The sequence below is a fragment of the Dysidea avara genome, chromosome 12 (assembly GCF_963678975.1).
Source record: "Dysidea avara chromosome 12, odDysAvar1.4, whole genome shotgun sequence".
NCBI lineage: Eukaryota > Metazoa > Porifera > Demospongiae > Dictyoceratida > Dysideidae > Dysidea > Dysidea avara.
Genome location: NC_089283.1, coordinates 13,255,663 through 13,399,841, shown reverse-complemented (window position 1 = coordinate 13,399,841; position 144,179 = coordinate 13,255,663). Strand labels below are relative to the sequence as shown.

Genomic DNA, 144,179 nt, shown 5'->3' with positions numbered 1-144,179 from the left:
CAATACTTGCATGTATGTATGTACGCATAATATAACTATCTATTGCACGGTAAATTCTGTCTAGCATGTCTCCTTTGCCAGAATACAACTTGCTTGTTATTTTGTTATTTACGATCATAACCATATCATTCCCAACTGTGTAGATTACAAATTAGCAATCATGTTGTATGTGTTTGTCATACTGTGTACAGATGTTATACACAGCAATACAAAAATATGGTCATAATAACAAAATATGATCATAATAAGAAGACTTAAATCTTGGCATAGGGTAATCACAAATGGGGAAATCAGATTCACACAAGGACCACATACCCTCTTTTCCTACAACAGCTTACTTGGGTGAAAAGTTCCATCCTCCATCAGTGGTCCCCCTTTCTGTGGCTTGAGTATGATGAACTTGGTAAAGTTCCCGACACCAAATTCCAAGTAACTGTTGTCTCAAATTAAAGCCCATTTTCACATTGCCGGCCTCAAATAGAGTTGGAGATTTATCCCAAAAGGCAGTCAAGACCCTATACACATACCAAATCACCCCCACAATTATCAGCTTGTGGGAGAAGAGTACTCATGGCTGATAATCAACCAGGTGGGAGAATAACAAGTGAGTGACCAACACTAAATTATGAAAATAGAATTTACTGAGCTATATACATACCTAGAAAAATGCTAGGCATACCAAAAGGTCTAAGGCAACAGTACAAGTATATAACTGCTTTTCTATGTACTGTATGTAGCTATACACAATAAATGATTTTAGAACAGCTGATAGATTAAGAGTTTGTTTCACAATTTTGTAGGTACTGATATATATAGTGCTTTGCCGGGATGGAATTGAAATTGTTAGTTGACTAGTATGGGAACTTTGACTTGCAGTGACTGGTAGATCAAGCTGTTACGTACAATATGTGAGAAATTACTATATGCATAATATGTGTCATATATATAAAATATCTTTTGTAATCTGTAGACTATTCTAAGTAAAGTTGAAGTACTAAGAATCTGATTACCTAATTTTACAGTCTTCAGCTAAGTAATGTTTAAGTGCCAAGAATCTGTGGTTACCTGTTTTTACAGGCTTCCGCTTCCCTTTGGGTTCATATAGTAGGATAGCACTTTTATTAAACAATATGATCATATGTGCTAGTTCAAATATTCCCATGCTTTGACCACTATTGCAACTGCATGGATTTAGCTGAAAGCGTGCAAATGTAATTGAGAGTTGGCTACCTATAATGTGGCCATGATGTCACCAAAATAAACTTCTGAGCCTTTTAACCATGCACTAAGAATGTAATGGTTATTATTAGTTCGATGTTTAACTTCACTGTTCTCCTACTTACAATTCAGTTAGTATACCAGCAATTCAGTTATTGAGCCCCTGGAGTTATTATTTATCTTTTATTAATGCAAATGTTGCATATTATATAGTATTTATAATAAGATTTAATAAAGTTTATGCCATGTCTTGAAGTTTTGATAAGGACATTTTGATTGTACATAAAAGTGAGTGTGTCATCAAAGGAAGTCCATAATAGGCCATAGATTACATTATTGACATTGTGAAGGTGAATCGAACATATGATAATAAGTAACTTGGAGTAAAATTATATTGAGTTACATCATGGTCAGAGTTGATAAGCTATTAGTTATTAATTTTGCATGTACATAGCCAGTTAGTCCTTGCAAAGAGATGTCCAGATGTATATATAGCAGTATTGTGCTAACAATGTTTATCTAAAACTACCGTCTTGTGTTGGGAACTGTTGCACTGACTCAACAATTAATAGTTTAGTTCATTTTCTGTATCATCTTGTTTTGTTTTTATTAAATTTGGATCACTTCAGTACTGCTAATCACCATAATTGGTAACTGATATATACATACACATACACAAGAGATATACATAATTATGTCAGTGTTAGTGTATAAAATTAATACGTGACCAGATCTGTGAAAAGGGGACTAGCATCACTTAATGAATGCAGAATATTTCAGATTTGTATGTTGACTGAGCACTAAATTATGGTCTTCCAAGTTCATAGAATTGAATGTGTGTGGAAGCTGGTGTTCACTACTGACCAAGTTTCAAGTCAATAGCATTTTTCAAGCTGAATGTGAAAAATGGCAAACTAGCCATGTATGGAAGACTTTTTTTCATAACTCCGGTTAAATAATTATTGTCACCTTCTTACACTCAGTTGTGTCATTCATTATATTATGCAAATGCTGTTAAATTTAGTTATAACGACAACATGCGAAATGCCGTCTTAAGACTTCTAATATTTTTGGGAGCACGACCCTTTACACCTGAGCTCCTAGGAATGGCACAAAGGTTACTTACACTCTTACTCTTACCCTCACATAAGCAGAAGACTGTGTACTAAATATAACAGAGACTGCAAGACTGACCAAAATATCACAAGGCGTCCTGATTTTCCTACATGCTAAGGAATATTTTGGCACAGTCAAGTATCTAGGTGTCCTTAATTTCAAACACAGACTGTTCCATTGATGATAAATACATAAACCTCATAGCATCATAAACTGTATTAATACCTAAAGTTTCCCCAAATTGTACATGCATGCATATACCATAGATAAAGTGGTTACATACAGGATCAAATTAATTATCACATAAAGTGTTTAATGATATTCACAACTCGACACTATACTATTCAAATTAGAAGCCATGGAGGTACAAGTTTTGATAAGCACTTCCTATAATTAATATGTTGCTATGCAGAAGTGTGTTATCAGTAAAGACATGTAGTGTGTGTTTGTGTGTGTGTGTGTGTGTGTGTGTGTGTGTGTGTGTGTGTGTGTGTGTGTGTGTGTGTGTGTGTGTACATGTGTGTGCGTGTGTGTGTGCATGCGTGCGTGAGTGTGTGTGTGTGTGCGTGCGTGCGTGCGTGCGTGCGTGCGTGTGAGTGTGTGTGTGCGTGTGTGTGTGTGTGTATGTGTGTGTGTGTGTGTGTGTGTGTGTGTGTGTGTGCGTGTGTGTGTGACAAAACTTTCCAAACTAAGGAAGTACAAATATGCATGCAGTACAGTATAGAGTGTACATATTGAGTTGTTCATACTATATTCCAGCAAAGACTTTACAGAAACTGTATATATATATTGCCAAGACAATAATTATCATACAGTCATAAGCTGAAAGAAAAACATTTAAATAACCTAAGAAGTCAGTTGCATTACAGAAATCAGAAACCATGCATGGCAATAACTACATGTTAGATCTATACAGTATAGTTATTGACTTGTCCTTGGCTTCACCTCAGACTATAGTGAAATATTCTATTCATTTGCTGTGATGGTTATGATGCCTATAATTATATGAATGAGTGATGTTAGTGTTATTAATTGTTTTGCATGCACTAAAGTATAAACAGCAGACACCAGAAATCTATTGAGATAAGAGCCAGTTACATGCATCACAATATAAGGGGGCTACCACTTAAACTGTTTCTACCTTATTTGCTATTAACTACCCATTGTATAACAATGTACTACAACTATGATGTATATAGCTAATGGTAAAGTTCTGAGGTAATTTTGTTCCAAATCACTAAGGAAAGTGTGATAATTATCATAATATTATCATAGCACTCAGAACAGCTATATACTTGCATAGTTGCTAAGTTACATGTTGTGTATTACAATTTAAGGATATCCTCCTGAGCACCATGTCTCGGTTGTGTAGCTATTATGGGATCTTATTAAAGAGTATTGGAATAACAATGAGAATATAGTGGCAATTTATAATTATGTTACTTGTATTGCGTATGTCGTATAGAGTAGACTCTTCGGTAAATTACGCAGAAACACAACATGAGTCAGACTTGGTGTTGTTTAATGTTTATTCAGAAGTTATTAGCAACCAGAAATATTATATGCTTTGAGTAAAATGGTAATATGGTAATATTATATGCTTTGAGTAAAATGGTAATATTGGCCATGCCTATTGGATTTTATGCTGTGAGGGTGGATTAGTATGTAGGTCAGTTTGAAAATAGTAGTGATAGTATGTTTAGCTATTGACCTGCAAGTTAATGCCTTTGTGCAATAAATATTTTAAATTTGTGTCCATGCATTTCATGCATAACGTATAATGGCCCATTCTGACAAATAACTTTTCCAGATATTCAAGTTTGTTAACTTATAGAGCTTCCTATGTTTTTAATGAATCCATGTACTTTTACTTTATCACATTATTGTGCTGTTCAACAGCGTTAAGCTGACAACTTGTTACCTTATTCACATGATGAGTGTCTTGTCAACTCATGCCAATTGGAAAGGCTAATTGTCAGACTGGGTCACATATTTACAATTGCTATTTCTGTAGTGCATTTCAATTCTACATGAAAGATTATAATTATTCATATATAAAAAGCTGTAGACAAGCACTGTGTATCCAAAATTGCAGAAAACACATTGTCAAGCACTATATTATGTTTACGCACTTACCACTAATTCAAACATATAAACCTCCATACCTGACCATCCCATCTCATCACTATCCCATTGACCATCACACAAGAGTTTCTAGGAGCATAATTATGATTACATGTGTATACTTTTTTGGTAAAATGAACACAAAATGTAACCTAGCAACTGAGTATGTCCATTAGTATCTGTTTAGTAATTCACATGACAAATACAGTGATTTGAAGCAAAATATTATCTCACTCAGTTTATTGAGGCTACATCATAGCTGTAGTATAATTGTATACAGGTAGTTATACATGTAAAATACAAATAAAGCAAATTTGTGAAGTGATATAATTCCCTGGTACAAGTAATTGACAGAGCCGAAGCCCACTGGACTGGCTGGACCACTTTTCAGCTACTTGAATTTGTAAGCAAACAAGATATTCTAATAAAGCAGTCATTGAAATATATTCTAATAGAACAGTCATCGCAGTATTCTTACTAATCAGTACTGTAGATCATTCAGTATTATAGCCATTGTCCTAATTATACTGTTTGGTCTAAGTCATGCAATACATCTATGTTATTTATCTTCTCAAAAGTTCCAGTGAGTCATCTAGACTATATGGCTGGGCTAATTGATTGTGCATGTCATGTGCAATTGCAATCAAATTACTTCAGTATCTCAAAGAACTAAACTTCACATTCAGAACTTTTGTATCATGAAAGTAAAATTACTAGGTATGAAATTGATTAATACTGTAGTGCAAAATTTACCTGGATAGATCCTTGATGTTTACAGAAAGGAGAAACATACTAGTAGCTACTTTGTATGCAAAATAGCCCCCCCCCCCCCCCAGATGCCATTTTAGAGCATCTATTTCAAAATTTTCCTGTGGGAACATTCCCATAGCTTGGCATGCTAGCACATGCCAGTTGAAGAGCACATGAAAGTAGATAATCTCTGATTTAAATATCAATAAACATGACTATGACCTCCATTGCAGTCCATGGATGGTCTGACTACTTAAAATCTCTGGACTCCTGTAAATGGTGCTTAGTTTCTGCGGATTAACTTTTTATTTTTAGTAGAAACTTTTTAGCTTCTTTGTTAACAACTATGAAGCCATCTTGCAGGCACTATCAAACAGAGCACATGTGTATGGCATACATATGAGGATGTACATAATGAAATCTACTTGCGTATCCTTTCCAGCTGCATGTACTATACCTGGAAACTCATAACATGATCTGTGGATAGTGTACCAGCTTGAAAATTGGGTCACATTGTACCCCAAACATACCAGATTATACTATTAGGTTAAAAACATAAGGAGTTATAATTAGTCCAACTTGGAAAGGTTACAAGACTCCTTTTCACAGAGCCAGTCATATTTAGCAATGCACAACACTGTATCTGTTCATCTTAACAGCCATATATAATAGTGTATGGAACATTGCTGCAAATAACAGGCAGAATTACTTGCAATTATAGAACTGCAATCATTTGAGTATATATTTAGTATTTTGTTTATAACACAAAAAGCTACAGATCCTTCAGAAGAATCAATTATAGCCATGTTCATAAACTTACCATCAAATCAACATGTAACATAAAGTTATAGCATTCTAATTATATGGCTTATACATCTTTTAATTTGTTGTTCATTGTGATTTATAAAAATATTTGATCAAGACCTTTCAATATGTACGTATACTGAGCTAGCTACACATGGAGTGAAACAGACTACAAATAGGTAAACTAAGGGTGATCAGGTGAGGGGTAATCAGCCATCAGTAAACAGTATGCATGATTGTGTGTGTTTGTGATAATCATACAACTTTATGTGTATATAAGTTATATAATAAGAAAGTTGATTCCTTGCACAATTAGGTACTATTTTGCACCTAATAACTTGAATGATATGCTGTACATGCATACATTAATAGGTGAAATAGTTAGCTGTTGGATTAGGGGCCAAAAAGGTGTTTATTATATAGCGCAATGGCCTTTTGACATTGTGCATTAAATCTGTTGTCATAATATTGCAGTAATAATGGACATTATTTATTATCAGTAACATGAACTTTTAGATTGTGATTTTATTCAAATCAAGAAGGTGCTTTAACAAAATTTTGAGTACCACAGATTGCATTTCAAGGAATCACAGGTAGCTAGATATATATTTTCAAATATCAGCATATCACAATTTTAAAGGTAAATATTATTGTTGTATGGCTATCAGTAAAAGGTCAATCCAATACTGAGCATAATTACCAAGAAATGAGAAAAGTAATTGCTACATAATAAAACATCTTTGTTGTACTTAATCACTTAATTTTGAGATCACTAGCTTCTGTGATTTGTATAAAAGACCAGGGCAGAAATACATTTGCACCAACAAGTTGTTAATTGCAAAATTCAAATTGACTATGACTCCTCAGTTTAGTGTAACCTTCTTGTGCTGTTCAGCACTGTTGATGATATCTTTGGACAATACTATATTTGTGAATGCTGCTCCTGTTGTAGCTAGTTGTAATGTACCTTCACCTGAACTATCAGAATGTACTAGTGTAGCTGCTGATCCTACTGAGGGCAATCCACTATACTCTCACTCTGAATTATTTGGAGTCACTGCAACACCAAAAGATGTTGAAGCATTCAAATATTATTGTATCAATGATTTGATGGTTTTCGTAATAAGTGATCAACTTGTAAGTTATGATTACCAGGAGATTGTAAGCACTGCAATCTGGTACTTACAAAACTCCTATTATTATATATATTCACTTGTACACTTCAGTGTAATTTGTTCATTTACAGGAGAACATAACGTTGTATCCACTTGACAATATACCCCAACAAAATGAGTCCTCTGATTTGCGATTTGAAAGTTTAAATCACACTTTGCAAGAAAATATCACTGTCACCTGCCAGTACTACTCAACACTAAAGGCATACCAGTATATGCTCTATCAGTTCCTTCACAGTCAAGATACAAATCTATCAAATGCTACTACCACATCAGTCATGTATTTACTACAAACTGCAGCAGAATCACTTCAAATTATTCAAGTAAATTTGTTAATTTAGTGTAGAAAACATTATGCACACTATGCACATTCATGTTTTGTTGGAGGTTTCAAGTTACGTATGATAACAGTAAACAAACCAAAAGACTTATTTTAAGAAAGCCACAATATCAAATGTATATGCTATAATGCATAAAGATCCTTATTCATAGTTTCATAGTTAAGCTATACTGCCTCATGAACACTGTGACTGCTCTATTAGAGTATCGCAATCTTGTATGCAATTTTTTATTTGAAAGAGATGAAGGAGAGGGGGGAGGGGAGCACGCGCCCCCTGTCCTCCCCCTGGATCTTCCACTGTATCATTCTGCTATTTATACCAGCAAATTTCTAGCAATTAAAATACCGCTATTGCAATAATATTATGGAAGTGTAAATGTGTGTTTACATGATTGCATGGTAAATTTCCCCAATAAACAGCTCAATATATACCCTTTATCTAAATATGCAATGGCAAGAAATATCTGTACATGGTATACATACGACTATTGTTCTTTTTATCTCCTTCAATTATTTCAGTATTACAACAATGGAAACTACTGTCCTGATTTCATTGGACAACAAGATGATGTTTATCACATACTGGTGGCTACTGATCATTACAACATTGAATCTGTATTGATGCACATCAAGAACAGAAGAGACTGGAGGTTCCACGGAAAATATTGCTCAATTTTCAATACTTCACCTTGTATGAATTACGGTACTGAAAGATGTCAACTCTACACATCCCTGTATAGATCAGTGATAAACCAACTGTCTGCTTAGCCTAAAAATTATAGTAATTGTGTACCCATAATATAGTCATTGACTATTATTGTTGTACACTACCATATGTAGTATTTGTATGACAAGTTGTGACACACCATTAGATGACAGTTAAGGAAGTTAATGTTACACAACATATCTTAGCTAACACATTAATAAATAAGGAATGAACTTCAATAAGGATAATACCAGTACTAGTATGCGCAACAATATGCTAGATGCCACATGATACCAAGGTCCTAGTATCACTGCCATATCATGGAAAATACTGGTGATCCTTCTACTGCTGCTGCTGCATACTAGCACTGGCTGTGCATAGTGCAGTGTTGCAATGGTTTTTTACTACTGCACACTGTTGCTGCTTATCACAGCACCTCTAGAAGGGGAATGCAGATAAGCATAAATGTCAACATAATTATGGGCAATGTTATTAAGGAGATAATCTTTAATTTTATGATTAATTTTTTTAATTTGTAGCAATGCATTTACAGTATACTGTAATTGCTCTGCACTGTAGTAAATAACATATACAATCACCCCACTAAGATGCATGGTAGTAACAAGGTCAGGCATTGATGAAAATGGTTTCCACTTCCCATTATATACATGAAGTGTGTCATCAGAGGAAGAAGCTAAAGACATGCAGTGTACACACATGTGGATACATGCATGTGTTTGACATTGTTGTCATTCTGTAATTTTTCTGCAGTTTTTAGACATTCTTTTACAGTATTAAGTGCCTACATATTGGTAAGAATTTATTATGCATGTTGTATAAATGTTCTGATTGTTGGTCAGATATTTTATTATATAGTATTTATTTGCATGCATATAGCTACCTGACGACCACAACTAGAACTGCAAATATAATTCTTAAACCTTGAACAAGTATTATTGCATGGAAAAAAGATGCAGAAATTACTAAGCATTATAAGCATATGGTGTAACAATATATTGGATGCACATGCACTATGTGAATGAAATAATGGTCTTGCATGAAATAATTAGAATTGAAATGTTTAGGGTGTTGTTATTTAATGTAAGATACACTTTTAAAATATTTCAAAAACTGTAAGGTAATGAGGATCGATTACAACTGAATTTATACTACAAAAGCTGGTTATCTAATTGATTTAATTACTTCACTTACCGTTCCATTGTACATAGACAAACCGTTCACTCTTCTTTCTTCAGCACTACAAGGTTCCTAATTGTCAACCATTGTGGTTGGGGTTGGTAGGTGTACAAGGGCTCCGTCTGCCTGGAAGTAACCTACAGTAATAGGAAACTCCTTTTGTTGATCGTTTAATCGTACCAGCATGAAGTTAACCTGCTTTTGCGGGATAGCTCAAATCATACTCTGTGAGAGCAACCTTACAAAGATGCTTGGGTGTTATACCGCCAGAGCATCAACTATAATATACACCCTTAGCACAATACCATTGAGATCATGTAAGGAATCAAATTTAATAAGGACCTATATTTTGTAAAATATAGACAGACACCTAGATGGAGCCCTCGTACTTTCACATCTTGCTCTAAAGCAGGACGGATCGAAGATGTCCACTGAGCAATCAGTTGACGGCACTGGTGGGCTCCCACCAATAGAACACACGCATTTGACACCTTTATGTTGAATAGTTTCAAACCAGTAGGATGTGATAACACCTCATTTAACCTTAAGCATACCAATGAATTGATTACCTGGTGATGACCCCATCACCACTGTGCCAGTTTCATTACTAGAAAAACAAAACACACATTCTGATACTGATATACCTTTATTTTTTACCGAGAAGTGATAACACCTCAGTTTAATTGCCTGGTGATGGCTCCATCACCACAGTACCACTTACAATACTATAAATTGTAGAATACACAAAATATTATCATGTCACTGACACGCCTTTAGATTGTTGTAAACTAGTAAGATGTGATAACACCTCAAGCTTACTAATGAGTTAATTACCTGGTGATGGCTCCATCACCACTGTACCACTTACAATACTAGTAAACAACATATACTATGACACTGCCATATATGAATTATATTTGTACTGTGAAATACTGCTTGTTGCAATTGCAAAGAGAATTGTATTCGTTAGTTGCACACATAAACTTGCTATATGACATAAGATAGTAATGGGTAATACTGATACTCCATATGATAACAAAATAAAGTAGACAATGTTGTAACCATTGGCAACACCTGACACATTGTTACTATAATATTAATTGTACCCATATAGTGCTTTTGTTTACAATATAACCACCTATGTTACCAATACTACCTTTATCAGATGCTTGGAGTGATCAGCAATACCTTCTATGGGTTGGGTGGGAGGGAGAAACCAGCTGAAGGCTTGAGCAGAGTCATCACCATGTCAAAGTGACAAATAATGATCACATGTATATTTTACACTTGTGTATACCATATCCACAGTTGCTTGTTCTCACCACAATTACCTCATCCATTTCGATTCGTAGTTTAAATGTACCAATGTTTAAACCTCATTTCATTTACTTTTACACTGTACATAGATGAACTATTCACTCTTCCAGCACTACAAGGTGCCTAATTGCCCACCACTATCAACCGATTGTGGTTGGGGTTGGTAGGTATACAAGGGCTCCATCTGCCTGGAAGTAACCTAATAGGCAACATTTTTGTTGATCATTTAACCATACCAGCATGAAGCTTGATGGTTAAATTGCTTATGCAGGATAGCTCAAATGGCATGAGAGCAACCTCACAAAGATGCTTGGTGTTATGCCACCACAGAAAACCACCTTAAGCTTCTTACTGAAGATTACTTTCCACCCAAGCAAGACCACAATGTGTATACAATAGTTGTAACATGGGCATGAGGGCTTTGCCTGATATGTATGCCTGACTGCCCGAGGGCGTACATATCAGGCAAAGCCCGAATCGAATGCCCACGTGTTACAGCTAATAATTATGTAACACTTATTAGGCTGATAGCCTGTACAGGGCGATCAATCACCAAAGCCAATACAAGTGCAGCCACTGGATGTATTATATATGCACACCTAAAATTTTGGATTATGGATCAGCAGCTAATACGTTCTGGTTACGTTCAGTTGTGATAAACGGACATATCCTAGAGATATCACGGAGAATTTCCGTTACGCGGGTTTAATGTTTTAATCAGTGCTATTGAATCGTTTAAAAACTACGCAGTTCACTAAAGGCCTAGGCAGGTAAGCTTGCTTGTAGAGCGGTTATTCCATGCAGAGTGGTAGCTTCGTGATGGGGGCGTGTCCGTATTCGAAAACGTGCGGAAACGATCGATGAATAAGCTATTTTCACCTTAGCCCAACGTTTTTCAACTTGTAGGATGGCGAGGATAACAAAACTTTCTCCGTATGAGTGGTTTTCATAGGGAAATTCAAGTCGTGCATCCTGATCACGTGAGTGTTGATCGATCCCACAATCGATTTCAGCATCAACGTCTATATAATCACCGCCCAGTTGTAGACCGGCTACAAACAAAATGTAGCCTGGGCGGCTTCTTTGATCTAGTCTGGCGTAGCCGACCCGCGCGCGTAGCGCGAGGGTCTGGTGACAGCCGCATTCAGTACCTGTGCAGATGGAATGCAATTAAATTTGAAAATACGCGCGAAACACTTGGACAATTTCCGGTAACAGAGCGCGACAGCTACTGTACTTGTACTTGAATGACGTCTATTTCCTCTACAAACCCTTACATTTGTGCTGGTTGTAGAAAAGACATAAGAAGCTCGCCATAATCAGTGGCCAAATCGGAATAACGTCATAGAATGTTGTTAATTGGTCACTAAGCGATCTGATTGGACGCACCAGTTTTTCGTAAGGCTGGCACAGGTACTGAATGCGGCTGTCACCAGACCCTCGCGTTACGCGCGCGGGTTGGCTACGCCAGACTATCTTTGATCTGGGATGTGAAAGTGTTACGTGTAGTTTTGTTATAAAAATGTTGTAGTATATGCACTGTAGTTGCCTTGAAGGCCAACTAGCTAGTGCAGAGAGATACATGATGTCCATATGTACATTTGACAAGCAGTGCTTTTCCATGTGTCAAATGCGCCCATAGCTGTGGTCAATTTTCCTAAGTTTGTCACAAATATAATTTCAAGTCATATGTACCAACCACCATTGTAATGTCAATATGTAGCCTAACCACATGATGGCCTGTTATGGACTTTCTTTGATGACATACTCGTTTTAATGTACAAACACAAACAGAATGTCTCCAAAACATGGCTTCTGAATCTTACTATAATTATAGATATTATGCAATATTCATAAATAAATGAATTATAGACAAACAATAATTTCAGGGCTCAATGACTGAATTGTTGGTATTTAGTGAAGTTAAACAGATTGAACTAGTGCATGAGATGATCTAAAGTGTGACGGATAAGTCCTAAGATTCTATATGCTTTGGCTGAGATGTGAATGTAATTATTTCTCCATGAGAGATGATGATTCCAAGGTCATGATGGCTGACTAACTTGGGGAATGATAATTGCACTTTCATTTTTCATGTCCTTGTTGTGATGTGCTAAGTATCCCCACCCTTGTAATTATCATTTTTATAACGTATTTAGGCTTTTGGCATTGATTGCCATTTGTACCTATAACTATACAATGTGGCCATGATGCAAATTTCTTGTGTCATTAACGACAGGATGGCCAGTTTCGTATATGGATCTCAATAGATAGATTACCTTATATGGCACTTACTTTAGGGACACCTATCAAGTTTATTATGGCTTCTAATTTTAGTTATGAATTTCATTAAATCTTTTATATGAAGTGTTTACATGAATCCATATAGCCGCGCATATAATATTTCAACACACTATAGAAACGGTAAACAGGAAGGAAACAGGAAGGAAACAGGAAGGAAACAGGAAGGAAACTATATTAAGCAGTTTTCCTGGGAGCTACATTTTTGTACTTGATGAGTATTTTGAGTGACTGCTCTTTAAGGTATAGTGTATCATAATTCAGTGTACTTTTGTTTGTTTGGAAATCTTTTGTTTGATAACTTCCTACCTACATAATACCCCTTTAAGATCATTAAAGTATCCTACTCCAAGTTTTAACATTTCTATTTTCAGTGATCTTAATACTATTAATCATACATAAAAAACATTGTAATTAAGATTTAAAGTAACTGAACGTGTGCTAATTCTTACTTTTATAGACTTCCCAGATTATGGAACGCTCTATGTATCAATAGTAGATCTTACCCTTTCCTCCAATACAATTATTAAACAGAAATCAAAACTGCAAAAGCAATTAATGCACAGAGATCATTTTAAAAATAATTGCACTTTTAGTTTTCCTTGTTGTAATATGCTAAGCTTTCCCACCCTTGTAATTATCATTGGTTAAAATTTATAAGTTGTATATACAGTGAAACATGTTAATCAGGACACTTGAAAATGAGGACACCTGTGTAATCTGGACACTTGATAATGGTCCCAAAGTATCCCTTAGCATGTTAACTGACCTGAAAAATCAAGACACCTGATAATCAGGACAGTTTAGTCGGTCCCAAGGTGTCCTTAATAATATTATACAGGTTTTACTGTAGTATGTATGCATTGAACTTGATCCTCAAAAACGTTTAATAACTCATGGATGCAATTACACACGATCTTGAAATTTGGATCATTTCAAAATTTTTTCATTCAACGCCTGACACAATATTAATTTACTAAATTTTCACCAAACATTTCCTAATGGGAAGCCATAAGAATGTAATATCCATCACAACCCTTTCCCGAACTCGTAATGGAGCCAAACCAAACATGTCTGTTGCTGACAATTTTACTGTCACTGCTACTCATCATCTGGTTGGCTGAAATGTGAGAAAAAAATCCACTTTTCATTTTTAGCTGTTTTTCAGGATCCAGCTCAACTTGTACATACTATATAAGACTTTTGGCATCGACTGTCATTTGTCCCTCAGGTTCACTTTATCATTACTTGTACCGTCTGATTTTTACACTCCATTATCCATGTCAGTAAAATCTGCATGTGTATCTGTAAAGCATTAAATATACCTATAACATAACTGTAGCGGTCATGATGTAACCAAAACAAATTTCTGATTAATCATGCACTAAGGATGTAATGGTTATTACTGTGTCATTAACAACAGGATGGTCAGTTTGTGTATGAATCTCAATAAATAGATTATATATATTATGGCAGTTACTTGGAGACACCTTCAAAAAGTTTATATGGCTTCTAGAGTGACATTATGAATTAGTTTCATGAATCCTATTATAGCTATGTCAATAATATGTTGACAATAGAAACAGTAAACAGGAAGAATTTGGAGGAAATCAGACCATAAGTGTGTAATTTTCCTGGGGGCTACATTTATGGACCTTTTGTGAGTATTTTAAATGACTGCTCTTTCAGGGGTCATGATCATGCTTTTGTTACACATGTTGAATAACTTTTGTCTGATAACTTCATAGCTATACTTTAAATTTAATGTCTTGTATTATACGTAGATGTGCAATTTGTAGATAATGTATGTGTGAAATTTGTTAGAATTTTAAACTTGCAGGTATTCTGTTTGGCATGGCTGATACTGAACTATCTTCACTACCTCATAATATTATAAGCAAAGGTTGTGATGGCCTTGTGACCACTTTAATTTCCTTATTGTAAAACAAGTCATTTAATCCTCGGTGACTTTTTAATTTTCAACAAAGTTGTTACAGTCTGAGAAACCCATTCTTTAGCCATTAACTTGACAACTCATAACCTGTATTTTTTGATGAGCATCAATGTGAAACTCTGTTAATAAACTGAACTGTTGCTGGCACAAAAATGAGGTAAAGTTTCAAGTAAATAGCTACGTAGCTAGCTAGATACATTAGCATAACTTAGGAAATTATCAGTTACCAAACTTTGATATAAGGCTATGGGAGTCGATAAATTTAAGTTATATATGAAATTTTGGGGTCTTTATTGGGTATGATATTAGTGGTTCAAATAGTTAGTGGAATACTTTTGGCAATGTTTTATTGCCCGAATGAAAAATTTGCCTTTTTTTCAGTGGCAGAACTTAGTTGGGATATATCCAATGGGCATTTTTCAGGTATTTTCATGCTAATGGGGCGTCTATATTTTTTTGTGTGTTTATTTGCATATGGGGAAAGGTCTTTATTATGGTGGGTATAGAAAGATAGAGGTATGATATGTGGGTATAGTGATATATGTAATTATGGTAGTAACGGCATTTATAGGGTATGTTTTGCCTTGGGGACAAATGTCTTTTTGGGCGGCAGCAGTAATCACTAATTTTATTTCAGTTGTTCCTTATGTGGGGCAGGATATTGTTGTTTTGATTTGAGGTGGGCCGATGGTTTGTAATGCGGCTTTAAATAGGTTTTTTAGTTTTCATTACTTGTTTCCTTTTGTTTTGTCCTTCTTGGTGTTAGTTCATTTGCATTTTTTGCATAAAGTGGGGTCGAATAATCCTATGGCTATATAAGGCTATTTTTCTCAGACTTGGGTCACATTTCACTTTAATACATACTGTGTATTTGTGCATGGTGTTAGGGTAATTACTCAAAGTTACCAGTTGTTATGCTCATCCCACGTAACTGTACCAGTTATTTTCTGTACGAGTAACTATAATTAAGTTGCTAGATATTTTCTTATGATCGTAGGCCAACTTTTATCCATTCTGCAACAGTTAGGAGTGTATGATTGCATGCATACACTTTCTTGAAATGTAACTTAACAGCTGAGTGTGTCCATCAGTATATAGCTGTTCGATAATTCGTATGTCCGACAAACATAACCTACGGTGGTGTGAAGCAAAATTATACAGGTAGTTACCAGTACAGTGGTTAGGCGGTATAATTCCTGAAATGATGTTTACTTCACACTGCTAAAATCTAGGCGTATTCTGTCCATGATACTGCTGCTAACCTGGTAATAATAATTTTGAGGTTATCTGAAACATTTTGTGATTATTCTGCATTCAGAAAGTGCATGTGAACTTGCTCTGTACTACAGTAGCTACCTTGCACTCTGAAAGCTATTTATCTTACCTTTTCATGCTATGGTTGAATACCACTCAAAATCATGCTCATTGATCACAACATAGACACACACATCCTGCTCTTGGTTGTCTGATCTCCCCAAGTAAACATGCATGCTTACGCTCTTCCCATAGATACCTTACCCTGCTACCTGGTATACCTAAATGAATGAAAATTCTTGTACATATTGATAGGAACATGAAAGTCATAGCATTGACTTACATATGAATCATTTCTTTTTAGGGTTGGGAAGTCCTTCAATAACTAATGTAATTTGTCACTCCCTGTCTAGTACAGTGCCAACCAGTAAAGTGAAACTGTACACAATACAACCTGCATCTTTAGTCTTTGCACAGATCCATCCCTGGGATAGATCAGATTGACATGATAACTGACCATGCCACTGTAGTGCTAAACCGTCTACTTTGCCACAGTTCCGCCGTCATGTACTCATGCTAAATTTCTACATGCAGCTGTAGCTATAGCTAATTCACCTTTTTCTTTGCAATAAACAAAATGACACTTTTGTACACTCATGGCTGAGTCAGGCCATGTCTATCATGTACAATACCAGTCAGATACCGAACCAGTTTAAGGTGCAACCAATGGTTTCATTGCAACCAATTGTTGCAACCAATGCTCTTTGATACATAGTTATGTACTCCATGACTATGGACACTGAAATTATCATTATTTTGGATAAACTCTATGCATAATTCGTGTATATGTATAATGTAATGGTAGAGTTCCATTAAAGAAAGTTGCAAAGTTGTTAAGGCACTCAGTCCGTTCTTCATAGTGGGTCTTACGTGCTGATAGTCCTTTTGTGCCTCCAATATAATCTGTAGAATAATGAAATAAGGAAACTTAACACCTCAATATGAGAGTACAGCTATATAAAATCTTCCAGTGTACACATCAGGTACATAGTATAGCAAAACTCACCAATTATGGACTACTTAATAATTATGGACTACTTAACAATCATTTTTTGTAATCAGCTGTCCACCACAATGGAACACTGAACAATTTCTTCCATCCTACTAAATCTCTTATCTACCAATACACAAACAAACCTGATCTGTTCCACAATCTAAAGCATATCAGAATGGTAGTGTTTATTGCTGAGGGCATGCAACTATCAACCATTGATCGTCTCTATCTACCAGTATTACTGACTCATGTGTAAATATCATTCATCTTTTATTGATCAACATCAGGAAACTGTGAATACTTTACTATGAACCAAGACACACGTGTGTTGTGCGGCCAAGAAAGCCAGCATGCTACACCATGAGTATATTGATAGTAAGAAAGAAAACAACCTTTTCACACGTGCATAGCTCCATGACCCCTTCCCCAAAGCACACCATTTTTGCATTATAGCTGTCCGCAAGGTAGGGTAGGCCACACAGCAAATTTGATTAAATTCGCAAACAGCCATTTGCGAGATATGGGAATTCAAAATTTCATTTTAATTTCTTCATGTTTTTCTTCTTAAACTGTAGGGGGGGCTACATGGGCTTCAATTTATTTTTGTACACTTTGCAAAAATTGCTATAAAATGCAAATATGTAGCTTGATCGCCTCGATCTTTGGCATAAATGAAGAGCACATAAAGGAGGATTCATGTACCAAGTTTACTGTGAATCTGATGAATATCCAAGGAGTTATGAGTGTTTATTCATATAAAAAAGATCAAACGTCTGTCACAGCTACAGGGCAAACCGAGTATGGGAATAGCTTGAAAATTGGTGTGTACATAGGCTGACCATTGTAGCAGTGCCTTTTGATAGTTTGCTATAGAATTACACTACAAAATTATAAAGCAAAAACCACACAAGCATAAAATCATGGGATTGAGATACTCTAATAAAGCAGTCACCGCGGGGTAAAAAGGTGCATTAAAAATGTCGAAAACAAACTTACCAGAGTTTTAACCAGGGACCACCATACCTAACACCCGCATCCTTAACCACTGCTGCTATCTTGGCTGATCACTTCACTTAAATCCTTCTTTATAAATGAAAATTCTAGTTTAAATCTGCTTATAGTAAACGTTTATAAATTTCATAGATCTACCAATAGAAGTACTAGATTGTTCTAGAACATTCTATGTATGTTCTATTAGAAATCCTCAAAAATCCACACTCTATTAGAGTATTACAATAATTACCAAATATTGAAGTAAATCATGCAATATATCTACATGCAATAGATCTACCAATGGAAGTTCTAGATTGTTCTAGAACACTCTATGTATGTTCTATTAGAAGTCCTCAAAAAAAGTGTGCACTCTATTAGAGTATTACAATAATATTGCCAAATATTAAACTAAGGCATGCAATATAACTGATAAATTTATAAGTCTGTCTTCAATAATCATCATTGTATCTGCATAGAAAAAGAAAAAAAGTGAGTAAAATCAAACCCTAAAGTCAGCCATAGGCTGATTTTGGGGCCTTATAAAGTACAAAAAGAAGGAAAACGCACAAAAAACAGCCAAGCTGTGAAAAAATGGTGCAGCTTTAAAAGGCCTGGGTCAAAAAAGGTGTGAAATCAAAGGTGGCAGCCAAGAAATGGCTGCAATGCTAATGAATTTTAACAATGCACACAGCCATTATTAAAACACCTGTTGCACATGTCCCTATACTGTACATAGTTATGTAAATTTATATTTAGCTGCTGTTTACACAACAGTAACCTCAAAACCATTGTATAACTTCAAAGTGCAAAATTGGCTTAAGTGAAACCAAACATGAAATTTCACAACTTTACAGGCTAGCACTATCACTAACCTGTTTGCAGTTGAAACGATTATTTCCAAATCTGGTTTTTCAACATTTGAATAGTCTTTCTTCATTAGTAGTGCCATTATCATTTCAAAGAAATGTCTACAATGCTTGCTATCAACATTCCGAAAGTAGGCAATTACATCATCTAACCGTGCGATAGTACAGAGAAGACCAGTTATCCCTGTCACTTAAGGGCATGGCTACTACAGAATAAATGCAGGGGCTACTAAAATGCTCGTCTGAAGTTACAGAGCACTTAGAATGTGATGCCATGGACATTGAAACCACCATATGGTGGCTGTGGTGGTGAGAGGGTTAACAGGAAGAACAAAATGTAATTTTCATGCAAAACTCAGTAGCTCCATAATTCCTAATCCAAATGGAGCTATATAGCCTGGTAGGGCAGTCTACATACCAAAATTGAAAGAAAATTAATTTCCTTAATCATTTTATAAAGTGTTAGAAAGGCCTTTCAGTGGTTCAGAAGAATTAACCACTGAGAAATAATGTGAAAACCAACTATGTGTAACAAGTGCATAATCGAGATATCTAATAATGCAGTCACCCTAATAGAGAATTCAGTTACATAATCATTGTTTAGTCACCTATGCTTTAAACCATCCTAGCACACAGATATGTAATCTCAATACTACTAAAAATACATACACGGTTGTTATTAAACAGTAATAAGTGTGTATGCACAAAAAAGTGTTTCAACACCTATATAATACTCACATGCTTTGACTGCCAAATTCTTGATACCTTTAATAGGGTTTACAACAAGAGCACCTGGTTGTTTCCAACTGACATCACCAAGAAATTTACTGACCATGATATTAAACCATATGTCTTCACAATTCATTCTAGCATTAATATAATCAAGCACCTTTTCAGGTACAAAGTTGGTGTCAAAATACATTTCCATGTACACCCTGTGAAATAAGGTAGTACCTGTACCCATCATTGAGTAGCCAGGATAGATTTTGGTGCCTGGATAGACACCATACCAAAATGACCCATCTTTCTGATATGTGTAAGTACGCTCTTCAAATCCAATAATTCTCATTCTAAAATGCTAAATGGAGGATACAAACCTTAGACACTAGTTATCCAGTAGACCCTGGGTTATCCAACCCTCACTTATCCACACCCTGAAATTGAAAATGACTGTTTTATTAGAGTATTTTGGGTATAGGTGTATGTTCTATTAGAGTATTTCAACAGAACTCTGTATATAAATGTATGGGTTTCAGTTATCCAAACAATTCACTTATCTGAACACTTTTATTATTACCTGAGAACAAAGGGGTTCGGATAACCAAGAGTTCACTATATTATGAAAATAACCTGCCAAGTTCTAAAAGCAAACTCCAAATCTTGAATGTCTTCAAGTTGTCGGTCATCATCAATTACACAGACACCTATATGAAAAATAAACTACATGTCTTCCTTGCAAACTAAGGGTCCTAGAGTACAGGCCGGCTGTGGGTGTGTGTCTGGTTTCCAACAGCTGTATGTAGGCTTAAGCCTATCATGTTAAATGTTTCAATTATTTTTCTGGAAATTCATTTTTGTATCAATTCTCAAAATGACGCCTGGCTTACCTATCTAAAAATATTAATTTGCATGAAATTTGTGTCAAACATAGATGTCTTATGCCTGGCTGCTAAGGTGCTGTGAAGGCACTGTGAAGCTGATATCTGGCCAATATCATTTCATGGCAAGGTACAAACCCTCAAATTCATGATCCCTACTATACAGTCCATGGTATATGACGAGTGGCAATATGCAATACATAAACATTGCATTAAGATTCATACGTGCAGGCACTCATGATGTAAGGTATAGCTCATAGCTAGTTGTCAAATGCATGATGCATGGCCTCTGCATGGCACTTAATGAGCTCTCGTAGTAGGTGTTTAAAATCTAGTGTCATGCAGAGAGTTGGCCAACTGAGACTATGAACATGCAATTTTGCTGTATATATATTATATACTCACAGTCAGTCTCTATCTCTTTTCTTGGCTTGAACCTGTTGGTCAAATAATTTTTTGTTTCTTTGACGAACACGATGGGCACAGCACACTGATTATTCACTTGTAAGATGTTGTGTGGTATCTTAGCACCCACGTCATTCCAGATCACAACAATTTTGGCTAAATATTTGGTCTTGCAATAGGTCAACAACAATGGTGGAAGGGTCTTTACTCTTTTATACGTTAACATAACAATAGTAAAACTGTCTTTCTCGTCCCTTCTATCAAAGATTGCCCATTTGTAGTGAGACACTTTAATATCTGTCCCCGCCGTTGTAGAACTTCCTACAGTGGTTGATATACAGGCATTACTTGTAAGTCTGGTCGAGGGTCTGGTAGTTTACACACTGTCACTGTTTGTACATTACCTGATTGAGTCAACGAATCGTGGTGACCACAGATCTGGTTTATGCCACTGCCGGTGTAATAAAAGTACGTTGCCATACTCAGCGAAACAACTCCCCAGAATAATATCGTGTAAACACCAACTGTTTTCGAGTTTGAAGCGTTCATCGCTAGTTTGTGAGTCCATAGATAAATAGACACCCCTACCTGAGTCTACTAACAAACATGGTCTTGGCTGGGTGTGGCTATTTGTGGACCACATAATTTATTGCTAATGCGCGTTGTCGTGGAATCGCAACTATGATCAGGCGGCGCTTGCCCCTCAGCATACCATCAGGTAGGCACCAGCCTATTATGCTTTTAATTTTGCCTATTATGCTATGCTGCAGCGAGCTGCAGTGCTAAAAAATTTTGCCTATCATGCTCATAATTATGCTCAAACTTTTGCTACAATTCCCATGTTTTGTTAGCTACTTTCTAATGGACTGATAATGATAAACTTTGGTAGGGTCCGCAACGCGAAAAATCGATATCCTCCAATCAACTACCTAACTATTGTCATGTGTTAGGCTAAGTGTAACTTGAATAACACCAGCGTGGCAGCCAAGTTTGTCACTTTCTTCTGGTAGAAAACGATACAAATGTCTTAAAATGTTGAGAGTGAATATCGTGGCATACGAAGAATCCTACGAACTGCTGCAACGAAAAATCACGTGATTTTAAGGTGGGGTCTATTCTACGGAACGGAACGGAACGGAACGGAACGGAATGATGGACTAAACTACGGAACGGAATGCTTTCTCAAATTGAAGATTGCAGCTTACCATTGCTGTACAAGTTATCGGTGGCACTTCCAGCTGATAAACAAACGTACCCCAAGAAAGATAAAACGAACTTAAGGATCGATTGTGGGTACTTGCTGTTTATCTTCGGATGTATCAAGTAGGAACTTAACGCATGACTTGTTTTTGCTAATGTGTGAGTTGTTTTTGCTTACTTTGACTTTAGACATTACCAGAAATAGTTGTCATTGACGGTTGCATGGCTTCGATTGTTTAATTAGAGTGTTTTATCAGTTTTTCTTCAATATCTCAACAATCTTATTTAGTCACATCTTAAAAATATTTTCTTACATAGTCTATATTTCCTTTCATTTGATCAAGAAAAAATTCAATGTTTTAAATTTCTAGTTTTGGTTTCTAATTCTATTATGAATAGGCTTCAGTTTGCCATGGTGATTAATGTGGTTATTATAAAATATGTGTATGTAAAGTGGACAGAAGCTGGAGAGGAACCACCTGGTTGGTACAAGGCGCGAGTTGGTCAGTACTTCCTAGACAGATCGTGTAAAATTGTTTATGATGACAGTGATGATCAAGTTGTTTCTGAAGTTGTTGCTTTACATACAATAGAGTGGAAACCATGTGCTAAAAGAGCAAGGAACTTTGTCTCCCTTGATGGGAAACCTGCTTTTACCAAAGCCAACTGGAAACCATCAGTTAAATTTGCTGACTCAATGGAACACTCACTCAAAGGATATGCTGACGATGTCACTTTGATCTCCTGTGATATCGATGTTCATAAATCAGTTTTACAAACAATTGACCTGAAGGCAGCAGATTTGGACTTGACTTTTAAACCATCTAAATGTATTTCCTTTCTATTTGATGGCTCCAAAGTTGCGCCAATGGGCCTGCCATTATCCAAAGGTACAACTAGACCCATCACAGAAGGCCAAACCAAATTTTTAGGAAAGTTAATTGATGTATCTTTGAGTGCTACCAAGAAAGCTGCAGGCAAGCGTATGATAAGCCATCTTACTGACCTACTTTCTGCATCTGACTCACTCCCCATCCGTGGTGAGTACAAACTGTGGATTTACCGGAACTATATTCTCTCACTGACACGGTTTCATTTGTGTGTTGATGCTGTCTCCAGGGGGACCATCTCCAAGTTAGAATCTATTGCCACACGGTTTCTGAAGAAATGGCTGAATTTGCCCCGGAGTGCTACACGAGTTATTCTGTACTACCCAGGTGTTTGTTGTCCTAGTATTTCTCATGTCTCCAGGGAGGCAAAACTAAGTTTGCTAGCCTGTGTCAGTGCCTCCTCTGACTTGTGGCTCCAGGAACTTAACCTCCATTTGCGTCTTGGGAATGTTGCTCTACAAATCCAAGACAATGACTATTCCATCCTGTCGATTGCTCAAAAACAATTATCTGCCTTCCCATCAGCTCGGTCGTTATATATTAAGGCTAAGCACCAGTTGTCAGATTCCATCAAAGCTCAATGCAAAGACCATTTACAGTCACTAACTGTTCAGTCAAAGTTTGAGAGTTCCGCTGAACTAGAGAGCTTCTGTAAAACTTGGAACAGGATACTGAAGGGATTCCACCCCGGTCAATTGTCATTCCTCCTTCGTGCAGCATCTGACACTCTACCCACCGCTGTGAATTTACAGAGATGGTCCATCCTATGTGAAGCGAAGTGTTTGCTTTGCGATTCACGGCGCCCAACAACTGCTCATGTTTTAAGTAGCTGCCCTGCAGCATTAAATCAACAGCGGTATACCTACCGTCATGATCAGGTTCTTCGTGTTTTGGCCACTAAACTTTCTGAAGCATTTGCTGACATCCCATTTGTTGAAGTGTTTGCTGATATACCTAATTTCCATGCTGATAATTCTCCACAGTCTACAATTCCGATGAGTCTCCTTATTACATCCTACCGTCCAGACATTGTAATATATAATTCCCAGAGTTCTTCCATCACTCTGTTGGAACTAACATGCCCTCTGGACTCCATCCATCACATCCAGTCTGCTCACAATAGGAAGCAAAGCAAAACTGAGTATCTGCAGCTGTTGGCTGAATTTGATTGCCTAAATATTGCTAACTATTATGACACCATTGAAATCACGGTACTTGGTCATTTTCAAGTGTCTTCCATCAAGAATTTATCTAGTTTGTTAAACTTTGTTCAAGCTGATATAAGGATTTCGAAGCACATTATTAAGGAATGGTTAGATGCTGCTGCCTCTGCCAGTATCTCTGCCTCTCAGAGAATTTTTCTAGCACGAAACTGTACAGAGTGGTGCACAAATTAGACAGTTTTATTTTTGTAATTACAGTAATTATTCTTTTTTGTTGTTGTTTTTGCCTTGCCATGCCCACAGTGTAGTCCTCTACTTTTTATGTTCGCATGCTGTCCGAGGTTTCACATGCCTATTTGTTTTGTTGTACATCTTTTCATCACAATTGTTAATGATGGTTATCTCTCACTATCACAAGTGTTGAAGTACTAGTGGAGAATGACTTTTTGACCTATAGTTAAAGCACAGTGTATTCACCAGTACAGATATCCATCAAAAGGTAATACACTCTAATATAACATACAGCAATACATCTTCTTTTGTTGTGTGTCTTGCAAATATACCACTCAGATGCAGTAATAAATAAAATAAACACATTTTAAAAGAGATATTCTCTATCTATCATGTCTGTGTTAAAATTTATCCAAGGATAATAAGCACCCTAATAGAGCGCTCAATGACCGGATATGTATGTAAATTTCTGGTAATGAATGTACAATTTGGGGCTCAGCCTTTCTAATAGGCATAAATCCGGCAGTATGTAGCTACACTACAAAGGAAACAAGTATGGTGACAAGCTGAATCAACTCTGTCAGGCTAAACAGAATAATCTAAAGGAATTTTGTGCAGTGTGTGAGGAGCAAACATTCAGATACCTCAAGGAGGCTATATTGTGTGAACATCAATGATTCATTAACAGAATAGTGGACTACATAATGTCAGATATCTTAGCCTGAGTAGTGAGTTGAATCCAGGATGGGGTCTATTTTACAGAATGGAATGTATTCTGAATCAAAACTTACAGCTTGTCTAGCCACTATCATTGCTGAAGTTGCATTCATCAGTGGAACTTCCAGGAAATGGAATAGGATAATAATAAAATATTAATAGCTGTTTCATGCAGTGCATTGTTCTATTACCTGATATATCAAGCAGGTCTCTTCAATTCATTTATTGCATGACCAAGGCAAGTTTTGTTACTACAATACAGTAGCTGATTGGATGTCAGTTGTTTCTGGCGATCTTGACAAGATAAATAGTTTAGAAGACCACTCAATTTCTTCAGTTTCAGAGCGTAATATCCACAGAGAAATTAACTAGAAAGTTACTGGTGACAGGAAAAGTCTAGGTGATCATTACTTTATTCAGTTTAATAAACAGAATATATGGTTGATTGAGTGAGGTATCACTTGCAGAATGTTCAGACAACCAGTGATGAGATGCATGCATGGATTCATTGAATTTTTGTTACAGTTGGAGACATTAAATATCCAAAAGCAAACTGACTGTATAATATTAATTCACTTGCTTTATATTTTCTCAATTTTGAGCCTGTATACAAATAATTAAATTTTTCTCAGTCCTAGAATAAGATGGGAGAGAAAATTTATCTTTGTTTACCTATACTGTACAACTTCAAAGGAAATGAACAATAAAATTAATAAAACCACAACAAGGTGAATTACAGATTTAAATATTAATTAGAGCCTTTAGATAATTATTGTTCCAAAGCAAAATTGTAGATGGAAAAAACAAGGACTGGTGATATCTTGGTTATTTAATGACAGCGGTTGGAGATTAAAAGGGTGGTAACTTCTTGTTCTTGAATATGTTGCAAAGTGGAGGTACAAATCAAAATGGGATATCAATTTCATTATGAAAAATTTGTATACTTAAATAATCTAGCATCACTGTATTCATTTGTCCTCCACTTAAATATGCTACAACAGTGTCGGTACATTGGCAGTCTACCTTGAAATCTCAACTCTAGAGTAGATCCAACACAGAGCAGCCCACACTGTAACAAATACATGTGATCCCACTGTAATTTCATGGACCATGCAGCTGGACTGGGAATCACTTGAAAATAGATGAACAAATTTAACCTGTTTTGTTTGAAGTGAAGCACGTGGAATGTTACACTTAAGAAATCCTAGGATTCTTAGGTGGTATGTAATTAATGTGAGTGTTCCATTTCTGGTCTGACTAGATACATTGAAATTATACACACATCTTGGTCCAAATCCCATTTGCCTGGTGGCTATGGGCATGGTTTCACATGCATAGCTAGGCTTATAATTGAGATTTGGTTGATCTTGGAGTTTTGGCATTTGGCCTGATTCAAGGCTAGCAGTCAGACACATCCTTGAATTTGTGCAACAGAAAAAATCAGTTCACTATTGAATACAGCATTAGTCCACTGCACCAGCTGTTAATAACTCCAAGCATACAATTTAGTGATGTTCGCAGAATATAGCCCCTTTGCGATCTGCCAAAATATTTGCTCCTCTCACACTGCACAAAATTCTTCAAGTTTTAATTCAGCTGGCTCTTTCCTGTTACCAGTGTCTTCCTGCTTGCTTTATTTGTACACTGACATATGACTTGAAAAGCCGGCCCAGACTGTTTTCTAAAGTCAAAATGAGCAAACCAGCTCAGATAAAGTGCCCTTCTTGGTATATCCGTAGATGAACCAAGGATGAACATCACTGATTGTAGGAGATTCCCCTTGGCGGCTTAACGTCCGACTCTACAACTCTACTAAAGCACGAGGTAGCGTCACGTGCGATCACTTAATAATCTGATTACGTCATACGTATACATACAATATGCCACACTCCCCCCAGTTGACCACTGGTCAACTCGGTACATGTAATCATACACTAATAAATATTAAAAATCCTGTTGCTCAGTCATCCACATATGGACTTGCTGTCTGGACTTCCTTGCTGCTTCTCTCACAGGTTTAGAATTTGTGACAGTGTCATCCTCTTCATTACTGACCATCTCCACATCACTAATTGGCTTGGGATTGCTTACATCATTGTCAGTTTGGGGCATCACTTCCAGTGGGTACAGACAAGATGTGGGCCTACGCAGTTTTGTAGGCTTGCCATTTGTAATGACCTTGATCACTGCACCGCGTACCTGGCCATCATTGCTTGTCATCAATTCAATCACTTTGCCCAATTTCCACTGACTACGTGGAGAATGCTCATCATGGACTACAACTACTTCTCCGACAATTGGCGATCGGGGAACTCCAATATTTGTTGTAGTGTGACTTCTCTCTCTGAGTTCAAGGAGATAGTCATCCCTCCACTGTACCCAATATTCATCGAGGGCTCTTGTGAGAAGTTGTAGTCTAGAATTGAGATCTTTAGGACCCACGGTGAAATTGTCATCATTGATATCTGTATCAGTTCCAGAGCCATCAGGAAGAGATAAAACTCGGCGTCCGGCTAACAAATGTGATGGGGTCAGAGGTTCCTTTAGGTCTTCACTAGATAAGTATGATAGTGGCCTCGAGTTAACTATAGCTTCTACTTCAGTGAGTGCGGTCAACAGTTCGTCATATGACAGCTTGGCTCTACCTATGGTCTTCTTCAAGCATCGCTTCACAGATTGAACCATTCTTTCAAAAAATCCCCCCCACCAAGGCGCTTTCTCCAGGTTAAAGGACCATGTTACCTTGAGGTCTGTTAGGTATTGAGCTGCTGAAACAAAGGTCTTTGCATTGTCTGAGATGACTTGGGTTGGTACACCCCTTCTGGCTGTAAAGCGTTTGAATGCTCTAAGAAAGCTCTGGGTACTCATGTCTGGTACCAGTTCAAGGTGAATGGCTCGTGTCACACAAGACGAGAATAAACAGATCCAAACCTTGTTATCTGACACTTCAGCTGTTGAAACATAAAGTGGACCTGCATAATCCACCCCACAATGTGAAAATGGTGGAGCTTCCTTTACCCTGAATTCTGGCAAGGGCGGTGTGGGAACTGCTTTAAATTGCAAGCCTTCAACTTTACGACACCTTAGACACCCATACAAGATTTTCCGAACAAACTGTCTGCCTTTTGCAAACCAATACTTAGTCCTGACCTCGGTCAATGTATCTTTAACTCCACTGTGTCCACACCGTTCGTGAGCATGCTTCGTAACTAGGGTGGCAAAATAATGCTCCTTGCATAACAGAATTGGATGCTTCTTTGAAAGGGGGAGGTCTGCCTTGGATAGTCTCCCGCCACATCGCCACAGCTTATGTTTGTCGGAAAACAGCTGCAACTGAGACTTCCATGACTGGAACCGTGCATCCTTTTCCAAACAAATCTGGCTATCAAGTATCCAATCAAACTCTGCTTGTTCTATGTCAGCTACAGTAATATTCCAATCGATGACAGGTTTGCTGCCCTTAATGATCGACTTAAATCGTAGCACAAACTTCCGTACATATGCTGTCACTCGCAATAACTTGTGCAGCGTACTAAATCGCTTGCAGTCAATCAGTTCGCCAATTCCGCCACTCTTTACAGTTACCAACATGCTGCATGACGGCATGCTAGCTTTCACCTCCATTTCAGCAATGCATTCTTCTGATATGGTGATCTGTTGCTGCATTCTGACAGGGGCAATACTACTTAACCAGTCTGGTCCATGTCTCCATAGTAGGCTTGCATCCAATTCTTGAGGTGAGGCTCCACGCGATGCCATATCAGCAGGATTGCTTTTGCCTGGGCAATGGAACCAGTGATCAGCTGGCATAAGGTTCCGAATCTCACTGACTCTATTATGCACAAATTGCTTCCATTCCTTGTCTTCCCCTTTGATCCAGTACAGTGCTACCATGGAGTCTGTAAAGCACTGGCTGGAACAAACCTCTATGACTGTTGCAAGTGCTGAACGTACACGCGTGATAAGCCTTGCCAGTAATAGACATGACAACAATTCAAGACGAGGGATGGTCTGCGTGTGCAGTGGTGACACTCTGGTTTTTGATGCCACAAACTCTATTGAATCATTTCCAGTATGTAGGTACACAACGGCACCATATGCAACGGTTGAAGCATCACAGAAACCATACAGAGAACAGGGCTGCTTGCTACCTGCAGAAGCGAAATAAAATCTGGGAATCAACATAACAGTACCATGAAATTTGGACACTATTCCTTTCCACTTTAACTCCAGCTCCTGTGGCAATGGACCATCCCAGCCAATCTTAAATCGACACAGCTCCTGGAAAAATATCTTCAAGGTGATTACTACAGGAGATAAAAACCCCAATGGGTCGTAAATCCGAGAAGCTACTCCCACTATGTTACGCTTTGTGGGCTTCAGTTCATGGAGAGATCTGGCAATGTTGGTTAAGTCAAATTCAAGATTGTCGCTAGACGGGTTCCACCTTACTCCCAGAACCTTCTGATCACCTGTTGCGCAGCTACCAGCAAGTAAACCGTCTGTGTACGTGGCATCTTCTTCCACAACTGTGTTGCTTGAGGCAATGTTGCTGCCTGCTTCCGGACTATTAGCATCAATTCTGTGCTGGAGACTTGCGGAACTTGTGACAAACTTACGCAAGTTGAAGCCACCTTCTGCGAAAATCTTCCTTGACACTGTATGAAGTTCATACGCTGCATCATCACTATCTGCGCCATATGTCACGTCATCTACATATATAGATCGTGAGAGTGTATCCACTAAGGCTGGATGGCTGTTCTGGTATGTCAGGAGGTGGTGGTTGATAGTTGCATTAAGAAGAAATGGGCTTGATGATACCCCAAATACAACTCTGGTAAACCGCATTGGTACAATGTTAGGCAAATGATCATCTACATTGTCAACCCACAAGAATCTAAGAACATCTCTGTCTTGCTCACTAACCGATACCATCAAAAAAGCCTTTTCTATATCAGCCACTAGCGCTACCTTGTAGCTACGAAACCTCAAAATGATGTCGAATATGTTTTGAATAAACTTTGGCCCAGAGAATAAACAGTCATTTAGGGACGGGCCTCCTGCCCTCGCAGAAGCATCATAAACGATTCGCAACTTGGATGTTGTCTTGTCCCTACGGATAACTGCATGATGTGGAAGATAATGTACAGTCCCACTAGCACTCTTTGGTGAGTCATCAACCACCTTTTCAATGATGCCTTGCCTAAGCTGTTCTTGCATAACTGCATGATACTCCAGTCTCACTTCTGGGTCCTGACGAAGCCTTTTAAGGAGTCCTTCAAGACGTCGTTTAGCAAGGCAAAAATTGCTAGGTAGTTGCGTCATCTTGTTTGGCTTCCACGGGAGGCTTACTGTGTAACGACCATGGTCGAATCGAATGCTATCAGTGAAGTCATCGTACACTGAGGGTTCTGCTGTTGTGATACCCAGAGACTCTAAATCCCAGAATGCCTTTAGAGAATGATCCAAACGCTCTTCAGCTGAGCCAATGTGTAAGGAATGAGTAGTATGCAAGCTAACAGAGTCACCTTGGGTGGTGAAACTAGAGACCGGTCCTGAAAGTACCCAGCCCAGGTGGGTGTGGATGGCTGTAGGGCTGTTTTCTGTCTGAATAACTTTTCCAGTTGCTATTTGCCAGTAGTAATCAGATCCGATCAAGGCATCTATCTGCAATTCGTCACCAATCCGTGAGTGGTCAGCTAGATCAAGACCTTCGAGGTGACTGTACTTTGCCTTGGTGTATGCTATGGGTTGGCATGACAGGGGTTCACAGATCAAAGGCACTACTGAGAACGTCACCTGGATGGTGTCTCCAGTTCTAAGTGATATCCCAACTCTAACGACTTCAACAGTTTGGACAGTTGCGGTCTCTGATCCGAATGTTTTGATCTGCACTTGCTCAACATGTTCTGGTTGTAAGCCTAGTTCATCTTTGACTCTTTGTGTCATGTAAGACCGCTGGCCGTTTGCAGCAATACTGGTACCTGGGTCTTCACACAATACAACTGTGTCGTAGGTGTAAGCAGTTGTTCTGCAACATGAGTCTGTTGATGAGACGGTGGTTCTGACTGCTGCAAACTAGGTGGCCGAACTGTCAGTGAACCAGACTGTGAGGTAGGTGGCTGAGGTGATTGTGAAGTGGGTGGTAGCTGGGTAGGCGGCTGTCGCGTTGCAGCAATGTGATTCTGAGAGTTATATCCTTGTGTTCTGTTACCTTGGGAACCAGCATACTTATTCTTGCAAATACTTGTGTGGTGATGGCCATTACAGTGTGTGCATTTGACTGGAGAACGGCAGTCTCGGCTAAGATGATGTCTTCTAAGGCACACAAAACACCTCCCTGTTCGCTTCAGAATTACTTTCCGTTGATTAATGTCTGTAACAGCTGTGCACGAGGATGATGTATGACCTTGCCGGCAATAAGAGCACTTCGGTTGCCCTTCATTGGCTAGGAGTGCTGCCGCTGTATGCAACTGCGGCCCTCGTTGATCATGACTAGGACCAGAAGCTCTCTCATGTGCACTAATTTCCTTCTCAACAATACCCATCAAGTCATCAATGTTCCACTCGTCATCGCCAATTCCTCTATTGATGATCAGCCTAAGTTCGTGTGGCAATCGGTTCATAAGAAGTGATGACAACAAATTTCCATATGAATCTACAGGAACCTCAAGTGATTTAAGACTGCGCACCTGAAATTCTACTTGGTCATATAGGCCACGAAGTGCCTTTATGTCTGATCCTGATTGAACTGACTCTAGCTCTAACAAAGAGTCCATATGTCGAGAGATAATCTGTTGCTTGTTGCCAAATCGTTTCTTGAGAGTATCTATAGCCTCATCATAATTGGGATCAGTGAGCTGTAATCCAGCAATAGCACGCAATGCAGGACCCTCCAAGAGGGAGTGCAGGTAGGTGAATTTATCAACTGCAGATAAGCTTGAGTTCAGGTGGATGGATGATTCAAACATACTCCAAAACGACTCCCACTTGGTAAGGTCACCATTGAAAGATTTTGGTGTAAGCTTGGGTAGCTTTACTTTACTTCCACCATCTCTGTCGCTTGGAAGTTTACTGGCGGGTGGAGGACCTGTCGGGGTTGTTGCAGACGGGGAACTTCGGCGAGTACTAGATACACTGGGTTTATTTAAAATTAGCTGCTCTACACGGCAAATCACTTCCTGTAACCTCTCTGAGAACACATCCGCCTGTTCTATTTCTTCATCGATGGCATCATTTTCAATCAGGGTTAAGATTTCGTCATCAAGGGTGCGTATCTTAGTCAGCTTTTCGGTTAACGAAACTTTCCACTGAAGTAGTTTGTCTGGCGTAGCGGCTGTAGTGTCGGTAGCCTCCTCTATTTGGCGCATTAGCCTCGTGGCCGAAGATCTATGCCCGCCTCTGACTTTCTTATGTCTCGCAAGGGCTTCGTCCGTCGACATATCAACACAATATGTTATAAGAAAACCCTTAATCTTACTACTAGATCAACTGCCACCGGAATCGGACGAGTCTTCGACGAATTCTAATTAGTGCCCACCAACTGGAATCAGGGATCAGTCTAAGGGAGTCAGCAGCGAAATACACATTCACACAAAACAATGACTAGCCTGGTCGGGTACCGTTTATAACCCGGTACCAAGGTGTCCGCGTTTGTGGTTCAAATTATTCAGGAGTCTAGATTTCTGCTGTCTGACTTATCGCAGCACGTCCCTAGTTCAGTCTGCGGCTCGAAGGATCATGTAGGAGATTCCCCTTGGCGGCTTAACGTCCGACTCTACAACTCTACTAAAGCACGAGGTAGCGTCACGTGCGATCACTTAATAATCTGATTACGTCATACGTATACATACAATATGCCACACTGATACAGCTCATCCCACAATTAATACTTCGTTACTAGTGACAACCAACAAGAACCCACAATCGATCCTTTATTGCTTTTTATCTTATGTTTAATCACCCACTGGAGGTGCCACTGATACCTCGTAAGGGCAGTTTCAGCAATGGTAAGTTGCAAGCTTCAATTTGAGCATTCCGTTCCGTAGTTTAGTCCATCATTCCGTTCCGTTCCGTAGAATAGTCCCCAGGGCCACCTGATTTTAAGACATTTGTATCGTTTTCTACCAGAAGAAAGTGACAAACTTGGCTGCCACACTGGTGTTATTCAAGTTACACTTATCCTAACACATGACAATAGTTAGGTAGTTGATTGGAGGATATCGATTTTTCGCGTTGCGCCGGGGACCCTATAACTTTGGCTTATGAACAACTGAAATGTACTCATTGTGCATTAAGAATTTGGCTACATTGTAAACTATAATAACAGTCATGTCAAATAACTACTTAATGCCATATGAGTGGCATCAACTGTTCTGTTATTGTAAGTCAACCTTTTTCTGTGGCATGCATTTTTACTTACAGTATAACAATTATTCTGCCTATTATGCTAGCATTATGCTTGATGCTTTCAGGCACCTATTATGCCAGAATTATGCAAATTAGGAATTCAAAATATGCCAGCATAATAGGCAGGTGCCTAATGGCAGGGGTGGGGTACAGAACCCCGCTTGATCTCTCCTTCCGACTCCCTCCAAAACATTCTTTGTATGTACAACACCTGCAGCAAGCCTACATGCTAGCCAAAGCTCGCAACTAGCTAGTTATTTATTGAGTGTTGGACACATGTACAGCCTAGACTAGAGTATATGCCACTAAAACAAATGTATACAAATTTATTTGTAAATAGCTAGTTACACACCAAAATCTGTTAAATGTATAGCTACATTAACCTTTCAGCATTCCGAGCATTTGAAGGGAACTGCAACTAGAAACAGAACTTCCTGATTTTCTTTCCAGCTCCTTGAACAGGGGAACATCTTCCCAATGGTATAGCTTGCCAGTGAGAGATAATTATGTTACTAGACTGATTAGTTTAAGGAAACTGATTAGTTTTTTTTGCCATTGTTACATAGCATCGAGTCCAGTAGCTAATAGCACAATCCCTTGTTCCAATCAGTACAGTACCCAATGATATCCAGACCAGTAAAGTTCAATCTAGCTACCAAGTTGTCAAGTCAAGATCTATACATGGCAGCACTAGAGTTCCATCATTATGCTTCAACATATATTGTTACAATGACTGATTTGATATACATGTTTAGCAGCATAGCTAATATCAAGCACCACCAGCACCTGTTATTATCAAGCTAGATATCCATAAATGGATTTATAAAACAAACTATATTGTGAAAATAATTCTAAAAATTAAAACATGAGAAAAGAGCAGATTGCTGAAAAAAAAGAAACAAGAGTACGTTCTCAGCACTTATCTGCTCCGCTGATTTATGAAAACTAGTGCTTTTTTCCTTAGTGCATATTATATCAAATAGAGATCTCTGTGTTTAACAGCTTGTTTGATGACCCTTGGTTTTGTTCCACATGCTGCTTGGCTCCATCACAAATCCCAGCTACAAGAGCTGCAGGACTATCTTGTGTGAGTTTTAATGCACTGAGTGTTATAGCTAAAAGACTGGATTTTATGGCATTTATATGTGCACACCAATGTGGTAGCAATAACAGTGACTTTCCTTGATGAGACTATTTCTGATGCTTTGATTGCTGCAGATGGATATACACTGCTTTTTTGACAAGACCGCAATAGCCATGGCAGTGGAATTTTGGTATTGACGATGTCCTCAATTATTTCATTCTTCCATAGGGACCTTGAGTCTGACTGTGAAATACTTTAGCTGGAGCTGCTTACCTGTAGAAGTAAAGTTAATTTCATAGCTTTTTATTGTCTTCCAGGTGTCTCTGTGGATGATTTGCAGCAGCTCTTCACTTCCTTTTCTTGTGCTATATACAACTTCCCTTCTTCCACTGATTGACATAATGTGTGTGGTGATTGGAGCTTGACAGTACCTTCGACAAGTTCTTCCACTTCTAACTTCTTATGTAACTTTATTCAAGATCACTCATTTACCCAGCTTGTATGCCATCCCAATTGTGATGATCACATTTTAGATGTTGACTAAAGAATCTAATGTATTCTGTGTGTCTCTGTGGGAGCTAGCCTTCATGGTTGCAATCATGATGCAGTGTACTTTACTTTACTTACTACCTTGCCTCCAACGCCATGTAACCAGCAATTGCTTAAGTAGGATGCTGATCCTGATTTTCTTAATGAGATGTTTCACATGCTCCTTGGGATGTCATAGATTTTGATTTCAATATTGACCAGTGTTGGCTGCAGTGGAAAGATCTCTTTCTCACAGCGATTTATCAGGTTATTCCATCAGTAAAATGAAGCAAAAACTTAAGTATTGGTTTTCCCATTCAACTATTGATCTCATCCACAAGAAGTGACAAGCTTATAAACTCAATCCTACTCCAGCACTCCATGATAAGTACAGAAAACTTAGTAACATTTTGTGTAAGTGCTGTCAGGATGATACCATGTTTCTGTTTCTACTGACTACTATTCTAATCTCAAAAGATTTTTGGCACTGGATCAACACAGTTAAGAGGTTTAGATCACCAATTTCCCCATTATTTCATGCATGGCGTTGCTGATGGTGCTGAAAAGGCTAGACTATTGTTTCTTTTTTCAGTGATTTCTATGTTTATAAATGATCTTCCATCCACCTCTTTTTATCTGATCCAACTTTGCTATTTGCTGGTGACACCAAGATATTTTGTCACATACCAACAAACAATGGGTTGAAAAACATTGATAGCCTTCAAGAGGATATAAACAAACTAATTGCCTGGTCATCAATAGTGGCTTCCTTTTAACATCTCCAAATGTAAATCCCTTCATCTCAGCAGATTCAATCCTGGACATGCTTCTAAGGGAAAAGATTTAGGGATGATAATTTACGAGCAACTGATAAAAGTTTTGCCAGCATGTCATCCTATACAACCACTAAAGCTAACTGTACTATAGAAATCATTAAAAGGCTTTCACAAACTTCTCCACTGAAACCTTACAAAACATTGGCACATCCACAATTATAATATGGAAATGCCGTCTAAGGCCCTTAACCGTGCAGATTTTCAAAGAGCAGCTACAAGACTATATAGTGCCATCTATCAGACATCTATCATATGAACAAAGGCTTCTTACTCCAGATTTACCACCTCTCAAATATAGACATCTATGTGGAGACATGATCAATGTATACAGGCAAAATCTTTAATTTGGCTCAAACTCTGTTATTCAAAATGGATGTTCCATCAAGGACCAGGGGTCACCCATTCAAAATATACAACCAACAAAATAAATAAAGATGTCAGGGTCAACTCTTTTAGTCAAAGAGCAATAAGCAGTGGAATCATCTACCCAAAGAAGTTGTGACAACACCAAGTTTATGTGTGTTCAAAGCAAAGTTAGACACATTGACAGGAACATTAAATTTGATCTGTAAAATTTTATTTGTTTTTGTATCATAGGATCAGGACTTTACAAGCCTATAAGTGCCTTATCCTGGTTTTACAGCCTTGTTCTTGATTCAACTTCCACTTGCACTGTGTGTCTGTGTCTGTGTGTCTAGTCAACATTATGCACAATCATTAAACTACTGTTTGTTTGTAGTTATAAAACATCGCCACACATGCATGCAGTAAAGTATTGTTTCCCAGACTTAATAGTGAACTGGAGAGATAAACAAGTTTAAATGGCACCTCATTCATGATGTGCATAAGATGCACCTAGCTACTTTTAAAATTTACATTTAACTATACAGACCTATTGCTTGATGCCGTATGAGTCAGTGTGACCAATGAATTGTGGCATAGGGATGGACAATCATTTGGTTACCGTGATAATCATGATTTTGTTTGCAATAATCAACATCGTCTAATTTTGATAAACTAGAAATCATATAATAATCAAACAAATAGAATAATCATTTTTTGTTATTTATTTGTATATTTTAGTGCTTTTGTTATAGTGGAAAGTGGACAGTAATCATGATAGATTAGTCATGACAATGGCTTGTGACAATAACCACTGATATAGCAATATCATGCACTGTGGTGTAAAAAATCAATCAACAAGTGTTGGAATTTAGCTGTTAGTAAGAATCATAGCAATATAAAGCACCTATGCACAGAGACGGTTGGAACATTTTAATACCTCCTTAAATTATTGCATGGCTTTCATGTTAGCAACTACAAGGCAAATTATTAAATGGTAGAGTCCATTATTGGGGTTCACAAATACTGGATTCTGTGTGTTTCATGTCCTTTGAAGGCAGCATGGCTTTGTAAAACTATATGCTTGAAATTAATAAATCACTGTTCCATCAGTGCCTTATAACCCCTTTCAGCCCCATTTACAGCTACATGTGCAGCACAGTCTTTACACAGAATACGCACTGATTCTATGCTACATCACAATTGTCTGTGCTTTATGACTTGTACTTTAATTCTTATTCTGTAATTAGTATAGGAAACTGAAGGCTAATATAGTGATGATATAGTGATCTCATGTAGAAGCTCCAAGTGTTTCTGTTGGACCATTTCCACTACCGTATAGCTGGAAAGTTTGGTATTAAAGTATGCTTGTGTTTATTTCCTGCGGAACCTGAAAGTCAATGATTTTGAAGAAGCCTGAGTGAACATCTGATCTATCACTTCTATGAGGAAAGCACCTTTTCATCTTATCTATTATACTCTTGTCAAAATTGTACTATAACATGTTGGGGTATCTTTAAAACTTCAGTAGTCTACAAATGAGTTGCTCTTCTTTATACGTATGTGTTAGGTGCTTTTGTATGGAGCTTCACTCAGTACGACAGTGTATAAGACCGGCCTTTGGCAAGTCTCTACAGTGTGGGATAGAGTCATAGAGAATAGTGATCTATGGTTTTGTGGAGTTTCTGTGCAGTGAAATTAAGGAAGAGGGCCCAGTTGAACAACTTGAACTCAAACAGACTATTGTAGGTATTCATGATTTCATAGCAAAGAAAAATTGTATATAATTGATGACATTGAGTATGATTGTCAGCAGTATACAATTGAAGAAGACATGTACATGCTAGATAATTATTAACTAGCAGAGTAAATTAAGCATTAATGCATATATCTATATATGTACAAACATTATAATTTTAATTACAATGCAAGTGGTCAGAACTAGACAAAAATAATTCAACAGGTGTTACATGCCCATTTGTGTTAAGATCTCTTGGTTGCAACCAGTTTTAACCATATTAGATATGTCTCTTGCATTGCTACTATTAATAGCACATAAGGTCTCATAGTGAACAAAGCCATCTCCTATTTGTCCTGTTGGGAACATCTCACATATGAATCTCATAGCGATTTGGCTGTCTTGTTTAGGGCCTTTGTAAGCTGGAAAATAATCAGTCAAGTGAGATTATCTGATTTTCTATTCAAAGATTTCGTACTTATTGAAAAGCAAGACAACCATTAGCTTATCACGTGTATGTATTACTAACTGATGGTTGAGAAATTCTTTAAACACCTTCCTGCTTCTTTCTAAACAATTCATATTCTGCCCACCAACGGGTGACCTCACAACCTTGTCATACTCGCTAACATCTACTAGATATAGAATGGAGGCTACTCCACAGAAACAAGAAGCCCATTTTGTCAGTCTCTCTGCACACTGCCCAGTCATACTAATCACATCAATTTTATGGATGCCATCTTGTGTATATGAATACTCCTCAACGTTTGTACCTTTTGTATGTACATGCACCCTTAACACATCTTCTACTGTCGGAATATAGTCATCGTCATAAACACGATCCAAACTTTCCAAGAAATATTTGGCAGAATTAATTAACTGCCGGGACATCAAACTCTCTCCTCCGACCATAACATTCATTATGGACACCAGAATCACTCCACAACTGTGATATCAAGCTGTACTCTTCACTGTCAATTGGAGTGTGTGTAGGAACATCTACTGTTTGCTTCCACACCTTCTCATTAGCAGGATTTTCATATTTGATTGAGAGTTGCTCCATTCCAAGCACTAACGACTGTATAGCCAATAAAAGACTTTGGTGTACTGCACTAACATATGTCTTCCTGTCTTCTTCTGAATATCCTTGTCCGGAGATAGCTCGAGTTTGTTTCATCAGAGTTGTTTTGCCTGATCCGCTGGTACCCAACACAGTAGCGGATTTAGGGGGGTTTCAAAGGTTTCCACGGAAACCCCCTTTGAAAAATGATTGCGTAACAATTAAATGTTTTAATTATCGCGGCGTGCGTCTCGATCGAGATACTCTAATAGAGCAGTCACAGTAGCTACTAAAGTAGTGTGTAGGAAGTTATTTAATATATTTTATGTACCATTACTAGGCTGTGACCTTTTTTTTTTTTTTTTTTTTTTTGGTCTCACCTTACCAAACCAGACGATGTAGTGCAAACTTTTGCGTATCTCATGTCAATATATATTTCCACCTTCTAAACTGGAAACCCCCTTTATAAATTCCTAGATCCGCCACTGCAACAGTAACACAACGAGTCTGTATTTCTTTTCTTCGTCTCGAGTCCTTTCCCCTTCTTTTAGTTGTCGAGTTATCAACCTGTCAACTCTCCTCTGTTCTCGCAACTGATCACTGCAACTTACACAGGCCATGGTAATTCAGGGGTAGATCCAGACTTATGGAAAGGGGGGGTCAAAAATGAACTGAGGCACTACATTGTCTCTGGTTTGATAAGGTGAGACCAAAAAAAAAAAGAAATAAAAGGTCACAGCCACCACCTCACCAACCACGCATTTATAGCTGATAAAGTACATAAAAATCCTTAAATAGCTCACTACACACTGTTCTAGTACTGTGACTGCTTTATTAGAGTGACTGCTCTATTAGAGTATCTCGATCTTGGTATACTAAAAATTTTTGGAGGGGGGGTCAAGAGCCCCCTTTGACCCCCCCCCCCCCCCCCGATAGTAATCACAGACTTACAGTGTATTATTATAAAATCGAAGCGGCAAAAGAGGGCTATATAGACTGAGGAAAAAAATCACTTCCTGCTGGGCACTATGTACTTGACTCATCAAGCTTAAGTGTAGCTAAAATGACGTCAGTTCCGTACAGAAAGCAGGAAACTTTACACTTCATATAATGGCCTTGACAAATCGAATGATATGAGTATGAATCCCTTGCGTCAAAATTTTCTGCGAGCCCACGACTTTCTGCCATAAAGCAGTGCCACCATATCCTGCCACACCCCTATAGTGTCACACGCGCGGGCGCCTACGTACATTTCGCGACTGTGACCTATCATCAAGAGTTAACTCTACTATTATTAACTCTTGCTATCATGGATAAAGCGACAACAGCCAGAAGGATATTTGAGGAATGTTACTACGATCTTGTTAACAGTGTTGATCTGGATGTACTCTATCCTGAGCTTAACCGTCAGTGCGCAAAGTTGGGTGTGCAGTTGACAGATCATTCAGTAAGGGGAGGAGTAACTTCGGCGAGAACTTCGGACGCTCAACCTCAGGATGTCACAAAAATGTTCGACACTGTTTCAAAAGAAAAGGATGAAGAGTTTGTAAAGTGGATTACAGCCATTGAAACTGCATTGTGCAACACTAGCACTCAAGCTTCTTGCCACGGTGCCATCGTTAATAAAATGGCTCAAATTCGAAGCAACCTAGCCACAGAACCTTCACAAGTAGTCGAGCAAGCCTTATCAGGTCACGAGATCAGAGAAGGAAGACGATCACAGTTATTTTTTGCGGTAAATTATTTGGGGCCTTTTAAAATAGATACTGAGTGGTTACTGAACCGAAAGTCGGTTCAATAAGCCGGACTTCAGTCCTATCGAACCGAAAGTCGGTTCAATAAGCCGGACTTCAGTCCTATCGAACCGAAAGTCGGTTCAATAAGCCGGACTTCAGTCCTATTGAACCGACAGTAAAGCTTAGACAAAAAAGCGAGTCACTAAACGAAAAAAACCCCACAAAACTCAGACAGGGCGAACCCTGGACTACTGGAACTGTAGGTAGTGTGCTAACCACATAGCGCTGCTAGCTACCCACTACCCCTACTTTCTAAGTTATAAATGCTACTCATGTACGGTAGTCTCACTATATATAGTAAGAAGAACGTAACCTAAAGGTGAATTTAAATCCAGTTAGGTTTGCATGTAAATAAGTATGCGATATCAATTAATCTTTTGGGTGCAGTACTTACAAGTACAAAGAAAACTTAGGAATATTAAGTTTGAGTAAACATGGATTATAGAAATAAAAAGTAACGAAACAAGGGAGGTTGCCTACACCTACATGCAGCTAGTCCATATACTTTTTTCCCTTATATCTTATATAGCTATATGAATAAATTAAAGTAGTGATTAATTGTGCACCAGAATGGCTGGTGACCTCCCTATATATATAGCTTTTTATTTCTATATGATTCCTTGATTTTAAAATTCCTAAATTTTTTCCTTGCACTTGTTTGTGTACTTTTTGTAACATCTGTGACTTTGAATCAGCTTACTGCATCAAATAATAGATCATAAAACCATTGTATTTTGTGTCTGAATGCATGCCTCAACTATTAATTACTGAAAGTGAAATTCTACTTCGTTTCAGCTATGTTTTGACCATGACACAGTGTTACAATGAAAGAACAGTACAAGAAACGCCTTAATCCAGTGACTATAGGGAAATAAATTGTCAGCTCAAAGAAGCCATTAAACCATTTGCAAGTAGAGAAAGAAATGGGACACAAAGGAGGACAAAGATACAGTAAGTCCATGATGCATGCATGTCTTGGGCCTAAGCGATGGCAAACAATGAAGTAATGAAGCCAGCCATGTTGAGTTATGCTTCAGTCAGGCAGTTAGCCACTCTCAGTAGAAAATGCAATTTTAAAAGTTAAAATTCTGTAGAAATTTGTTGAAAGTGTTTACTAGAGGCATTTGCCTATCCTATCCAATACTGCCAAACTGTTGTGAAGGAAAAGTAAGGCTGGTGATTTTTTGGACAGAAGAGCCCAAACCTTTGTGACCCTATATATGGTACTACTGTACTGTATGATATGCTATATACTGACTGTAGAATAAATTATTGTAGCGCTATTGTGTATTTTGTCTATAGCTTAGTACAGCTAAAATTGAAAGAGTACATGAAAGACATCATAAAGCTACAGAAATTAAGATAATTACACTTGGAGGATATGGTACTGGAAAGTCTTCTTTTATTCATCGGGTCAATGGACGAGGTTATACAGAAACCCCATCACCATCAGTATCTTTATTCTTTGAATATAACACTAGCTGTCTGCATGCATGTAAGCATAACCGACCGGATTTGTAAAAAGGTATCTGTTTCACACACAAAATTTGACCCATGCATTTGTGTAAAACTTCATAACTTTTTTATCATGCCATATATTTGCCTGAAATTTTCCATGAGTGTAGCTACAGTAGCTGGCTGCATTTGATGCTAAGAGCAAGTTAATCAGTTGTCTAGTGCATGTTACATCATTTTGTTTGCTGGTATGTAAAATGTGTGGAAAAGGTACCTTTTGCATATCCGGTCACAAATGAAGCTGCAATATTCAATAGCTGAATTATTAGGTGACTTTGTGGTGATTACTATAGAGAACTTGTGGGGTCTATTGTATTGTAGACTGCTTATACAGGTGCTCAAGTTGAGTAATTGATAGAATTGTAAATGTAGCAGCAAGAGTATTATGTTAGTAGCTATACCTCATTTTATAAATTAACTGTACAACAGACTGTGTGTGAATTCCTTAACTTAGCATTTTGTAGTTATATTGTGGCTTTCTTCCAATGCATAGCTACCTGTATAATGATACACAAATTTATGTTACTTTTCTGGATACAGCAGGTATGTATAACGTATGTACTGTCACTACTGTGTAGCCATATATGTAGCTATAGCCTCAAAGTTTTAAAGAACTTTTGGTGTACATAGTAAAGATTACACAGTTAGCGGTATATAGTGGTACCATAGATACTAAATACATAATGGATTGGAAACGCAATACATTTTACGGTTACGGGCTCGATACGGTCACGTGATTTATGGCAACGTTACCAAGTGTACGAACTGCAGTTGTTCTTAACACTGAGACTACTATTACAGGTTTTATAAAGCGTTAAATCATTGCTAAATGATTCAGCTATTTATTGGTTTGTGACTGAAGGTTAGTCGTTTCGTACAACCGAAGGTGTGAAGGAAGGAACGCGAAATTTGTGTTCAAAAACTACTGTGGGAGTTTTAGTGCATAGGGCGTATTACGTACGAAGTTTTAGAAGTGCTGAACAGTTTCGCCACATCGTAATGAATACAAAATAATTATTTTTAGCACTGTACAGCAGTTACTTTCCGTAAGCGAAGCGAAAGAATGGCTACATGACGGTAGTGGCTGTGGGGCGGGTTTTCCTGGCTTTGTGAAAACAAGTCTAGCGATACATGCTATACTAAAGAAAAGTTCATACCTTCGAGAGTGCTAAAAAAAAGGATGAAAGAATTAAAAAAGACACCTGTTTTCGAGAAAACTCTGGGCGAATTCGACAAAAATGTATTGTGCCTATTGAAAATGCTGCTGTGCCCCGTAAATGTCATCACGTGACCGTATCGAGCCCGTAACCGTAAAATGTATTGCGTTTCCAATCCATTATGTATTTAATATCTATGGTGGTACATAGGCATTGGAACAGACAATGCATATCCTAAAAAGTCCATGCTAAAATCTTTTGTAGTTTGTATGCATCATTACTTTTGTCACTAGCCTTGTAGAATTTATTGGCTCCTGTTTCATACATGAAATGTATTAAATTTTATCATGTAAACTGAATGTAGAGGGAGTTCTGAGTGGCTTCTTACTCACCTGTTAAATTCTCTGGAGATCAAGTCACCATCAATATCAACTCCCAGCTATATAGGCTTTCAATCTATTTGCAAGTCCCTAGAGGGATGGCTATTAATAGTAAATTAAAGTAGTCCTTACATTGGGGGCATGCTGATTATGAACTATTATGCACTCGAATATTAGTTACAGTATACTATAACATGTACATAGCTTTCCCTGAGTGATTTCAAACAACTCAAGCTGACTGAATGTGGATGTGGGCATGATTAACATGACGAACAGCAACATGTAGAGAAATATGGCAGTGACTGTAAACGATATTCATACAATATCCTGTTGTGATTTATGTATGTATATTATTTTTTATTATATGTTCTCATTCACACAGGACAAGAAAGATACAATACTATTACTAAGGTAAATGATTAACTGCATGTTGTACATGTCAGATTGTGTATATTATTTTGCAGTGCATTTACTACATACAAGTAGCTATGTAGCTTATATTTATAGTTGTACTATATGTGATTTTCTTACTTTGCAACAACCATGGAATATTTATGGAGCAGTACTACTATCGACAAGCAAATGGTGTTATGATCTTTGTCGATTTAAATGAAATATTTAATCAAGAAAACATGTGGAGCATAAATCAGGCAACTAATTATGTTGATGTGATGACAACCGCAATTGAGAAACCACCTTGTCTTTTGGTTGGGACAAAGGTATGTACGTATGATGCACGATAAAAAGTCAGAGTACTTGCATATGAAAATGTGCAGTACTCTATCAATGTTGGTAATACTCTTGTTTCTGTATAAGTTCACATATTTTATTCATTTATTAAAGTTGTGTAATGACGTATGTTATTTACATGACTTTTTTACAGTATGATTTGGTGAAAAACTTCACTGAACAAGCACGAAGTACTATAGACCATTTGGCAGAAAGATTATCTGGTGGAAATTGGGTATATACATCTGCAAAAGAAAATCTAAATATAGAAAAAGCTGTTCATATGATGATAGAACTGGTAAGAAATTATGGAAAGTGTTTGTCTACATGCATGATTAGAGCAGTCCATATTTGAAACAACACTGGGTATGGAATATTTTTTTGTTGAAATCTTATCAATAGGGCCACATATTGGACCAAAAATATATCTTCAATAATTTGGTGCATGCCCTTGTTACTGCAGTCTGTGTTTGGAGGTGGTCACTATAATCTTGTTAAGAGGTGGCTGGTTTCATTGTACTGTCTGTATACATGTAACACATGCTGTAATTTTTATACTAACTCCTTCTCATGCATCAAGACGTATGATGATGTGTCATGCAGCCAAGAAGCCAGTGCATGCACACTGTGGGTATATTGACAAGAAGAAAGAAATGCTTCTTTCACACATGCATAGTTCCATGTTTCCTTCTCGAAAGCACACAATTGTAGCATATTACAGCTGCCCTCCACGTTTAGCATCTCATACAAAATCACTATGTTTTCATGAAATATAAATTATTTTTTGTTTCTTTGTTTTTGGCTGTTGTCTTTTTGCACACTTTACAAAAACTGGTGTAAACACAAATGCATATATGCTTGAATTTGGTGTACATTAAGGATGTATTGAGTAGAGATGTACCGATAAGGATTTGTCAGTTGTACTGATGTCTGATCAATTTGTATCATAAAGAGCCCAATACCGACTATACCAATCCGATATTTTTATATTCTGTTAAGTGTGGATCAAATAATTGTGTATTCTGATGTGATTTTTTTAGTATGGAGAAAACATATGTGATGTTACTTTAGCTATAAAACCTAACTATACCTGGTTACCTATGGTGGCGTACATTAGACACCACAAAAATTTTAACGCATGCTCCCACAAAGACTTATCCCAGATTACCCCACATTCTGATGAGTTATCGAAATGGCTGGCACAGCAGACTATTTAATTTATCCTGTGATGTTATTTATTCTTAAAGTTGTGCAGATTCAACTGAAACCCCCTCTGAAAAAAATGTGCATGTCCCAAATTTATTTACGATTCGGGTGGGTAATAAAATCACCAAGAGTTATACTTACTTAGTGTATTATATTGGGACTTTCTACTGGCCAAACTCTTCATACAGTTGCCTTTGAAATTACTGAAAATGCCATTACGGTGTTTAAACATGTTAAGCACCTCTAAAAGTTTTGATGTGTACAACTGAGTGCTGGTTTGCTTCAAAACTTTCTGTGAAGGCCTGGAATGGTAAGATTCACTGTGAAAGAATGTTGTGCAATGATTTTTACTGATTCATTGCCAGCTAGTTTAAGTTATAGATCTATGTAGCTATATATGCTAAGCCTATAAGCGGCTCAGTAGGCCATGCACTGCATGATCTATTAAGACTGAGTTACATTCAGCCTAACAACCCCAGCTGGATTTTATACACTTCTCAGTCTGGGATCACAGTTATTGAAAGCTTCCTGAACCTGAAACCCCCCTAAAATTTCTAGATCTGCCACTGTTAAGTGTAACAGTTACTAGACCTGGCTAAGAATAACAGCAGTAATTAGTTGTGCACTCATATGGATTCTCATAAATAGCACACGCAATGCTTTACATTTGTTTGTAGTAAACATGCATTGTCAAGAAGGCATTTTAATGCTGCAATACTGTTACTCACACTTGCCATGCAAACTATCTGTAACAAGACTGGTTCTCAAAACATTTATGCTGATTATCAATATGGTATAGAAATTGCCATATTGGTAACTGATCCCTCACCGATCCCATTTTTGGTACATCTCTAGTATTGAGGTGAATTTGCATACCAAGTCTGGAAAACTTCTGACAAACAGTCACAGAGTTATGGATGATTATGGGAGTAGAATATGCATGTAGGTTAAACTGCTTATGGAAACAACTCGATAGTCAGCTTGTATTTTCATTTGGTGAACTTTTGTAGTTTAAAAGAAATCACACTGACAGGTAAGGATAAAACCAATGTAAAATTGTAGGGGATAAATATTCTAATAGAACAGTCACTGAATACCATAAAAGTGTGTCCAGAGGAACCTCCATACCAAACTGCCAAACCCTTTGTCTCTGTTGTCAGCTGCTTAGCTCTTTCTACTTTATGAATGAAAATTCTAGGTTGAATTCAAGCTCATAATGATCTACCAATGGAAAATATAGATTGTTATGTAGAAGCCCTGAGCACTCTATCAGAGTATTACAAAAATAAAACCAAATAAACTCTACAATACAATACTGTTGTAACTTCTGTCTTCCATAATCATCATTGTGCCTGAATATTAGAAAAAATATATCCCAAAACCAGTTTATGGCTAGGTTTGGAATTAACATTTGAAATACATACTCTGCCATGATGAGCATGCAAAAGCAGCTAAGTACTGCATTATTAAAATTGATCGGTATTGATATCATTATTGCAGCCATTTCTTGATGCCACCTTAATTTTTTCACCAGATAGCTGCACTCTATTTTTACAGCTTAACTGTTTTTCACTGAATACTCTTCTTATTGTGTTTGGAACCTGACAGGCTCACTATTGCAATGGAAAGAGAAATTTTTGAAATGCAAGGAAACGGTCAAGACTTCCTATATGTACATGTAAGCTGGAATAAAACCTTCCTTAGTGGCCAACTCTTAAAGTCCACCTTGTTACAAAGGAAACCTTTTTACAAACACTACATAATTAATGAGCCTATCTAGTATCAAGTAAATAAGGCACAAGCTTAGGAAATTCCATAAATAATTTAAAGCACTCAGAGCTTGACTTAGATGCTAATAAAGCACTCGGCTTTTGCCTTGTGCTAACTTCGCCTCCTGCTTTATTAGCATCTCAGTCACACGTCTCATGCTTTATTATCCATATATAGTACTCACTACTGTTTTCATCATAGGTATGCTCATATACAAAAACTTGGAGTGGATAATTAGTAGCATTTTTATTCTGTATTGATGCTTCCCTGATGAGTGATCATTGGTATGTAGTAAGAATTTTTATATAGGTGATATGAAGTTTTCTGCTCTACTTTTGAGGAGCATGTTATCCAGGTGCTGGATACTCTAATTGAACAGTGAATGCTCTAACAAAGCAGTCACATAACTTTACTGTTCAATTCTGCACCTGTGCTCTACTTCTTTTCTTCACAATACCAGCAATGATCCATTTCTAAACATCTTGAGGATTTATGTTTCCATCATCACCATCATACAAGATGCTATAAAATGCACATCACTCAAACCTGGTTATTGTACAATCCGGCAGTGCCCCAGAAAAAAATGTGAATTGGCTGACTTGGTTATAACCCCGATGACTTGACCTGCTTGAAATCTTGACACAGTCCTCATTTTTTAAATTTTATTCTGACCTAATGAAAGAAAAAAGGGGGCTGGCTACATGAGACTGATCTATATACATGTACCTTCTTAATTTGTATAGATAATGTAATAGCATTGAAACGGTGAAAAATTTCACATTAATGTAATGTACATATGTAGGTGCATGCAAATGTATGTATGCAGATACATACGGACATATACACATTTTGTATAAACAAGGCATGTACACTACTTATACTTCTTACCAGTGCTAGTACCAAAAATACTTTATTCATACAGATAATGAGGCAACAACTGCAAGAGCAAACAAATGGAATAAAGCTGCCAGCTGGAAACAATCATATCCTAGAGGATGTACTCCAACATAGAGAATCACCACACAGAGTTGATCATTCTAATTGCTCCTGTTAATATCTATTGTTGCTATTAGGTCCCAAAGTTGTGTATAATGAATTTCTCTGTAATCAGTATGCTTATTCCAAGTACTGACAATATAATTTCATATTTTGGTTATACACACTGCATAATTGTGATGTATGTGCATATAATACTATTGTACATAGCACCAGGCAATGTTCACACTTGCTATAAACAAAAGAATCATATATAGTTGTCTGTCTGCAATGACAAAACATTATGACAAGGATTATACAGATAATAACACAGATAGAACTTGTCACATGTACGCTACAGAAGTTTTGCTTTAGTTGCTCAAAACTAAAACCAACTTCAGTTTAAGCTTGCCATTTTGATTTAGTTAAACTTTAATTGAGGATTTAAAAGTAAATTTCAAAACCAGTACCTATAAATGTTTAATCAATGGCCTACCTAAAACTACAACTAAAATTCTTCAAGGCCTCGACTTAAACTGTAAGTAAAACTAATATTACTTGAGACTTGTACTGTAACCAAAACTATAAATATTTTAATATCTCTACTAGTTATACTAAACAAATGTTAAAATTGAGAACCTCTGTAATAAATGTATTTTAGTGTTGAAGTTCAAGAACTAAAACTATAACAAAAAGTAATTTCATTATATATATTAGTTATAACTATAAATAAAACTGCCTGAAAACTTTTTAGAATCTGTAACAAAAAAATTAAAAGTAATGACCACTACTGAAACTATGTAACTAAACCTAGAACAAATCTGCATGCACCTTTGCTAAAACTATAACTTACAATGTGCTGCTACCATAACTAAAATTTTAATTACCGTGCCTAAAACTAGCTTTTTTTGATTTGAAAGAAATCTCGCCTAGTGGCTACCTCTTAACTCATTTTAGTAGCAGGTCTCAGGAAGTGCTTTATGACCTCAATATAATAAGACCACCTAAGTTGTGACTTGCACCGTGCATTTATCCCATAGGTGGCCCTATTAAATGAGCTAAGTGCAGAAAATCAGACTGATATTAAATTTAATATCTTAGTACCCAATTAGATAGGTCTTTTATAATGTGCTGTTACACAGCTCATTATTTCAATGTGTTGCTTGTACATCATACACTACAGTCAGTATAGTACTATATCTATATTAGGGATTACGGTGGGTTGTACTTTCTCACAAAAATTTACCAGGACCAGCCTAACAATACCTTCATGTCACCTTGACAGTATTGAAAAGTGTCTTCAGGGCAATGCCCTCAATCAGTTGCCACAGATTTTTTTATTCAGTGGAACTTCTACTGACTGACTGACTGACTGACTGACTGACTGACTGACTGACTGACTGACTGACTGACTGACTGACTGACTGACTGACTGACTGACTGACTGACTGACTGACTGACTGACTGACTGACTGACTGGCTGACTGTCTTCAGACAAACAATTTAATAACAGCTAAGGCTATAATTTATATGAGTTTTTAGCTGTTAGATGTTGTTTCAGCCCAACAAGTGCCTTTTGGCATATCATCAACATACACAATATGGACTTACCTTTGTCCTTTGTGTCTGATTTCTTTTTGCTGACAGTGCAAGGGTCAACTTGTGGTAGCACATCATGGCTTCCCTGTAGCTAGCTATGTGCTGACTATCAGATTTATATGGAAATTGTCTGACTTTTTGTAATATTGACTGCAGAGATGTTTCTCATGCTGTTTTTTATTTGTAATGCTGTGTAACAGGCTGAAAATGAAGTGTAATATACATGGCTACTTCATTTTTTAATAATTGATGGTTGGGGTGCACATTCAGACACAAAATAAGTTTTAGTATGATGCCATTCTCTTTTGATGCAGTAAGTGTGGGTTCACCAGTTATAAAACTCTAAAGGTCAGTAAACAAACAGGCATATTTTGGCTGCTCTGAAGACACTTTTGGGCTTGATTCTACTTAACCAATACTGCCAAGTCACCATGAAGGTATTGCAAGGCAGGTTTCTGGTCAACATGTTTTTGTGAGAAAGTGCAAACCCTACATTACAGTACTACCATACTGAATGATCTACAGAGTTCACATAAGGTGTAGAGTACGTGGATACCAGCTCTTATCTGGACCTTTTACAGTCAATATGCTCCTAGCATGGAATGATTAGATAACTAAATAGAACTAATCTTTTGTATAAGGCTTTCACAGTGAAGTAAAAAAGTTCTTTAATTGTGTTATGCATTCTTTAGTATTGCTCAAGGAATTTCCTTGGCCATATACAGTTCCTCATATATTGATTCCTAAGCTAAAAAGTATCCTGTTCTCCTTATAAATATGCAGTGAATCTCTATAGCATTGGCAATTCTGCCGTGATTCCTAAAGGAAGCTGTCTAACCCTACTGTCTGTGCAATGTGAACTGAAGCCTTGCTAGTACAATCACGTGTCTAGAGTTTGGATGGCTACCTTCATTTATATAAAGCAACTTAGCAGATGAACAGTACAAACTTGAAAAGTTGTGCTGATTGTGGTTACTGCATCTCAGGTACAGTGTAAAGCTGCAGCAAATTTTTAGGAAATAGCATTGTATGTATATATGTTAGTATGTAAGTACATGTACATAATGTATGATATGTGTGTACAATGATCAAGTAGGTGTGTGCATGGCAAACCCAGTAACCTTTTACAGAGATACATTGCTACATTAATATACTACTAACTATTTGTTATGTAGATGTACAGTCCTCTCTGATACTATAATGGATGAAGACGATGGTCACATGTACAGCAATGCTACAACTGGTAAGAAGAATGTATAGAAATATATATATATATATATATATATATATATATATCTAATCCAAAACAGCCAAGTGGGTGCGGCCCCAAAAAGTCATGGTGAAAAAAGATGTGAAATCCAAGTTAGCGGCCAAAAAAATGGCTGTGATGGTAGGTAAATGGCAAAAATTTTAATAACAACAATTCAGGTGGATTTGTACTGCCTCCTCCAAGTTTAGGAGGAGGCATTGAGTTCCATGAAATGAACGAGTCTGACACACACGCACACACACACACACACACACACACACACACACACACACACACACACACACACACACACACACACACACACACACACACACACACACATCAAGATTCTCAGTAAAGAGTTGCATAGCCAAGAAAGTAAAAAGCACATGCCTCAAATAAATAAGTGTGAGCCACTACTGCAAGTTATTTGTATGTAGCAACAGTTTGTTATCCTCATGCAGTGCAATTCATGTAATGTTTGTATTTTCAGCTCACAAACACAAAACAAGTTTTCAACTTGATATCAGACATAAATGATACTTGTATCCATACTAAGTCACTCACTAATATAAGGCAAAATAGTGCTCACAAAGTAAGGTGATTCTTTTTTGTTGTGTGTGTGTCCAGCTGGTTATCCATCATTACTTTTCTTCATCCATTCAAAGTTATTGTTTATGGATCAATTTGCAACTTCACGAAAAATCAGCCAAAATGCCTGGTACCACTGATACTAGTATCATACATCAATATTCATAGTAATAAGTTGATAGTGACAGGATGGAGCGAGAATTAGAGAACATAATCATATGGTTTGATAATACAGATTCAGGAGCCAAATTAGTGATACATTACATAATAAGGAATGCAACAAGACTGAATAACACTAGTCAATGACAAACGTCTAATGTTAAAACCTTGTTTATTGCAATAACATTCATTCTCGGCCTCTCCAGATTCGGTTGCCAGTTACTTTTCATAGATGCGTTCTTCTTTTATAGCCAAACTGTTTTTGCATAGTTATATGTTTAGCTATATATTTTTCAAAACACACGACTACTCTACATACGTATAATAGCTACATATACCTGTGCCCTTTTAAACTAGTAAATGTTCGCCTTGCAGTATAAACTGATGCAATTCAGTATTCCCCTGCTGTGAGTCTGTACATGTAACAGTTAATTGTGGTATTCATTCACTACATTACTATGTCTTCCATACAGTTGGGTACAGGAGACAACTTATGGTTGAAGACAATGCAACTAGTGACCATACAGTAGTTAGCAAACTTGACTGTCTGTTTGGACCACAAGTGGTTAATGTGATTATGAGAAAACCTGGTAAGATGATATTATAGTTGAACTATTATGATGTCACCTTCATCTTTAACAGAGTTTTCACTTCTGACCAGATGGTACAATTTTTTGTATCAGAGTTTAATACCCAACTGCAAACTGACCATCAGAGTCATAAAACAATGTATAGATGTTTCCAATGATGTGGAGAACTACATTCTAGAAGGAAACAGTCCAAGAGTTAGATGTCGAAGACTTCTCAACTTTCTTTTGGTTCAACTAGATAGCAAAAGAAACAATTTCAATTTCTGCCACTTGTTCAACAAGATATCAGTATTGAGTGATCTGCCACATGAGCTGTCTGAAGGTATGACATTGTGCTTGCAAACAGTATCAAAGCATAGTTTCACATTTAACATTTTGTGATATGATGCCAATGATAGTTAAAAGCACTGGCAGAATATTTTGACACCTTGTAGAGGCACCGCCATCTCACCTGTAAGAACATTTTAAGAGAGGCAATATAAAGTAGTTACATCAAGTACAACCATAGTGTGATGCATTTGTGTGCAAGTATGTAGTACAGTAGCTATGTGTAGTTTGCATGTTCTCGTCTTGAGTAGGATGTGTACATGCGTGCATGCGTGTGTGTGTGTGTGTGTGTGTGTGTGTGTGCGTGTGTGTGTGTGTGTGTGTGTGTGTGTGTGTGTGTGTGTGTGTGTGTGTGTGTGTGTGTGTGTGTGTGTAGCGAAATGAATATACATAGTACATATGCACATGAATTCCATTTGCATGATTTGTGATCTCCTTTACAGTGAGTGGTAAACCATCAGTCAGTTACCTCAAGATGGAAATTGCAATATGACCATTAAAGTCTGCACTGTATATTCTTTAGTACACAAGTACACAGGAATTTTCAACTAGAGTAGGGACCATAGAAAAACACGAAGAAATAAGATGAACTTTGAAGGTATAATATATGGCTGGACAGATTCAGCTCAAATTTGGAATAGAAGATACCCCACCCCTAGGGAGTTTTCAGAACAAAATTGGATGATTTCTGTTGAGAAACTATAGAGCTATGGATGCATAAAAATGGCATTTTCTTGTTTCCTGGAAAATGCACACTTGTTTGATGCATGCCCCACCAGCTGTACTTGGCTGCATGACACATTATTTTGTCCCTTGAGATTGTGACAGTCACAAAATATTGTGCTATGGTTTGTATGAAACAAGCGCTCTTAAAACTTCAGTTTCAATCTGTAGATAGCTGAATAATAGACTGATATTGCCTAATGATTAGCTGTAAATGAGGCTGCAAAGATTGCAATAATAAGGTGTTAACATATCACAGACAAATGTAATAAATTATATAATGAAGTTATATAGTAAGAATTTATAGATGCATGTATTTCATATGTACCAACCTAATGTAGCACCAAAAAACATAACTATTGATTTACTGTAAATAACTAGGTGACCAGGCCTGCGAAATTAGGGCATGTGGGCACATAAAAAAATGTCTACTTTTTCTAACTTTCTTGGCTCATAACTTTTTGTTCAGTTATTGTATGGTCATACAATTGGCTTTATAATACAACTTACAGAATGGAAATAATCTGTCCTGGTACTGAGCTATGATCTGTAATGTGATAGGGTGTAGTTTATTCCTAGCATGCCTTGTTTTCACAGACCCAGTCACATAATGTCATAATCATGACAAGTATTGCATATGGTCAGTACATACATGCATATCCAGGAGTAGTTATGGTGTGTACATTGTAGTGGCCAAACACAATGCTCAGTCAGAGAAAGTGGTAGTGTCATCAGGTGACGAAAATTGTGAAGAAGACCATGCTATGGATAGTAGTATTCTGTGTACTAGCTATAGTCAAAATGAAGCAAATGATATGAAAGCAAACAGGTGCTCCATTAGCAGAGAGTACCGGGCTGCTAAAAGGCAATCTTTCCCTACCACCACCATCACTCAGTCTATAAAGTGTAAGTAATAAAGTAATGTCCATTTTATGCATATGTATGCATCATATCAAGGTACATGGTGGTGTGTCATGCGGCCAAGAAGCCGGCACGCAACACCGTGAGTATATTGACAGGAAGAAAGAAAATGTGATTTCCACACCTCCGTAGGTCTGTGCTGCCTTTACAAAACAAAACGATTTTTGTTGTGGAGACGCCTGCCAACATCAGTACTCCACTTACCAAATTTGAGCGAACTTGCTTCAAGCGTTCCTGAGATATGTGGCTTCAAAAATTGGCTTAATTTCTTCGTTTTTTCTTCTTATTTTTCTTCTTCTTTTCACACACTTACAAAAACTGCCATAAAATGCAAACTCCATGTCGATTGCCTTGATACGTTGGCACACAGATGGGGGTATAAAGTCACATCTTGATACCAAGTTTGGCTGGAATACAATAAGTAACCGAGGAGTTATTAGCAATTATTCACGAAAAATAACACCAATATGTTGTCATGCCTACAAGATAAACTGCTTATGGGAAGAAGCTGAAAATCAGTGCGCGGATAGGCTGAACCTCAAAAATTTTGTAGTTTGAAAGAAATCAAGTCAAAGACCACGAAGATACAACAAAAAGACCAACTGACTATGCAGGAGTTTTGGGATGCACTCCACTTGCGCTATGGATGACACTGCTGAATACTCCTAGCCACTCTGTGTGTGGCCAAACTTTTACTACTGATCATGCAATGATATGCCGACATGGTGGTTTGACTTTTGTTTGTCACAACGACCTGTGTGACATTACAGCTGATCTGCTTTCAAATGTGTGCAATGATTTTGCTATCGAACCACCTCTATGCATAAGTGGAGAAGTACTTACTCCTGCATCAGCTAACCGACAGGATGACGCCAGAGCTGACATTCATGCTCGTGGTTTTTGGGGGTGGCAGCAAAGTGCTTTTTTTGATGTAAGGGTTTTTCACCCAAATGCACAGAACTACCGCAATGTATCAATACCATCTGTCTATAGACGCCATGAGATGCAGAAGAAGAGGGAGTATGGTGACCGAGTTCGTGAAGTGGAGTTAGCTTCTTTTACTCCATTGGTTTTTGCAACAACTGGGGGTATGGGAAAGGAAACAATCACATTTTATCGCTGGCTTGCTGAGCTCCTCTCAAAACGAAGTACCTTATCTTACATCAACATGTTGGCATGGCTTCACTGCACCCTATCTTTTTCTCTATTGCAATCAGCGACCATGTGTATCTGGGGAAGCTGCTCCATATCTTGTAGATCATCAGCTACTTCCCCAGAAATGGGCCTAATGAGTGGCCTTAGGGACACTTAGTTGTCCGTTCTTTAAAAGTATATCTACTATCATTATTATGTTTATAAAGAAAGAAGAAAAGACGAAAAAAGAAAGAAAGAAAAAAAAAGAAAGAAAGAAAGAAAGAAGAAAAAAAAAGACCAACAGTGTGTAAGAATTATGCAATCAAGATTAGCTAATAAAAAGATTACTTGCCACGCCTACCAGAAAAACCTCTTGGAGTAAAGCTATGAAAATCGCTGTACAGATGGAGTAATCATCTTAGAAAGACTATTTAATGGTGTGGAAGAATCAGACTTAAAGCCACAGAGTTATAACATGAAATCCAACTCAGTATAGCAAGTGTGAGATTGAGATACTCTAATCAAGCAGTCACCATAATAGAGCAGTCAACTATAAGAAGTAAATTACTCTATTAAAGCATTCATCCATGTCTTGTAGAGAATTTAACACTGTTATAAGCCATTCTGTATGGAGTTTAACTACAAAAAGGTCACCCTGTAGAGAGATCAGCTAGAAACAAGTCAACAGATCACCCTCCAAAGTGTTAAACCTCATTTCAAATCACCCTGTATAGTATTCAGCTAGAAACAAGTCACCCTGTAGAGAAATCAACTTGAAACAAGTCATCCTGTAGAAGGATTAGCTAGAAACCAGTCACTTCAACTATATTTCAAGTCATCCTGTTGAGAGTTCAGCTGGAAACAAGTTACGTTGTAGAGAGATCAGCTAGAAACAAGTCACCCTGTAGAACGACCATCTACATAATCATCCTGTAGAGAGATCAGTTGAAAACAACACCTTGTAGAGCTAGAAACAAGTCACCCTATGGAAAGATCAGCTAGAAACAAACAGATAACAACTAGACCCTTTAGAAAGATAATCCAGAAACAAGTCACCCTGTGGAGAATTCAGTTACTTTCAAGTCATCCTGCAGAGAGTTCAAATCACATAGACTGTCAGTAGAGAGATCAGCTGTAAATCACCTTGTAGAGAGATTATCCAGAAACAATTAAATCACTCTTTAGAGAGATCAGCTAGAATGCAAATTACCCTGTAGAGAGATTAGCTACATTTTGTGTTTCAGCTAGAAATAAGCCACCCTGTGGAGAGTTCAGCTACAAGCAAATCTCTCAGTAGAGAGATCAGCTATAGAAGTAAGTTATCCTGCAAAGAGTTCAACTACATTAATTTTGAAGTCACCCAGTAGAGAAGTCAGCTAAAAACAAGTAACCCTGTAAAGAGATCAGCTACATTTCAAATCACCCTGTAGAAAGATCAGCTCAAAACAAATCATCCTGTAGAGAAATCTGGTAGAAGCAAGTCACCCTGTAGAGAGTACAGCCAGAAAGAAGTCACCCTGTATAGAGAAACAGCCAGAAACAAGTCACCCTGTAGAGATCAGCTATAGCTAGAAACAATTTAAGCCACCCTGTAGTGAGATCAGCTACATTTCAAATCGTCCTGTAGAAAGATCAGCTTGAAAAAATCACCCCATAGAAGGATCAGTTAGAAATAAGTGACCCTGTAGAGATCAGATAGAATCAAGTCACCCTGTAAATAGTTCAGCTAGACACAAGTCACCCTGTAGAAAAATCAGCTAGAAACAAATCACACTGTAGAGAGATCAGCTGGAAACAAGGCACCTTGTGGAGAGATTGGCTTGATCAAGTCACCCGTAGAGATTCCAACTACATTTCAGGTCACCCTCTGGAGAGTTCAGCTACAAATAATCTCTCAGTAGGCTGATCAGCAAATCACCCTGTACAGCATTCAGTTAGAAACAAATCCTGTAGAGAGATCAGCTAGAAACACTCTGTAGAGAGATCAGCTTGAAACAAGATCAGAGTTCAGCAAAAAAGAAGTCACCCTGTAGAGAAATAAGCTACCACTCACCCTGTGGAGAGATCAGCTAGCTAGAAACAAGTCACCCTCAGGGGCAGTTTCTGGGGTTTCCAGAAACCCCCTCTGAAATAGTGCGCGCCCCTACGATTCGCCTGGGTGATAAAAATTACAAAGAGTTATACATTTTATGGCTCTTTCTATTGGCAAAACTTCAAACTTTTACCTTTGAAATCACCTTCACAGCGTTCAACGCATGTAGTGACCTTTTTTTTTTGGTCTTCAACTTACACTAGGCTAAAGTTGCAATTCTAGAGAACCAGAAACCCCTTCTGAAAATTTCTAGATCCGCCCCTGACCCTGTAGCGAGATCAGCTACATTTCAAATCACCCTGTAGAAAGTTCAACTCGAAACAAATCACCCCACGGAAGGAATAGTTAGAAACAAGTCACCCTGTAGAGAGTTCAGCTAGAAACAAGTAACCCTGTAGAAGGATCAAATCATGCTGTAGAGAAATCAGCTAGAAAAAATCACTCTGTAGAGAGATTGGCTGGAAACAAGGCACCCTGTAGAGAGATCAGTTTGATCAAGTCACCCTGTAGTGAGTCCAGCTACAATATAAGTCACCCTGTGGAGAATTCAGCTACTGTACAAACAAATCTCTCAGTAGACAGTTCAGCTAGAAAAAAATCACCTTGTAAAGTATTCAATTAGAACAAATCACCCTTTAGAGAGATTAGCTAAACCCTGTAGAGAGATCAGCTTGAAACAAATCACTCTGTATAGAGATCAGGTAGAAACAAGTCACCCGTAGAGAGCTTTGCTAGAAAAGAAGTCACCATGTAGAGAAATCAACTAGAAACAAGTCACCCTGTAGAGAGGTCAGCTAGAAACAAGTCACCCTTTAGAGAGGTCAGCTAGAAACAAGTCACCCAGCAGAGAGATCAGCTACATTTCAAATCACCCTTTAGAAAAATCAGCTTGAAACAAATCACCCTGTACAGAGATCAGTTAGAAACAAGTCACCCTGTAGAGAGATCAGCTTGAAACAGTTACCTTGCAGAGATCAGCTAGAAACAAGGCGCTGTGTGGAAAAATCAGATACATACATTTCAAATCCGTGTAGAAAGGTCAGCTTGAAACATATCACCCTATGGAAGGATCATTAGAAACAAATCACCCTGTAGACAAATCAGATAGAACCAAGTCACACTGTAGAGAGTTCAGCTAGAAACATGTCACCCTGTAGAAGGTTCACCTACAAGAATACTACCCTGTAGAAAGTTCAGCTATCTTGCAATTCTTTCTGTACGTTTAGTTAGGTTACACAGTCACTCTGTGTTGAGTTCAACCATGTACAAATTGTTCACCATGTAGTGTAAGAGTACAGCTGCATTATGATTCTTCCCGTAAAAATTTCAGCTACATACTGTACACATTTCCCTGTAGAGTCAGGGTTCAAAATAAGAGTTGGAAATTGAGTGGCTGTGTTTAAAACTGTCATATCATTTACTGAACACCAGTACAGTAAGTATGGTCACCCAAAGTCAATTTTATCTGGCAGTTTGCCAAAGTTGTCCTGAAAATGGCCAACAGCCACCTTTTATTTTGAACTCTGTAGAGTATTCAACAGCAAGCAATTCATCCTGCATTGAGTTAATGATTAATCAACACAATTGTAATAATTACTAAATAATATTGTTAAATGTGCATGTGTAGCTAAACAATTTAACAATTTAAAGTTTTTTCCCTTAATAATCCACATTCCTGTAGAAAAGAAAATGACAAGTTAAAAGAAATACCCGAAGCTGGCCATAGGCTGCTTTAGGTATGAAATTACAAAAAGAAATGATATCTAATCAAAAACAGCCAAGCTGTAAAAAAGGGTGTGGTCTCTGAATAAGCAGGGTGAAAAAAGATGTGAAATCCAAGGTGGCAGCCAAGAAATGGCTGTGATGGTAGGTTAATGACAAAAATTTTAATAACGACAATTCAGGTGAATTTGGTGGAGGAGGCAACATGAATTCACCTGAATTGTTGTTATTAAAATTTTTGCCATTACCCTACCATCACAGCCATTTCTTGGCTGCCACCTTGGATTTTACATCTTTTTTCACCCTGGCTTTTTTGAAGGCTGCACCCTTTTTTACTGCTTGGCTGTTTTTGATTCAATCTTATACAAGCATTCAAACATTTTTAGAAGTGTGGTAACTGTAGTGATTATGCTGACATAATTGTGGGAATCAGACATTATGTTGGCATTTTTAGAAGCAATTCTAAAGCTTTGATTTTGCAACTTTCCCAATTTTGAGATACTCTAATATAAAGCAGTCAGAAATTTTAATTTTAATAGAACAGTAAGAAAGCAGCCAAATAGAATGGTGACACTCAGTTATGAAATACTCTAATACAACAACTAGCTAAAAGAAGACTATTAAAACTGAAACACATCACTGTTAATTATAATGGTCTAATACAACGATTAATGGGAATAATAGGGATTTCTTGTGAGCATAATAGGTATATTTTTTTGAGGTCTGATCAAAAGCATAGTACTCAATTTTATGAGCATTTGTTCTTGTAATTGTTCTGTGTGCAGCCTTCTATGGAAGAGTGTCGTATAATTATACCAACTACTAGAGCTAACATGAACATCTAAAGCAGCTGCAGGTACAAAATTTCCTAAAATAGCAGTGTACTAACAGCTATGATGGTATGTGGGGAGGAAGTGAAACAAATAACTTACACATTGGTGACCTTAGTGATAGAAGAAATCTGGAATTATATTTTAGACCACTTTCTCTGTTTCACAAGCTAATTTACGGAGATATAGTAGTGTGACTGTTCCATTAGAGATTTTACTACTCTCTCAGTCTATTTCTCAAGCATAAAGCAACTCCCCCTACCCCACCACCTACAGGTGTACAGCTTATAGAGCATTACTTTAGGCTCATTGATTGCAATATTATCTTATGTAGGAAACAGATTGTACAAAACTCTATACCTGACACTTTGGCATTAAAGCTACATGGGTACAACTACATCATAAAGTATATCTTTTGTTATCATGTAGCATGTGACCCACCAAAATCAATTTCTAAAAAATGTGAGTTTCCCATCAAGCTTGCTAATGAAGGTAAGCTATTGAGGCAATGCATGAATACATTTGTGCATGTCCATTTACTATTTCAGACTTTGTCCAACTGAGAACCTACTATCACACTATACTAAACTTGATGCCTGGCAGCTATAAACAAAGTCTTGCAATACTGCAGAATTACATCAGTGATGATGAGATTTGTATGATTTTGAGTAGCAGTGACTCCACTACCGCTAATAAGATAATATTAGATAGTTTGATTGAAAGGATGAGCTGTGGGGAAGAATTGCTTGACCTGTGTGATCAATTAGAAAGTATTAGTACATCACATCAGTTTGTGACAGTAATCAATGTAATGAGATCTGGTAAGTAGTACCGTCATAAAGTTGAAATTTGTTATTGCTTTAGCCTCTGTAATTGATACATAGGTATGATGGCAGCTTTTTAAGCATCACACAATATTTTTTATCAAGCTTTTTCAAGGTACGAAAAGTACCAAAAGCTGTGTACTAGAATTAGTATAGGTAATCACTTTGTGGAATAATTGTATGAATAACAGTTGTATGAGTAAGTCAAACATTGCATGAGGCAGAGCTGAGTGTAATTTTGGCTGTTAAGGATAATTACTCCCTAATTGCATGAAATGTGTGTGATAGCCTACTATTCATGTAGTGGTCACCCTTCATGCTTTGTAGTGAACATCTATCCTCTACCCAGCCATTAACCTCTACCTGGTTATTGCATCTCATTCTTTCAGCACTTTAAAAAGGCTTCTTAATATGATTGGCTATGTATAATGTCACTATAATTGTTATTCTTAAAAGGCTTCAATTCTGATTGGCTACTCAAAATATCAACACTTGTTGGGTTTATTTCATTGGCTATTTATCATGTCACTTTCTTGTTATGCTTAAACAGCTTCTGTATACAGTTCTGTTCCATTGGCTGCTTTACAGTGCAATTACACCATGTGGTTTGGACTCTCCTACTATTGGACTAATGTATTGCAACTAAATCACTGTGTGATTAATCTACATGTATGACAAATATATGTACACTTACATGTGTATGTGTTACCTGCATAATCTAAAATACAGTCCTCAAGCTCGTGCGTATATACATAACAGGCAAAACACTCATGCCCCTGGTACTGTTGCATATTTTTGTTATAGATTTGCTGGAAATGCTAACTAGTGCTCTAAACTGTACTCCTATAACCACAAATACTGATGAAATAAGATCTAACAATAGTGAATCTAGTCTACCAATGGCTCAATGTTGTGATCGAACTGGAGTCCATGACACACCAAACTCTACATCAGTGAGAACACTGGAAAATCCTGTTATTACCAAACAAAATGGGCAGCAAGCCAGAAAAGGTATGTGCATTTGTTGGAAAAAAATTGTAAAGAAAATGTTATGCAAAACTATTGCATATACTTGAGAGTGATCTTGCACCATATTGTTAATTAATTAGCTTACACTTTGATGTCTAACTGTATTGTCTGCATGCAAGTAGGTTTTTGGTACATGTACACATATCCAATGTACACAAAACAGGAATTTGCTTCCATTGCATTGATAAGTGGCCAGTAAAATTTAATATCAATAAATATGACCAGATTATACAAAACCGATCCAAATCACACATCAGGCAAAATCAAACTAACTCCTCCAGTGGCTAGCTACACTATCGTACTAATAGTTTTGACCCTCACTACTACTCAAACTACTCGAGGCTGGTTTTAACAGACGTCTTTTCTGGGTGGTGTGTAGAGCTTGAATGGTGGTTTCCGGTGTTGTGAAGGACCTGGCTTGGTAAGAATCACTGGTTTATTAGTGGACAGCCTAGTAATGTTAGCCAGATGTTTTTGTTTGTGTTGATTTTGCTACATATCAGCCACTAAGGAGCCAGCATGGCCCTGTAATCTGGTGTCTGGACTCCAATCGTGGTCTGCCTTCATTTTAAAGGCTATCCCTTGCCCACCCCACCACCCCCCACCCCACTCTCCACCCCTTTGTGAGTACTCGTAATACTACTTCACTCGTCCCAGGGGCGAATCTAGGGGGTGGGCTTTGGGGGCTGAAGCCCTCCCCCTTCACTTTTAGGCTTTACTTGATCAATATGCTGAGGATTATAATGAAATTTTGTCTTAGCATAATTATATGATCACTAGTAATAGAAATACTCATAAACCCACCTCATAAACATCTTTCCAAGGCATTATTAGTGGATTTATGCTAAAGGTTATGCAACAAGGACCCAGATCAGCATTGGAGGTGTACAAGATCGAGATACTCTAATAGAACAATCACTTAACTACTCTAATAGAACATTCAGTGTAAGCATAAAAGTTGGTTCTGTTATGGAATTTTTCCAAATCTGCCTGCGTCTATACATACAATGAGTGCATTGGTCTGTTTAAAAGGCTTGTTCATCTACTTGTTTAGTTATTACCGGTACTGGTATACTTAATTCAGGTACACAATTTCCATTGAAAATGCTCTCAGATCCAATCTCGTATCATTCAAATTTCAAAATTTTCCAGTTTCAACATTATTATTCTATCATGCATGCAATTGTGAGAGGATGCATCATATGCTTGGTTGTCTGAACCTACCCAACCCTTTCCATTAGCAAATGCTGCAGAGAGCCATATGTATCTAAAGGCAGTATATAAATATCTACAGGCAGAAATGTGCATTTTTATGTGGAAATGTCTCCAAATTGCAGTATTTTAGCATCTATTTTTCAAAAAATTCCTGAGGGAATGCCCCCAGGCCCCCGTAGTTCCAGCATGCAAACCTCCACCCAAGAGATTAGTACCTTCAGTTAGCCCCCCCTCTTTTGTAATTCCTAGATCCACCCCTGCGTCCAACTGCTCAGATTTTCTATCTTATTTGGTGGGAAACTCTACAAGTGCTGGAAGTGGCCAGAATGGTAATAGATTGATACAACTTTTGTGTAAATTTCATACGCGTGCTTGCTATCCTTGGCAAGTTATGCTGACTTGAATTCTTTAAAACCGTTATCTTGAAACTTCTAATGTGCGATTTGGATTGTTTTTCCAAAATCCAGTTACAAATGGTGTATGCAAACTTAAAAAAACTAAAATATTGTGTATATCAATTTGTCATGTAATTTTGTTGAAATGTAACAAACTTCTGCAGATCAAGACACACGATAGTGTGTCATGCGGCCCAAGAAGCCGGCGCGCCACACTGTGAGTATATTAAGGTTACGGGATACTGAGTGACTGTCAAACAAAAATTTTATTACATAATTAAGGCAGGCTTGGTGTTGTTGTGTTGTGTATCAGCTAGTAACAGGCTTAAATTGTTGGGAGAATCATAGCATGCTGACTGGATAGGTACAAAGGTACAAGAAAACACACGTAACCAGTGGCATAGCCAGGAAAAAAATTTTACCGAGGCAAAGTTTATACATTGACCAAATTGAGGGTCTGCTTCTGACTCAACTGATTCACAAATACTTTTAAGTCAGATGAGTGGTACAGCATTTACAGGTTGACTATCTGGTTGGATGGAGGAAACTGTTTCAGAAGACTCTGAGCATTTTTCTACATGTCATAAGTAATGCTCCATGCAGCATAGTTAATGATACAGTATACCATACTTCAATTATTAGACTAGTTTAATTGCATGCAACACAACTTACTCTGGAGATATGTTGAGTGGTCAGGCCATCCATGGACTGCAACAGAGGTCATAGTCATGTACACTATACTTTTTATTGATCTGATGTGATGTTTAAGTCATGCAGAGATAATTATCTCTTTCATGTGATGTTCAACTGCATGTGCTAAGTATGTCAAGCTAGGGAGTCTGGGGAATGCTCCCTCAAGGAAAATTTTGAAAATATATGCTTTGAAATGGCATGTGGAGTGGGCTATTTTTTGATTGTAACTGCTAATGCATTATATGCATGATTAATTAGCTCAATGTAATGCCACGCAGTTGACTCATTGGAACTTTTGAAAAGCAGTGTGAAGACAATTAACATGAATGTAAATGATCAAGCAGTGTAATGAGAACAGTGGCTATAATCTGTATTTAATACTCTATTAGTATTAGAGTATATTACGGTGACTGCTCTATTAGAGTATCTCGATCTGTTACAAATTCAAGCCACACAAAATAGAATCTATGGCTGTAGTACTAAGCAGGGCTGGAGCCTATGGTGACATGGTGCCTTGCATGGTGCTGGACCACTTTTCAGCTATTGGAGTGCAGTAATGCTGTCTAGTAACGTTTGAGTAGAAAATCCAGGGTGCCAAAACTCAGGCCTGCTCAGCCTGTTCTGTTGAGCATTTTTACCGAGGCAGCTGCCTCGGTTGCCTAAATGGCAGCTACGCCACTGGTAACAGTGCAAGATAACATAGAAACAACACACTTAGCAACTGGCGCACCTGTAAGCGCATGCGTAGTTTTGCTGACTAATGGCGATATTTTCCTGAACCAAAAATCAGGACTGTCAAACTAGTTGTTAACATTTTGTACAAACAGACTACTAGTTTGGCTTCTTGTCTAGGTCCTGATGGAGCCATTTGTTAGAAATAATGTTTCTAGTGCTTGTGATATCAATTTAAAAATTAATTTTGTGACCAGTGTCTTGCTTTAGGCCATATTGTAGTCATATTTCAGCAACTATACACATTATTCACAAATCCTCTTGTCAGTCCCTCACAAGTGATGTTCTTCAAACCTTAGAATTGTTAGTAAGTTCTCATGGTTCTTCATTGGTCTGATTTTTGGTTCATAGTTTTCACTAATTGGCATGGGGACAACTCATGTTTCCATAACAGTATTTGAATTCCATGTCGATTAATGAGAAGTTAAGAATGCATAAATAGTTGATAACTATGCATTAAGAAAAATCAAACCCCTAATCATGAAAAATGATTGATAGTGTGCATGTGGAGTTTACAGTATCCCGTAACCTTAACAGGAAGAAAGAAAACGCAATTTTCACACCTATGTAGCTCTGTGATCCCTTATCTGATTGAACCACATTTGCTACAGAAGTGCCGGCCGGTTATGGGAGTCTACATACCAACTTTGAAGAAAATTGGTCCAGCCATTTCCGAGATACGAGCGAACAAAAGTTCGTTTTAATTTCCTGGTATTTTTCTTCTTCATCTTCATTTCGCACACTTCGCAAAATCCGCCATAAAACACGAATGCGTCCTCCAATCGGGCTGAAATTTGCCACACTTGAAGGGCTCATTAAGGCAGATCTCCGTACCAACTTTGGTATGAATCCGATGACCATGCACGGAGTTATGACCGATTATGTGCGTAAAATAAGGTCGAAAGTCTGTCACGCCTACAGGATAAACCCCTTTGAGGAATGAGTTGAAAATTGATATGTAGATGGAGTAACCATCGTAGGAGTGCCTTTTTGTGGTTTGAAAGGAATCGAGATAAAGACCATGGAGATATGACACAAAACCCAACCTGTGTCACAATTACGCGATCGATTTTTATGAATAAAAAAAACTATTAGTTTTCGCGTCTACCAGGCAAACCGTTTAGAGCAATGAGCTGAAAATCAGAATGTAGCTGGAATAATCACCATAGAAAGTCCTTGCAGTAGTACAGATAAATCGGATTACAAACCACTGAGTTATGATTGGAAAGGCAACTACGTGTAGCAAATGCGAGATCGAGATACTCTAATAGAACAGTCACCCTAACAGAGCATTCAGCTACGTTTATAACTTACTCCATTATAGAATTATATTACATTGCAAGATATTCTGTACGGAATTCAGCTACAAACAGTTAATCTGATAGACAATTCAGCTACATGCAAGTCACCCTGTAGAGAGTTCATCTAGAAACAAGTCGCTCTGTAGAGAGATCAGCAAGAAGAAGAAGTCACCTTGTAGAGAGTTCAGCTACAAAGAAACCATCATGAAGAGAGTTCAGCTGCAAACAAATCACCCTGTAGAGAGTTCAGCTACGAACAGATCACCCTGTAGAGAGTTCAGCTACAAACAAATCACAGAGTTCAGCTATAAACAAATCACCTGTAGAGAGTTCAGCTACAAACAGATCACCCTGTAGAGAGATCAGCTAGAAGAAGTCACCTTGTAGAGAGTTCAGCTATAAAGAAACCACCAAGTAGAGAGTTCAGCTGCAAACAAATCACCTGTAGAGAGTTCAGCTAGAAACAAGTCACCCTGTAGAGAGATCAGCTAGAAACAAGTCACCCTGTAGAGAGTTCAGCTAGACGAAGTCACATTGTAGAGAGTTCAGCTACAAAGAAACTACCATGTAGAGAGTTCAGCTGCAAACAAATAACCTGTAGAGAGTTCAGCTAGAAGTATCACCTTGTAGAGAGTTCAGCTACAAATAAATCACCTGTAGAGAGTTCAGCTACAAACAAATCACCCTGTAGAGAGATCAGCTAGAAGAAGTCACCTTGTAGAGAGTTCAGCTATAAAGAAACCACCATGTAGAGAGTTCAGCTGCAAACAAATCACCTGTAGAGAGTTCAGCTAGAAACAAATCACCCTGTAGAGAGATCAGCTAGAAACAAGTCACCCAGTAGAGAGTTCAGCTAGAAGAAGTCACATTGTAGAGAGCTCAGCTACAAAGAAACTACCATTTAGAGAGTTCAGCTGCAAACAAATCACCCTGTAGAGAACTCAGCTACAAACAAATCGCCCTGTAGAAAGATCAGCTACAAGAAGTTACCTTATAGGGAGTTTAGCTACAAACAAATCACCCTGTAGAGAGTTGCAAACAAGTTATCTGTAGGGAATAATTAACATGTAATAAATGTATTATATATATATATATATATATATATAATTTGTACATTTACTGATAATATCAGAATAGTTAAAGTATTTAAAAACTTCTTCATCTTTCTCTTCTTCCTGTGGTAAAGAAAAAAAGATAGGTTTAAAAAGCCCCTTTGGGGTATACAAATACAAAAAGAAGTGAAATCTAATCCAAAACAGCCAAGCTGTAAAAAAAGAGTGCCAAGCGGCATCAAATTCACCTGAATTGTTGGTATTAAAATTTTTACCATTAACCTACCATCACAGCCATTTCTTGGCCGCCACCTTGGATTTCACATCTTTTTTCACCATAGCCTTTCTCAGGACCGCACTCTTTTTTTACAGCTTGGCTGTTTTGGATTAGATTTATTAATAACACTACACTTTAACCACAAACTTCCTTGTTGAGTGTCTTCAATTGAGTATCATATGTTAACATACTATATCCATTAACTGAAAACATGGATCCCATAGATAGCTTTATTGAAACCACACTCTGCAGCCATACAAAAGTGGCAGTTGCATACCCATAACACTTAAATGGATACTAACAGCCATAATTATTAGGAGTGAAACGAATTTTAAATTTTAAGTATTCGAATATTCTTCAAATTAATGAACGAATTAACAAATTATTCTTTAAGAATTTTCTGTATAATTAGGTACTTGAAAGGGACAAAATCACTTTGATTACTACTAAAACTTTAAATGTTAAAAAAGAAAAGTCCTTTACATGTATTATTAAGATGAAAAATTATATTTTAAAATGACAGTTTTCAGTTGTCAAAATGTTTTCAAGGTTACACTGTTAAAACTGAGGTGGTCATAGCACACTGAACCAGCAGCACACCCTTGGGGTACAGTCACACTTTCAGGGTATGGTGTGTAAAGCACATAAGACAAGCAGTGTGACTGTACATTGGAGTGTATGACACCAATATTTATACATGAAAAGCTATTCTCTGCCATTATAGATGATTATAGTATTTAAAAGAGGTATTTTGTGGCATCCTTTATCATTGAGGGGTTGTAAGAAGGATCACAAAGTATCAATTTATGTGTTATTAAAATATAGCCATGACGATAAACTCATTTTGTGCTAAGCCATTACACACAGACAGTTCAACTCAATGCATAAAGCTGGTATATATGTTTGTATCAACAAAATTAATTTCCATTAGCTCATCGCTAAATAAAATACATTCTATTATGTCATCAGACATCAGAATGTAAACAACAGTAAAGGGATTACAATACTGTGCCCTAATCATCAGTGGGGCCAGTACATATCGTACTGTAGAACATGTAAGCCTTGGTTGAGTGAAATTAAAACCCACAATCAAATTCCACGCTTGGTGATATAGGTTTTAAATACATTTTGAAAATGATGTTAAAGTAGAGATGTTAAAGTAGGTAAGTTGCTGAGTGATGCATAGTGTAGTGCACTGTTTGTAGATTGTTGACATTCCAGGATTGTAACACCAATTGCGAAACTGTAGATGATACAGCATTTCACAAATAATAATGAGATTAGTGGTTGACTTTGATAATAGCATGTCATGACATGCCTCCCACTCCTTAAATGCATTAAGTGCTTTTTATCAGTTGTAAATTTATGGTCACACTCTTATTAGTGTGATTGATGTGGTGTGCATACTACCCTTGTAAAGATGTGCCAGCTTGGACAGCAATATCACACCTGTGCTGGTGTGTTATGACTACCTCTGTACTAACAGTGCAAATGTGTACATTATATACGAATATTTAACGAATAATGAATATTTCTTAACAAATACGAATATTTCTTAACGAACGAATAACGAATATTCGTACTATTCGTTTCAGCCTTAATAATTATTAGAGGTAGGTGCAGTAGGCTTGTGTCTCCTAATTTACAAACAAAATTTCTCATTTACAAGCAGTTTTCAGGCAGAATGGAAAAAACACACAGCTGATATTGTATGTAGGTTATAGTTGAAGTCTGGCCTATCAGAAGATCACCACCAGACAGACCGGCTTCCATGAGTGGAGCAGGCCTAACCAACCAATGGAAGCTGCACAGTGGACCCTAAATGACCAACATACACAAATGCACCAAGCCCTCCTGGGGGGTGTTGACAATAAACTGCCTAACCAACTAATGGAAGTTGCACAGTGGACTTTAAATGACCAATATACACAAATGCACCAAGCTTTCCTGGGGGGTGTTGACAATAAACTGCTCATACCTGCTGATAAAGCTGGTATGAGCAGTTTATCTGTGCTTGATAAAGCTTTTTCATTGGTAGGCTATAAAGTATAGTTTTGCAACTCAGTAAACTACCTTCCCACCTCTACTGTATACTTACTTAATGGTGTTCTAGTCCATTTAATCTCACTTACGTAGGGTTCTTTATATTTTTTTTCATTCATAGTAGATGCATTGTCAAAAATAAAATTACAAGAGCAAATACAGTATGACCACAAGAAACTACAAAAAGGTTAGTGTGCAAATGTGTATATTGTATGATGTACTGTGTATATACCACATTTATAAAAATCAGCATATCTGAGTTGTATAAAGCAACAAAATGCAGTATATAATATTAGTTGATAATTAAATTTTGATGCATGTATACTATGAAATAATTTAATGTGTGATTAATCAATATGTATAAAACTATGAGTATGTAAATTCACAGTTAAAATAATCGTGAATTCCCAAAGCTTCATGGAAGTTCATTTTGAGACTAGTCTTACTACTTAGGTGCTGTATGTTAGTATACAACCTGTCAACAGCAAAGCGTTGACTGATGTAGGTCCACTAGCAGGTGTAGATGATCTTGGTTATTTCTATGATCCCTGATCAGATCTTCTATAGAAACTTGTTTATAGTATTTGGGGTTGCTCTGGAGGTACATTTGGGTTTGATTATGCCTAAAAACACTGCCAAGCTGTCATAAAGGAAATTGAGGCTGCTTTTGGTATGATATTTCTGGGTGGAAAGGTCCGAATTATTTGATCTCCTTAGGCCTCCTTGGCTCCCCAAGCAGTATCTATAAATTTACCTATGATAATGCTTGTCCACTAAACCTTAGAAACCCAGTAAGAATATATTAGTTATGTAGAATTCAAGGACATCCATTTATTTGATTCAGCTGTATTCAAGTAACTAGAATATGTTTGCACTATAAAACAATTTTGCTGTATTGAGTTACAGTAGTATATAATATCATTTTAGACCAAAACTGTAGTCTATGACTATTCTGTGTTAACATATGTACGTATTGCAATCCTGTTTCACTACAGGGATAAAGTGTCCACCACCTCCACCACTACCACCCAACTATGTGTGCCGTCAAGTTCTACTGGAAGAAATGGTTTCAAAATTATGCCAGTCATCTGTTGACCCTAATAGTTACGGAACAAGTTTAACAGTTATTGGGGCTGGTGGATTTGGTAAGACCTCCATCACAACTGCTTTGTGCCATCATGTAGTTATAAAAGAGCAATTCATGGATGGATTTGTGTTCATAGAACTTGGACCACAAGCTACTGATCCAAGTACGAAACTGAGCCAGTTATATCACTTACTAAGTGGTCAGCACTTAAAACAAGGTGATATTAATCAAGCTGAACAAGAAATCTATCACCTCACACACCTTTACTGTCGTAATCTTCTTGTAATTATTGATGATGTGTGGCATGTTAAGGATGCTGAGCCAATAGTGAAAGCATTTAGCCACTGTCAAATAGTCCTCACTACCAGGATGAATGACATTGAGAAATACATACCCACCAAACAAGTGGTTACCATAGGTCCAATGGAACAAAGTGAAGCTATTTCACTGCTGACCAGTGGAGTAGTTGATGTTGGTGAACTATCACAAGTGGATATGAGCTTACTTGATGAACTGGCTCAAGATGTTTATTTTTGGCCACTGCTTCTGTCCCTTATAAGAGGACAACTGGCTAATCATCTAAGACAACACAAATTATCCAATCACAAAGCAATTCATATGGTGCATACTAAATTACATGATAAAGGACTAATGTCATTTGATAAGATTAACACGGAAAGAAGCCAAAAATATGCTGTGAAAGTTTGTATTGAAGTGAGCTTGGGATTGCTAACAAAATCATTATCAGATAATCTGAAGTCCTTAGTATTTTATACTGGATTAGGTAGTTCACTACAAATAGCAGTGCTAAAGATTCTGTGGAAGACTACTGAACATGAAGCAAGAGATATTGTTGATACCCTGTGGGCCTATGGTCTAATTAAATTTACTGATATTATGTTACCGTTACATAATAAGATACAACATTGTGTAGAGGTGCATATTGTGATCAGTCAATACATCATAGAGTATATGGAGAGTCATGAGATACTAGATCTGTCATTTGGTGAATTGGATTCTAGTGACTCAGCTGTAATAAACCACTTTCATAGTTTCTGTGGAGTAGATGACCCAGCATCATTACCAGCACTTGAGTTTTTGAAATTCAATACAATTGTAATTGAATATCTTTTATTGCCATTATGCCTCCGAATGATTAATTCACATGCAATAACTGACCCACATCACACTATACTGAATTTACAAGTCATACAAGATGCTATAAAGATATCTCCAGAAGTTATAGCATTTTTACCATCTATTAGTGAGCAGATTGACTCCCGTATAAGTGACTGTCACAATAGCCTGAAAAATGCTCACAAATTGATGAGAACATTATACCAAACTGTTCAACATTGTCTCACTCAAAGAAACTATCACAAGTTAATCCAAACAGTAGAGAACTATATGGGTAGTAACTGTATAGCATCAGTAGTCCAACAAGCAATTACAATTGTAGAGAGGATTATCCCATATTGTAGTGGGGAAATAGAACGTTTCTGTGTCATAAGAATGCATAAGATATTGCAAACTAAAACACCTGTGTGTCACCCAATCACTACAATAGTATTGCCTCTAATCAAATCTTGCACAAGGAAACTTCAGTTAGTGTATGCTTCACTGCTGACAGGCTCACCAGATCCAGAAACAATGCATAATTATTTACTTTCTGTAAAAGAAGGGTTACTGTACAAGGATCCACCTCAAGAGATGTTTCCCAATGGTATGTAAATATGTAATTAGATGCATGCGGACACAATTATAGTGAGGTAGCTTAGCAAAATTATTGTTACAGGGTGGATAAAAGCACCATTTTTGGTACAAAATTTCTTTATGGTGTACTGATCAATATTAGAAGGGGTGCCCACCAAACCTAATTATGTGTGGGCTGAAAACAAAATGGCCATCAAGTAGCCCCAGTATTGTATATTTACGGTATATGATATGGAGTGAAATAGTTTTCCTATTTTAATTGGATTATATTTTGCATTCAATATGTACAGACTTGTCAAATGAATTAGTAAATGGCACTGTAAGTTAACTTTTGCATGTGTGCAATTTGAGTGGTCTTTTTAGAACAGTTAGTGGCAGTTACTACCAATGTTCAAGATGCATGTTCACAACCGTGCTCATCAACAGGCATTTGGTCTGGTTAATAATATACAAATGTTGGCTCAAGCTATAGCTACAGTAATGCACCCCATGCAGTTTGGTAATGACTGTTAACATTAGACCCATAAAGAAGACTACTCAAATTGCATACATGCAAAAGTTAATTTACAGTACCATTTACTGATTCAGTTGACAAGTTTGTACATACTGAATGCCAAGTATATTATATCTAATCCAAAACCGCCAAGCTATAAAAAAGAGTGCAGCCCTCAGAAAGGCTATGGTGAAAAAAGATGTGAAATCCAAGGTGGCGGCCAAGAAATGACTGTGCTGGTAGGTTATGGTAAAAAATTTAATAACAACAATTCAGGTGAATTTGGTGCTGCTTGGTCTTGGCACCAAGTTCACCTGAATTGTTGTAATTTTTACCACTAACCTACCATCACAGCTATTTCTTGGCTGCCACCTTAGATTTCACATCTTTTTCACACATAGCCTTTTTAGGGGCCACATTCTTTTTTACAGCTTTGCTGTTTTGGATTAGATATCACTTCTTTTTGTATTTGTATACCCCAAAGCCGGCCTATGGCCAGCTTTGGGGATTTTTAGCTTATTTTTTCTTTACCAAAGGAAGAAGGAAAAGATTTAAAGCAGATTTTTATTACTTTAACAATTTTTTATTTTAATGGAGTTTAACTACGTAGTTAGACTAGGTTAATGTTGCAGTTGAGCATGCATGAGTGTATTATGATAGTAACTAACCCGAAGCTCCACCATGACTGGAGGGAAGATTGGGAAGGCACACACGTGAGAAGGGTTGGCAATAATTGGAGAATAACATTGCGTATGCGTTACAAGAAAAGGGCGCGTGGAGAGGTGTTAGAACACATGGTGTTACGTGGCATAGTGAATCTTGTCTTGGAACTATACTGAAAGTTCAATGTGGCCAACTCAGTGAGACATTCATCATTTTGTCGATATGCCGCCAGAAGGACACACAGGAGGGGCGTCACAGAAGAGTCATGGAACTAGACCGGACGTTACTACCAGTACATTCGTCGATATTCCGCCTAAAAGATGCCGAGAAGAGATGCAGTAAGGTGTTACAGCCGGAGATAACAGAAAAGTCGGGGAACTTAACGGAAGCTACTGCTAATACAGGAACCAATGGAGGCTATTAAACGGCTCCCCTAATGTGGAATAACTTCCCCACAATTGTCCAGGAAATTACAAGATTGCTCCGTTCTTAACAACTATACCTATGTATCAATGATGCCAAGCAAGTTCTAATTAGCTACAATATATTTGTCTTCATTGTTCATAGGCGACTCCCCTTCCATAAATGCCATTGGGACCTTACTATTAGGACACTCCTTGGTCTCAGGGTCTGCAGTGCCCCGGTGTGGACCACCGGGTGAATGTGTTCGCCTCCGTACTTCCTTACCACATGCCTCCTTAGCAAACAAACTGCATTACAGTAATTTGGCAAAGGGTAATTTGCAACAAGCTATCAGTGTTGACTGGTAATAAAGAGCATTCACCTGCGCAGATTAAGGTACTATCCCCACACCCCCCTCCCCCCTAAAAGAATAGAAAACTGGTACATAACTAATATGGGTGTGTGTGTATGTATGTATATATATATAGTGTATGTTAGATGTTAGTATTTTCATTTGTAGTAATTCTGCTACATGTAGTATATTTACAACTAATAAGTCTGTCTAAGGTAATAGTACAACAATCTGCGACCACCTCCTCTCCTCCATAGATACCGTTGGGACCTTAATATAATGAACACTCCTTGGTCTCAGGGTCCGCAGTGCCCCAGCATGGACCGCTGGGTGAATGTGTGCTCCTCCGTAGTGCCTCCTTATATTAGCATGCAAACTGCAATAATTGGCAGAGGGTAACTTGCAACAGTGATAATTGAGTTTAAGCGGCAATCAGTGTTGACTGGTGACAAAGTTTTCATTTATGTAGAAAAGGTCTCAGGGTCTGCAGTGCCCCAGCGTGGACCACTGGGTGAATGTGTGCGCTTTTGTAGTGCCTCCTTGTTAGCGTACAAACTGCAATAATTGGCAGAGGGTAACTTGCAACAGTGATAATTGAGTTTAAATGGCAATCAGTGTTGACTGGCAACAGAGTTTTCATTTGTGCAAAAAAGGTATTGCCCCCACACCCCCTCCCTTAAAGGGATAGAGCACCATTTATATGTGTGTATATATATATGTGTATATGTATGTAGGGGGTATATGTTTGTGTGTGTATCTGCATATATATATATTATATGTGTGTATGTATATGTATAAGCAGCATGTATATATACGCATGTATATGTGTAGATATAATTGCACATGTTGCACATGTTGGTAGTTTCGTATGCAGTGGAGATAGTTATTCTTGTACATGTAGATATTCATAATAACATACATGTATTTGTGTGTTACTAAGGTGGCAATACAGACAATATGTTTTGCGATTTGTTACACTTAAAGTAAATTAAGGAAATAAATGTTTTTAAATGGCATGTCACAGGTTGCCCGATCACATGATGATATTTGGTTAGGAAAAGCTTATGTGAGATATTGTGCATACCAAAGATGCAACAGAGACTATGACCAGTGCCAGCCAAGCTAATTAAGAGGATATAAGAGAGAAAATTGACAAAGATAAAACCGAGCATGTTGCACCTGGGATGAGGCCAGCAAGCTTATAGCTATTCCAAACAACAGCCAGTGAGTTTGATCGCTCAAATGATCCCAATGTTTTACCATCTATCTTGCAACTTGTAAACAAGCTCAACCAAAAAATAAAATAAATCCAGCCTTCTGGGTATGAACTATCTGGTCTTGGAAACACACTATGGATAAATTGTTTACAACTGTCGCTTCCACTAGATTGCTGCTTTTTTCCCACACACCATCTCAACCAATTACAAAACTTGGCTATGGTACTTTGTTGACATTTTGAATTTACAATATATATATATATCACCTCATATCAAATATTTTTTAGGTATATGCTTGTCATGCCCTCAATTTTCAATATTCTATCGAACTTCTTGCCTTGGACTGTCTAGAGCAGCTCTAATGGGCAGCACAACTTGTATACAATTATTCTAATCTGCAGCTATTAAGGCATTCCAGGGGCATCGAATTGTACTTATATGTTATGGCTAGGATGTAGGACAGATTATGTGGGAAAGCAAGCCATGGAGGTTGTTGGTTGTGCTAATCATTCATGTTCTGCATGTATGCAACAGCAGCCAACATTAAATATACTTCTGAATGATAAAGTTTCACTCTGATTCGCGCTGGTGGCAAACCTTAGCTGATTGGAATGGGTTGAGTCTACTTTCATTGGGTCAACAGCGCCCGGACTCTCAATCATCTGATTCAAACAGAGGTGCCTGAGTTTTGTGTTCTGGTAGGCAAAAAAAATAAGTAAATAAATTTAAAAAAATATATATATTTTTTAAAAATGCATCTACCACTACATGGGGTCAAATATAACATCATAAAAAGAAAAATCCAGTTGTTTGAGCTTTGTGGAAGAAGTCAGGTATGATTTGAGTTTGACCATTCCAGAGTTGTCACTGTTGTGAATAGACACTATAAAGCTGCCATGTACTTGTAATGCAGCCTGTGGTTCATTGTTTTTTTTTTTACTAATTTCGAGATTGATGTAGCCTGTAGACACTTAGCAGTGGTACAATAATAGCACAGCTGACCACATCTCTCATGGTAACCTGCATTCGTTCTTTCGTTTATGTCCACCAGCCACCTGACTGCCAGCTCCACTACCTCATCCGTGACTGCAGATTCCGAGGGATAAATAGGACGGACACGCACACACAGTCCAGGCAGCTGTGCAGTACTTTACATGAATGGTTTAGTGTCTCCTACTTGAGAGATGCTATAATGCTGAGCAGCACTGATGTTTACTATTCCTCACACAGACTATATAACCCAACACCAGTCTCCATTTTTAATCACAATGGCACAATGCTTCAAGTCCACTTATACTCCAATGGCAACCTATAGCTTCATTCATCCTGCAGTCAGCATAATGCATAGTACAAGCCTCCTTACACCACACTTTGAGCAGATTCTTTGAAGCATTTATAGAGCTAGCCAGTATGCACAGACAACGAATCCACCTTCCAGGTGTACCTACAGTTGATCCAATATCAGTTACGTATTAATTGTGTTCAACTACTCCCGGCTGAGGTGTAGCTACAGTGTAGGCAGGCGAGGCAGTTGCCTCACCAGGTGTTTGTATCTGAAGTCACTGAACTGGGAGTTGTCGGACCTTTAGATGCATTAAAAGCATCCATTAACAGGGTTTGTATGCTGTTTAGTTCAACTTATAGTGTACATAGTAAGAGTCCATCCAGGTTCAGCTCTAAGTGGATAGCTACTGAGGTTTACTTTTCAGAAACTGGTCAAGCAAGATCGATATACTCTAGTGGAGCAGTCACCCTAATATAGAACACTCACCCTGGTACAACCTGCAGTCAAGCAAATTTTTAATATAATACTTTGATCGAATTTAACAACTTAATTTGCTCTCACAACCAATCTCAGATGGTCTAGGTTTACCGGGGTAGCATAACCTGACCCCTGTTAACTCCCTGTTATCAGTGCTTATAATTATACTACTTGGGTCAAAGAGTGAGCAACATGCACAGGAGATCTCATGCTTACCTCATTTCATCATTACAGTCACCATATGCATTATAGCTGTATTTTTTTTCACATCTTATTCTGTTTATTAGAACTAAGTTGAATTGCAAGGTCATAACTGTTTATATCGGGTATGTAGAACTAGATCGAACCATCCCTAGCAGGTCCACTCCAGAGCGGTTCAACATGGTTCAGTTTGATACGGCAAACATTTACACCAACCTGGAAATCATTTTGATTTAAGGACATTCTTTGCGGTGGATGTGCAGGGAATATCCCAGAGGTTTTACGGTTCCTATGGCTTGGAGGGAAAGGCAGTTGCCTTTCTTTGGCATGCAGAAATTCTTGTGGCTTCAGAGAATGTTAGAATCCCAAGCATTCCTACCTCCAAGCCTTTGTAGTAAAATTTGCTGTATACATCATGTAAAATTGTTGAAAAGGGGCCTATTTGAGAATTATTAGGAGAATCCATGGAACCCTGCACACCTACCAAAACAACCACCATCTGTTGACGCTGGCAACCCGCTCACAACAGGGTAAGTCCTGCTGACCAGGTTAAACTGACAAGCAACATTAAATAGAGTTTAACTGGTTAAACTAGGTTAATGTTGCAGTTGAGCATGCATGAGTGTATTATGATAGTGACTAACCCAAAGCTCCACCATGACTGGAGGAAAGATTGGGAAGGCAAACACATGAGAAGGGTTGGCAATAATTGGAGAATAACATTGCGCATGCGTTACAAGAAAAGGGCGCGTGGAGAGGTGTTAGAACACATGGTGCTACTGGGCATAGTGAATCTTGTCCCACCCACACCACTCCCTTCTACCAACTATCTCATATTAGTATTTTAGAAGACGATAATCACAAAGAGATTGTTGGGTGGGGTTTAATGTAATGTATTGCCCAATAAAAATTAAATTAACGGGGGGGTGGGGAGGTGAAGCATGCACCACAGACAGTCCCAGCAGGGAGCTTAGTAAATCCCCACTTTTTTTTCCTTGTCTTTTCCATCTTGAGGCTAGCTCAGGGTGTGACAGTGCAGGGTTTGTATTAGGAAAGTTGTGGCATGCGGAAATTCTTGTGGCTTCAGAGAATGTTAGAATCCCCAAGCATTCCTACCTCCAAGCCTTTGTAGTAAAACATGCTGTATACATCATGTAAAATTGTTGAAGAGGGGCCTATTTGAGAATTAATAGGAGAATCCATGGAACCCTGCACACCTACCAAAACAACCACCATCTGTTGACGGTGGCAACCCGCTCACAACAGGGTAAGCCCTGCTAACCGGGTTAAACTGACAAGCAACATTAATCAGTTGTTATACAAATTATATAATATATATATTTATTACATAATATATATATTTATTACATGCCAATTATTCCCTACAGGACAACTTGTTTGCAGCTGATCTCTCTACTGGGTGACTTGAAATGTAGCTGAACTCTCTACAGGGTGGTTTACTTGCAGTTGAATTCTCTACAGGGTGACTTGTTTCTAACTGAACTCTCTACAGGGTTATCTGTTTGTAGTTGAACTCTCTACAGGGTGATTTGTTTGTAGCTGAAGTCTCTACAGGGTGGGTGATTTTTTGTAACTGAACTCTCTATGGGGTGATTTTTTTGTAGTTGAACTCTCTACAAGGTGATTCGTTTCTAGCTGATCTCTCTACAGGGTGACTTGTTTCTAGCTGATCTCTCTACATGGCAACTTGTTTCTAGCTGATCTCTCTCTACAGGGTAAGTTGTTTGTAGCTGAACTCTCTAAAGGGTGACTTGCTTGTAGCTGAACTCTCTACATTGTGTCTAGTTTCTAGCTGATCTCTCTATAAGGTGACTTGTTTCTAGCTGATCTCTCTACAGGGTGATTTGATTCTAGCTGATATTTCTACAGGGTAATTACTTTGTCTGGCTGACTCTCTAAAGAGTGATTAGTTTTTGTAGCTTAACTCACTACAGGTCATTGTTTCTAGCTGATCTCTCTACAGAGTAACTTCTTTGTAGCTGAACTGTCTACAGGGTGGTTTCTTTGTAGCTGAACTCTCTACAAAGTAACTTCTTCTACCTGATTTTTATACAGGGTGATCTGTTTGTAGCTAAAATATCTACAGGGTGATTTGTTTGTAGCTGATCTCTCTATAGGGTAACTTGTTTGTAGCTGAACTCTCTACAGGGTGGGTTCTTTGTAGCTCAACTCTCTACAAGGTGACTTCTTCTAGCTGATATCTCTACAGGGTGACTTGTATCTAGCTGAACTCTCTACAGGGTGTAGATGAAATCTCTACAGGGTGATTTGTTTGCAGCTGAATTCTCTAGTGCTAGCTGATCTCTCTATGGGGTAACTTTTTTGTGGCTGAACTCTCTACAGGGTGGTTTCTTTGTAGCTGAACTCTCTACAGGGTGGTTTCTTTGTAGCTGAAATCTCTACAAGGTGACTTCTTCTAGATGATCTCTCTACTGGTTGACTTGCTTCTACCTGATCTCTCTACAGGGTGACTTGTTTGTAGCTGAACTCTCTACAGCGCGATTTGTTTGTAGCCAAAATCTCTACATGGTGATTTGTTTGTAGCTGACCTCTCTACAGGGTGACTTCTTCTAGCTTATCTCTCTACAGGGTGACTTGTTTCTAGCTAACTCTCTACAGGGTGATCTGTTACAGTGTGATTTTTTGTAGCTGGACTTTCTACAGGGTGACTTGTTTCTAGCCAGGGGTGTATCTAGCCCAAACATGATGCCCGGGCAAGCCCATTTACCTGTACACTTAGTCCAGTGAGCAATCTGTGTGGGTTCATACGTGCATTCATCAAATTGTTGTTTTAAAGTGCATGGCATGGCTAGCTACAGTTATTAACTCTTATCTGTATTCTCTAGCTACGATGCATGTAATCGATTGTGGGACTGCAGCATCACGTGCCACACAAAAGGATACTTCCAACTCAATGAATAATACTACTGAACCGATAGATTTCTTGCACTGACTTGTACTTGTGCGGATCACAAAACCGCCATGACACCGGTTCATCTACGTACTCACTAGGGGCATCCATTCCCTGCAACCACCCGCCGCCTAGTCTGGCGCCGCCCGCCCCTTCGCAAAAAGTAAGGGTCTGGAGAAATACAAATACCTAATCATTTCAAAAGGAATTCAATTAGACAGCGCACGTAATGCTTGTTACGTCAGATGATTGCACTTCAATTCGAACAAAAGCATTGTGTTGCCAAGGCGATTTCTGTATGAACGTCATTGGCATGCACTAATTGGCTAGCGCCGAATCTGGGCACTAGAAATGATTTAGTATCTGTATTTCACCAGACCCTTACTTTATGCGAAGGGGCGGGCGGCGCCAGACTACCGCCGCCCTGCTGAGTGGTCCTACAAAGTATCATCAGCAGTTCTCTCACGTTATTCCCTTGACATTCCTTCGTCATAGTTGTCTCACAATAAATCTGGGCACTGATTATTCAGAATTAGACCGCTACCTGCTGAAATCAAGTAGCCAAACAGCTAGTCATCTTCTACTTCACGTGGTCTATATACAGGCAAACTCCAAACTATCATCACTTAGATGAGACTACAAATTAGCACTATTCACTAGATGATGGGCAGGCACATCTCTGTTCTTCATATTTAAATATAGTAACTCGTATTCTACAGGGCTATTATTAGAAGTCAGACTCTTAATTACACGCGCAGCGCTTATTTTTCATGCAAGAATCCACTGCAAACGTTTGCTACAGTCAGTGATGGATAGAATCGTAATTACTGAATTGTGAGCAGTGTATTTTCATGCGTGGCTGCCATGCCAGAAGATTTTCTGATGCCCGGGCAAATTCCCGGGTATGCCCGGGTGTAGATACGCCACTGTTTCTAGCTGATCTCTCCATAGGGTAACTTGTTTGTAGCTAAACTCTCTACAGGGTGATTTGTTTGTAGATGAACTCTCTACAGGGTGGTTTATTTATAGCTGAGCTCTGTACAAGGTGACTTGTTTGTAGTCTACATGGTTATTTGTTTGTAGCTGATCTCTATAGGGTAGCTTGTTTGTATAGCTGAACTCCCTACAAGGTAGTTTCTTTGTAGCTGATCTCTCTACAGGGTGACTTGTTTCTAGCTGAACTCTCTACAGGGTGATCTGTTCATAGCTGAACTCTCTACAGGGTGATTTGTTTGCAGCTGAACTTTCTTCAGGGTGGTTTCTTTGTAGCTGAATTCTCTACAGGGTGACTTCTTCTTGCTGATCTCTCTACAGGGTGATCTGTTCGTAGCTGAACTCTCTACAGGGTGATTTGTTTGCAGCTGAACTTTCTTCAGGGTGGTTTCTTTGTAGCTGAATTCTCTACAGGTGACCTCTTCTTGCTGATCTCTCTACAGGGTGATCTGTTCGTAGCTGAACTCTCTACAGGGTGATTTGTTTGCAGCTGAACTTTCTTCAGGGTGGTTTCTTTGTAGCTGAATTCTCTACAGGGTGACTTCTTCTTGCTGATCTCTCTACAGGGTGATATGTTTCTAGCCGAACTCTCTACAGGGTTATCTTTTCATAGCTGAACTCTCTACGTGGTGGTTTCTTTGTAGCTGAACTCTCTACAGGGTGATTTGTTTGTAGCTGAACTCTCTGTGTGGCGATTTGTTTGTAGCTGAACCCTCTACAAGGTGACATCTTCTAGCTGATCTCTCTACAGGGTGACTTGTTTCTAGCTGATCTCTCTACAGGGTGATTTGTTTCTAGCTGAACTCTCTACAGGGTGATCTGTTGGTAGCTGAGTTCTCTCTTTTTTATAGCTGATCTCTCTATAGAGTAACTTTTTGTATAGCTGAACTCTTTACAGGGTGGTTTTTGGTGCTGAATTCTCTACACGGTGACTTGTTTGTAGCAGGAAAAAAATGGTTTTGAGTCATATCTCCATGATCTTTATTTCGATTACTTTCAAACCACTAAAAGGCACTCCTACAATGGTTGATCTATCCATAAACCGATTTTCAACTCGTTCCATGAAACGGTTAGACGTGACAATAAATTGATTTTGTTTTACACAAATAATTTGTCATAAATCCTAAACCATTTATTGGATTTTCACCAAATTTGATACTAGGATTCGCCTTTGGACTCCCTTCATGTGCATGGCTACTGTTAAAAACCGTTTAGGAAATATCATAATACATGTGACAAAAACTCCTTTACTTAGCATCATATCTGGTGTTAAAAAGAAGAAATCACTTCACTTGCATGCCTGCCAACTTGACCACAGTCACAAGGCATGAGGATAAACTAATTGAATCACAGCCACCATTTCAGGACACAATAACAAACTCATGTGTGGCGTGATGTGCCTTTTCTGCTTCCAGCAAGTGTCTGTCTTCTCTGCTTTGTATTTCCTCTTATCTTCAATTGCATGGACCGCTTCTTCATGCAAGGAAACCATACTAATTTTCTGTATTAACACTTTCCTAAGAAGAGTGTGGCATATTTCGATGATAAAAATTATTTGAAGCACTTATACACTACAAAGAGTATACATATACTTGTAGCTGTACTATAAAGTTTTTGAATTACTACTGAAAACAGTGCATAGTGATCGTGCTCTTAAATGATCAGAAGTGACAAAACCTTTAAACAATCAGGACACAGTTAGTTATCTAGTTGCATTCAGCTGACGTTTTAATGAAGAAAATGAGACATAGCAACTACACCCCTTAATTTGTATAGCTCACTTGAGATAGTTGTGGCCAGAAGTTGCCAGAGGGCTCACATGTCTTCTTTCTTTTTTCTCCTTTGTATACATATTTTCATCATTAAAATGTTATCCAGCAGCAAAAGTATTAATAAAGCTATGCATTCTAATAGAATAGCTACATGTGTATATCATAGCTACGCTATAACAAATCAGTTAACAAACTAGTGCAATTTAATATTATCAGTTTAACAGGATAATAAGCAGTGAAACAAGGATGGCAATACAACATAATATTATGTAGCTGTGTGGGATAATCTCTACTTTGGCAATGAACAGATGGTGGTAACATACCAAAGTATAGGGATTATCCCACATAATACCATCATTCATACCTAATTTTGGAAAACCTATATACCTTTTGGGTACAATGTACATTTGTAAAAAGAGTATTTATATTTTGAATGGTAATAACTCACCAACATTGGCAGCTATGTGGGTGAAATTCCTCTGAAGATGGAGAGATCTATGGCCCTTCAGAGTATTTAGGTTCAAGAAGCAGCCCCTACAATTTCCCACCATTTTAGATAGGTTTTTCGATCATGATTCCTCACAAAAAGGGTGAAGAGGTAGGGGATGGTGTAGACAGCGGTTAGGGTTCAAAATGGATGTGCACCATAATGGCAAGCTCTGGGCCAAATTGTATGCCCACAGGAGTCCTGATGGATGCAATGGCACAAAACACACCTTTCATACTTGGGTAACTTTGCCAGACATGCCTACTGAAGTCCATCTCCAGAAAGTATACCTGGCAAGATTGAGACAAAATTTGCATGAAAGTAGTTAGCTAGAGAATGTAGTCATCTCTAGTGTAAATTGCTTATGTTCCCAAAAAGTTTTCCAAGATCAGGCTATATATCTTGTTCCACTACATTTTGTCCCTGTAGCCCTACTTCATTTTAAATTTATTAGATCTCATCCGAATATTCTGGAATATTTCATTATTATTTCCACTACCTATTATTCCAAAAATTATTCCAGCATAATAGATGCATGTCTATAAATATGACTTAACCTGTAATGTAAGACAATAATGAATTATATAATGGTGCATCTGAAAGGTCTTACAATTTAATGCAACCATAATGTTTTTAATGATCTAGATTGTGAGTATTTTCCACTACAAACTGTGACATGTAGTATAAACTTGCAACTCGCAAGGTCAAGAGTAACTATAGCTAGAAACCCAAAGTTGTATCATCTCATAATCAATTAAGTAACTCAAACGTCACACCTTAACTTCCTATAAGATCATTACAAAATAGTGTCTACATAAAGCTAGTTCCAGTTTTGTAGACTGATTTTATGGCTATAGCTAGTAAGTTGACATGTTGGTAAATATATTCTTTCCAGACTCCCAACTAGAGACTTATTACCACAGAATACTACAACTAATGCCGAGCAACTACACGCAAAGTGTTGAGATACTAAATAATTATATAACTGATGATCAGATTTGTATGATTTTGAATAGCAGTGACTCTACTTCTGCTAATAAGATAATACTGGATTGTTTGATTAAAAGAATGAGCAGTAGAGAAGAATTACTTGATCTGTGTGATCTACTGGATATTATTAGTACATCACATCAGTTGATGATGGTGATCAATGAAATGAGATTTGGTAAGTAATAGTAGTGCCATGTGGGAAATGAACCTATACCATTGCAATACTGTATAATCAGTGTGTTATTGCCATATAGAATTGCTATTGTGTGTTCCAAAAGTTGCTTCGATAACTACTACGACTACCACTACCACTGCTACTACTGCTGCTGCTGCTGCTACTGCTGTTGATTTCATAACACCTAACAGTAGTGAATCTAGTTGTCTACCAGTGGCTCAATGTTCTGATCCGATTGTAGTCCATGGCTCACCAAGCACTTCATCACTGAGAACAGAAGAAAATTTTGTCGTTGCCAAGCCGAATGTGCAGCAATCCCAAAAAGGTATGCACTATTAAATTGTAGAAGGATGAAATGCAGATTGTCTCCAATTCTTCTCTAAGTACTCTCTATACCAAGTTGTGAAACAGGGCATAGCCTTCAAAAACCTTAGGTTAAAATTTAAATCAAAGATGGCAGTGACAATATTGCTACAACTACAATGATGTTATTGTTAATACTGTCAGCAACAACCTATCAAATTACCATTGTGCCTTACTAAACTCAGTAATCAAATATTTTTCCAGGATAATGTAAAACACATGATCCATTAAAAAGAATACGAAGATTGCTTCATATTTCTACATATTGTAATGTAGTGATGTGTACAGAAGTACACATATTGTACTTTGCATGGGAGGATCAAAGTGCTGCCACATGCTGTATTTCCATATTGTACCAATTAACTGCATAACTGTACTGTATGAGTCATGCAGTACAGTTACTGTATGTGGCTAATTGGGTAAATACAGTACAGTCATGCAGCACGGTTATGTAAGGAATGTTACAAAAACGACCCCACTCAGACAGCACGATTGGTCACATGCATGGCATTGTAAATCACTGAAACTAGCCAGACTAATTCTACCAGTTGGCTGTATGACTAGAAATAGATTACATGAATTCTTACTGATAGTGTGACATGGAAAATTGAAGCAATAATCCCACATGATGGCATGATGGATCACGTGTGTGACACTGTCTATTGCTAAAACTAGCCAAACTAATCCTACCAGTTTGTTCTACAAGTACATTATATGGCAACTTACTTATATCTAATCACTGAAAATTGGGTACTCAAGAAAATTGCTCCAAGCAAGACAACCAGTAAGTACAATAAAACACTTAAAGCACCGCCTATGCTTGTGTGTACAAAAATACAACATCCGGGGGTGTCTCAAGGCAAATACAGCACTTGGATTCGCCTCGTGCTGTATTAATCCCTCGACATCCCCCTCGCACTGTATTTTCTGTACACAGGAGTGGTGGTGCTTTAACTATAACATGGAAAACATACCATTTTGGCACATATAACATTTTGAAATTGAAAATCTTGTGAGGGGCTGTAAGACTAATGTAATTATATTAGTGACAAGGTAAGTACATGAGAGTATATTTGGCCCCAAACACTGTACCATTCAATGCTCAGAAAAATTTAAAACGCCTCCACAAGGCCGCCCACAGGGGGGGGCAACTGGGGCATTTTGCCCCGGGCCCCAGCCAGAAAGGAGCCCCAGGAGGCCCCATGAAGGGCCCCCTGAATACCTGTTTTAAAGATCGATATACTCTAATAGAGCAGTCAGATCTAAATACTCTAATAGAGCAGTCACAGTATTCTTCAGAGGAGCAGTGTAGCAAGCTTATAGATAAGGAGATATGGTTGGTGATGGGTAGTTATTGTCATTGCCAGCAGGCTGTGACCTTTTTTTTTTTTTTTTGGTCTTCACCTTACAACTTGGGTGAAGGGCCCCATTTTAACTCTTTGCCCTGGGCCCCTTAATTTCTCTGGGCAGCCCTGCGCCTCCACTATTAATAATCAGACTGTCATGATAATAGTTGGCCTCTAATGTGAGGCAAGGATGTGTTCCTATTTTGTAAGCCCAACACATTTATATATAGTTCTAGTGTAGTTTGTAAAATTCTTGTAGTTTGCATTGTAAAAGAAATGTGTAGAGACAGCATCCTAAAGAATGCATCTCAGGCTTGCCATGTAATCAAACAGTATGGTAGTACCATTTAAGTAGGAATCTCCATGAAATGACACGCGCCGCCAAAAATATCGCCTTTAAAAATCAGTTTAGAAACATCTTACACGACGAAAATTACTTTTACGGAATAATATTAGTCCATCTAGCATCAAATGTAGCGTTAAAAAACAAGAAAATGTTTATGTCTTCTTCTTAATCCAATGAAACCATATCGAGGTGTTAATTTTCCATGTCAACACTTTCTTTAAGCAGCATAATAGATGCCGCAAAATTATTTAAGGCGCTTAGACTACGGTACTGTACAGAGCAGAGTACGGAGGCACCGGTACTCCATGTATTATTGATCTATTGATCGAGACCATGATTACCACGCCCCCTTTATGCTAGCTGTATTTGTGACCACACACCTTCAAGTTGGTAGGTTGATTCGAGCTCAGATTCGAGATTCTCTAGTGATAGTAATTATACAAGCGCCCTGAAAATAGGGTCTGGTCAGCGTCTGTCTAGAATCAAGGACTTGTGCCACCGTTACCGAAAAAAACAAAAAAAAACTGGTGTGTCCAATCAAATCGTAGTATTGCCAATTAAATGCATTTTGGCCGCACAATGTGAGTAAATACTGGTGCGAAAGTTACAAAACGAAAGTTGCGTGAGTTAATTCTTTTTGTGTTAGGGCAAATAAACCAAGGGACAATTTCCATTTACCATTTGTGTGTAATAGACACCTTCCCTCGGAAAGTAGAAATATCGACTCCACAGCCTAAGCATCAATCGCCCATAGAAATCAACTAATTGAAACCCTTAAAACATCACTTTTATGATTGAATTCTTTGCTGTTCGATATGTTTGTTAACGCGAGCTGCCTGAGTATAATTACGCATTCCTAAACACAAGTCCTTAATGCTAGACAAACCAGACCCTATTTTTGGGGCACTTGTATTAGTGTCTAAATAGGGTCGGCGGCACCAGACTAACATCTTCGCAGGCTGATTTGAGATACTCTAATACAGCAGTCACCCTAATAGAACAGTCACATGTATAGCTAGCTGTATGCTTTATCAAAAAATAGTATATTAAAATTTATAAATTTACAGATAAAAAGTAGTGAAACAAGTGATAAATAATGGTAGCTATTACAGTATAGCTCAGTGGGAGATCCCTACTTTGGCATGGTATAACAATTATTTTGTGCTTAATGCCAAAGTAGGGATTTCCCACTGAGCTATACTGTAATAGCTACCATTGTTCATCACTTGTTTCACTAATTTTTATCGCTTGGATTCCTAAATTTTAATATAGTAGTGTTAATAGCATCTGTATGAATTTCCATGTGATCATAAGGCTATGAGTTATGCAGCATTGAGTAGTATATATACACCTACTAAAACAACCACCATCAGTTAACAGAGGTTGATTATTACTCCATATAGCAAGCCACATCAAGACTCACGGTAGTGAGTCGCGAGGCCAATTAAGAAGCACAAAGCGCGCGCCTACAAAATTAATAAACACATGACCACTACTGTGAGCCATTTACATGAGGGATCTATTATGCAATCTTTTAAAATCCACATGGCGAAATCTCAGGTTTACTAAAAGATTCCACCTCGAAACCAGGGGCATGTAACCTTTGTATAATGAGTAACTACCACATGAAAAGTCAGGCAAATTGTCAGAGTAGTTTGTTCCATCGCCCACCCATTTACCATGTGTTAATTAAATTATTTATTCAAATGTGCATCGTTCTTTTTTTAATTTTCTTCGTCATCGCATCCCATTGAAGCGATTTTCTTTCAACCATGAAGTCGTATTGTAAAAAGGCTGTGGCTATTAGGGGCTTTTTACACAATGTATCTGTACATTTAGTTTCGCTAAAAGTTGTTTGTTAGTTTATGAGATCGCTTTTGTGCTCTTTGAAGATTCAAACTTGCCACCATGACGTCGAGGTGTGGGTGCCCGCCTCATTTCCAAAACCCAAACAGTGTGGAAGTGGATAAGGTCATTAGCCATAGTGAGCTGGCCGATTTGATAGATACTGTGCTGTCAACTCTTGGTTTAATTGTGAGCAGTCACTGATTTGTTTTAATTTTGCCACGGTATGCCTCCACCAGTGACTCGTCGGTGTGACTTGACTCCGGCCCATGCAGGGCCTTACATAGCTAGCTATAGCCAGCTGTTTCATACCCGCTGTAGTGATACAGTTGAAGTAATTTACTGCTACATTACCCGTGCACGTCTCTAATTCCGCCCCAGCCCTTCAGTGCCTGTGAAACTTCAGTGTTGACTTAAAAAGCCATGCAGCACCAGCGTATCACCTTTCAGTCACAGCACTTCGTAGACCCTCATGCAACCACCCACAATTATAGCAACACTTTAATGATAGCATGATATATTGTAATAGTAAACATTTACATTATGATAATCCCATAAAAAAATAACTAAAAAGACTACAATAGCACAAGAAGCCAGATATACTAGTGTTTGGCTATGAAGTACCACCAAGAGTTCATAATATAGTAGTGGGGTCTTGGTACCACATATTATTTTTTCTTCACCATTTGTGTGATTTGTCCATTGACCATAAACTCACCCACCAACAGTCACAACATCAGTATCCACCCTGCATATACAGAAAGGGATACACTATGGTAAGGCACAGCTAACTAAAAACGTGTAATCATATAGTCAGACTAACATGTCAACAAACACTTTCTTCCACTATTATGATTATTGTTAAAGTGAGCATCCAACATAGTCATTCTCAAGATGTATTCAGCATACTGCAGCAATTGATGATCAATTTTGGAGTATATTACTTGACTTGTTTTGTGGTTCTCACCTACATTGTTGACATAGCAATATTTGTTGCTATAGGAGACATATAAACTAGGAGGGACTAGTGGTTATAGCATAATGGTAAACAAGTTACAACAGCAAAGGAAATTTTAATAAACTAGCAGTGATTGGATAGTTGATAGATAAAAGTAGAAGACAATTTGTAGTTTTTCCAGTCCTGATTGTTTGAGGATATTTGCTGACGACACCAAGTGTATACATACAGCTAAGACTGCTGAAGACTTCAACATTATACAAGAGGACCTTAACATAGCCAGCAACTGGTCCGTGTTGCGTAATTTATCATTTAATTGCTCCAAATGTGCTGTTTTACACTTTTGGTGCAACAATAATAGTACTGCTCAGTACTTCCTCAACAATAACAATATTGAATCGACAGAACTGATTAAAGACCTTGGGATCATGATATCTACTGACTTCTCCTGGTCTGCCCATTGTAATATGGTTGTGTCCAGAGCCTACAAACAGCTAGGCTTAATCCGTCGTAGTTTTACAACCAACTGTATCTTGACAAAGAAACAATTATACATCTCCTTGGTGCGTTCTCAACTTATGTACTGCTCCCAAATCTGGCGACCCAATCTTGTTCAAGATATCCAGCTTTTGGAAAGGGTTCAGCGGAGAGCCACAAAGTACATTCTTAATGATTATACTTCATCCTATAAAACTAGACTATTAAAGTTGTCGATGCTTCCCCTCATGTTTACTTACGAACTAAATGACTTGTTATTTTTTATTAAATCCATCAAGAATCCATCTTTACACTTTGACATCTCCAAGTGGGTCCATTTTAACAGCAACAGTTCTACAAGATCATCAACCCATTCCAAGCTAGTTCATAATTATACGAAATATAGCACCTCCCGCCACTTTTATTTTAACCGTTTACCACGTTTATGGAATGTACTGCCACCTTTAAATCTAGATCTATCTATAGCAACACTAAAGAGACAGTTAAACAACATCTTCTGGGCCATGTTCACTTCAAACTTTGATGACAATAATTACTGTACTTATCATGTTGTATGTCCTTGTCATAGGTGTAGTTCCACCCCAATTACCCCTTTGTTAATTAATTAGTTTACTTGTAATTTTTAGTTGCTCCCTTGTAATCTTAACTTATAATTGGGTGCTGATAGCTCTTATCAGCACACCAGCTGCTGTATTTTATAGTCTAGTTTAGTTTTATACCAACCCCCCAGTTTGTATCCATGTCTTTCAGCAGCAAAATCACAATAATAATAATAATAATAATAATAAGCACATTAGCTGAAAAAAGCAAGACAGACTAAATTTCAACACAGTTTATGATGCAAACCCATTATGTACCTACCACTGTGTTACCCTATCACTCCCCTTGGATGTAAGTGGGACTTTACAAGGCGAATTGACATGAAACTGCTGCTTCAGTATGGGGCATTTGACAATCATTCATTAAGCACCCAAGTATTTTTTTCTACGCTGTCAAATCCCCCACATTGCAACTGGAGCCAATGGTGGGGATTTAACACAATAGGTTTGTCCTACCATGGGGCATTTAACATTCGGATGTGCCCACTATAGCCCTATATATGCCCGAAGGAGGGGGAGGGTTAGTAGGGAAATATGTTGATATGTGCATTATATATAATATGGTGCATCTACTGGGGTAAGTAGACTAAGCCTGTACCTTGTGGGCCTAAGCATGTTCCTCTCCTGTTTTGAAAAATAATCTTTTATTGCCTGCCCCTAACTGGAGTTTGCCTAACACCTTCAACATCACAAAAAGCTATCTAAAATGGTTAATTTAGCTTTGACCATTGGCAAACTACAACACTCAACAATTATATCAGAGTATACATAACTCTATATATCTGCCCAGTTACTATATAGTAGGGTCCATGGTTTTCTCAGATCTGCTTATATTATTATCACATCAATCAATCGATGCATAGTAATTATGGTATACTGTATGTACGCATTGAGCTGAGCCCTCAAAAATATTAACTTATTAGTTTTGTAGTATTGACTTACTTGCTAATCATTCAAATACCTGACACATTATTTATAGCCAAAGATTTCATCATACATTAGAGGAAGCCATAAAAGTATATAGTCTTATTGCCATTCCTGAACTGTTGATAGAAGCACTTGTCTGCTCTTGACAACTTCGTTGTCATCACCAACCATCTGGTTGGTTGAAATGTTGAGGAAAAGTCTTTCATTTTTAGCTGTTTTCTCACTAGGGTTCAGCTCAACTTGTTCGCGGTCTGACCCACACAGCTGCTAGAACAAGCCAGCTACAAGGATCTGGCCTACCGAAAAACATATACATATAATCCCAGGAAGCTACTATGGCGTGGCCCATGGGGGATTCCTGTCTAAAATTACGACGGTAGTTATATATCCGTTTACAATGACTTATACACGAACTTACTCGGAAATTCACTGGGAGAATAATAGTGTGATGCATTCAGTGCCTTCATGTCAAGTCCATTCCGAGGCATAGCTACATTCAGCTAGTCTCGCCATTCAGCAACAACTCGCAGCCGATTCGCCTCCACTTGTTACGCATACAGACTATAGTTATATCACCAATCCACCGCTTCAGGAAGAAACATTAAGATGGTAGCCTCAACTTTGTCACTATCCCTCACACTCAAGCTCACACTATCCTTGGTTCTTATTTTCACGTGAACATCATGCAAAATATCACGTGAGTCCTTGAGGGAAATTTGAACAGTTTGAACGAGTTTTTCTTAGCAAGTCACTTCAGTTTAGTAGTGCTTCTAAACACTGAACTTGAAGCTTTTGCTACTGATTTAACTAGCTAATCTCATACTGAAGCTGTTATTATGCATGCATGCATGCAGTGTCTCCTATGTAATATAATAGCCAATCTTCACTCAGTAACTGTATGCTCTCCATTCAACAAAAGTAGTGGTATCCTGTGCCAAAAACAGCCCAGCTGTAAAAAAAGGCGAGGCCAAGAATGCACAATTACATGTTCATGGAGTAACTACAACTAAAAGACATGACATCAAAATCTGGCCAAGAAAGCATTTACAGTATAGGCACTTTGCATTCATTTTCTGTATGCTTCACATTATCACATCCAACTAGCTGTACATATGTGCTTGCAATATAAACAATACTACTGAAATGATAAGATGATTACACTGCATTGTTACCAAAATTAATTTAACTAAAAATTTACAATTGGTTTCTACTTGGCCATCTTTTTGCACTGTATATTAAAATAAAAGATGGCCAAGTAGAAACCAATTGTAAATTTTTAGTTAAATTAATTTTGGTAACAATGCAGTGTAATCATCTTTTATCATTTCAGTAGTATTGTTTATATTGCAAGCACATATTATGTACAGCTAGTTGGATGTGATAATGTGAAGCATACAGAAAATGAATGCATAAAAGAGCCTATACTGTAAATGCTTTCTTGGCCAGATTTTGATATCATGTCTTTTAGTTGTAGTTACTCCATGAACATGTACTTGTGCATTCTTGGCCTCGCCTTTTTTTACAGCTGGGCTGTTTTTGGCACAGGATTAACTATACTGTAAATAAAACTGCCAATTTTTTTTTGGAACGATTTGTGAAGTTTTTAATTTATTGATATATGTATGGTGCAAGCACAAACCTTCATGATCCCTACTATAGAGTGCTACTTACTGTATTGGATACTATACAGTACTACTGTACTGTATATACTATACAAGTAATACTGTATACAGTATTATACAGTACTTGCAGGGACAGATCCAGGAGGTGCACAGGAACGTACCCCACTCACTGTTAACCCTATAACACATATTAGAGTCATTCACAATAACATACTAAATGGAGTAGATTAATGGTGTTCAACCAAAGAAAGAGTGGCAGATCCAGAGAGAGGTACAGGGTAGGTGATGACCCTCTTTCACCTCTCCCTCACCCTTCCCCATCCTCATAATTTTTTTCTGACAAGATTGAGACACTCTACTCAAATATTCTAATAGAACAGTCATCGCATGTAACTCAAAAAATTATCCAAGTGTATCTACTGTATTTGACCAGTTAATAGCCGCAGCTACTATAACTTTCAGCAAGGATAACCCTGCTGCTACGTACTATGCAAAAGCAGCTACTATCTGAAGGCAGCTACTGTGAGCTTGTGTGGCAGCAGCTCGTGGTGTTTATATGGATTCACAAGTGACTGACCTTGTTTATAATCATCCTTCAATAACGTCATTCACTTTAACTTCTCTCAAAAATGCTTTTTCCTGGCTTAACCAACTCCTTTCCCAGTTTCTACTTCAAATGCGTCTCTGTGCTAAATATCAGAAATTTGATGTCATGACATCCTAGTTGACGCCATGATGTCTTGGCGTTATATTATTAAAATTACATAGGTAGTAGAGGGCACATTATAACCTACCTAATGTTTCCTCTACTACCTAAGGAATCAATTTTCATGATTCTAGTAGTCCAAAGTTAGGGTTAGAGTTTGAGTTCAACTTTAGCTAGGAAATCAAAGAGTAAATCCAGTTAGGGTTTGGGTTCAGATACATTTTAAAATATGTGCTAGATCGCCATATTTATATTTAACTCTATCTAAGATTCAGGGTTTTGGCACCTAGCAGTGGTGGTGCCGTGGTTAGGACTTTGATGCATTACAGAAAAGTGACGGGATCAAGTACAGAAATTTCTATTATTTTCTATTTTTTCTCCTCCCCCCTTTACAAGTTTTAAGTTAAAGTCACAAAACATCAGATCTCTGAGATGTAGTCAATTCCGTCTTTGCAAAAATTTGAACATGTGGCTTGATCTGGTTTGTAATTGATATTGTGATGTTTAGTATTATTATCAATTTTATCTAAAGAAAGGGTACACAAAAGGCTTATAGCCTGTACAAGGTGGTCCCCAAAACACATACACAGTACAAAAAGCAATATTAGAAACATTGACTAAAAAAAATTACTATCTACAAGCAAACAAAAACAACAAATGAGCAAACGAAAACAACTATACAAAAAGTAATAATAAGTGAGAGACATCAGTTAAACAAGTAACATCGGAGCCATGATCTAAATAAGCATGATGGTAAGGACAAAATTTCATATGGGATTGAGTTCCAAACAAATGGTGTGTTAATTCACGTAGAAGGAATATCTGAATGCATTGATGGAAGAAGATCGAGTCTGCAAAGTCAGTTTGGGAGTGAAATTCTGAAATAATTATATTTTAATGGTTCTGTTTTAAGATGTTGTAGAGCATGATCAAACTAAACTGTTCCCTATAAGATTTAAGTGATTCCCATTGTAACTCATTTAGCATCTCCGTAACTAGAGGTGTACCGATATGAGTTTTTGGCATGTACCGATATCCGATATTGATGCCACCAGAAGAAGCCGATAACCGATAGCCGATCCGATATTTGCATTATAGTTAAAAGTGTACATTTACCTACCCTACAACATGTGCATGCTATAGTGGTATACAGCTTGGGTTTCTATTGTGCAATCCAGACAATTAGGCACCCACAAACATTTTTATGTATACTCCCATGAAGCCTTAAATAAATATTTCTGCATTACTCTGCATTCTAATGGCTTGTGAGAAAGCTGGTACAGCAAGTTTCCTTGGTTATCCTGTGACCCTTCTTTTATTGCAAGGTACTCTATAGCTGCTTCATTTGTAAAGACTGTGATAAGCTTTTCAGCAACAAACACTAGAATCGCGTGTATTTATATGGCTTCTCGTAGCGTAGCGTTTGTTTCAGAGAGAACAATAAGCCACTGGCACTAAACAGCCACATGGATAACGTAGAAAACCAATGCATAATCCGTTTATGTACAAACTATTGCTACTGTCTAAATATCGGTAGCGATATCGGTCCTCCTACTGTTCTGTACCGATACCGATATTGGTAAAAATTACCATATTGGTGGCCGATATTATAGCCGATCCGATTATCGGTACACCTCTAGATTCTAGTGATCTGTGAAGTGTCTTTCCACCTATTAGGTGAGGTGTCGTAGTGGTCTTGGCCACCGGCACTTGTGCTATGCTACACAAAACCGCAGCAAGCAAAACCGCAGCAGTCTATTATAACTGCACACTTCTTAAAAAACTTTCTAAATGCCGTGGGCATTGTTTGACGTAGAGTATCTCTGTCAGGCCATTTGATAAAAGGAGCAGTCTTCACAGCCATTACATCCAATACCTGGTGAAAATATCTAGATACAGTGCTACAATGCACCCCAAATCGGAATGCAAGGTCTTCATCCATTAAGTTTAGGCGAAGTTTCATGAAGAACATGATTAAGATAGACATTTTTGATAATCTTGTGTTATCAGGTAAGGCTGATGATACAAGGTCAAACAAAGCCTTAAAAACACACCACTCAGCAATACCTGTAAAGACTAAAGTCATAATCTACATTATGGCAAAAATATGTGTTAACTACCTGTGTAAAATTTCAGTAAGTGATCGCTCTGTTGCAAGTGCTCACTGGATATGTGAGTTTTTTCTAAGTATGATACTTTCATTTTAAGCTCATCATTCTCTTTTCTTAGCCTGTCATTATCCCTCTGTAACTGTATGTACTCCAGCATGAAAGCATCATCTGTCTGACATCCATCATTCGTGGTTGTTTTGGTGGTTGTACTAGCATTGTTTTGGTGGTAGTACTAGCTGCTGCTACAGAACTAGCATTGCCAACATCCTCAGAATCAGAAACAACTCTCTTCCTTTTAGCCCGTTGTTCAGCCCTATTGTGCCTTTCTGGGTCAGGAACAGAAACTTTATGGCCCATGTATAAAGTGGGCACCCAGTCAGGATCAGTTGTTTCATAGAGTTGTGCTGGCTTACCTACAAATATAGCTAGCTAGCTAATTACTGATAACAAGTATATAAGCATGTCTAGCTAACCTGACCTGAAGTGTATAGAGCACACACGAGAAGATGTTGTGGGTGTCCAACCTTCCCTATGTATACTGACAATCCATGCCTCACGCCGCTTCCTTGATAGCTCTTCCGTTTGTACTCCCTGGGTTGTGCGGACAGCAGGTATCAAGTAGAAACCTTCCGTACCACGTCTTTTACGACCTACAACGCAGCAAGAATTCACCATTATCACTGAGATTACCACTGAGACTCGTCTGTATCACAATTACTATAGGTATAAACCTACAACTATGGGTATTTATAGCATTACGCGTGCCTCTTTTGCCTTCGAAGATGGCGTATAGCAACAGTAACCAGGACACACCCTCGTTTGCAAAACCTCTATTGGTAAAAAATGCCATATCGATGGCGGATATTTTAGCCGATCCGATTATCGGTACACCTCTATCCATAACACTAGCATCATATGTATACTCTCCTTTTACATATCTAGCAGCACATGTTGTGACTATAATTCTAGGATGTGGATCAGCTACTATCCAGGTGTGGCTATTTTATTTTATTTTTTTATTAAGGCTTTACTGCACAAGTGCTGAAGGTCTGTAGGATGCCTGGTCCTACAGTCTGTTTAAAGTTGTTATGGAAAGTGTGTTTGAAAAGGTGGAGAAATATTATATGATCGCGAACTGCTGCTATTAACCAGTCAAATATGGCATTTTCAAGAAATTTCCATTGAGCTAAGTACACCCATGGCATGGTGCTGCTATTTAAAATCTTATACAGAGCCGTGGTCCTTTGCATAACACAACTCATTACTTAATTTTTAAAAAAACTACTCACAGGATAATTGGCATTCACCACTGTCACTGATCCTACAACTCATGTTTTAACAAGTCCACTTATACTGCTATTATCAGTACTACAATGCCTTTGAGCTTCTGAGACAGGGGTGTACGCAGGAATTTTGAAAAGGGGTTTCCACTAGAGCTAGTTACTGTTATATTAGAGTAGTTTATATTGCCTGACTGCTTTATTAGAGTATCTCATCTTTTCACTAAAATCATAATTCAGGACTATGCTATAGCTAAGTGTGCTATCATGTGAGAAACTATTATTTAACAAAGATAAAAGTTTAAAATGTGTTCTGTTACATGACAGATTCCAGATTCTGGAAACCTGAAGTTTCAATTTCTTAATGTTTCAAGTACAGTGTAAAATCCAAATGGGTTTCCTGAAATCCCTGGAAACCCCCCTCGGTATGCCCCTGTGAGGGACTGTGCCCCCAGACCTCCTGCTCATATTATATCTACACCCCTCTTTCCAAACTCTGTATCTGCCTCTAGCTGATATATCGTACACAAGGAAATTTTGATATCAAAAAAAATTTGATGAATCAGTTTAATTCGTCAAATGTTTATAAGCGCCCTTAAAAGTACAGGTTTTGCCTACAATTTCTTCATTTTCGTCAACATTTTATTCGTCAAATCTGCTGAAGTCTGAATTCGTCAAATTTTTTTGACGTCAAAATTTCCTTGCGTACAGTAGTTGATTTCACAGCTATTTAACATAAAGGCTGCGTGCACCCTATGGCTTGTTTGGCTTTGCATAACGAAAATTATAATCACTGCAATTCACATTGTGTATCTTATACAGAGATAAAGTGTCCGCCACCTCCGCCACTACCACCCAACTATGTGTGCCGTCAAGTTCTTCTAGAAGAAATGGTTTTAAGTCTATGCCACTCATCTATTAACCCTAATAATTATGGAACAAGTTTAACACTTACTGGAGCTGGGGGATTTGGCAAAACATCTATAGCTACTGCTTTATGCCATCATCCTCTAATTAAAGAGCAATTCATGGATGGATGTGTGTTCATAGAACTTGGACCACAAGCTACTGATCCCAGCATGAAACTGAACCAGCTATATCACTTACTAAGTGGTCAGTACTTAAAACAAGGTGACATTAATCATGTCGAACAAGAAATGTATCACCTCACACACCATTATTGTCATAATCTTCTTGTAATTATTGATGATGTGTGGCATGTTGAAGATGCTGTGCCAATAGTGAAGGCATTTAGTAACTGTAAAATAGTCCTCACCACCAGGATGAATGATATTGAACGATACATACCCACCAAACAAGTTGTTACTATAGGTCCAATGGAAAAAAGTGAAGCTATTTCACTATTGACTTGTGGAGTAATCAATGTCAGTAAACTATCACAAGTGGATATGAGCTTACTTGATGAATTAGCTCAAGATGTCTACTTGTGGCCACTGCCTCTGTCTCTTATAAGAGGGCAACTGGCTAATCAGCTGAAACTACACAGATTATCTAACCACGAAGCAATTCAAATTGTGTATACTAAATTACGTGATAAAGGACTAATGGCATTTGACAAAACTAATATGGAAAGAAGTCGAAAATATGCAGTGAATTTTTGCATTGAAATGAGCTTGACTTTGCTAACAACATCATTATTAGATAATTTGAAATCCTTAGTATTGTACACTGGATTAGGTAATTCATTACACATAACATTGCTAAGGAATCTGTGGAAAACTACTGAGCATGAAGCAAGAGATATTGTTGATACCCTTTGGACCTATGGTCTAATACAATTTACCAATATTTCAATGCCTCCACATAATAAGACACAACGTTGTGTAGAGGTTCATATTGTGATCAGTCAGTACATCATTGAACATATGGACGGCGATGAGATATTAAACCTTTCACAATATGTCCAAAGTGGTCTTGGCATGACTCTAATAGACCACTTTTTCACTTCCTATGGAGTGGATAACCCAGATACATTATCTACACCAGAGTTTATAAAATTTGTGATTTGTGAAATAGAATATCATTCATTGCCAATTTACCTCAGAATGATTAATTCACATGCAATAAGTGATCCACATCATACCATGAGGTTATTACAATGGATACAAGAAATTATTACAGAACTATTACCAGATATTACAACATTTTTACCATCCATAGGTGAACGGGTTGATGCACTAATTACTGACTGTCACAATAGCCTGAAAAATGTTCACAGATTAAGCAGAGCATTAAATCAAAGTGTTCAACGATGTCTCACTCAAAGGAACTATCACAACTTAATCCAAACCATAGAGAGTTATATGAGTAATTACTGTATAGCACTGGTAGCACAGAAAGCTGTCAGCACTTCAGAGGAGATAATCCCATACTGTTATGATCAACAAATATCAGATCATGTCACATTTATTTGTAACACATTGCAAATGTACACACCAGAGCATCATGTCATCACTCAAATGATATTACCTTATATTGAGGTGAAAACAAGGCAACTCCGACTAATCCACACTTCACTACTGACAGGTTCACCAGATATGGATACAATACGTAATTACTTACTTTCTGGTTTAGATGCAGAAGAAAATGAGTTGCTACATATTGATCCCCTCATAACTTACCAAGAGATGTTTCCCAATGGACTATAATTTAAGTATTAGATATGAATACATACTCTAGCCTATATAACTCATTATATGTTACATTAAATATCATACTTTGTTGTGTTTTTTTTTGTAAAGATGCAAAACTTGTATGAAAATTTCTTACACGAAAATTTTTACATAAGATTGAACTACGCTAATAGAGCAGTCATTCACGTAAATCATACGAAATATTGTTACATGGAAATTTTTATCACAATTGTGCACCAACAATGGTAGCACTGGTAACACATGCACTTTAAATTTACTTTAAAACCCATAAACAACAGTTACAGGTGGAATGATGGCTTGTTAATTTCTACTAATTAATGTTGCATTTCTCTGTTACATGCAGCTGTCAACACATAAAGGGTCTAAACTTCAGGTCTGTGTAATTTAGTAACCCTCATGATCAGACCCTTATGGGGGACAGTAGCTATACCTTTTTTTGGTCTTCATTTTACAGCTAGGACCGAAGTTGCAATTCCAGAGTGGAAATCCCCTTTTAAAAAGTCTGGATCCGCTCCTGGAAAAATAAAAACTAAATTATAAAATTAAAAACTAATGTAACTATCCTACTGTATTACAGAAATAAAATACTACTACATATCTAGTTGGTGCACCACTCTTTACAGTTTCTTGCCAGAAACATTCTGTGAGAGGAGTGACATCTAGCTAACTATATTCTTTAATAACAGACTTTGGTGTCTTTATGTCGGGGTGAACAAAGCTTAACAATTTAACAAATTCTTGATAGTAGAAACTTGAAACTTTAGTTGAAAGTGACCTAGCTAGCACTGCTATTTCAATTGTATCATAGTAGCTAATTGGTAATCCTAAGACAGCCAACATGTACAGCTGTAGATATTCAATTTTGTTCTGTTTGCTTAAGACTGAATGTGATGAGTGGAGTCCAGAGGGAAAATTCCAACAAAGTGATGGATGGAAGTCTGGGAATTATTATATCACAATGCTGTTAATTGCATTCCAGTACAAGTCATAGTGCTACTGAGTATAGAGAGCTTGTATGCTCCATCCAGAGCAGCCATACTTGAGAGCAGGTTTCAATGAGGCCGGTTTGTCACCAAGCAAAACGATCCTGCAAGAATATTTGCCAAGATCTTGCAAGAGAATCCAGGATTTTGCAGGAATCCTGCAAGAGCTTTCCAGAATCTTGCAAGACTCATGAATCTGGTCATTTCTTGCATGAACTTGCAGGACTCCTGCAGGCTGGGCAACGCGAGCTGCCAACAAGTATCACTGCATGTCAGACACTAGGATAAGGTTGGAAACAAGTATTGAAACTATGTGGGTTTAATACAGACAAGCACATTATTAATTTTCGATAAATTGGCTAGTGGCGAATCATAAACTGGGGCCTTGTTTAAAGCATTGGCAGGTTATATAGAGCCAGTACCGGTTGCACTGTTTCGCCGGATATTTTTCCAGCAGTGGAGGCTACTAAGAAGTTACGTGCACTAAAAAAAATTGTGCAAAAAACCTAAGAAAGTGAAAAAAAAGTTGACCCTGGTATCCATACTCATGGTCCATACTCGTAACCACTGTACCACCAGTGCTGCAGCTACCCACATGCATTAATTTATACCTTATAAATGTCCAACTGAAGTGAAGAAGAAACCAAAGCTGAACTCGACCTTAACCCTAACGCTAATATTACCGGTAACCTGTCGCGTGCTCTAAAGTATAAGACTCGAGGCAAACTATATAGAGTAACTAAGTATAAGACTCGAGGCAATCTATATAGAGTAACTCACCTAATATCGGACGGGCTCCAAAATCGGACGCGATTACTCGAGCTGCAACAGGAATTTTCGAACAACTTGTATGTCTTTTGATAGCTCAAGGCTGTGGGACTTTGCACACCAAGTATCAGTCAGTTTCCTCGGCTTCTTTTGTCTGGTGGCAGCAGACCTGCAAAGTCACGGCATTTCCGATTAATACGTATATCCGTATAATAGTCGATTCACGGACACCCACAGTTTACAAATCACACTTACATCAAATCCGAGAATAGCCGTTCGTGCTTGTTAACCGGTACGACACAATATCCACTATGTAGCTAGAGCATTTTGCATTTACCTCTCTACTGATAGCTACTAACCAGACCCTCGCGGATCTGGCCGTGGAACAGAACCTCACCCATGCCATATTAATGTAAACGTTAGCTAGCTGTGCTGCTATAGTCTCGCGCTTCCATTTTCTCGGGATGGTGCTTATCGATATTCAATTATAAGCGCCTCCTTTAGGGGGAGCTTAATTATAATTTAAAATCGATATACTGAGAATTATGTCATGCTAGAAGCTATAAGTCTTTATACCGTCAGCTGCGTTAACTGTATAGTATAAGTAGGGGAATATTATCTTCTCATTAACTGTAATGTCATAGATCTATGACGTATTAAATTATATCGTGCTACTTCGCGGGAAATACCAAATATATTCCCCTCCATTCCCCTTTTGTCAAGTTTATTGATTACGAGATTGATTATATATATAGCCATATAAACAAATTCTGGCTTTAGTGCATAACATTGTTTATTATTAACTACGTGCTAGCTTTGCACTAGCTGGCTAGCAGGAGTGACTCCAGTGTGGTGGTCGCGTTAGCTGACGTGATGCAAGAGATAACTAAGAGTGATCCGGCTATAACTATAGTGAGTATATAAATTCTGCCTAACTTAACTAGCTCCCTGAGAATTAGCTAAAGCAGCACCAAATCAATTTAATGTACTGTATGGCTCTTAAGTTTGTTGATCTATGTAATAGGGTGGGGTGACTACACTGTTGGCATCAAGGTTGGCGTACTTAACCAATCTCTCAGGGTCCACTAGCCGAATTGCCGAATCACATCGCAACAATACACAAAACTACTTAGTAACCATATATATCTAAATTACTAAATACTCGCTATGAGGAGGTTTGTGTGTGTGTGTGTGTGTGTGTGTGTGTGGGTGTGCGTGTGCGTGTGCGTGTGCGTGTGCGTGTGCGTGTGTGTGTGTGCAGTGTGTGTGTACCTGTCTACCTATATATGTTTGTCTGTACGCACCCACGTGAGCAATATCGTAATAATGGTAAAAGCTAGTCTCGCGTGACCAGACCGCTTTTTCTCCGTCACGGCGCTTATCGATTAGAGATTATAAGCGCCTACTCCGAAATGGGGCGCTTATAATCTCTGATCGATAAGCGCCGTGACGGAGAAAAAGCGGTCTGGCCACGCGAGACTAGGTAAAAGCAGCTTTTACGTAAGAAGTAAAAGCGAAATGAAAACTTCTGCACAGGTGAACTTTGCTCTGAGATGGTTTCTTTTCGGCGGACTAAGTGAAATACGGGTGTGGCGACTTTCCTCAGACTACCTTCCTCTTGAGGTTTTCAGGCGTTTAGCAACTGAAAACAACGGTGCAGGCTTCGTACACCACCAGGAATAGCCTATCGTTTCGAGTTGAAAGGGGGCGTATCCCTTACATACGCGAACGAAAATGAAGAGCAGCTTTGAGGCTTTGTCGAGAGAATTTGTGGGAAAAACACATTAGTCACACTATAAAACAGGTTTAGAAGATATTTCTGTGCGTTATATGTTGGTAAAAGCGGTTTGTTTAACAAACGCTTCCTTAGCAGTGCATAGCAACGTAATTGAACGAATTACGAAAATTTCATGAATTATGAAATACGAGAATTAGCTAATAATATTATTGCACAACCCAAAACTACCCTATTGTAAAATGGTAATACATAGTTGGTTAATTCATAGTAGTATAATTATACTGTCTATAGTTAATTCCAGATGAGTTAGCTATAATAGCTGCATGGCGCCTGGTTTTTAGAAGTAGCACAACATCAACTTGTTTTTGTTTACATAACGGTATCCACAACGAAGTTATTAAATGACAAAGTCTAAGCTTTAGTAGCTGTAATAAAGTTTATTCTATGAGTGAGTTATGATGCCATGTATTAATGGGTTAAGTACTGTGTGTAATGGTGTAAGGTAGCAGTTTGCTTTAACATCGGAGGGCTTTGGCCTAGGATTCTAAACCATGAGGTAATCAACGCTTGCCATCTCCAAACACTGACCTTACAGAGGTTTGTGGAATATTTATTTGCAACAAACCATCAAGTGCCAACCACAAAACCTGATCCATCAACTTTGAATGCATCACCACAACTTTGATAGGTCACATTTCTGGTGACTTTCTATAATTATTGCAAAGATTCTGCAATTCTCTGTTCATTTGCATGGCAGGTATACCATTGCTAAATTTGACGTACAGAAGGGAAAATCACAAACAACCTTCACAAATATAATTATACTAGTTATGTGTATAGTGATATTGATTTTATACTGAAAAATTACACTTAAGTTAAGGTAGTGGTACGATTTTACTTGTCTATGTAGTGAACCATGCAGCTCCGTATCAGAACAATCAGTGGTAAAACTTACTCTATAGAAGTACTCAAAACCGACACAATCAGTAATGTGAAGGCTGCAATTAATGACAAGGATGCAATCCCTCCCTCTAAACAAATCCTTAAATTCGAAGGACAACTGTTGGGAGATGGAAAAAGCTTAGAAGATTACAAGATCAAGTCAAATTCTATTCTGGAGTTGAGTTTCAGGAAAGGTATGTATATGAAAGTTTGGTTGTAAGGCCATCTTATACAAAATACACCATAAATGATGAAATTTGGGCATGACCAAAGTTTGGGGACTTTGATGAATCAAATGAAATATGTCAAACTTTATTCACCCATTTAGCTACCTAGTTTTTATTGTTCAGTATTGGCAGAGTGGTAATTTTGCCAAATTTTATCTGCCAATCGCCAAACTTAAAACTGTCATCATTTAGGATATCTAAAAATTTCATCTATACAGTTTTATTGCATTAATTCTGATAGTTAAGTATTGTTCCCTTTGTTAGACATGTCTATTAATGTCCAAACGGCAACTAGAATCATTACTCTGAGTGTTAAAGAAATGGACACCGTTCAAAGAGTAAAGGCCAAGCTAGATAAAGAAAGGTTATACACAATTGATCAGGAAATACTAGTGTTTAAAGGACAACATCTGAAATGCATGCATAAGTTGTCAGAATATGGTATAAAGAATCGATCTACCATTCACACACAACCAGGTTAGCATTGTGCCCATTAATTGATATAGTGTGTGCATGCATGTGTGGCCAATTGTTTTCCACTTTTCATTATGTAATTCTAACTTTATAGGCATGTGTGTAAATCTTGTAACACTTGAGAAAAAGTCCATCCATGTGTGCTGCTGTGAGTTGAATGATACTATTGAAAGTGTTAAACTAAAAATCCAAGGGACAGAAGGGTATTTAGTTGACAAACAAAGAATCATTTGTGCAGGCCAGGATTTAGAAGATAACAGTACAATATCACAGTGTGTTGCTGTAGGAAAGAAGAATGACTGGACCTTAGTACTAAGAAATGAAGGAGGTATGTATACATAACTTATTTTTATAAGTATGTACTATGTACAAATACAAGTATTTTTAATTCCAGCTCTAATGGCACTCCCGTCTCTATGTAGAAGGAAGCCTACGTGCCATACTCATACTTACATGGACACACTAATGAGAAATACTTCAATTGCCTAATCAATTAATAATGGAATAGTTGTGAAGTCCACTCGTGCACTCCACTGATATGCTTTACACAAACATAACAGTGCTTTTTGTATCAAAGTGGACAAAACCAACTTGAAGCCCTTTCCAACTGGATGAATTTTACGTCATAATTTGTTTCATAATATAACTCAGCTATTAAAAAGCTGTTACAATAATATTAAAGTGTATAGTTTGTTAGTGGTACCAGAAGTTATGAGTTTAAAAACTTGGATATCTTGAAAGAATGTAAGACTGGTTTATCAGACTGAGTCACATATAGGACTGAGAGGCCTGTGTAGCACCTATACCCAAATGCATTTTTTAATACTATATATAGTATTCTCAAAGAACTTTGAAATCAAATGAAAAGGTGTACTTCATTTTTCGTAAGTACAGTTTGTGGTGTGGACTACTACTACAGTTGTATATAGCCAACCAACTGTACTTTATGAATTTTCAAAGCTTATATTAATTAATAAAGTTACAACAGTAATTAAAATAAAATACAGATGCCAGCAGTTTGTTTTCAAAAACCCTCAGAATAGGTGGGCACTGCCAACATAATACCTCACATATACCAGAACTGAGTAGTCAGAAGCTTAGTCTACAGAATATAGGTGCATGATTGTAACATTTATCAACAGGATTGTTGTATGAAGCTGGAACACTAGCAATAACCTACACCTGGACTATTCTATTAGCATGTGTAAATGAACAACTAGTGTACCTGTATATATGCTGACATGTATAAACACAACTATATGGAGGTTTGGGCTTTTCTGGCCAAAAAATCACCCAAAAACCAGCTCTACATATAATACCATCCTGGCACCTTTGCCAGGTATAACCAAGCCCAAAAGTGCTTTTGATCCTAAGTGCTTCCAATAGGTTGTTACAAAATTTTCACTGTTAGACGTCATCTCATCCTGAGACATGCCTTTGGCATACCACACTACATGCAATGCACACATCATGGACTTACCTTTGTCCTCCTTTGTGTCACATTTTGTTGACAATCCAAGGTGTCAATTAACTTATTAGCTGTAGCACGACACATGGAATTTTAAGTTCATTCACAGAAAAAAGTAGGGAAGCAAGGTAGGTCACCTACACCTGCAGATATACTAATGGACATTTAATCCCTAATTCAGTCATGAGTATAGACTGAAGTATAGGGATTGAATGTCCACTAGTATATTGTAGAATTAAATGTCCATTAGTATATCTGCAGGTGTAGGCGACCTCTCTTGTTTCCCTACTTTTTTCTATGATCCCAAATCGAACTTAAAATTCCTTATTCCACTAGAACATTCCATAAATAATTTAAAGCACTACCTTGCTCATGCCATACAAACAATAAAGCACTTAATGCTTGGTCTTGATGCTATTAAAGCACTTTGTTTTGCCTCATGCTTTATTATCTGTATATATATATATATAGCACTCATGGCAATACTACATGTAACTATAGTACTGTATGTATTGTAGTAAATACTGCTACTACACTTTAGTAAGTACTGCAAATGATAGAACAAGTATTGCTAATACTACAAGTACAAGTACTGTGTATGATTACATGCTATATACTTGTAGTCAATCTTGTTAATATTAGTACACATACACTCAAAGTTATTCCTTAATAACATAATTATTTTTCATGGCAAATATATCTATTGCACTGCATGTGCACGTGTAATGTGTGAATCATAAGATTCAGACTATATAAGCTATGTGTAAAACATGATGTTGTAAAGTTTACTTTTTATCTGTATAGGTATGCAAATATTTGCAAGAAGGCAGTCTGGTAAAATAATACAACTTGAAGTTGAAGCCACTGACATCGTAGCAACCATTAAAACAAAAATTACAGATAAGGTGGATATTGTACCCAGTAAGCAAATACTAATATGGAATGGGAGTCAATTAAAAGATAACCAATCTTTACATGAGTGTAAAGTTTCAAGAAAGTGTACACTGGATTTGATTGTAGCTGGTAGGTTATTTTAATATGTATCTGTGTGCAATGTAAGACATAAGCGTAGCAAGATATTTTAGATAGGGGCTGGGGCTCTAGACTCTCACACAGTGTTGAAGAGCAAAAACAAAAAAGTTCTATAGCTGCTAAGAATGGCTGTCGTCCACCAAATATATGCACTTTGCTACACTGCTTGTCTGAACACTGTGACTGTTTTATTAGAGTAATTGACTGCTCTATTAGAGTATCTTGCAATTGCTCCCCCCTCCAGGTTGGTACACCTGTAATAGCCTGAATTTAAAATTGTTGTAATAAACCTTGTATCTGTTATTGTAAACTGTTATTTCCAGCCTGACATTGTAACCTTAACCTTTGTGACTGTTAGTATAAAATAAGCTGCAATAGTGTGTTGTACTCTCTTCTTCTGATGCTGAGTTATAATAAGGGTGATTCTAATAGTAGTTTGCTCAGTAGAGTATTACATTTGGGGGCTTGTCCTAACCAAGAAGAAGAAGAGCAGGAAGTTTGAGATGACAGCAATTGAGGCATTAAGACTACAATTTGATAATTTATAAAAAGAAAAGCAGGAGCTTGAGGTCAAACTCTTGCAGATACAGCCTGATGCAGAGGCTATTGTTGAGATAGAACAGGAGAGAGACCTTTGGAAGGAGAAATATGAAGAAGTTGTAGTAGAAAATTCTCAGCTTAGAGTACTGTATGATGAAGTGTTAAAGTATAACTCACAGGAGGTTAGTTCTGCCGACTCAGTTAGAGAGCAACAAATTATTGAGTTGCAGGAACAGTTAAAACAAGAGGAGGTGAATGTTAAACAGTGGAAGAGTAAGTGTGAAGAGTTTAATCTGGAAATTACAAGATGGAAATCTCAGTGTGTAATGCTGGAGAGTGAAAAGAGTAAGCTAAAGGAGCAGTGTGCAGAGTTGGCAGGGAAATTAGAAAGGGTAGGATCTACTATAGAGTTAGAATGTTACAGGGCAGAAGCGAAAGTTAGGAGGCAATGGGAAGCTTGTGAAGATAGATTAGTTGAACAACTACAAGAGCTACAGCACCGAATCAGAGTACAGGAAGAAAAGGTGATATTTACTCCACTTAGAGCAGTTAAACAGAGTAAAGATTTTTCAGTTAACCAAGCTCAGGTTAAGGGAAGTACTTGTGTACCGATTGTGGATCAACAGCAGTCATTGAAATATTGTTCCAGTAAACAACCTACTGATAAGATACCACAGATTGGTTTGAAAGATGTTTCTGGAGAACAGCACACAAGTGAAATGGTGAGTAAAACTGATACTGGTAGTTCAGAGTTATCTGTACCATTTGCTGTTGACAATAATGCACACGGTGTGTTGAATTGTTCCTCCTCACATGTCCCATGTGAGGAACAAAGTGATTAATCTTCAGTGAGAACAAGAGTTATTGAAACAGTAAACACAAGCCATACAACTGCTCATGTTAACCATCCTGTAGTGGTGTGTGAAACAGACAACACTGGTTCCACACCTGCTCGTGTTGACCAGCTTGCATCTGTCTTGTTGGCTCAGCAGTTACCACCTCTTCCAAAATTCAGTGGAGAAATAGATGCCAGTGAGGCAGAAACTGGTACATTTCAAGAGTGGTTAAAGCAGTTTGAAATGATTGCTGATATTTGTAATTGGTCTTCTCAGGCTAAACTTGTGAACTTGATTACCAGACTAGGTGGTCAGGCTTATGTTTTTTTTTCGGTCCTGCACTATGGAGCAGCGTACCAATTACTCACAATTAGTTGCTGAATTACGTAAAAGGTTTATACCAGTCAAGCTATTAATAGAATATAGTAGTTTATTTCATGACAAGAAGCAAGGAATAATGGAGACGGTAGATCAGTATGCGCAAGACCTTCGTTCTCTTTTTAACAAGGCATACCCTAGTGTACAACAAGGCACAAGAGAAGCGGAACATTGGGACAAACTGTGTTAGTTAATCAATTTGTAGCTGGACTCCTTCCAGAAATAAAGTCAAAGTTAGTGGGAATAGAGGGTAGTTTTAGTCAATTACTTGTTAAAGCTAGGTGTGAAGAAGCTAAGTTGCAACATTTTGATTCTACCCGTTCAGAGGTTTCAAGGAGTCAGACCAAGGCATATTTGCCTGGTAATTCAAGATCTGTGGTTAATCCTGAGAATGATGTTTCCTTTAGACCACAGAGATCAGGTATTAGGTTTAAAACTGGGCCTAGATGTTATAACTGTGGGTCATTATCTCATTTGATCAGGCAATGCCCTTATTCTACAAAGCAAAAGTGCACAGAAGCTACTGGGAACAAACTTACTAATTCCAACAATACAAAAGATGTAATAAGGGAAACTAATGTAGTTTCAAATGTAACAACTGTGGAAAATGTTGTTGACAATAATCAATCAGAGGTTGCAACAAGTGATCAACCCTCAGAGTCTAGCATTGCTGAGGTTAACAAAGCATTGGATTCGGTAGTTGTTCAAATGCATGGCATTACATCAGAGCCCTCTACAGGAAATGTCCAGTTGGGCCCTGTCTTAAAAGCTCTGGTAGAAGTAGAAGGGGAGCTGGTGGAGGCTTTACTGGATACTGGGTCCCCAGTAACAATTATACAATTGGAAGCCCTTTTGGAGATTTTGGCAAAGCAGCGTCGTCCAGGTCAGACCCCATCAGAGTGGAGGACGGTAGTAGAATCCCGTTTGGAACCAACCTCCCTTATTCTACAGAATTACAGTGGGGATAATCTTAAGATAGTGCGGCAGATTAAGATTGACATGAGTCGTCCGGGGTATTCAATAATAGCTGTGGTCCAAGTACAAAAGGGCGCTCCAGCTAAACTATTAATAGGAATAGATTTATTGTCTCAATTAGGGTATTTTTTTATACAGACAACAGAAGATAATAGCGATTGTGATTTGCTGTCAACCGACTCAAACAATGGTGATAATTCATTAGGAGGTATAAATGTTTTACGAGAAGATCAGAGCGATGAAGAGGGACCTGGTGGTGATTGTATTGTTGAATCAGATGTTAAGAATCCTTCAGTAAACACAGTTGACGAAAAAGGAGAAATGAGTGTTGTTGATAAACCAAGTGGTCCAAGTGTCGCGCGCGGGAATGTTTGTCTTGTTCAGGCGACTAGAATACCTGCTAGAGATAAAAAAAACAATGAGAGTTAAAGTAACTGATGAATGTTGCTGCAAGGATATACTTGCTATGTTTAAGTTGAGTTCTGATCTGATGGAGACTCATCAGTTGTTGTCCCCGAGCGCCCTTACTTGCCTTGACAAAGATAATCAGTTCACAATGGTATTGGAGAATCATGGATGTGGACCGGTTCATTTACAGTCGGGCCAGACATTAGGACATGTTGAAGAGGTGGAAATATATCAGCAGGAGCGGGTACAAGATTGTGATGGCATTGGTGAGTCACAAGCAACAGTAAATACATTGCTGGTTGAAACTGAGTACACTGCTCCTGAAGTTGCTGAAGATCTAGATAAACAGAAGAGGTTGATAATTATGGAGTCTCTCATTATTCACAAGTCAAATTTGTCATCAGAGTAAGTGACATTATTAATGAATCTTGTTGAGAAATATTCTGATATATTTGCCTTGGATGCAACAGAATTGGGGTCTACAAACCTAGTCACAAATTCTATCAATACTGGGGATTCACCTCCCATACGCCAACCTGTGAGACGAGTGCCATTTGCCCTACATATGAAAATGGAACAGTTGGTACAAGAAATGATGGATCAGGGTGTTATACAGCATTCTAGCAGTCCATGGGCTAGTCCCGTGGTGTTAGTGAAGAAAAAAGATGGCAGTCACTGTTTTTGTGTAGATTATAGACGATTGAACTCTGTGACAAAGATGGATGTATTTCCACTTCCCCGAGTGGATGATACTCTTGATATGCTTTCGCAGACACAGTTCTCTTCTGCGTTGGATCTTGCAGCTGGATATTGGCAGGTTCGTATGGATGAGGCCTCTCAGGAGAAGACTGCCTTTAACACCCATTCGGGGCACTATAAGTTTTGTGTGATTCCATTCGGCCTTTGTAATGGGCCAGCTACATTTCAATGATTGATGGAGTCAGTACTGGTTGGGTTGTTGAGAAGCTGCTGTATGGTGTATCTCGATGATGTACTTGTGATTGGTACAAGTTTTGCTGAGCATTTGGCTAACTTAAAGAAGGTTTTTACTAGATTTCGTTATGCTAACTTGAAATTGAAGCCAGGAAAATGTTCACTTGTTGGTTGTGAAGTTAGATACCTGGGTTATATGGTTTCAAGAACAGGTATTTCAGCAGACCCACAGAAAGTTGAAGCAGTTCAAAATTTTCCAGTTCCGCATGATGTGACATCATTACGTTCATTCCTTGGCCTGGCTTCATATTATCATCGCTTTATACCAGGATTCTCGACTATTGTTAGTCCTCTTTTTGGATTAACACAAAAGAACACAGAATTTGTTTGGGAACAACCTCAGCAAGACTCATTCAACCGGTTGAAGCAGTTATTGAGTGATGCTCCTGTGTTAGTTTTCCCTGATATTAGTCAAAAGTTTGTGCTAGAAACAGATGCATCAGGGAAGGGACTAGGTGCAATTTTAGCCCAGAAACAGCTGGATGGCTCTATCAGACCAATTGCATATGCTAGTAGGACACTCCAACAACATGAAAGGAAGTACAGTGCAACTGTATACAGTGCAACTGAATTAGAAGCCTTGGGAGTAGTATGGTCGGTGAAGCATTTTCGTCATTATTTGTATGGTCATCGATGTATTGTGTATACTGACCACGAGCCATTGAGGTCCTTGTTGAATACACCTCACCCATCGGGGAGATTGGTACGGTGGAGATTAGCATTACAGGAGGTGGATTTGATTTTTCACTATAGGCCTGAAAGAATGAATGGTGCTGCTGATAGTTTGTCACGCTTTCCTGTTGTGCAGCCACTGGAACATGACAAAAGTTTGGGGGAGTTTCAGCCTTATGTTGGAGGATGTAATGATTCTCAGGAAGGGGAGGATGGTGTGATATGTCAGGTTGGGAGTGATTCTACGAATTATTTGACTTGTGAGTCAGAATTTGATCATTTGGCAAGGATTGATTATAATGTGGACCCACCTGGAGGTTCACTGGTAGCTGCTGTAACACCCCAATTACAGGATGATATTAAGAGTGGGGAGATCTTGAAGAATAGGCAGAGAAAAGATGCAGAAATAAGAATGATAGTTGATTTTCATGAGAATGATATTCTGCCAGGTGATGATAAGAAAGCTAGGGAGTTATTATTGAGTAGAGCACAATACCACCTGGTGGACAATATTCTGTATTATGTGGCTAGGGACAAGACATTGTGACTCATACCACCTACAACTGATTGCGAGCAACTGTTTAGAGAGGCACATAGTGGACATTTTGGAGCACATTTGAGGGAAGCTAAAGTACATGGGGAGTTGTCAAAGCATTACTGGTGGAAAACAATGAGAACTGATATTCGTAAGTGGTGTAATGGATGTTTGGTGTGTGCAACACGTCGGCCAAGTAGGGCTATACATTCCCCATTGAACCCAATACCGGTGGAGGGTCCATTTCATCGGATGGGGGTTGATGTAATTCAGTACCCTAAGTCACAATCTGGAAACCAGTATGCTGTAGTTTTTACTGATTATTTGACCAAATGGCCTGAGGTTTTTGCAACTAAAGATCAAACCACCCTCACTATTGCGGAATTGTTCATTGAAGAAATTGTTTGTCGTCATGGTGTACCTGGTCAATTGCTTTCTGATCATGGGGCTGCCTTTCTATCAAGACTACTAAAGGAAATTTGCAATTTATTAGGGGTAAAAAAAATTAATACAACTGCTTACCATCCCCAAACTAATGGGCTAACTGAAAGGTTTAATAGGACACTAACTGACATGCTGGCTAAAAGAGTAGAGAGTAATGGGAAGGATTGGGACACTCATTTGCCATTTGTCTTATTTGCTTACCGGGCCAGTGTACAGGAGTCAATTAAGGAGTCACCATTCTACCTCTTGTATGGACGTGATCCTCGCTTGCCAACTACCTTGGAGGTGGATGCCATGAGTCATGAAGAAATTGATGTGGATAGCTACAAGAAAGAGATGTCAACTAAGTTAATGGAAGCTTGGGAAGTGGCTAAGGTTGCCAACAGGAGGGCACAGGATAGTCAGAAAACTCAATATGATCACCAAACTAAACCACCTCAGTTTAGTGTAGGGGATAGTGTATATGCCAGCTGCTAAGGCTTGTAAAGCCTATAAATTTGCCAGACCATTTTATGGTCCTTACCAAATTATTGAACAGAATTACTTAGGAGTGGTTGTTCGACCAGTGGATAGACCCCTAATGAAGCCAATTAGAGTTGCTTATGATCGAGTTCGAAGATGTTCTGAAGAAATCCCTGATGAGTTTTGGTCGAATGGTGCCAAGAGTGGTAGAAATCAGAGAATTTATGGACAGAAATCTCATTCTGGATTGTGTGATAGTACTGGTATTCCTGATTCAGCCTCATCTGATGATGGATGGTCCTTGCCACCAGAAAGGGCACAGATGGAAGTTACTAGTTGCTGAAAGGATTGTTTGCGGCCAAGAAGGAACTGTACAGGTGGGGACACCTGAACTGAAGAATGGGGAAATGTAATAGCCTGAATTTAAAATTGTTGTAATAAACTTGTATCTGTTATTGTAAACCTGTTATTTCCAGCCTGACATTGTAACCTTAACCTTTGTGACTGTTACTATAAAATAAGCTGTAATAGTGTGTTGTACTCTCTTCTTCTGATGCTGAGTTATAATAAGAGTGATTCTAATAGTAGTTTGCTCAGTAGAGTATTACACACCTATGATTAAGGTATGGAAACATGGTTAATTACCTCCTCACATGACACTATGCTCCAACTGTTCTTCTAGCAATGCTTTACTTATCCATCTAAAATCTCGAAAGTTGGACCAAACATAACAATTAGGGATTAAGTTAATGAATTATGGACTCAAAGTTGACTGCTTTGAGTGCATGGCTGCTCTATTAGAGTACAGTATCTCAATCTTTTTCAGCGTTGTAGTTTTACTGATTCTCCATGCCTATAATTGTTGCACTTGTATAGTAGCTATAGCCACCCTTTAATGTCATTTATACATTATACTGATATGATGCTACCCTTGAATGGTACATACATAGTCACCCTTGAATAGCACTTTCTGGTTCTCATAAGATGAAAACAATAGCATAGATACATGACCTAGTATGGGAAAATCAGTCTTATCACCCATTATTGAGAAGTGTCGGTTTAAGTATTTAGTGTGTTGTAGCTTGTCAACAGTTGAAGCTACATGTACCAAATTTTACACCAATTGCTTATACTTTCCAGAGCATCCATTGTCAACGGCTAAGTTTCCTGCCAGTAACTGTGAAAAAGAGGGATATAAGATGATATTTCCAGTGGTTTATTGAATACAAAAAAGCTTGGTATAACCTGTATTATACTAATAATCTCATGTAAGATTTTAGTTAATGTGTTAAACATACTGAAACCATGTATGTGATGGTATAGTGTGGACATTATATTAGATATAAGCTATTTTAGGTAATGTGGTAAATTAACTGAAACCATATATGCAGTAGTATAGTATGCATTATACTTAAGTATAAGATGAGTATAATACAGGATTTATATTAAGGCTTAATATTTGTATTCAATAAGCCACTGGAAATACCATCTTATATCCCACCTTTTTCACATTGATTTTAGATAAATTTTAACTTGATACTGACTGTATCAGGTGAACTCCAATAGGGATGCTAGGAGGGGAAACTAAGAGATTGCATACAAAATGAAAGAATGCGCAGAAATGAATTAGGCCAAATTATACCTGAATGAAAGGAAATTTACAGCATAGGCCTTTATTTGACATGATGGAGCTGTACAGCTATACAGCCATCCCTGAGTTCTATTAAAACTCCACAGTTCACTTGAAAAAAGCAGCCAGCAAAGGCAGACCACTCAAGCCTTGATTGTGAAATTTGATAGTTTATTCATGTACTTTTATATTTTTGGTGAAAAATCAAATCTGCTGTCATGGGCGATAAAACCAGTTTTCCCAGATCCAGTAACATATATACTGTCGTAGCTGTAGTATTAAATATTGTTAAAAATGTTTCTCTAGATGAAGCACTTTCAGGAAATGCTGCTCATATGTTCTTTACAATAATTGGGGATCTAAAGAAGGAACTCTGTGAACAAAACAAAATCATCAACCAGAGGAACGATGATATGAAGCAAAATCTGCAACAACTTGCGGAACATATTCAAACCTTAACAGTAGCATTTGCAGGCAAAAGCAAACTCAAATGTATGGAACAACAATGTCAGCTAACTTCAATTATGGAATCAGCACCACTTCTTCAAGCTTCAAATGAATCTGTTGATACATGTAGTGCGAGAACAGTTGACAAAACTATCAAACAAACATGGGCTATTCCACGAGCTGAAGTAAACTGTAATGGTACACGTTTGGATAGGGGAAAATGGGGTCATGTGGTCAAAACCAAATACAGTGATCAAGATGTGGCTGCAACATGTTTATCTGAAGATGTGATTTCCATTAATAACCAAAAACACTTTGTTGATAGAATGAATCAGTCTGTTCATTTCCGCCACTGCAATCTTGTTGAATTCATTGGAGCTGTGCCTGGTATTCCAGCAATAATTGTTATGCAATATATGGATGCTACTTTGCAAGAAACTTTAGATGCACATCTTACACCAAATCATAACTACCCCATTTTAATGGATGTTGCCAAAGGTTTGCTGTATTTGCACAGTATTCAACCTCAAGCAGTTGCTCATGGCTCTGTAAATCCTTCAAGAGTGTTTCTAAAATTGAACAACAGAGCATGGCAAGCCAAGCTGTCACACCCAGCATCAGAGCACTTTACCCGTGATGACAGTATTGAAGTGACCATACCAGCTGCAGGGCTATCCTACACTGCACCAGAAATCAAACAAAGAAACATGCAAACAATAAAAAGTGATATTTACAGCTATGGTGTGCTTATAATACATCTGTTAACAAGAAAATCAGCATATGATAGCATTGCTTTTCTGTGGCAGTATCTCCATTTACAATTTCCTAATATCGTACCTATTTTACAAGCTTGTACTAATGCCAATCCAAGTAACAGGTCCCCCATTGAAGGCGTGATTGAGCAATTGAAGGCTATAAACATTTAGAATACTTATGCAATACACTTAGAGATAGGGTAACTGTAGCTAACTGATACACTAATTTACACATTTAAAATGTACTTATAAGGCTGCGCAATTTATATTATCATTACTTGTGTAATAGTTTTGTGTAATAGTTAGAGATTTGTATAATATACTCCTACATTGAATAAGTAAACTATGACACACACATTAATTTCACCCATACAGCAGCTCAGGTACTGTAGTGAGGAAACCCACTAGACCTGAGTCAAATATGCTCAAAATTTTGGTTATTTTGCCCAAAATGCTTTCAGGAATTTCCCACCCATTATGCTATTTCAGCATTCCTATTAAGCTTGTATTTAATTTGCTTCTAAGTTAGCAACATTTGTTACACATCTATGTTGGAACATTTTAATCAGTGAATGCTCTATTACAGTATTTCACTAAAAAGTGACTGTTCTATTAGGGAGTATTGATCAAAGAAACTATGTACAGTTGCTCTATTGCAGTTTGCAGTTTCCACTGACTGCTCTGTTAGGGAGTATCAATCCATATCCATGGAATTAAGCTCCATAGTTTGAAATATCTACCTATTATGTACTCCAGCCTACTGTATTATGCTAGTATATCGACGCAGACCTAATACCCACTGAATTTTTTAAAAGGTAGCAATGTATACTATAGTAGGTACGGAGACTTTTTCAACCTTGTGGTGGACTTACCAATTGTTTTAAATGTACAGGCTTTATGGAATATATTTCTGAAATTAATTTTCATGGTGCATATAGCTAGTTTGTAAAGCATTATATTGACATCATTGACACAAACAGTATTCTATTAGATTTCATGGATTTTTGGCCCCACTTATATGCGTATATGCTTATAATTGGCCATGTCTCATTCCAAGAAATGGAGGAAGGTTTCTCTTCCTAGCCATCTAGTCCCCTCTCCCATTTTTCCAGCCATGCATAACCCTTGGAATTGTCTTCGTGTGGTTACTTTGTTGATAGCAGTATAATATCATCATGCTGAGTGTGTGTGTTCAAGAGTTTTGCAACCTATACTACCTGCACCCCTCATGCAATTGCAGTTACTGTACCTTCCATTAAGGTGTAACTACCTCATTTGATTGGGTGTACCATTATCCATTAAGACTATCACAAGACAAAATATCTTAAACACATTCACAAACAAGCTATGCATCTCAAAATTTCCACGGTAGATTTCACTAGTCATATCTTGCTGAAGGCCATGGATACGGTATGTACTCAACTTATGGTTACAGGTGTATGTGATATGGTACATATATAGTATGTACTCATCCATAAACCCACACTACTGGAAGTTTTGTCCATGAATATCCAATGACCTGTGAAAAGTTTCATTGGATGGCACCAATGAAATTTACTTTCATAGCATTTTAATTGCCTTTGGGAAATTAATGAAAAACCAATGAAAATTTACCAATGAAAATTCCATGAAGAGAGTTTTCAGAAAGGAAATGGAGGAAGGTTTCTCTTCCTAGCCATCTAGTCCCCTCTCCCATTTTTTCCAGCCAGTTTTCAGTGGTAATTTTTCATTGAGTTTTCACTAAATTGTTCTATGAAAATAAAGTTTCATTGGGGCCAGGGGCCACCCAATGAAAACTTTACTTTTCACAGGTTGAACATCTTTTTTCATTGGATATTCATGGACTAAGTGCCAAGGGTAAACTGTTCCGTGGAGACTAAAGTATGCATAACTATCCTACCTATGTAGGTCTGCATAAAGCTTTTTCTCATAGAGAAGCATATCCAAAGTCCCGCTGTCCCACCTAAGGAATTTGTTTTATATTTTCCATGTGTTTTCTATTGGCATATACAAAGAAAAAAATTATTGCATTCTCAATAGAATTGTACAGTAGCAGCTGCCAATAATTCGTTAACATAATCACTACAAAAATCGCTTCTTTATTAAGTAAGCAAGTCTTTTATTGTATTCTATGTTAATATTATTCTTTAGATAAGCTAAAAATTTCCAACCATTTTACTTGAAACCTGCATGGCTACAAGTTTTACTCAATAGGACCTGCTGGCCGGGTATAAGCACTGATATGTAGTCGTAAATCAGTGGCAAAGTTACTTTCACTTCTTTTAGTTGGAGTTGAAACAACTGCATGGCCTGCCTATTTATAAGACTGATGTACTGTAAATTTACGGATACATGGTTGGTTTAGGTTCATTTTATTCTGCAAAGTTACAGGGAAAGTCCAATTGTAGCCTTCTTTGTGGTGACCTGTTTCTTCAGATGATATTTAATTCTGGCTCAGTGCAACAGTTCCTTCATAATATCAGCAACAAATAAATACTGCACATTATCAAGACACACGGTAGTGTGTCGTGCGGCCCAAGAAGCCGGCGCGTAACACCCGTGAGTATATTGACAGGAAGAAAGAAAACGCAATTTTCGCACCTCCGTAGCTCTGTGCTTCCTTGATGAAACAAGACGATTTTTGCTGTGGACATGCCCCCCGACTGCAGCACTCTACATTCCAAATTTGAGCGAAATCGCTTCGCGCGTTCCCGAGATATGCGACTTCAAAAATTGGCTGAGTTTCTTCGTTTTTTTTTTCTTCTTCTTCTTCTTCTTCTTCTTCTTCTTCTTCTTCTTCTTCTTATTTTTCTTTTTCTTGTCGCACACTTACAAAAACTGCTATAAAACTCGAACGCGTTATCCGATTGCCTTGAAATTTGGCACACTGAAGGGGGGTATAAAGGCGCATCTCGGTACCAACTTTGGCTGGAATACCATAAACAGACAAAGAGTTATGAGCGATTATGCACGAAAAATAACACCAATATGTTGTCACGCCTACAGGGTAAACCGCGTATGGGAAGAAGCTGAAAATCGGTGGGTGAATAGGTTAACTATTGAACCTCAAACCTTTTGTGGTTTGAAAGAAATCGAGCTAAAAACCAGGAAGATACAGCGAAAAAATCAACAGTGTGTAACAATTACGCAATCGAGATTAGCTAATTTTTAATATTTTTATTTTATTATTATTATTATTATTATGCTTGCCACGCCTACCAGGTAAACCGCTTGGGGTAATGCTTTCAAAATCGCTGTACAGATGGAGTTATCATCTTAGAAAGGCTCTTCAATGGTGTAGAAGAATCAGACTTAAATCCACGGAGTTATAACACGAAATCCAACTTGGTGTAGCAAGTGCGAGATCGAGATACTCTAATAGAGCAGTCATCCTAATAGAGCAGTCACCCTGAACAGAATTAGAGATCAGTTAGAAATAAGTAACCTGTATAGAGATCAGCTACAAACAAATCACCCTGTAGAGAGTTCAGCTACAAACAATTCACCCTGTTAAAACATCAGTTAGAAGAAGATTTCTTGTAGAGAGTTCAGATACAAACAAATCACCCTGTTGAAAGATCAGCTAGAAGATGTCACCTTGTAGATAGTTCAGTTACAAAGAAACCACCATGTAGAGAATTCAGCTACAAACTAGTGACCCTGTAGATACATCAGCTAGAAGAAGTTACCTTGTAGAGAGTTCAGCTACAAAGAAACCATTCTGTAAAGAGCTCAGCTGCAAACAAATCACCTATACAGAATTCAGCTACAAACAAATCACCCTGTAGAGAGATCAGCTAGAAGAAGTTACCTTGTAGATAGTTCAGCTACAAACAAATCATCCTGTAGAGAGATCAGCTAGAAGAAGTTACCTTGTAGATAGTTCAGCTACAAACAATTCACCCTGTACAGAGCTCAGTTAAAAGAGGTTTCCTTGTAAAAAGTTCAGCTACAAACAAATCACCCTGTAGAGAGATAAGTAAGAAGAAGTTACCTTGTAGATCGTTCTGCTACAAACAATTCACCCTGTAAAGAGATCAGCTAGAAGAAGTTACCTTGTAGAGAGTTCAGCTACAAAGAAACCATCATGTAGAGAATTCAGCCGCAAACAAATCATGTATAGAGAGTTCAGCTACAAACAAATCTCCCTGTAGAGAGATCAGCTAGAAGAAGTTTCCTTGTAGAGAGTTCTGCTACAAACAAATCACCCTGTAGAAAGATCAGCTAGAAGAAATCACCTCGTAGAGAGTTCAGCTTCAAAGAAACAATCATGTGAGAGTTCAGGTACAAACAAATTGTCCTGTAGAGAGATCAGCTAGAAGAAGTTACCTTGTAGAGAGTTCAGCTACAAAGAAACCATCATGTAGATAGTTCAGGTACAAACAAATCACCCTGTAGAAAGATCAGCTATAGAAGAAATCACCTTGTAGAGAGTTCAGCTACAAAGAATCTATCGTGTAGAGAGTTTAACTACAAACAAATCACCCTGTAGAAAGATCAGCTATAGAAGAAATCACCTTGTAGAGAGTTCAGCTACAAAGAAACCATCATGTAGAGAGTTCAGCTACAAACAAATCGGCCTGTAGAGAGATCAGCTAGAAGAAATTACCTTGTAGAGAGTTCAGCTACAAAGAAACAATCATGTAGAGAGTTCAGCTGCAAACAAATCACCTGTAGAGAGTTCAGCTAGAAACAAGTCACCCTGTAGAGAGATCAGCTAGAAACAAGTCACCTTGTAGAGAGTTCAGCTAGAAGAAGTAACATTGTAGAGCTACAAAGAAGCTACCATGTAGAGTTCAGCTGCAAACAAATCACCCTGTAGAGAACTCAGCTACAAACAAATCGCCCTGTAGAAAGATTAGCTAGAAGAAGTTACTTTATAGGGAGTTCAGCTATGAACAGATCACCCTGTAGAGAGTTCAGCTACAAACAAATCACCCTGTAGAGAGTTAAGTTACAAAGAAACCACCATGTAGAGAGTTCAGCTGCAAAAAAAATCAATCACTCTGTAGAGAGTTCAGCTAGAAGAAGTCACCTTGTAGAGAGTTAAGCTGCAAATAAATCACCCTGTAGAGAATTCAGCTACAAACAAATCACCCTGTAGAAAGATCAGCTAGAAGAAGTTACCTTGTAGAGAGTTCAGCTACAAAGAAACCACCATGTAGAGAGTTCAGCTGCAAACAAATCACCTGTAGAGAATTCAGCTAGAAACAAGTCACCCTGTAGAGAGTTCAGCTAGAAACAAGTCACCCTGTAGAGAGTTCAGCTAGAAGAAGTCACATTGTAGAGAGTTCAGCTACAAAGAAACTACCACGTAGAGAATCCAGCTGCAAACAAATCATCCTGTAGAGGGTTCAGCTAGAAGAAGTCACCTTTTAGAGAGTTCAGCTACAAAGCAACCACCATGTAAAGAGTTCAGCTGCAAAAAACTCAATCACCTTGTAGAAAGATCAGCTAGAAGAAGTTACCTTGTAGAGAGTTCAGCTACAAAGAAACCACCATGTAGAGAGTTCAGCTGCAAACAAATCACCTGTAGAGAGTTCAGCTAGAAACAAGTCACCCTGTAGAGAGTTCAGCTAGAAGAAGTCACATTGTAGAGAGTTCAGCTACAATGAAACTCCCATGTAGAGAGTTCAGCTGCAAACAAATCACCCTGTAGAGAACTCAGCTACAAACAAATATGCAGTGAAAAAGATCAGCTAGAAGAAGTTACCTTGTAGAGAGTTCAGCTACAACGAAACCACCATGTAGAGAGTTCAGCTACAAACAAATCACCTGTAGAGAGTTCAGCTAGAAACAAGTCACCCTGTAGAGAGATCAGCTAGAAACAAGTCACCTTGTAGAGAGTTCAGCTAGAAGAAGTCACATTGTAGAGAGTTCAGCTACAAAGAAACCACCATTTAGAGAGTTCAGCTGCAAACAAATCACCCAGTAGAAAGTTCAGCTATGAACAGATCACCCTGTTGAGAGTTCAGTTAGAAACAAGGAATCCTGTAGAGAAATCACCTAGAAGTATCGCCTTGTAGAGTTCAGCTACAAACAAATCACCTGTAGAGAGTTCAGCTACAAACAAATCACCCTGTAGAGAGATCAGCTAGAAGAAGTTACCTTGTAGGGATTTCAGCTACAAACAAATCACCCTGTAGAGAGTTCAGCTACAAAGAAACTATTCTGTAAAGAGCTCAGCATCAAACAAATCACTTGTACAGGATTCAGCTACAAACAAATTGCCCTGTAGAGAGATCAGCTAGAAGAAATTACCTTGTAGATAGTTCAGCTACAAACAAATCACCCTGTAGAAAGATCAGTTAGAAGAAGTTACCTTGGAGAAAGTTCAGCTACAAAGAAACCATTTTGTAAAGAGCTCAGCTGCAAACAAATCACCTGTACAGAATTCAACTACGAACAAATCACCCTGTAGAGATCAGCTAGAAGAAGTTACCTTGTAGATAGTTCAGCTACAAACAAATCTCCCTGTAGAGAGATCAGCTAGAAGAAATTACCTTGTAGAGAGTTCAGCTACAAAGAAACCACCATGTAGAGAGTTCAGCTGCAAAGAAATCACCCTGTAGAAAATTCTGCCAGAAACAAATTGCCCTGTAGAAAGATCAGTTAGAAGAAGTTACCTTTTAGAGAGTTCAGCTACAAAGAAACCATTCTGTAAAGAGCTCAGCTGCAAACAAATCACCTATACAAAATTCAGCTACAAACACATCACCTGTAGAGAGATCAGCTAGAAGAAGTTACCTTGTAGATCGTTCAGCTACAAACAATTCACCCTGTAGAGAGAGCAATTAGAAGAAGTCACCTTGTAGACTGTTCAGTTACAAAGAAACCACCATGGAGATTTCTGTAATCAATATATGTGACCGGATTTGCGAAAAGGGGTCTTCCACACACATCCAATTCCGTAAATGTTGGAGACCATAACTCAGTGTTCAAGTAACATAATTATTAACCTGAACATTTCACCATGTATTCAGCTATAGTGGTGCTCACCACTGCCCAAATATCAAGGCAATAGCTCTTTCCAATCTGAAGTTATCAATTGTCAAAGTTGGCAAATTGGACCCCTTTTCGCAAATCCGGTCACATATGTATTATACAGTATATATAATTTGTACATTTACTGATAAAATATTTAAAGTACATCTACTTCATCTTTTCTTCTTCCTGTAGTAAAGAAAAAAACATAGGTTAAAAAAGTCCCAAAGCTGGCCATAGGCCGGCTTTGGGGTATACAAATACAAAAAGAAATGAAATCTAATCCAAAACAGCCAAGCTGTAAAAAAAGTGTGCGGCCCTCAGAAAGGCTATGGTGAAAAAAGATGTGAAATCCAAGGTGGCGGCCAAGAAATGGCTGTGATGGTAGGTTAGTGGTAAAAATTTTAATAATGACAATTCAGGTGAATTTTTGTGCCGCTTCACAAAAATTCACCTGAATTGTCGTTATTAAAATTTTTACCACTAACCTACCATCACAGCCATTTCTTGGCCGCCACCTTGGATTTCACATCTTTTTTCACCATAGCCTTTCTGAGGGCCGCACACTTTTTTTACAGCTTGGCTGTTTTGGATTAGATATAAATATACAAGCTGACATGTTATATCATGTTTGTGTATGCAAATAATTTATAGCATGTAGCCCATGTAAACATCAAAACCATGGTAGTCTAATGACATGAAAAAGAGCCACTGTTGCTGAAACCTAGCTCAATGCATTCTGTTCTACTTTTCATTTCTTAAAGAACTATAGTGTATGTGTTATATAAGCAGTTATGTTCGATTAGATGGTTTCTTTACTGCAGCAAACCAGTTTCCAATCTTGCATTATCCTGATTACCTAAACTGTGTATTAGTTGAATCAAGACATCTGAGATGTACAGTAGCACAGGTGTTCAGAGTATATATCTCATCATGGGAAAGCATACCTCAATATGCACTCTAAGGGAGTCTGGGGGCATGCCCTACCTAAAAACAGACTCTCTGAGATTGAATCTAAGAGTGATTTCAGCAGTTTATCACAATTAAGAGTTAATAATATGGAGAGTGACGTACTGCTCTATTAGGATATTTCAATCTTGGATTTTACAGTAAGCTTTCTACATGTCACCCAGGAAACTTTCTCTCAGAAATTGAATGCGAGAGTGATTTTAACAGTTTATTAGAATAGCTACTATTACTGAATATTTGCATGTCTGATTGCTAAATGAAATTGGCTGTTCTATAGGAGTATTTGTGGTTATGTACTTCTACGAAGGTAACCACTATGCCAACCAGTAAAGTGTCTTAAAGGTGCAACATAAACAAACGGCATAAGAACCCAGCGGTTACTTGCAGAAATCAGAAACCTTACTGAGGTATAAGCATAGTACTTGTAGCATATTTACATGCACTTGTCCTCAGCTTCACTTTGAATAGAAGTAATCATAAGACAGAATAAGGAATACTTACACTAATGCTAGCTGTAGGTTACTTTAATACGTATTTAAACAACTCTACAATGGAAAAACTAGCAACATGTCTTTACTCAATTCATCTGAGTCATAAGCCTAAAAGTCAACAAATATACCTTTTACCTGAATTTAGGTGCAAAAAATGATTTCGCATAATTGACGTCCTATCAAAGAAACATTACTATGAAACATTAATTTAAATGTTTCACTTGCTTCCACAAAACTATGTAGCATTTACAGTTATGCACATGCAGTTGTAATCATAACAAAATTTATATGTTTGTGAATAATCTTATTCTGTAGGACCAGGTGTCCTACAGACCTTCAGCACTTGTGCTGTAAAGCATTAATAATAAAAATAAATAAATAAATTCCAATATTATTATGTAGCTATAGCTATCACAAATAAAATAAACCTTATATACACCATGCACATATTACCCTAAAGCATATTTTATTAGAACATCAAAGTTTAGATAAATTGAGTGATCATTGCTGTATTATGAACTTCACTAAAGCAATATTGTCACATGCATAATATTATGAAGTCACAGCAAAATCTACTGAGGCAGATCTGCACATTAGATTTAGCTAGCTAAAGGGTGTTGCTTTCTGAACAAATTTACAAATGCCTTAAAGGCTGTTTAACACAATACAGTGCATGGTGTATAGAATGCATTCAATGCAATAGAATGTATATAATTATTGTCTACAATCCAAAGTTGACCAGCACCAGTGTATTGTTTCCTTGCCAATGAGTGTTGTCTATCTATAGGCATGTATGGTATGTTGTGGTCAAATAAAAACTGCATGTATGGCTTCTGTAACCTGATAAAAAAATCTAGCAGCCAGTGGTATAGGCAACAACACTCGCTGTTGTACTAGCTTTAAAATTAAAATACAAGAAATAAGTTATAGATTGTTGGAAAAAAAAAACAAATCAAAGAAGATTCAAACAAGAACTGCAGTGGAACATGTCAAACCCATTAAAGCATAACTTTTGAAACAGACCCATATTCAGACTCAATGGATATGGTACATACGTATAGAAATTACATCATCATTACAATACTCATGCATCAAGCTCTATCAACCATAGCAAAGAAAATCAACACTTGTGACACAACCTTAGCTTTCCAGTCAACTATGTCAACTTTTATGGTAGTGAACTTGGGAAAGAATAATCAGGTAGCTAGCTATTTTATAGAGTTTCATCTGGTCATCCCCAAATTCTTGATTCCTCCTCAAAGGAGAATTCCTAGAATGAACACTGACATTAAAACTCACAATTTTCAGTAGTTACACATGCACAATCACACAGCTAGAACTTGAATACACAATATAGTACAAGAAGTGATGTATCAATACTGCAAGCTACACGTGAAAAGAAATAACAGGATGTTATATATGGCAGTTATACTGCTACAACGATAATCACCATACCAACCAGTAAGGTGATTATATAATGCTTAAAGCAGCATAAGAAGCCAGTTATATAGAGAAGATAGAAATCTTAGTGTGGCATAAGCCAATTATATCATGGTATTAATAGTTGTAGCATTGGTGGTGGAAACTGGGGGACCAGTGGGCCCCTCCCCCATTTTTGTTGCAGAATGTTCAAATATTCTAGTAGAGCAGTCAGCTACACTAATGAAACAGTCAACTACTCTAACAGAACAGTCACCTTTACATATCAATGAAGTTATTCGCAAAAGCATAATCAAATATATATAGTCAGGGCTTCTAAAATGTGAAACTTTTCAGCCACCAAACTCCTAAGTATAACTGTTGCATGTTTCCACTGTACATACGTCACAATCAAAGTTGGCCTCCTCACTCTTTGGCCTGCTCCATCACCCTGCACATACTATAATTTTAACAATGAGCAGTTACATTTTTAAAGAAGCTATTCAGAAGGGGATTGATTGTACTAGTATATCAATATTACTATTGCAATGCACTTTTAATGGTAAAAGGCAAACAAGAATAAATCTGTTTTTGTACTCTGTACATTTGTAGTACAAAACCCTTTATGCAGACTTCATGCTCACAGTAGTAGTGCTTATCATTTGACCCTTCTTGTTATGTCTGTCTATACACTCTATGTAATGAGTTTCCAATTCTAAAAAATAAAGTTTGCTGAAAACAGAAGAAACAAGAGTCAAACAAGTCAGCCCAGTATAACAGGTCAAACCTGTATGTTACCCACCTTATCACCTTATCATCCAGGGCTGTACTGATCCCTTGACCTTCCTTTGGAAAGGCATATCAGCATGTTAAATGGGTTCTAGAACTATGATGGAACATGTCAAATCTATTAAAACCTAACTCTTGAAATAATTCTCACACACAGATCTCTATATACAGACTCAATGGATATGGTACATACATAAACATTATGTCATTATTAGCACACACATGCATAAACCACGTGATCTGGCTTTATCCAATCACAACACTATAGTGACAAAGCCTTGGCTTTAAATTTCCAGTCAACTATTTCAACTATGTGAACTTGGGAAGAATAACAACACTATAGCTAGCTATCTTACAGACTTTCATCTGGACATTCCTCCAAATTCCTGATTCACAAAGAAATTTCTAGAATAAACAATGGAACTAAATCTCACAATTTTTAATAGTTACACATGTTCAAGAAATGATGCATCAATACTGTTACCCCAGAGAAGCTATACATGAAAGAAGATGCTACTAGCAGTTATACTACTACTAAGATAATCACTATTAAGGTGTTCATGTAGCAAATGCTTAAAGAAAAGTGCTATAAATATAAACAATATAAGAAGCCATGCAGTTACATTCAGTATTATACAGAAGTCAGATTTCTTACTAAGGCATAAGCCAGTATTGTAGTTGTAACATACATGCACTTGTCACTTGCCCTCAGCTTCACCTTAAGCTTGAATTCATGTCAGTATAATATCTGTGGTATTATGATATTATTATTATTCTATAACTAGCAAACAACAATATACCACTGTATTCAGTAGCATGCATCAAGTTATAGTCAGCGACACTTTATTTAGAGCAGTCAAGTAAATATACTCTAATAGAGCAATCAAAGCTCAGTCACATCTTTTGTCCTACAGATATAGCTATGTTGTATTAAAGCATTGGATTTACTGTGATTGTTAATTAAAAGCTACGTAAAATCTGATCTCAGAGTTTTAAAAGTTTCTGGATAAATGCCCTCAGTTGTGTTATTCAGCTATGTCACATACACTTTTCACAAACTCGGCCCCTTTTAAAAATCCTAGATCTGCCACTAGGATGAAGTATCTTAAGGCATTTCTGTTCAATTATACTTCAGCATGTGCATTCTCTATTAGAGTATACACCCATAGCATTTAAACTGTGCACTGTGACTTCAATTTCTCAACAAGAATTTTGGTAGACTGGAATTGATATCTCGTTACTAATATTTTAGGACAATTATATATTATCTGAAACACTTCAATGCTGTCACTTTGGTGAGTGTACATACATGACTTTTAGCTTTTAAAATGACATTTTGTGACAGCTAAAGAAGACCATCCATGCAATCCATGTATACATAGTACATCACGATGACTCACAATAAGACTGCTCTGTTAGCATATGTCTCGTTATTTTAAAATTAGGGGCTTTATTTAATAAATAATGGTTACAGTCATTTCAACTCTGGTTTGTAACGTTTAGAGACAGCTCTCATTTTTACAGCTTGACTGCTTTGGTATAGATGTGTCAATTCTGTTTTCTTAAGCAGGCCACAAGTAGGCTTGTGTCAGTATATATTTGTGCATAACTACAGACTAGAAAAAGCATTAATTTTGCCACCAAATTAGGTCATGTGAATGAGCATGCACATTGGTTGTAGATTACAGCCCTGATTGGTGCATGTCATACTATTAATTATGTTTATATAACACGAGTTAAACGTGCAATCAAAGAGCCATACACTTTATTTTATCCTTCAATAAAACAGTCAGCTCTTGTGCACAAGTTTGAGTTTAAAAGCAGCATAATAATTAAGCTTAATTAATTCTGGGCATTCTTCAATGAAATAATAGGCTAATTCACAGTATAATTGTCTCTATTCTAAAATGAATGCAGTAATTTGCAATAACCGATAACATGCATTAATGCCGGTCGTTAAATAAAGAACCCCAAACTCTCAACCATTTGTTTCAAGCTGATATTGTTCACTTGTCAATCGCCGTCCAATGATGGTGGTTGTTTTGGTAGTTGTGCAGGGTTCCATGGTTCTCCTATACGATTTTGTAATAGGACCATAGATATGATCAGCCACAAATTGTGGCTCCCAATTGCATGAGGCTTGGGGGTGGAATACCTGGGGGTTCCTAACATTGAAGCCACAGGGATTTCTAAGGCCATCCTAATAATCCTACTGAAACCCTGCACTATCACACCCCAAGCTAGTCTTGGGATGGAAGAGCTACTCTTGGAATGGGAGAACACTGGACTTTGAGTCTATCACACAAGACTCCCTTCAATGTCTGAGTCTGCCACACAAGACTCCCTTAAATAGCTGAGTCTACCACACACAAGACTCCCTTTAATGTCTGTGCATTTCCTCCTGTGGTAGAGTAATCCCATACCATAGTGTTAATTCCCTCTTCTTAATAAAGTTGTTATTTTATTATCATTCTGATATATTGCAGCACTAACGTAACTGGTTTTTTATGTACTCATTTCCAACATATTCTCCTAGTCCTAGGGGTGGGCTATGGGAGGGGACTTTTTGTACCACCTGGTCATCCATTTGGAACGACCCATACATGCGGTATTTTTCCTACACATGCGTTCATAATGTTTTCCAATTAATACCTACTGCTGTATATTGCATCTAGTATTGTGATGCAGGTAAACTGTGTACCTATCTGATGCTGGATAGCTGCAATGTGTTGCTACACCGCCCAAGCACACACGTAAATTATCTCCCTCCATTAACTTTGTTTAACAAGTTAAACTCCAACGAAATGTGATATTGCATTGTTTAACCTATATAATTACTTTTGTTGTGTCGTTTATTGTAATGTTTGTAAATTCATCTTCAGTGATACAAATATTATTACATATAATATAATTATCATAATAGATATATCGATAAATAATTGTATAAACAGTCATAGAATTTGCTGAGTAAATGTACATCACTAGGTTGAGCACTGTCCAACATTACAAGTTATTTGTCCAGGATTTGTACTAGTAGCTTCTCTCATTAGGAATGTATTAAGATGATGGTTTAGTGAGGTGAGAATACAGTACATGCTTTCTGGAGTATGATACACCCAATCCCATTGATGATATATTTGCATACATTCATAATAATCAAAAGTTGGGCAATGTGATCCTCCCAGGTGTAACTGTGAGAAATAATAAGCACATGTAAGTCACACATTAAATTTGACTCACTTGAATTGTATCAAGACGAGACATTGCATGGTCGAGATTACACCTAATGTCACGCACTTGAGCATCGTATGTAAATCGAAGCAATTTACTACTGTACACTAATATATTAGTAGCATTAGAACACTGTGGAGCAGCCAGTTGGTGATAACGTTGATGAAGATCAAGTGGAAGTTCAGGTAGCGGATCGCTATCACATCGTTCTGTAGTCATGGGCTGTAATAAAACATGTACATTACTTTATGATTATAATTATGCTGTCCTTCATTAATTTTATTAATTATTTGAGTATATATGTATGTAATAGCAATGACAATAGCTAATAGGCTTACTGCAAGTATATTTCGGACTAGTTGAGATACTCTGTTGACACGACAAGTATATAAATTAAACAAGTCATTTATGACATCTGCATTTCGTTTAGTAACATTTGAAACAGGTAGTTGATCAATGTACAAGTTTGCAGTAGGGGCAGCCCAACTGGAGCACTGCAAATAACTTATGATCAGGAAACATCCAAGAACTATTGAGATCTTCATTGCAATATTTTTTGTCAACTTAGTCACCAATAACCAATGATTGTTTTGAAGTGAAGGGAGCATGAACGTGAAATGCTTTTATACTGTTGAGAAATGTATTGGCTAGGTGTTCCTTCATTTGAAATGTTTAGATTGGTTGCTACTTTGAAATGATGTTTCTATTGCTGTGTATATTATGTTGAGGAAATTTTAAGGTGTTAACATTAACATTTGATATAATCACAAGGACATTATTTCTCTGGCAATGATTACATATGCATGCGTATGGTTTAGCTTCAGAAATACTTCATAGTCACCATGGGGGGGTTACATACACTGTAAATTCAGAAGTATGAATATCATACAAAATTACCATGGGAGCCATGTATAATAGCCATTTTGTATGACATTCACACTTCCAATTTTACAGCTTATCGTATACCTTGTTATCTTTTCCTGTTCAAATTTAAGCAAGAAATTCCAAACAAGACTGAACATCAGTATCGTCTAAAGAGCATTGATTAATCACAATTTGTGCCTAATTGAATCCTTAGCTACTTGCAAACATGTGTATGATATAGACATGATTTTTATCCTATGGTTACTACATTTTAAGATATTGAAGGTCTCCTAATTCATATCTTTTAAATGATCATTATGAAAATTTGCAGATGCCTGGTGCGATATAGTGACTAATTAAAAAATATTATAAATTTTCTCATGTTTTGTCATTAAGAAATCTTACAACAGAAATCGGTTTAAACAGTAGCTATATATGCACATTGTATACAGAATCATGTCTTTGTGTCAATATGTAATGATGTGATTACTCCTTGATAAATTGTAACTTTTGAAATGCACACAGTATTTTCACACAATAATAGTAACAATGGTCTTTGTAACAAGCGCAGTTTGCACAGGTACAACTAGTTAAGAAATATTGCAACAGAATTACTTAAATATAGAAAATGCCTAATAAACCTAATGGAGGCTTAATTGTCACACATTCAAGGATTAAATTTCATGATATCTCACAGAAATATGCAGACTCTTATTGGATTCTTTATCAAGAAACACCAGGAAACAGACATTTTTGTGCTGTGATGACGTGTCTGTTGAGATGACAAGTGTCTATCATATATTTGAACTAAAATTATTTGTAGTGAGGTGTCGTGATGCCTGAATATTGAGCTGTATGTGATAGGATTTGATAGATGCATGTAGCCCATCACAAAGATAATCCACCTGTTGGGCAGGATTACAACATTATTCTGAGGAAACTCCTATGCTTGGATTCAGTGCATGTCCATTGGCCATGTAGAATATAATACAACTTTGACATTATATTCCCAAATTGCTATGTAGTCTAACTTTGTACATAATCCCCCTGTATCCGATCTGCCACTGTAAGGAGCTATGTGCAATGCATTTGAGTCAGTTTGCAGTTTTCACTGACTACTCTATTAGGAAATATCAATCTATTTTCATAGGATTAATCTCCATCTATAGTTGAAAATATCCGCCTAATATATATGCCAGTATTACACTGGCATAGTACTCCAGCCTATTATGCTTATTATGCTGGCATAATTTTATCCAGGCCTAATCAGAAGATACTACTTAAGAGGTTAAAATACAACTGAGGAAGATGCAATCATTTAGTCAATTTATTCATGTGCTGTACATGCATGGTTTCTATGGTTTTATTTTATTATACTGGACAGGCACCAGTAATTACTGATCTGTCCAGGGGGACCAGCCCCAAGAAAATTTAAATACACACGTACATGATTAGCTAACTACTTACATACATGCAATTACATTAACTACAAATAAATCAACTGATCTTAACTCAAGTAAATCAGGTGGGATAAGTGATTCCATTCATCAATTGTTCTTGGGAAAGAACTAAATTTATATGAATTAGTGTTTATAAACGGTGTTGAGAAGTTAAGATCTAGTTGATTGCACTAAAGTTTCTTGATTATTATAATCCGGGATTTTTAATCCTGGTGTATGATGAACTGCCTTATAAAATAATTTTAGCCTTGATGTCTGCCTTCTCTGTGAAAGTGATGGCCATTGAAGATCTTCTAAAGTAGATGAGATGCTAATTCCACTTTGCCAGTCATAATTTGATGTGATCCATCGTGCTGCTCTTCTTTGCACCATTTCTAAAGCATTGATATCTTTGTTGAAGTAAGGGTCCCACACACACAATGCATACTCCAGCATAGGTCTCACAAGATGGGTATATGCCATGCATTTGACATCTTGATTGCACATATACAAGTTTCTGTGGAGAAATTTAACATTCTTGTTGCTTTAGTAGTGATGTTTTCTAAGTGACTTCTGAAAGACATAGTACCTTCCAATAACCAATTGTAACAGAGAGTCTCTGATGTAGTTTTGTATGAACAGTTTTTTGCAAGCTATTCAGACAAAGATTAATTGCACTAGTAACCGCTATATCAATATTATTATTGCCACTTTTGCAGCAAACAAGAACAATTTAAAAAAAAATCTATTTTGCACATTTGGAGTACAAAACCCTCTATGCAGTAATATAGGAATTTGAGCCTTCTTGTTGTTGTGTCTATACACTCTATAATTATTACTAAGTTTACAATTCAACACACACTGTACAGGAATGTTTCCTATTAAAACAGAATAGTGATATGCAACTTACATGTGTAACGGTTGTAATCAATGCCTGGGAAACTGGTATATACAGTACCTAGTTATGCCATGCAGTTACATACAAGTATGTATGATGAGAAATTCATTGAATGGTTACTGATTACATAGTGACTAGTAAACCTAATTTCTGAAATGAAATGTTATGGATTCCATATTGAAGTTGATTCTCATAAGTTAGCTATTGTATGTTAGCTTGACATAATGCAACATATCTTATTCAGTAAATGTATAGGTTGCTTGATCTTGTATTTAGTTAGTAGTTATGAAGTTAATTTTCATGACATTTGCATGTTATGAAATGTTTCCATAGCAATGTAACAATGTGCTGTGGGAACAATGCACTTATGCAACCAGGTGACAGATGGTCACCCATGATGTTACATGTTGACAACTCACCCAATGGAAGCTAGCCTGTTAACTTTTGTTTGTTGCTAGGGCAACAAACTACATCATAAACATTATTGATAGCACAACTTATTAATTTTACATAAGCTAAGGATGAATAATAATATAGCATATGAAAATTTGAAACAGTTTAAAAATAGTGAACCTGTGGTTCATAATAGGGATTAAAATCATTATGAAGAAACTATAGGAGAGCTCCCTAAAATCAGGCAAAGTAGGAATTTTATGCTTAAATTCAAATACCAGCACTAAATGCATGCTGATACATACATGCTTGTTCTGTGATAGCAATTTTGATGAGAGTATCAGAGTCAGTGAGCACTGCTGTATTATGAGCTAATTACTAATATAATTTTCAAGCTAGCTATAAGGTGTTATATTCCGAACAAATATACAAATGCTAAGGACAGTACAAGGCATAGCTAAAATGCAACAGTACGCACATAATATAATTATGTTTCTTACAATAGCAGTTTTGACTGGTGACTCTTAAATTAAGTATCTAACAGTTAATAACATCAGTAATATTCTATCAAATTAACCAAAACCTGCATGTATTGTTTCCTTGCAATTGAGTGAACTTTGTACTATACAGCTTCGATCTGTCTAACTGGAGGCAGTGTATGGTATGCTGTGGTCACCAACTAGCTGTATATATATATATATATATGGCTTCTGGTACCATATGCAGTTCTGATCAAAAAAATGATTGTTAAAAGTCAAGCAGTCAGTGGTACGTATATAGCAACAACACTGTAAGTTGCTCTAGCAGAACTAAGTACTAAGTGTAATTAAAAGTAAATACTAGAAAATTAATTGAAATAAAACAAGACATCATGCTAAACCACTATAGAATTACATGATGTCAAAGTTTAACACTTGAATTTGTCACACACACACACACACACACACACACACACACACACACACACACACACACACACACACACACACACACACACACACACACACACACACACACACACACACACACACACACACACACACACACACACACACACACACACACACACATGCACACGCACATGCACACTCACACACACACGCACGCACAGAATTCTATTCGGACTCAATGGATATGGCACATTCGTAGGAATTGAATATCATTATGTCATCATTGCAACTTCATTGGCATAACAGCATTGATACCTCATTTCTCGTACTATCATGTATGTATACATGGAAGTTCTATAATTGTGTGATTTTTCATATGTCAACTATTAAACATTGTGAGCTTTAGTGTCAGTGCTCATTCTAGGAATTCTCGTTTTAGGAGAACAGGAATTTGGGGGGGACCAGGTGAAATAACATCTACAGTTACAGTACTCTTCCTTCCCAACTTCCCACATTCACAGCCATACAACTAAAATGATTTAAATAGCTGATCAAGGGTGTGTCACAAGTGTTGATTTTTAGTGACTGAGTGAAGCCAGATCATATGGTTAATAGAGCTTGATGCATGATACAGGAAAGAGATAACAGGATGTTATATATGGAAGTTACTTCTACAAAGACAACCACTATGCCGATCAGTAAGGTGCTACATAAACAAACAGCATAAGAAACCAGCATTTACATGCAGAAATCAGAAATCTTACTGGGGTATAAGCATAGCACTCATATAGCATATTTACATACACTTGTCCTCAGCTTCACCTTTAATAGAAATAATCGTAAGACAGAATAAGGAACACTGCAAATAGATTTACTTACATTATAATGGTGGCTGTAGGTTGCTTTAATATTTTGACAACTCACTCATTTCATCTGAGTAAAAGGGTTCCTGCCCTATGGCATCTTAATAAAGTATGACCTTTATCCTACTGAGAGACAGATTGAGTCAACACTTCTGAAAGAACGTTGGCAGCTCCTCCAATCAGGCGTAAAACGTAAATCCATCAAGATCAAGGGACCAAATATTTATAGCTGGAAAACTTCATGCCAGAGTGGCAAATGGTACGTTACTCAAAGAAAAACCCCACCTACAGACCAACTTACATCAGCCACACAAACTCAATCTAACCTTGGCTCCAATTTCTGTCCTGAAGCTAGGAGCTCTCAGTGACTAGCCAACAACAATAACAACAAAGCACCCAGACAACATGGATCCAACACACTCTCCTGTTACTTTTGGAATGCACGAAATATCTACAATCAATTGACATCTCTTTAAACCTTTGTACATGTCCACAACGTTGACATCATTTGTATAACTGAAACCTGGCTTAAAGATTTCATTTTTTTACAATGAGCTTCTACCCCCAAACTATACCATCTACAGAAACAACCGCAATGGAAGAGGTGGGGGTGTGCTGCTGGCAGTCAAGAACCATATTTCCTCCAACCTGATCCTCTCACCTAAAGATGCTAAAATGTTGTTCATTTCAATATCTACACATAGAAAACATGCCTTCATCCTAGCTGATTCATATACCGTATATGCTAGACCAATAATTGTTTAAATACAAAAATGAAGAAGTGCTTTGATCTGTGATGCTATTCACTGCACAGGCATGAAGTCAGATTGTATGTAGTTATCACACAAACCAAAAGTGTCATTGTATTGTATAACTAACAGTGTGTAGCTGAAGGCAAGTATCTATGTATATTCTCACATATAACCTACAATATAAAGTCATTGCTGCAATAATAAGATAATTGTGATGTAATGGTGTGGAATGTATGTAATCAGTAATCATTACTGTCGCATACCTGCATGAACAGTACATATGTATGATTAGAAATGTGCACATTCAACTTCTGTCTCAGAATCAGCAGATACTACCTGAGAGATCAAAATATAACTGAGGAAGATGCAGTCATTTAGTCAACTTATTCCTGTACAGTACATTGTTTCTATAATTTTTGCATGAACAGTTTTTTTGCAAGTTATTCAGACAGGGATTAATTGCACTAGTAGCTGCTATATCAATATTAAAATTGCCACTTTTACTGGTAAAAGGTCAACAAGAACAAAATTAAAGCTTTTTGAATTTTGTACAATTGGAGTGGAAAACCTTCTATGCCGTAATATAGGGATTTGAGCCTCCTTATTAATTGTATCTAATATATAGTACACTCAAGTTTATAATTCAAGATACTGTAACAGGGAAAGTTTCTTATTAAGCAGAATTGCAATATTTAACATACATGTATGATAGATGTAAGTAATGCCAGGGCAATGGTACAGTACTTAGTTATGCCAAGTATGTATGATAAAATTTATTGGATGGTTACTAATTATATAGTGACTAGTAAACCTAATTTCTGAAATGAAATGTTAAGGATTCCATATTGAAGTTGATTCTCATAAGTTAGCTATTGTATGTTAGCTTGTAATGCAACATATCTATTATTTATTAAATTTACTGAGATTGTTTGATCTTGTATATACAATTTTTTAGTTAGTAGTAACAATAATAATAGCACTGCTGGAATTTGTAAATTACAATAATAAATTAATTGCTAGAAAATTTGGCACATGATTAGGCTGCACAAGAGTTTTAATTAAATTAGCTATCATAATTCTTAACATTGATCAAGATTGCATAGTATATTATGATCATTTGTATTGACCCATCTCTTGATCCATATTAATCAAGATTGCATAGTATATTATGATCATTTGTATTGACCCATCTCTTGATACTGCAATAACAGTCACTGCGTTGTCAACATAGTAATGGCATGGTTTAAGTACTGGGTACATACTGCTAACAGTTGTTATAATGATTAACACAGCATATTGTACATGAGTGTGTCAGGCTTGCAGATTTGTTGATTGTGTAGATGAAGACTGACACTTGCAATTTAGATCTATATCAAGTAGCTATATAGCTATAGCCGGCTACATCTACTTTATTTGTGTGGTTGGAAAATGCCGTAACCAATGATACATAATCAGTGATCTGATAACGAGTATATTTTGATATCATGGAGTTAATTTTCATGACATTAATGAAATGCTTCCATAGCAACAATGTGCTTTGGGGATGCCCCACCCTTCTGAGAAAACCATCTGATTTCTATAGGCAGACTCAGTTGGTTTAATTATGACAGATTACAAGTATTTACCTGTAATTACTATCAGTGATCTATATAAACAGATGCCATTCATGGAACAACTTATTTACATAAATTAAGGATGAAAATAATAATATGGCACTCAACATATAAAAATTTGAAAACGTTTAAAAATAATGAAATTATCAGGGATACCAAAATCGTGAAGAATCTTATTCTACTCACAAAGCTTCCTAAAATCAGACAAAGTGTAGCTAGTATCTATCATATCATGTTTACATTCAAGTATCAGCACCAAATGCATATAAATCAACTACATACATAAATGTTATAACCCTAAAAGCATTTTTTTATTAAAGCATCAAATTTTATGTAAATTGAGTGATCTGCATTATGAAGCAGTATTGTCGCATGTATATGAAGTCACAGCAAAATCTACCGACGCATACAGATCTGCAAATTGGCTATAGGGTGTTGTTTTCTGAACAATTTTACAAATGCCTTAAAGGCTGTTTAACACAGTACAGTTGGTGTATAGAATGCAATAGAATGCACAAAATTAAAAAGCTAGTACACAGAAATATTTGGAATTTTCAACTAGAGTAGGGACCATAGCACATCGATAAAAGTACTGAAATTTGTTTCTGTACTTTTTATCGATGTGCTATGGTCCCTACTCTAGTTGAAATTCCAAATTTTTCTGTGTGCTTGTTTGTTAACTTTTTTTTGTAAGTAATTATTATGACTGGTGAACCCTACAGACCTTCAGCACTTGTGCTGTAAAGCATTATTAAATTAAGAAACCCATGCATACCACATCTGAAATGGTGCCGCTCTGTACTTTTATCGATGTGCTATGGTCCCTACTCTAGTTGAAAATTCCAAATTTTTCTGTGTGCTTGTTTGTTAACTTTTTTTTGTAAGTAATTATTATGACTGGTGAACCCTACAGACCTTCAGCACTTGTGCTGTAAAGCATTATTAAATTAAGAAACCCATGCATACCACATCTGAAATGGTGCCGCGCATCCCAATCATTGTCTGAAAAGTGAAGCATCCATTACGGTTTGTTGTCAGCTATGTTCAACCAGTTACACAGCATTTTAAATCAGGAACTGTTCGAAAAACACCTCTGTAATCCATGCATACCGAAATAATGAAATGGTGCTGTGTGCCCCAGTTATATCAATTATCATATGAAAATGAAGTATCCATTATTATGCTTCGCTGTTGGCTATGTTCAACCCGTTACACAGCAGTACAATTTAAGAACTGTTTGAAAAGCACCTCTGCTATCAAAATATCCACTATGGCAAATACAGACGATTTCCATTATGAAGGGAAGCCATCATGTGTTATTGCCAAATCAACACTTTTTGCTGTCAGCAAAGATGAATGGGACACAAAGGAGGATACTGGTAAGTCCATGAAGAATGCGTTGTATGTACTGCAATATGCCAAAAGGAACCTGTTGGGCCAAAGCAATGTCAAACAATGAAAAAATCAAGCCCATAGCCTTAGCCGTTATTGAGTTACGCTTGTCTGAAGGCATCAGGCAGTCATGCAGTAGAAAATTCTGCTAAATAATTTTTTTTAATTCTGTAGCAACTTGTTGAAAGTGTATCTAAAAGCTTGTTTGGGCTTAGTTTTACCTAACCAATACTGCCTCATTGTCGTCAGGGGAAATTGAGGTTGTTTTTTTGGGTAATATTATTTTGTAGGCTATGCCTACTCCTTTGTAGTCCTTACTATATACAGTATTATCATACTGTGTACTGTATGATTATGTTGCCTACAATCTAAGCACCAATGTATTGTTTCCTTGTCATTGAGTGTTGTCTATCTATAGGCAGTGTATGGTATGTTGTGGTCACATACCAACTCTATGTATGGCTTCTGTCACCTAATCAAAAAGTGAACACAAGGTCGTGCAGCCAGTGGTAGGCAACAACACTGCTGCTACTGCATGTAGCTACTAGTGCAAAAATAACTTTAAAACTAAAACTTGCAAGTAAGTTAAAGATTGCTGAAGAAAAACAAAAGAAAGAAGAGTCAAACAAGTCAACAATGTAAAATTGTTCTAGAATTACATTGGAGCATGTAAACCTAGTAGATATAACTGCTGGAGTTGTCACACACAGATCTCAATGAATATGATACATACTGTATGTAGAAATTACATCATTATGTCATCATTACAACACTAATCCATTATCAACCATAGTTACACCAAACCAAAGAAAATTAACACTTGTACCACACAGCTTTGGCTTTCCAGTCAAATATTTCAACCATTTTAGTTTTATGGTTGTGAACCTGGGAAAGAACAATTAAATAGCTAGCTATATATCTTACAAACTTTTGTCTGGTCATCTCCAAACTGCTGATTCCCTCAAAGGAGAATCCCTAGAATGAACACTGACATTAAGACTCACAATTTTTAATATATAGTTACACATGCATAATCACACAGTTGGAACTTATATACACATGATATTACAAGAAGTGATGTATCAATACTATTATCCCAGTGAAGCTATACATGAAAGACATTACAGGATGTTACATAATTATGGAAGTTATACTGCTACAAAGATAATCACTATTCCAAACAATAAGGTAATTGTATAGTGCTTAAAGCAACATAAGAAACTAGTTATATAGAGAAGACAGAAATCATAATGACCTACCATCATATGTCACACTAGCTTTATTATTTTTATTTGCTGATGACACTAAATGTTTTAAGATCGTATCAAAACTACTGACGTTATCTCTCTACAAAATGCACTTAACCAAGCACTTAACTGGAGCAATACAAATGACCTAATTTCAATGAATCTAAGTTTCTCCACATTCACTTTGGAAAGGATTGTAGTTCACACAACTTCACCGTAAATAGAACACCCATTGTAAGATCCAACTGTGTAAAAGATCTAGGAGTTCACATATCATCATCTGTAAAATCCTCAACCCATTGTGAAATCATTGCTTCCAATGCCTACAAAACTTTAGGATTGATCCGAAGGACCTTCTCAACGCATTCTACCATAGCCAAAAAACTACTATATCTCACACTAGTATGATCACCACTGACATACTGTAGCCAATTATGGAGACCTTACTTACTAAAAGACATCTCTATCCTGAAAAGAATTCAAAGGAGGGCAACGAAGTACATATTAAATGACTACCACTCACCTATAAAACTAGACTAATACAACGTGATCTACTTCCTTTAATTTATCAATGCAAACTGAGTGATTTACTTTATTTCATGAAATCCTACAAAACTTGTAACCTATACCCCCACTTCGACATTAGCAACTACATATCAATGAAAGCATCAATATCCACAAGATCATCAAGTTAGTCCATCGTATTTCCACAACCAATTTGAACCATCAGTTTTATTTTTGCTAGTTACTAAGATTATGGAACTCTCTACCCTAGATCTACCTTATGTGACAATAAAAAAGTAACTCACCTTATTTTTATGGCATCACTTTAAAAAAAATTTTAACTCCAATAATACTTGTACAGTTATTTTTTGCTGTCCCTGTTCTTTCTGTACAAACAACACACATGCTACCCCTTTTACCTGTATATGTAACTAGGTAGTATATTTTAATAAGGTAGTTAGTGTTTGTAATTTAGCTACTGACAGCTCCTACCTTTAGCTATCAGCCACCCTATTCTAATCACCTATCATATCTAGTAATCAACTATATTTGTACATGTACGATGTGGTTGTAAAACTAAATAGTACCAGTATATTGTTTCCATGCAATTGAGTGTACTATGTACTATACAGCTTTGATCTGTCTAACTTTAGGCAGTGTATGGTATGTTGTGGTCACCAACTAGCTTCTGGTACCATATGTAGTTTGGATAAAAAGTGATTGTTAAAAGTCAAGCAGTCAGTAGTATATAGCAACAACTTCACAGCTCTTGTGTAATTTAAAATAAAATATGTACTAGAAATAGATCAGACATCACTGAACTAGAGTCAAGAAAGACATCATGTTAAACCATTCCAGAACTACAATGGATGATGTCAAAAGTCTAACACTTGAATTTGGCACACACACAGACCTCTATTAAGACTCCTTTCTCCAACTTTTCAAACACATCTTAAGTAGCTAAAGTCTTTGAGCAGGCTGTAGGACCAGGTGTCCTACAGACCTTCAGCACTTGTACTGTAAAGCATTAATAATAAGACTCAATGGATATGGTAAATACGTAGTATCATTGCATATCATCATTACAACACTCATAGGTCTATATACATAATAAATTCCTTGTTATAAACTTTCAATTATTTCATATATAATGAGTAGCATGACTACTATATTATTATTCATTTGAAACAAGTTGTTCTACGAATAATATTTATGGTATCTGTTTATTTAGATCACTGCTAGTAATTACAGGTGAATACTTGTAAGGTTTCATAAATTAATTGCAGTGTAACTGCAAGCCTATATCTAATATATAAATCAGATGGATTTTCTCAGGTGTGTAAAGCAATTATTGTGCCCAAATCACATTGTCACAGTGCCATGGAAGCATTTCATAACATGTTAATGTCATGAAAGTTAACTCCATGACATCAAAATACACTCATAATCAGATCACTGATTATAAGATGTAGCTATAGCAACACAAAATGTTGTAGCAAGATAAGTGTCAGTCTTCATCTACACAACCAACAAGTCTGCAAGCCTGACACACTCGTGAACAATCGGTTGTGTAAATCCTTAATAAGAACTGTTGACAGTATACCCAGTATTCAAACGAATTACTATATGCAGAGAATGCAGTGACTGTGTTATTGCAGGATTGAGAGATGAGTCAATACAAGTGTTTGTAATATATTATGCACTCTATATCAATATTAATGATTATGTTAGCTAATTTAATTAAAACTCCTATGCAGCATAATCATGTGCCAAATTTTCCAGCAATAATTTGCCAATTAATTCATCATTATATTTCAGTAGTT

The 144,179-nt window shown here is 37.4% G+C and overlaps 8 protein-coding genes and 1 long non-coding RNA gene across 9 annotated transcripts; 4 read left to right on the top strand and 5 right to left on the bottom strand.

The window, feature by feature from the left end:
• Positions 1–17,047: 17,047 nt before the first annotated feature.
• Positions 17,048–21,797, bottom strand: LOC136241153 (exostosin-like 2). Its single transcript, XM_066032331.1, has 5 exons — positions 21,577–21,797; positions 21,173–21,493; positions 20,520–20,593; positions 19,908–20,247; positions 17,048–17,219 (listed from the first exon to the last, which is right to left on the bottom strand). Exons 1-5 carry the CDS (start codon positions 21,719–21,721, stop codon positions 17,068–17,070), a joined length of 1,032 nt encoding a protein of 343 aa, XP_065888403.1. The 5' UTR covers positions 21,722–21,797; the 3' UTR covers positions 17,048–17,067.
• A 966-nt stretch (positions 21,798–22,763) lies between these two features.
• Positions 22,764–24,659, top strand: LOC136239851 (uncharacterized). Its single transcript, XM_066030602.1, has one exon. It carries the CDS (start codon positions 22,764–22,766, stop codon positions 24,657–24,659), a length of 1,896 nt encoding a protein of 631 aa, XP_065886674.1.
• A 2,658-nt stretch (positions 24,660–27,317) lies between these two features.
• On the bottom strand, positions 27,318–31,322 carry LOC136239850 (uncharacterized). Its single transcript, XM_066030601.1, has one exon. It carries the CDS (start codon positions 31,320–31,322, stop codon positions 27,318–27,320), a length of 4,005 nt encoding a protein of 1,334 aa, XP_065886673.1.
• Positions 31,319–32,815, bottom strand: LOC136239849 (uncharacterized). The gene has a single exon (XM_066030600.1). The coding sequence runs from the start codon at positions 32,813–32,815 to the stop codon at positions 31,319–31,321; it is 1,497 nt and encodes a 498-aa protein (XP_065886672.1).
• Positions 32,816–39,181: 6,366 nt separating this feature from the next.
• Positions 39,182–39,487, bottom strand: LOC136239848 (guanine nucleotide-binding protein G(q) subunit alpha-like). The gene has a single exon (XM_066030599.1). The coding sequence runs from the start codon at positions 39,485–39,487 to the stop codon at positions 39,182–39,184; it is 306 nt and encodes a 101-aa protein (XP_065886671.1).
• A 1,155-nt stretch (positions 39,488–40,642) lies between these two features.
• On the top strand, positions 40,643–49,163 carry LOC136240849 (uncharacterized). Its single transcript, XM_066031910.1, has 7 exons — positions 40,643–41,105; positions 42,469–42,618; positions 43,146–43,224; positions 44,601–44,629; positions 44,782–44,937; positions 45,102–45,245; positions 48,846–49,163. Exons 1-7 carry the CDS (start codon positions 40,680–40,682, stop codon positions 48,975–48,977), a joined length of 1,116 nt encoding a protein of 371 aa, XP_065887982.1. The 5' UTR covers positions 40,643–40,679; the 3' UTR covers positions 48,978–49,163.
• Positions 49,164–85,185: 36,022 nt separating this feature from the next.
• On the top strand, positions 85,186–101,018 carry LOC136241043 (uncharacterized). Its single transcript, XM_066032222.1, has 3 exons — positions 85,186–85,635; positions 85,715–85,960; positions 99,059–101,018. The coding sequence occupies exons 1-3, from the start codon at positions 85,341–85,343 to the stop codon at positions 100,903–100,905; spliced, it is 2,388 nt and encodes a 795-aa protein (XP_065888294.1). The 5' UTR covers positions 85,186–85,340; the 3' UTR covers positions 100,906–101,018.
• On the bottom strand, positions 96,618–97,792 carry LOC136240915 (uncharacterized). The gene is made up of 3 exons (XR_010694024.1): positions 97,430–97,792; positions 96,966–97,369; positions 96,618–96,912 (listed from the first exon to the last, which is right to left on the bottom strand). It is a non-coding gene; the product is annotated as an uncharacterized lncRNA (long non-coding RNA).
• Positions 101,019–103,429: 2,411 nt separating the features above from the next.
• LOC136240241 (uncharacterized) lies at positions 103,430–117,940 on the top strand. The gene is made up of 6 exons (XM_066031162.1): positions 103,430–103,574; positions 105,311–105,536; positions 105,834–106,046; positions 106,138–106,371; positions 108,316–108,534; positions 116,723–117,940. The coding sequence occupies exons 2-6, from the start codon at positions 105,317–105,319 to the stop codon at positions 117,787–117,789; spliced, it is 1,953 nt and encodes a 650-aa protein (XP_065887234.1). The 5' UTR covers positions 103,430–103,574; positions 105,311–105,316; the 3' UTR covers positions 117,790–117,940.
• Positions 117,941–144,179: the final 26,239 nt, after the last annotated feature.

Coding starts and splice junctions, on each gene's coding strand:
- LOC136241153 (XM_066032331.1), bottom strand. CDS start 21,721: ATGAACGCTTCAAACTCGAAAACAGTTGGTGTTTACACGATATTATTC. Junction 21,494..21,576: donor CGATTCGTTGACTCAATCAG/GTAATGTACAAA, acceptor CAACCACTGTAG/GAAGTTCTACAACGGCGGGG. Junction 17,220..19,907: donor GAATTTGGCAGTCAAAGCAT/GTGAGTATTATA, acceptor ATTATTCTACAG/ATTATATTGGAGGCACAAAA.
- LOC136239851 (XM_066030602.1), top strand. CDS start 22,764: ATGAATAGGCTTCAGTTTGCCATGGTGATTAATGTGGTTATTATAAAA.
- LOC136239850 (XM_066030601.1), bottom strand. CDS start 31,322: ATGACACAAAGAGTCAAAGATGAACTAGGCTTACAACCAGAACATGTT.
- LOC136239849 (XM_066030600.1), bottom strand. CDS start 32,815: ATGTCGACGGACGAAGCCCTTGCGAGACATAAGAAAGTCAGAGGCGGG.
- LOC136239848 (XM_066030599.1), bottom strand. CDS start 39,487: ATGAAACAAACTCGAGCTATCTCCGGACAAGGATATTCAGAAGAAGAC.
- LOC136240849 (XM_066031910.1), top strand. CDS start 40,680: ATGGATAAAGCGACAACAGCCAGAAGGATATTTGAGGAATGTTACTAC. Junction 41,106..42,468: donor GATCACAGTTATTTTTTGCG/GTAAATTATTTG, acceptor TTTTGTCTATAG/CTTAGTACAGCTAAAATTGA. Junction 45,246..48,845: donor TTCATATGATGATAGAACTG/GTAAGAAATTAT, acceptor TTATTCATACAG/ATAATGAGGCAACAACTGCA.
- LOC136241043 (XM_066032222.1), top strand. CDS start 85,341: ATGTTGGTAAATATATTCTTTCCAGACTCCCAACTAGAGACTTATTAC. Junction 85,636..85,714: donor GATCAATGAAATGAGATTTG/GTAAGTAATAGT, acceptor ATTGCCATATAG/AATTGCTATTGTGTGTTCCA. Junction 85,961..99,058: donor TGTGCAGCAATCCCAAAAAG/GTATGCACTATT, acceptor TATCTTATACAG/AGATAAAGTGTCCGCCACCT.
- LOC136240241 (XM_066031162.1), top strand. CDS start 105,317: ATGCAGCTCCGTATCAGAACAATCAGTGGTAAAACTTACTCTATAGAA. Junction 106,372..108,315: donor AGTACTAAGAAATGAAGGAG/GTATGTATACAT, acceptor TTATCTGTATAG/GTATGCAAATATTTGCAAGA. Junction 108,535..116,722: donor ACTGGATTTGATTGTAGCTG/GTAGGTTATTTT, acceptor ATGTTTCTCTAG/ATGAAGCACTTTCAGGAAAT.